General features: G+C 48.8%; 1 protein-coding gene across 1 annotated transcript; it reads right to left on the bottom strand.

The window, feature by feature from the left end:
* Positions 1-5,409: 5,409 nt before the first annotated feature.
* On the bottom strand, positions 5,410-109,644 carry xrcc4 (X-ray repair complementing defective repair in Chinese hamster cells 4). The gene is made up of 8 exons (XM_079256204.1): positions 109,519-109,644; positions 105,701-105,844; positions 105,438-105,628; positions 78,822-78,988; positions 10,169-10,300; positions 9,928-10,079; positions 8,252-8,387; positions 5,410-5,597 (listed from the first exon to the last, which is right to left on the bottom strand). Exons 2-8 carry the CDS (start codon positions 105,840-105,842, stop codon positions 5,519-5,521), a joined length of 999 nt encoding a protein of 332 aa, XP_079112330.1. The 5' UTR covers positions 105,843-105,844; positions 109,519-109,644; the 3' UTR covers positions 5,410-5,518.
* Positions 109,645-121,896: the final 12,252 nt, after the last annotated feature.

Below are 121,896 nucleotides of genomic sequence, written 5' to 3'. Positions count from 1 at the left end.
CGCCAGGATCTGGGAAGGTTGGACCAAAGTCTGAGGGGCGTACCGCCAGGATCTGGGACAAATGGACTAGAGACCGGGGGCAGCCCACCAGGATCTGGGAAGGTTGGACCAGAGTCTGAGGGGCGTACCACCAGGATCTGGGACAAATGGACTAGAGACCGGGGGCAGCCCGCCAGGATATGGCACCGTTGGACCAGAGTCTGAGGAGCAGCCCACCAGGATCTGGGACGGTTGAATTAGAGTCTGGAGGACCTCCCGCCAGAATCTGGGACTGTTGGACCAGAGTCCAGGGGACATACTACCAGGATCTGGGACAAATGGACCAGAGTCTGGGGGACGTACCGCCAGGATCTGGCACCGTTGGACCAGAGTCTGAGGGGCGTACCGCCAGGATCTGGGACAAATGGACCGGAGTCTGGAGGACGTCCCGCCAGGATCTGGGAAGGTTGGACCAAAGTCTGAGGGGCGTACCGCCAGGATCTGGGACAAATGAACCAGAGTCTGGGGGACGTACCACCAGGATCTGGGAAGGTTGGACCAAAGTCTGAGGGGCGTACCGCCAGGATCTGGGACGATTGGACCAAAGTCTGAGGGGCGTACCGCCAGGATCTGGGAAGGTTTGACCAGAGTCTGAGGGCCGTACCGCCAGGATCTGGGACAAATGAACCAGAGTCTGGGGGACGTACCACCAGGATCAGGGACAAATGGACCAGAGTCTGGGGGACGTACCGCCAGGATCTGGGAAGGTTGGACCAAAGTCTGAGGGGCGTACCGCCAGGATCTGGGACGATTGGACCAAAGTCTGAGGGGCGTACCGCCAGGATCTGGGAAGGTTTGACCAGAGTGAGGGCCGTACCGCCAGGATCTGGGACAAATGAACCAGAGTCTGGGGGACGTACCACCAGGATCTGGGACAAATGGACCAGAGTTCGGAGGACGTCCTGCCTGGATTTGGGACGGATAGACCAGAGTCTGGAGGATTTCACGCCATGAACTGGGACGGTTGGAACAGAGTCTGGAGGACGCCCCGCCAGGATTTGGGACAGTTGGACCAGAGTCCGGGGGACGTCCCGCCAGGATCTGGGACGGTTGGACCAGAGTCTGGAGGACGCCCCGCCAGGATCAGGGCCTGTTGGACCAGAGTCAGGGGGACGTCCCGCCAGGATCTGGGACGGTTGGACCAGAGTCTGGTGAACGCCCCGCCAGGATCTGGGCCTGTTGGACCAGAGTCAGGGGGACGTCCCGCCAGGATCTGGAACGGTTGGACCAGAGTCTGAGGGGCGTACCGCCAGGATCTGGGACAAATGGACCAGAGTCCGGGGGAAGTATCGCCAGGATCTGGGACAAATGGACCGGAGTCTGGAGGACGTCCCGCCAGGATCTGGGAAGGTTGGACCAAAGTCTGAGGGGCGTACCGCCAGGATCTGGGAAGGTTTGACCAGAGTCTGAGGGCCGTACCGCCAGGATCTGGGACAAATGAACCAGAGTCTGGGGGACGTACCACCAGGATCAGGGACAAATGGACCAGAGTCTGGGGGACGTACCGCCAGGATCTGGGAAGGTTGGACCAAAGTCTGAGGGGCGTACCGCCAGGATCTGGGACGATTGGACCAAAGTCTGAGGGGCGTACCGCCAGGATCTGGGAAGGTTTGACCAGAGTGAGGGCCGTACCGCCAGGATCTGGGACAAATGAACCAGAGTCTGGGGGACGTACCACCAGGATCTGGGACAAATGGACCAGAGTTCGGAGGACGTCCTGCCTGGATTTGGGACGGATAGACCAGAGTCTGGAGGATTTCACGCCATGAACTGGGACGGTTGGAACAGAGTCTGGAGGACGCCCCGCCAGGATTTGGGACAGTTGGACCAGAGTCCGGGGGACGTCCCGCCAGGATCTGGGACGGTTGGACCAGAGTCTGGAGGACGCCCCGCCAGGATCTGGGCCTGTTGGACCAGAGTCAGGGGGACGTCCCGCCAGGATCTGGGACGGTTGGACCAGAGTCTGGTGAACGCCCCGCCAGGATCTGGGCCTGTTGGACCAGAGTCAGGGGGACGTCCCGCCAGGATCTGGAACGGTTGGACCAGAGTCTGAGGGGCGTACCGCCAGGATCTGGGACAAATGGACCAGAGTCCGGGGGAAGTATCGCCAGGATCTGGGACAAATGGACCGGAGTCTGGAGGACGTCCCGCCAGGATCTGGGAAGGTTGGACCAAAGTCTGAGGGGCGTACCGCCAGGATCTGGGAAGGTTTGACCAGAGTGAGGGCCGTACCGCCAGGATCTGGGACAAATGAACCAGAGTCTGGGGGACGTACCACCAGGATCTGGGACAAATGGACCAGAGTTCGGAGGACGTCCTGCCTGGATTTGGGACGGATAGACCAGAGTCTGGAGGATTTCACGCCATGAACTGGGACGGTTGGAACAGAGTCTGGAGGAAGCCCCGCCAGGATTTGGGACAGTTGGACCAGAGTCCGGGGGACGTCCCGCCAGGATCTGGGACGGTTGGACCAGAGTCTGGAGGACGCCCCGCCAGGATCTGGGCCTGTTGGACCAGAGTCAGGGGGACGTCCCGCCAGGATCTGGGACGGTTGGACCAGAGTCTGGTGAACGCCCAGCCAGGATCTGGGCCTGTTGGACCAGAGTCAGGGGGACGTCCCGCCAGGATCTGGAACGGTTGGACCAGAGTCTGGAGGACGCCCCGCCAGGATCTGGGCCTGTTGGACCAGAGTCAGGGGGACGTCCCGCCAGGATCTGGAACGGTTGGACCAGAGTCTGAGGGGCGTACCGCCAGGATCTGGGACAAATGGACCAGAGTCCGGGGGAAGTATCGCCAGGATCTGGGACAAATGGACCGGAGTCTGGAGGACGTCCCGCCAGGATCTGGGAAGGTTGGACCAAAGTCTGAGGGGCGTACCGCCAGGATCTGGGACGATTGGACCAAAGTCTGAGGGGCGTACCGCCAGGATCTGGGACAAATGGACTAGAGACCGGGGGCAGCCCGCCAGGATCTGGGATGGTTGGACCAGAATCTGAGGGGCAGCCCACCAGGATCTGGGACGGTTGGATTAGAGTCTGGAGGACCTCCCGCCAGAATCTGGGACAGTTGGACCAGAGTCCAGGGGACGTACTGCCAGGACCTAGGACAAATGGACCAGAGTCTGGAGGACGCCCTGCCAGGATCTGGGACGGAAAGACCAGTCTGGAGGACGTCACGCCATGAACTGGGACTGTTGGAACAGAGTCTGTAGGACGCCCCGCCAGGATTTGGGACAGTTGGACCAGAGTCCGGGGGACGTCCCGCCAGGATCTGGGACGGTTGGACCAGAGTCTGGAGGACACCCCGCCAGGATCTGGCACCGTTGGACCAGAGTCCAGGGGACGTACTGCCAGGACCTGGGACAAATGGACCAGAGTCTGGTGAACGCCCCGCCAGGATCTGGGCCTGTTCGACCAGAGTCAGGGGGACGTCCCGCCAGGATCTGGAACGGTTGGACCAGAGTCTGAGGGGCGTACCGCCAGGATCTGGTACAAATGGACCAGAGTCCGGGGGAAGTATCGCCAGGATCTGGGACAAATAGACCGGAGTCTGGGGGACGTCCCGCCAGGATCTGGGAAGGTTGGACCAAAGTCTGAGGGGCGTACCGCCAGGATCTGGGAAGGTTGGACCAAAGTCTGAGGGGCGTACCGCCAGGATCTGGGAAGGTTGGACCAAAGTCTGAGGAGCGTACCGACAGGATCTGGGATAAATGGACTAGAGACCAAGGGCAGCCCGCTAGGATCTGGGACGGTATGACCAGAGTCTGAGGGGCGTACCGCCAGGATCTGGGACAAATGGACTAGAGACCGGGGGCAGCCCGCCAGGGTCTGGGATGGTTGGACCAGAATCTGAGGGGCAGCCCACCAGGATCTGGGACGGTTGGATTAGAGTCTGGAGGACCTCCCGCCAGAATCTGGGACAGTTGGACCAGAGTCCAGGGGACGTCCCGCCAGGATCTGGGATGGTTGGATCAGAGTCCGCGGGGCATACCACCAGGATCTGGGACGGTTGGATCAGAGTCCGCGGGGCGTACCGCCAGGATCTGGGACGGTTGGATCAGAGTCCGCGGGGCATACCACCAGGACCTGGGACGGTTGGATCAGAGTCCGCGGGGCGTACCGCCAGGATCTGGGACGGTTGGATCAGAGTCCGCGGGGCGTACCACCAGGATCTGGGACGGTTGGATCAGAGTCTGCGGGGCGTACCACCAGGATCTGGGACGGTTGGATCAAAGTCCGCGGGGCATACCACCAGGATCTGGGACGGTTGGATCAGAGTCTGCGGGGCGTACCACCAGGATCTGGGACGGTTGGATCAGAGTCTGCGGGGCGTACCACCAGGATCTGGGACGGTTGGGTCAGAGTCCGCGGGGCGTACCGCCAGGATCTGGGACGGTTGGATCAGAGTCCGCGGGGCATACCACCAGGATCTGGGACGGTTGGGTCAGAGTCCGCGGGGCGTACCACCAGGATCTGGGACGGTTGGATCAGAGTCCGCGGGGCGTACCACCAGGATCTGGGACGGTTGGATCAGAGTCCGCGGGGCGTACCACCAGGATCTGGGACGGTTGGATCAGAGTCCGCGGGGCGTACCACCAGGATCTGGGACGGTTGGATCAGAGTCCGCGGGGCGTACCGCCAGGATCTGGGACGGTTGGATCAGAGTCCGCGGGGCGTACCACCAGGATCTGGGACGGTTGGATCAGAGTCTGCGGGGCGTACCGCCAGGATCTGGGACGGTTGGATCAGAGTCCGCGGGGCATACCACCAGGATCTGGGACGGTTGGATCAGAGTCCGCGGGGCGTACCGCCAGGATCTGGGACGGTTGGATCAGAGTCTGCGGGGCGTACCACCAGGATCTGGGACGGTTGGGTCAGAGTCCGCGGGGCGTACCGCCAGGATCTGGGACGGTTGGATCAGAGTCTGCGGGGCATACCACCAGGATCTGGGACGGTTGGATCAGAGTCCGCGGGGCGTACCGCCAGGATCTGGGACGGTTGGATCAGAGTCCGCGGGGCGTACCACCAGGATCTGGGACGGTTGGATCAGAGTCTGCGGGGCGTACCACCAGGATCTGGGACGGTTGGATCAGAGTCCGCGGGGCATACCGCCAGGATCTGGGACGGTTGGATCAGAGTCTGCGGGGCGTACCGCCAGGATCTGGGACGGTTGGATCAGAGTCCGCGGGGCGTACCGCCAGGATCTGGGACGGTTGGGTCAGAGTCCGCGGGGCGTACCGCCAGGATCTGGGACGGTTGGATCAGAGTCCGCGGGGCGTACCACCAGGATCTGGGACGGTTGGATCAGAGTCTGCGGGGCGTACCGCCAGGATCTGGGACAAATCCCAAGAAACAGTCATACAGACCGAAGGAACAAAATACCAAAAGCTTTATTGATCTACATGTACACAACAGAACTATAAACAACGTAGAACTCATCAGGACAGAGACCTGGTCAGGACGTAGACCCAGTCAGGACATCAGAAGTCCTCGAACAGGTCCTCTACTGCGGGGCTCTGGGGGGTCGGCTTCTTGCTGGATCCTGGATTTGAGTCAGACCTGAAACAGACACAGACCGGGTCAGGGGGGGTGATGAGGCCGGAAATGGACCATGTGATCAGAAAGACATGGACGGCTATGGTTTTTCCTGTGTAGCAGGTCTTTATTTTCTGTCTTCTGGGTTTTTTGGATGTGGTTCTTTGTCCTGTTTCTTTAGTCTCTGCTGACCCAATGTCCATGGTTCTGGACTTCAGGATGTATGTCCCCCCACCCTGCTACCTTCTCACTGCTGGAGGACACATCTGAACCAGAACCGTGTCCAGCAGTTTCTTCTTTACGAGACATGAAGTTGCTGAAAGGAGACGAAGAGCCTCTTTAGCAACTGGAACCAGTTAGAAGGAAACATGAGACGTGTTGGAGCTGGAGGGGGACGGGGGACCACCGGAGACTCGGTGGGGGGAGGACAAGAAGCTTTCCAGCTGCAGCAAAGAGCCAGAACTCAGCTGGTGGTCCCACATGGAGCCGGAGTCCAGATGATCCAGCAACTATGGAGCAGTCCGATTCTGTATCCACTCAGGTCTGGTTCTGGACAGGATCTGTTCCTCCGTCAGACCCGAAGAGGTCCAGTTCCTTGTTCATGTGACCTACTTCTGCCTTATCTAAAAGTCACGTTTCCATGGGAACCAGTTAATACGGATCCCGGACCGGGTGCCCAGACGGATCCCGGACCGGGTTTCCAGGCGGATCCCGGACCGGGTTTCCAGGCAGATCCCGGACCGGGTGCCCAGACGGATCCCGGACCGGGTTTCCAGGCGGATCCCGGACCGGGTGCCCAGACGGATCCCGGACCGGGTTTCCAGGCGGATCCCGGACCGGGTTTCCAGGCAGATCCCGGACCGGGTGCCCAGACGGATCCCGGACCGGGTTTCCAGGCGGATCCCGGACCGGGTTTCCAGGCAGATCCCGGACCGGGTGCCCAGACGGATCCCGGACCGGGTTTCCAGGCAGATCCCGGACCGGGTTTCCAGGCAGATCCCGGACCGGGTGTCCAGACGGATCCCGGACCGGGTGTCCAGACGGATCCCGGACCGGGTTTCCAGGCAGATCCCGGACCGGGTGTCCAGACGGATCCCGGACCGGGTGTCCAGACGGATCCTGGAGCAGAAACTATCGGGATGCAGCAGCAGATCAAAGTGCTGTGATGCTGTGACGGCCGGCGGCCATCTTTATAGTTTCCATGTGGACCTGACTCCAGGAAGAGTTTCAGGTTTACAGACTGGAAACTGGAACCTGAACGCATCACGTCTCTCAGCAGGTCTGGACCGGTTTCACTTCCAGAAAAGCTCCTCGTGTCTCATGAAGGACGTTTTCCGTTGAGCAACGTCCTCATTTCTCATCACTGGTTCAGCCTGAACTTCCTCTGTGACGACCACATGAGGACACGTCCTCCGTCCAACCGCCGTCTCCGTCCAACCGCCGTCTCCGTCCAGCCGCCGTCTCCGTCCAGTCCTCTGTCTCCGTCCAGCCACCGTCTCCAGCCGCCGTCTCCATCCAGCCGCCGTCTCCGTCCAACCGCCGTCTCCGTCCAGTCCTCCGTCTCCGTCCAACCGCCGTCTCCGTCCAGTCCTCGGTCTCCGTCCAACCGCCGTCTCCGTCCAGTCCTCCGTCTCCGTCCAACCGCCGTCTCCGTCCAGTCCTCGGTCTCCGTCCAACCGCCGTCTCCGTCCAGTCCTCTGTCTCCATCCAGCCGCCGTCTCCGTCCAGTCCTCTGTCTCCATCCAACCGCCGTCTCCGTCCAGTCCTCTGTCTCCATCCAGCCGCCATCTCCGTCCAACCGCCGTCTCCGTCCAGTCCTCTGTCTCCATCCAGCCGCCATCTCCGTCCAACCGCCGTCTCCGTCCAGTCCTCCGTCTCCATCCAACCGCCGTCTCCGTCCAGTCCTCCGTCTCCATCCAACCGCCGTCTCCGTCCAGTCCTCCGTCTCCATCCAGCCGCCGTCTTCGTCCAACCGCCGTCTCCGTCCAACCGCCGTCTCCGTCCAGTCCTCCGTCTCCGTCCAGCCGCCGTCTTCGTCCAACCGCCGTCTCCGTCCAACCGCCGTCTCCGTCCAGTCCTCCGTCTCCATCCAGCCGCCGTCTTCGTCCAACCGCCGTCTCCGTCCAACCGCCGTCTCCGTCCAGTCCTCCGTCTCCATCCAGCCGCCGTCTCCGTCCAGCCGCCGTCTCCGTCCAACCGCCGTCTCCGTCCAGTCCTCCGTCTCCGCGAGCATTCAACCTTTGTTGGACCGTCGCCGCGGGGACAAAGTCTGACTGAGACGCGTCTCTGGCAGACTTTCCAAATGGACACGTTCTAAAAGAAGCTGGTAAAAGGAGGTCTAGTTACCAGGAGACGGCTGGAGGGTGGACGCCATAACAACAAGAGAATGGTTGCATAACAGGGTCTTTGAGGCCGGCGGACGCTGCAGCTGTCTCCAGACGTGTCCTCTATCCAGAAAGCATGACGTCACTTCCTGTCAGACTTTCCACCAATCAGAGAGCTTCAGTAAACGGTCCAATCAGGAGCAGGCAGAGCGGAGAGGAGAAAACGTCTGGAAGATGGAGGATTTATCAGGACAGCGGGTCGGCTGGAGGACTGGAGCCTCCAACCACATGTCTGGTTCTGGTTCTGGTTCTGATCCAGGTGGACCTCGGCCAGAATAACGTGTTTAAACTCACCGCTTCCTCTGCGACGTCTCCGGGTTCGGCCCCGCCACGTCTGGGACCGCCACATGACGGAGGCGACGTTTACGGCACGGCGCCACATCAGTGATGTCACGCAGGCTGTCGTCCAATAGGCTCGGAGCGGAGGAGTCTGAAGAGAGAAGAAGAAGATCTGAAACACAAACAGAAGCTTCTGGAGGACGACGAAGAAAAACAGAATAAGTCAGCAGGAAATCATCATCTTCATCACCTTTATCTTCGTCACTTTCATCATCGCCATCATCATCACCTTCATCTTCATCATCATCATAACCATTATCATCACCATCATCTTCATCACTTTCATCACCACCATCATCATCATCACCATCATCATCTTCATCATAATCGCCATCATCATCATCATCATCACCATCATCACCATCATCATCATCACCATCATCATCATCGCCATCATCACTATCATCACTATCATCATCTCCATCACCATCATCACCATCATCATCATCGCCATCAACACCATCATCATCGCCATCATCACTATCATCACTATCATCATCTTCATCACCATCATCACCATCATCATCATCGCCATCAACACCATCATCATCGCCATCATCATCACCTTCATCTTCATCATCATCATAACCATTATCATCACCATCATCTTCATCACTTTCATCACCACCATCATCATCACCATCATCATCTTCATCATAATCGCCATCACCATCATCACCATCATCATCATCACCATCATCATCATCGCCATCATCACTATCATCACTATCATCATCACCATCATCATCTTCATCACCATCATCATCATCGCCATCAACACCATCATCATCTTTTTCACCACCATCACTGTCATCATCACCATCATCATCATCACCACCATCATCATCATCACCTTTATCACCATCATCATCTTTATCATCATCATCACCATCATCATCATCACCACCATCATCATCATCACCACCATCATCATCACCACCACCAAGAGGAAGCGGTGAGGAAGAGGAACATGTTATTCCTGTCTGTGTGAACGTCATCATGAAGGTGTTCTGCTGCACGCCGCCCTGCGTTACGTAACTTCTGATGTCATGACACTTCATGGCGATGACATGTGCTGCAAACACAGGGTTGCCATGACAACATATATCCCATTCAGTGTCCATAAAGCCGAGCTGGAACTGGAGCTTCATGCTGCTGGGCGGACTGGTTCTGAGTGGACCCGTCAGCAGCAGGAAGAACTTCCGTGGACTGTCCTGAGGTTCTGGTTCTGATCCAGAGGAACGGATTCTGTGGACTGTCCTGAGGTTCTGGTTCTGATCCAGAGGAACGGATTCTGTGGACTGTCCTGAGGTTCTGATCCAGAGAAACAGGCCTGCTGAACCCAGGTCCAGATGACAGGAGCAGGCTACGCGGGGCTCCTCCCATCCTCCCCCTACCGCCGTTTTATCCGTGTCTGTACGTCGTGTCCGTCACCACTTCGTCTGTTTCGCGGCTATTTTCGTGGCTCTCACGTTTATTGTTGTGTTTCATGTCTTTGTGATTGTTGACATGTGTAGGTGTCGAGCTCTTCCTGCCGAGCGGACGTCGGAGACCTGGGGAGGACTCTGCCAGACAACACATCCATCCAGACTTCTATCATCCTGGGAGCTTCACAGTTTATTGTGTTTTACCTGCTGATGGTAAAATGGAAGATGCAGACGACGGTACGTCCTCTGCATCTTCATCAGTGCTGCCTGAGTACTCGTCATCCTCAGCGCCACCACCCTGTCCGCCTGCTTCAGACCACGTCCCACATTTCCTGCTTTTCTGTCCATCAGACGTCCTTCAGCAGAAAGTAGAAGACAGGATTCACTAAGTGTTTCCTGAACAAGCAACGCCTCAACAACACGAGGCCTCGGGGGAGGGGCTAACCTGGCGTCCTGCAGCTTCATGATGGTCTCCTGCAGACTTCGGATCTTTGCTTTCTTCTCATTCAGAACCAGAACAAACCGGGAGAACAGTTCTGCCTCCAGGACCTCCTTTCCACCAGCGTAGCGCTTCATCCTGAAACACACAAACCAGTTCAACCTCTACCAGTTCCACACAAACCAGTTCAACCTCTACCACTTCCACACAAACCAGTTCAACCTCTACCACTTCCACACAAACCAGTTCAAACTCTACCACTTCCACACAAACCAGTTCCACACAAACCAGTTCAACCTCTACCACTTCCACACAAACCAGTTCAACCTCTACCACTTCCACACAAACCAGTTCCACACAAACCAGTTCCACACAAACCAGTTCAACCTCTACCAGTTCCACACAAACCAGTTCAACCTCTACCACTTCCACACAAACCAGTTCCACACAAACCAGTTCAACCTCTACCAGTTCCACACAAACCAGTTCAACCTCTACCACTTCCACACAAACCAGTTCCACACAAACCAGTTCAACCTCTACCACTTCCACACAAACCAGTTCCACACAAACCAGTTCAACCTCTACCACTTCCACACAAACCAGTTCCACACAAACCAGTTCAACCTCTACCAGTTCCACACAAACCAGTTCAACCTCTACCACTTCCACACAAACCAGTTCCACACAAACCAGTTCAACCTCTACCAGTTCCACACAAACCAGTTCAACCTCTACCTGTTCCACACAAACCAGTTCAACCTCTACCAGTTCCACACAAACCAGTTCAACCTCTACCACTTCCACACAAACCAGTTCAACCTCTACCACTTCCACACAAACCAGTTCCACACAAACCAGTTCAACCTCTACCAGTTCCACACAAACCAGTTCAACCTCTACCACTTCCACACAAACCAGTTCCACACAAACCAGTTCAACCTCTACCAGTTCCACACAAACCAGTTCAACCTCTACCACTTCCACACGAACCAGTTCAACCTCTACCAGTTCCACACAAACCAGTTCAACCTCTACCACTTCCACACGAACCAGTTCAACCTCTACCAGTTCCACACAAACCAGTTCAACCTCTACCACTTCCACACGAACCAGTTCAACCTCTACCAGTTCCACACAAACCAGTTCAACCTCTACCACTTCCACACAAACCAGTTCAATCTCTACCAGTTCCACACAAACCAGTTCAACCTCTACCACTTCCAAACGAACCAGTTCAACCTCTACCAGTTCCACACAAACCAGTTCAGCCTCTACCAGTTCCACACAAACCAGTTCAACCTCTACCACTTCCAAACGAACCAGTTCAACCTCTACCAGTTCCACACAAACCAGTTCAACCTCTACCAGTTAAACACAAACCAGTTCAACCTCTACCAGTTACACACAAACCAGTTCAACCTCTACCAGTTAAACACAAACCAGTTCAACCTCTACCAGTCCCACACAAACCAGCTCAACCTCTACCACTTCCACACAAACCAGTTCAACCTCTACCAGTTAAACACAAACCAGTTCAACCTCTACCAGTTACACACAAACCAGTTCAACCTCTACCAGTTAAACACAAACCAGTTCAACCTCTACCAGTCCCACACAAACCAGTTCAACCTCTACCACTTCCACACAAACCAGTTCAACCTCTACCAGTTCCACACAAACCAGTTCAACCTCTACCAGTCCCACACAAACCAGTTCAACCTCTACCAGTTAAACACAAACCAGTTCAACCTCTACCACTTTCACACAAACCAGTTCAACCTCTACCAGTTCCACACAAACCAGTTCCACACAAACCAGTTCCACACAAACCAGTTCAACCTCTACCAGTTCCACACAAACCAGTTCAACCTCTACCACTTCCACACAAACCAGTTCAACCTCTACCACTTCCACACAAACCAGTTCAACCTCTACCAGTTACACACAAACCAGTTCAACCTCTACCAGTCCCACACAAACCAGTTCAACCTCTACCACATCCACACAAACCAGTTCAACCTCTACCAGTCCCACACAAACCAGTTCAATCTCTACCACTTCCACACAAACCAGTTCAACCTCTACCACTTCCACACAAACCAGTTCAACCTCTACCACTTCCACACAAACCAGTTCAAACTCTACCACTTCCACACAAACCAGTTCCACACAAACCAGTTCAACCTCTACCAGTTCCACACAAACCAGTTCAACCTCTACCACTTCCACACAAACCAGTTCCACACAAACCAGTTCCACACAAACCAGTTCAACCTCTACCAGTTCAACCTCTACCACTTCCACACAAACCAGTTCCACACAAACCAGTTCCACACAAACCAGTTCAACCTCTACCAGTTCCACACAAACCAGTTCCACACAAACCAGTTCCACACAAACCAGTTCAACCTCTACCAGTTCCACACAAACCAGTTCAACCTCTACCACTTCCACACAAACCAGTTCCACACAAACCAGTTCAACCTCTACCAGTTCCACACAAACCAGTTCAACCTCTACCAGTTCCACACAAACCAGTTCAACCTCTACCACTTCCGCACAAACCAGTTCAACCTCTACCACTTCCACACAAACCAGTTCCACACAAACCAGTTCAACCTCTACCAGTTCCACACAAACCAGTTCAACCTCTACCACTTCCACACAAACCAGTTCCACACAAACCAGTTCAACCTCTACCAGTTCCACACAAACCAGTTCAACCTCTACCACTTCCACACGAACCAGTTCAACCTCTACCAGTTCCACACAAACCAGTTCAACCTCTACCACTTCCACACGAACCAGTTCAACCTCTACCAGTCCCACACAAACCAGTTCAATCTCTACCAGTTCCACACAAACCAGTTCAACCTCTACCACTTCCACACGAACCAGTTCAACCTCTACCAGTTCCACACAAACCAGTTCAGCCTCTACCAGTTCCACACAAACCAGTTCAACCTCTACCAGTTCCACACAAACCAGTTCAACCTCTACCAGTTAAACACAAACCAGTTCAACCTCTACCAGTTACACACAAACCAGTTCAACCTCTACCAGTTAAACACAAACCAGTTCAACCTCTACCAGTCCCACACAAACCAGTTCAACCTCTACCACTTCCACACAAACCAGTTCAACCTCTACCAGTTAAACACAAACCAGTTCAACCTCTACCAGTTACACACAAACCAGTTCAACCTCTACCAGTTAAACACAAACCAGTTCAACCTCTACCAGTCCCACACAAACCAGTTCAACCTCTACCACTTCCACACAAACCAGTTCAACCTCTACCAGTTCCACACAAACCAGTTCAACCTCTACCAGTCCCACACAAACCAGTTCAACCTCTACCAGTTAAACACAAACCAGTTCAACCTCTACCAGTCCCACACAAACCAGTTCAACCTCTACCAGTTCCACACAAACCAGTTCCACACAAACCAGTTCAAACTCTACCAGTTCCACACAAACCAGTTCAACCTCTACCACTTCCACACAAACCAGTTCAACCTCTACCACTTCCACACAAACCAGTTCAACCTCTACCAGTTACACACAAACCAGTTCAACCTCTACCAGTCCCACACAAACCAGTTCAACCTCTACCACTTCCACACAAACCAGTTCAACCTCTACCAGTCCCACACAAACCAGTTCAATCTCTACCACTTCCACACAAACCAGTTCAACCTCTACCACTTCCACACAAACCAGTTCAACCTCTACCACTTCCACACAAACCAGTTCAAACTCTACCACTTCCACACAAACCAGTTCCACACAAACCAGTTCAACCTCTACCAGTTCCACACAAACCAGTTCAACCTCTACCACTTCCACACAAACCAGTTCCACACAAACCAGTTCCACACAAACCAGTTCAACCTCTACCAGTTCCACACAAACCAGTTCAACCTCTACCACTTCCACACAAACCAGTTCCACACAAACCAGTTCCACACAAACCAGTTCAACCTCTACCAGTTCCACACAAACCAGTTCCACACAAACCAGTTCCACACAAACCAGTTCAACCTCTACCAGTTCCACACAAACCAGTTCAACCTCTACCACTTCCACACAAACCAGTTCCACACAAACCAGTTCAACCTCTACCAGTTCCACACAAACCAGTTCAACCTCTACCAGTTCCACACAAACCAGTTCAACCTCTACCACTTCCACACAAACCAGTTCAACCTCTACCACTTCCACACAAACCAGTTCCACACAAACCAGTTCAACCTCTACCAGTTCCACACAAACCAGTTCAACCTCTACCACTTCCACACAAACCAGTTCCACACAAACCAGTTCAACCTCTACCAGTTCCACACAAACCAGTTCAACCTCTACCACTTCCACACGAACCAGTTCAACCTCTACCAGTTCCACACAAACCAGTTCAACCTCTACCACTTCCACACGAACCAGTTCAACCTCTACCAGTCCCACACAAACCAGTTCAATCTCTACCAGTTCCACACAAACCAGTTCAACCTCTACCACTTCCACACGAACCAGTTCAACCTCTACCAGTTCCACACAAACCAGTTCAGCCTCTACCAGTTCCACACAAACCAGTTCAACCTCTACCAGTTCCACACAAACCAGTTCAACCTCTACCAGTTAAACACAAACCAGTTCAACCTCTACCAGTTACACACAAACCAGTTCAACCTCTACCAGTTAAACACAAACCAGTTCAACCTCTACCAGTCCCACACAAACCAGTTCAACCTCTACCACTTCCACACAAACCAGTTCAACCTCTACCAGTTAAACACAAACCAGTTCAACCTCTACCAGTTACACACAAACCAGTTCAACCTCTACCAGTTAAACACAAACCAGTTCAACCTCTACCAGTCCCACACAAACCAGTTCAACCTCTACCACTTCCACACAAACCAGTTCAACCTCTACCAGTTCCACACAAACCAGTTCAACCTCTACCAGTCCCACACAAACCAGTTCAACCTCTACCAGTTAAACACAAACCAGTTCAACCTCTACCAGTCCCACACAAACCAGTTCAACCTCTACCAGTTCCACACAAACCAGTTCCACACAAACCAGTTCAAACTCTACCAGTTCCACACAAACCAGTTCAACCTCTACCACTTCCACACAAACCAGTTCAACCTCTACCACTTCCACACAAACCAGTTCAACCTCTACCAGTTACACACAAACCAGTTCAACCTCTACCAGTCCCACACAAACCAGTTCAACCTCTACCACTTCCACACAAACCAGTTCAACCTCTACCAGTCCCACACAAACCAGTTCAATCTCTACCACTTCCACACAAACCAGTTCAACCTCTACCACTTCCACACAAACCAGTTCAACCTCTACCACTTCCACACAAACCAGTTCAAACTCTACCACTTCCACACAAACCAGTTCCACACAAACCAGTTCAACCTCTACCAGTTCCACACAAACCAGTTCAACCTCTACCACTTCCACACAAACCAGTTCCACACAAACCAGTTCCACACAAACCAGTTCAACCTCTACCAGTTCCACACAAACCAGTTCAACCTCTACCACTTCCACACAAACCAGTTCCACACAAACCAGTTCCACACAAACCAGTTCAACCTCTACCAGTTCCACACAAACCAGTTCCACACAAACCAGTTCCACACAAACCAGTTCAACCTCTACCAGTTCCACACAAACCAGTTCAACCTCTACCACTTCCACACAAACCAGTTCCACACAAACCAGTTCAACCTCTACCAGTTCCACACAAACCAGTTCAACCTCTACCAGTTCCACACAAACCAGTTCAACCTCTACCACTTCCACACAAACCAGTTCAACCTCTACCACTTCCACACAAACCAGTTCCACACAAACCAGTTCAACCTCTACCAGTTCCACACAAACCAGTTCAACCTCTACCACTTCCACACAAACCAGTTCCACACAAACCAGTTCAACCTCTACCAGTTCCACACAAACCAGTTCAACCTCTACCACTTCCACACGAACCAGTTCAACCTCTACCAGTTCCACACAAACCAGTTCAACCTCTACCACTTCCACACGAACCAGTTCAACCTCTACCAGTCCCACACAAACCAGTTCAATCTCTACCAGTTCCACACAAACCAGTTCAACCTCTACCACTTCCACACGAACCAGTTCAACCTCTACCAGTTCCACACAAACCAGTTCAGCCTCTACCAGTTCCACACAAACCAGTTCAACCTCTACCAGTTCCACACAAACCAGTTCAACCTCTACCAGTTAAACACAAACCAGTTCAACCTCTACCAGTTACACACAAACCAGTTCAACCTCTACCAGTTAAACACAAACCAGTTCAACCTCTACCAGTCCCACACAAACCAGTTCAACCTCTACCACTTCCACACAAACCAGTTCAACCTCTACCAGTTAAACACAAACCAGTTCAACCTCTACCAGTTACACACAAACCAGTTCAACCTCTACCAGTTAAACACAAACCAGTTCAACCTCTACCAGTCCCACACAAACCAGTTCAACCTCTACCACTTCCACACAAACCAGTTCAACCTCTACCAGTTCCACACAAACCAGTTCAACCTCTACCAGTCCCACACAAACCAGTTCAACCTCTACCAGTTAAACACAAACCAGTTCAACCTCTACCAGTCCCACACAAACCAGTTCAACCTCTACCAGTTCCACACAAACCAGTTCAACCTCTACCACTTCCACACAAACCAGTTCCACACAAACCAGTTCCACACAAACCAGTTCAACCTCTACCAGTTCCACACAAACCAGTTCAACCTCTACCACTTCCACACAAACCAGTTCAACCTCTACCACTTCCACACAAACCAGTTTAACACAAACCAGTTCCACACAAACCAGTTCAACCTCTACCAGTTACACACAAACCAGTTTCACACAAACCAGTTCAACCTCTGCCAGTTACACACAAACCAGTTCCACACAAACCAGTTCAACCTCTACCAGTTACACACAAACCAGTTCAACCTCTACCAGTTAAACACAAACCAGTTCAACCTCTGCCAGTTACACAAAAACCAGTTCCACACAAACCAGTTTAACCTCTACCACTTCCACACAAACCAGTTCAACCTCTACCAGTTACACACAAACCAGTTCAACCTCTACCAGTCCCACACAAACCAGTTCAACCTCTACCACTTCCACACAAACCAGTTCAACCTCTACCACTTCCACACAAACCAGTTCAACCTCTACCAGTTACACACAAACCAGTTCAACCTCTACCAGTCCCACACAAACCAGTTCAACCTCTACCACTTCCACACAAACCAGTTCAACCTCTACCAGTTACACACAAACCAGTTCAACCTCTACCAGTTCCACACAAACCAGTTCAATCTCTACCAGTTCCAAACAAACCAGTTCAACCTCTACCACTTCCACACGAACCAGTTCAACCTCTACCAGTTCCACACAAACCAGTTCAGCCTCTACCAGATCCACACAAACCAGTTCAACCTCTACCAGTTCCACACAAACCAGTTCAACCTCTACCAGTTAAACACAAACCAGTTCAACCTCTACCAGTTACACACAAACCAGTTCAACCTCTACCAGTTAAACACAAACCAGTTCAACCTCTACCAGTCCCACACAAACCAGTTCAACCTCTACCACTTCCACACAAACCAGTTCAACCTCTACCAGTTAAACACAAACCAGTTCAACCTCTACCAGTTACACACAAACCAGTTCAACCTCTACCAGTTAAACACAAACCAGTTCAACCTCTACCAGTCCCACACAAACCAGTTCAACCTCTACCACTTCCACACAAACCAGTTCCACACAAACCAGTTCCACACAAACCAGTTCAACCTCTACCAGTTCCACACAAACCAGTTCCACACAAACCAGTTCCACACAAACCAGTTCAACCTCTACCAGTTCCACACAAACCAGTTCAACCTCTACCACTTCCACACAAACCAGTTCCACACAAACCAGTTCAACCTCTACCAGTTCCACACAAACCAGTTCAACCTCTACCTGTTCCACACAAACCAGTTCAACCTCTACCAGTTCCACACAAACCAGTTCAACCTCTACCACTTCCACACAAACCAGTTCAACCTCTACCACTTCCACACAAACCAGTTCCACACAAACCAGTTCAACCTCTACCAGTTCCACACAAACCAGTTCAACCTCTACCACTTCCACACAAACCAGTTCCACACAAACCAGTTCAACCTCTACCAGTTCCACACAAACCAGTTCAACCTCTACCACTTCCACACGAACCAGTTCAACCTCTACCAGTTCCACACAAACCAGTTCAACCTCTACCACTTCCACACGAACCAGTTCATCCTCTACCAGTCCCACACAAACCAGTTCAATCTCTACCAGTTCCACACAAACCAGTTCAACCTCTACCACTTCCACACGAACCAGTTCAACCTCTACCAGTTCCACACAAACCAGTTCAGCCTCTACCAGTTCCACACAAACCAGTTCAACCTCTACCAGTTCCACACAAACCAGTTCAACCTCTACCAGTTAAACACAAACCAGTTCAACCTCTACCAGTTACACACAAACCAGTTCAACCTCTACCAGTTAAACACAAACCAGTTCAACCTCTACCAGTCCCACACAAACCAGTTCAACCTCTACCACTTCCACACAAACCAGTTCAACCTCTACCAGTTAAACACAAACCAGTTCAACCTCTACCAGTTACACACAAACCAGTTCAACCTCTACCAGTTAAACACAAACCAGTTCAACCTCTACCAGTCCCACACAAACCAGTTCAACCTCTACCACTTCCACACAAACCAGTTCAACCTCTACCAGTTCCACACAAACCAGTTCAACCTCTACCAGTCCCACACAAACCAGTTCAACCTCTACCAGTTAAACACAAACCAGTTCCACACAAACCAGTTCCACACAAACCAGTTCAACCTCTACCAGTTCCACACAAACCAGTTCAACCTCTACCACTTCCACACAAACCAGTTCAACCTCTACCACTTCCACACAAACCAGTTCAACCTCTACCTGTTCCACACAAACCAGTTTAACACAAACCAGTTCCACACAAACCAGTTCAACCTCTACCAGTTACACACAAACCAGTTTCACACAAACCAGTTCAACCTCTGCCAGTTACACACAAACCAGTTCCACACAAACCAGTTCAACCTCTACCAGTTACACACAAACCAGTTCAACCTCTACCAGTTAAACACAAACCAGTTCAACCTCTGCCAGTTACACAAAAACCAGTTCCACACAAACCAGTTTAACCTCTACCACTTCCACACAAACCAGTTCAACCTCTACCAGTTACACACAAACCAGTTCAACCTCTACCAGTCCCACACAAACCAGTTCAACCTCTACCACTTCCACACAAACCAGTTCAACCTCTACCAGTCCCACACAAACCAGTTCAACCTCTACCAGTTCCACACAAACCAGTTCAACCTCTACCAGTTCCACACAAACCAGTTCAACCTCTACCACTTCCACACAAACCAGTTCAACCTCTACCAGTTAAACACAAACCAGTTCAACCTCTACCAGTTACACACAAACCAGTTCAACCTCTACCAGTTAAACACAAACCAGTTCAACCTCTACCAGTCCCACACAAACCAGTTCAACCTCTACCACTTCCACACAAACCAGTTCAACCTCTACCAGTTAAACACAAACCAGTTCAACCTCTACCAGTTACACACAAACCAGTTCAACCTCTACCAGTTAAACACAAACCAGTTCAACCTCTACCAGTCCCACACAAACCAGTTCAACCTCTACCACTTCCACACAAACCAGTTCAACCTCTACCAGTTCCACACAAACCAGTTCAACCTCTACCAGTCCCACACAAACCAGTTCAACCTCTACCAGTTAAACACAAACCAGTTCAACCTCTACCAGTCCCACACAAACCAGTTCAACCTCTACCAGTTCCACACAAACCAGTTCAACCTCTACCACTTCCACACAAACCAGTTCCACACAAACCAGTTCCACACAAACCAGTTCAACCTCTACCAGTTCCACACAAACCAGTTCAACCTCTACCACTTCCACACAAACCAGTTCAACCTCTACCACTTCCACACAAACCAGTTCAACCTCTACCTGTTCCACACAAACCAGTTTAACACAAACCAGTTCCACACAAACCAGTTCAACATCTACCAGTTACACACAAACCAGTTTCACACAAACCAGTTCAACCTCTGCCAGTTACACACAAACCAGTTCCACACAAACCAGTTCAACCTCTACCAGTTACACACAAACCAGTTCAACCTCTACCAGTTAAACACAAACCACTTCAACCTCTGCCAGTTACACAAAAACCAGTTCCACACAAACCAGTTTAACCTCTACCACTTCAACACAAACCAGTTCAACCTCTACCAGTTACACACAAACCAGTTCAACCTCTACCAGTCCCACACAAACCAGTTCAACCTCTACCACTTCCACACAAACCAGTTCAACCTCTACCAGTCCCACACAAACCAGTTCAACCTCTACCAGTTCCACACAAACCAGTTCAACCTCTACCAGTTCCACACAAACCAGTTCAACCTCTACCAGTTCCACACAAACCAGTTCCACCTCTACCAGTTCCACACAAACCAGTTCAACCTCTACCACTTCAGCACAAACCAGTTCAACCTCTACCACTTCCACACAAACCAGTTCAACCTCTACCACTTCCACACAAACCAGTTCAACCTCTACCAGTTCCACACAAACCAGTTCAACCTCTACCACTTCAGCACAAACCAGTTCAACCTCTACCAGTTCCACACAAACCAGTTCAACCTCTACCACTTCAGCACAAACCAGTTCAACCTCTACCACTTCAGCACAAACCAGTTCAACCTCTACCAGTTCCACACAAACCAGTTCAACCTCTACCAGTTAAACACAAACCAGTTCAACCTCTACCAGTTACACACAAACCAGTTCAACCTCTACCAGTTAAACACAAACCAGTTCAACCTCTACCAGTCCCACACAAACCAGTTCAACCTCTACCACTTCCACACAAACCAGTTCAACCTCTACCAGTTAAACACAAACCAGTTCAACCTCTACCAGTTACACACAAACCAGTTCAACCTCTACCAGTTAAACACAAACCAGTTCAACCTCTACCAGTCCCACACAAACCAGTTCAACCTCTACCACTTCCACACAAACCAGTTCAACCTCTACCAGTTCCACACAAACCAGTTCAACCTCTACCAGTCCCACACAAACCAGTTCAACCTCTACCAGTTAAACACAAACCAGTTCCACACAAACCAGTTCCACACAAACCAGTTCAACCTCTACCAGTTCCACACAAACCAGTTCAACCTCTACCACTTCCACACAAACCAGTTCAACCTCTACCACTTCCACACAAACCAGTTCAACCTCTACCTGTTCCACACAAACCAGTTTAACACAAACCAGTTCCACACAAACCAGTTCAACCTCTACCAGTTACACACAAACCAGTTTCACACAAACCAGTTCAACCTCTGCCAGTTACACACAAACCAGTTCCACACAAACCAGTTCAACCTCTACCAGTTACACACAAACCAGTTCAACCTCTACCAGTTAAACACAAACCAGTTCAACCTCTGCCAGTTACACAAAAACCAGTTCCACACAAACCAGTTTAACCTCTACCACTTCCACACAAACCAGTTCAACCTCTACCAGTTACACACAAACCAGTTCAACCTCTACCAGTCCCACACAAACCAGTTCAACCTCTACCACTTCCACACAAACCAGTTCAACCTCTACCAGTCCCACACAAACCAGTTCAACCTCTACCAGTTCCACACAAACCAGTTCAACCTCTACCAGTTCCACACAAACCAGTTCAACCTCTACCACTTCCACACAAACCAGTTCAACCTCTACCAGTTAAACACAAACCAGTTCAACCTCTACCAGTTACACACAAACCAGTTCAACCTCTACCAGTTAAACACAAACCAGTTCAACCTCTACCAGTCCCACACAAACCAGTTCAACCTCTACCACTTCCACACAAACCAGTTCAACCTCTACCAGTTAAACACAAACCAGTTCAACCTCTACCAGTTACACACAAACCAGTTCAACCTCTACCAGTTAAACACAAACCAGTTCAACCTCTACCAGTCCCACACAAACCAGTTCAACCTCTACCACTTCCACACAAACCAGTTCAACCTCTACCAGTTCCACACAAACCAGTTCAACCTCTACCAGTCCCACAAAAACCAGTTCAACCTCTACCAGTTAAACACAAACCAGTTCAACCTCTACCAGTCCCACACAAACCAGTTCAACCTCTACCAGTTCCACACAAACCAGTTCAACCTCTACCACTTCCACACAAACCAGTTCCACACAAACCAGTTCCACACAAACCAGTTCAACCTCTACCAGTTCCACACAAACCAGTTCAACCTCTACCACTTCCACACAAACCAGTTCAACCTCTACCACTTCCACACAAACCAGTTCAACCTCTACCTGTTCCACACAAACCAGTTTAACACAAACCAGTTCCACACAAACCAGTTCAACATCTACCAGTTACACACAAACCAGTTTCACACAAACCAGTTCAACCTCTACCAGTTACACACAAACCAGTTCCACACAAACCAGTTCAACCTCTACCAGTTACACACAAACCAGTTCAACCTCTACCAGTTAAACACAAACCACTTCAACCTCTGCCAGTTACACAAAAACCAGTTCCACACAAACCAGTTTAACCTCTACCACTTCAACACAAACCAGTTCAACCTCTACCAGTTACACACAAACCAGTTCAACCTCTACCAGTCCCACACAAACCAGTTCAACCTCTACCACTTCCACACAAACCAGTTCAACCTCTACCAGTCCCACACAAACCAGTTCAACCTCTACCAGTTCCACACAAACCAGTTCAACCTCTACCAGTTCCACACAAACCAGTTCAACCTCTACCAGTTCCACACAAACCAGTTCAACCTCTACCAGTTCCACACAAACCAGTTCAACCTCTACCACTTCAGCACAAACCAGTTCAACCTCTACCAGTTCCACACAAACCAGTTCAACCTCTACCACTTCCACACAAACCAGTTCCACACAAACCAGTTCAACCTCTACCACTTCCACACAAACCAGTTCCACACAAACCAGTTCAACCTCTACCACTTCCACACAAACCAGTTCCACACAAACCAGTTCAACCTCTACCAGTTCCACACAAACCAGTTCAACCTCTACCAGTTAAACACAAACCAGTTCAACCTCTACCAGTCCCACACAAACCAGTTCAACCTCTACCAGTTCCACACAAACCAGTTCAACCTCTACCACTTCCACACAAACCAGTTCCACACAAACCAGTTCCACACAAACCAGTTCAACCTCTACCAGTTCCACACAAACCAGTTCAACCTCTACCACTTCCACACAAACCAGTTCAACCTCTACCACTTCCACACAAACCAGTTCAACCTCTACCTGTTCCACACAAACCAGTTTAACACAAACCAGTTCCACACAAACCAGTTCAACATCTACCAGTTACACACAAACCAGTTTCACACAAACCAGTTCAACCTCTACCAGTTACACACAAACCAGTTCCACACAAACCAGTTCAACCTCTACCAGTTACACACAAACCAGTTCAACCTCTACCAGTTAAACACAAACCACTTCAACCTCTGCCAGTTACACAAAAACCAGTTCCACACAAACCAGTTTAACCTCTACCACTTCAACACAAACCAGTTCAACCTCTACCAGTTACACACAAACCAGTTCAACCTCTACCAGTCCCACACAAACCAGTTCAACCTCTACCACTTCCACACAAACCAGTTCAACCTCTACCAGTCCCACACAAACCAGTTCAACCTCTACCAGTTCCACACAAACCAGTTCAACCTCTACCAGTTCCACACAAACCAGTTCAACCTCTACCAGTTCCACACAAACCAGTTCAACCTCTACCAGTTCCACACAAACCAGTTCAACCTCTACCACTTCAGCACAAACCAGTTCAACCTCTACCAGTTCCACACAAACCAGTTCAACCTCTACCACTTCCACACAAACCAGTTCAACCTCTACCAGTTCCACACAAACCAGTTCAACCTCTACCACTTCAGCACAAACCAGTTCAACCTCTACCAGTTCCACACAAACCAGTTCAACCTCTACCACTTCAGCACAAACCAGTTCAACCTCTACCACTTCAGCACAAACCAGTTCAACCTCTACCACTTCCACACAAACCAGTTCAACCTCTACCACTTCAGCACAAACCAGTTCAACCTCTACCAGTTCCACACAAACCAGTTCAACCTCTACCACTTCCACACAAACCAGTTCAACCTCTACCAGTTCCACACAAACCAGTTCAGCCTCTACCAGTTCCACACAAACCAGTTCAAACTCTACCAGTTCCACACAAACCAGTTCAACCTCTACCACTTCCACACAAACCAGTTCAGCCTCTACCTTTTCCACACAAACCAGTTTAACACAAACCAGTTCCACACAAACCAGTTCAACCTCTACCACTTCCACACAAACCAGTTCAACCTCTACCACTTCCACACAAACCAGTTCAACCTCTACCAGTTCCACACAAACCAGTTCAGCCTCTACCTGTTCCACAAAAACCAGTTTAACACAAACCAGTTCCACACAAACCAGTTCAACCTCTACCACTTCCACACAAACCAGTTCAACCTCTACCAGTTAAACACAAACCAGTTCCACACAAACCAGTTCAACCTCTACCACTTCCACACAAACCAGTTATACCTCTACCACTTCCACACAAACCAGTTCAACCTCTACCACTTCCACACAAACCAGTTCAACCTCTACCAGTTCCACACAAACCAGTTCAACCTCTACCACTTCCACACAAACCAGTTCAACCTCTACCACTTCCACACAAACCAGTTCAACCTCTACCACTTCCACACAAACCAGTTCAACCTCTACCAGTTACACACAAACCAGTTCAACCTCTACCAGTCCCACACAAACCAGTTCAACCTCTACCAGTTAAACACAAACCAGTTCAACCTCTACCAGTCCCACACAAACCAGTTCAACCTCTACCAGTTCCACACAAACCAGTTCAACCTCTACCACTTCCACACAAACCAGTTCAACCTCTACCAGTTCCACACAAACCAATTCAACCTCTACCAGTTCCACACAAACCAGTTCAACCTCTACCACTTCCACACAAACCAGTTCAACCTCTACCAGTTCCACACAAACCAGTTCAGCCTCTACCAGTTCCACACAAACCAGTTCAACCTCTACCAGTTCCACACAAACCAGTTCAACCTCTACCAGTTCCACACAAACCAGTTCAGCCTCTACCTGTTCCACACAAACCAGTTTAACACAAACCAGTTCCACACAAACCAGTTCAACCTCTACCAGTTCCAAACGAACCAGTTCAACCTCTACCAGTTACACACAAACCAGTTTCACACAAACCAGTTCAACCTCTGCCAGTTACACACAAACCAGTTTCACACAAACCAGTTCAACCTCTACCAGTTACACACAAACCAGTTTCACACAAACCAGTTCAACCTCTGCCAGTTACACACAAACCAGTTCAACCTCTACCAGTTACACACAAACCAGTTCAACCTCTACCAGTTAAACACAAACCAGTTCAACCTCTGCCAGTTACACACAAACCAGTTCCACACAAACCAGTTTAACCTCTACCACTTCCACACAAACCAGTTCAACCTCTACCAGTTACACACAAACCAGTTCAACCTCTACCAGTTCCACACAAACCAGTTCAACCTCTACCAGTCCCACACAAACCAGTTCAACCTCTACCACTTCCACACGAACCAGTTCAACCTCTACCAGTCCCACACAAACCAGTTGAACCTCTACCACTTTCACACAAACCAGTTCAACCTCTACCAGTTCCACACAAACCAGTTCAACCTCTACCAGTTCCACACAAACCAGTTCAACCTCTACCAGTTCCACACAAACCAGTTCAACCTCTACCACTTCCACACAAACCAGTTCAACCTCTACCAGTTCCACACAAACCAGTTCAACCTCTACCACTTCCACACAAACCAGTTCAACGTCTACCAGTTCCACACAAACCAGTTCAGCCTCTACCAGTTCCACACAAACCAGTTCAACCTCTACCACTTCCACACAAACCAGTTCAACCTCTACCACTTCCACACAAACCAGTTCAACCACTACCTGTTCCACACAAACCAGTTTAACACAAACCAGTTCCACACAAACCAGTTCAACCTCTACCACTTCCACACAAACCAGTTCAACCTCTACCAGTTAAACACAAACCAGTTCAACCTCTGCCAGTTCCACACAAACCAGTTCCACACAAACCAGTTTAACCTCTACCAGTTACACACAAACCAGTTCAACCTCTACCAGTTCCACACAAACCAGTTCAACCTCTACCACTTCCACACAAATCAGTTCAACCTCTACCACTTCCACACAAACCAGTTCAACCTCTACCAGTTCCACACAAACCAGTTCAACCTCTACCAGTTACACACAAACCAGTTCAACCTCTACCAGTCCCACACAAACCAGTTCAACCTCTACCAGTTAAACACAAACCAGTTCAACCTCTACCAGTCCCACACAAACCAGTTCAACCTCTACCAGTTCCACTCAAACCAGTTCAACCTCTACCACTTCCACACAAACCAGTTCAACCTCTACCACTTCCACACAAACCAGTTCAACCTCTAACACTTCCACACAAACCAGTTCAACCTCTAACACTTCCACACAAACCAGTTCAACCTCTACCAGTTCCACACAAACCAGTTCAACCTCTACCAGTTCCACACAAACCAGTTCAACCTCTACCTGTTCCACACAAACCAGTTTAACACAAACCAGTTCCACACAAACCAGTTCAAACTCTACCAGTTACACACAAACCAGTTCAACCTCTACCAGTTAAACACAAACCAGTTCAACCTCTGCCAGTTACACACAAGCCAGTTCCACACAAACCAGTTCAACCTCTACCAGTTCCACACAAACCAGTTCAACCTCTACCAGTTCCACACAAACCAGTTCAACATCTACCAGTCCCACACAAACCAGATCAACCTCTACCACTTCAGCACATACCAGTTCAACCTCTGCCAGTTACACACAAACCAGTTCCACACAAACCAGTTCAAACTCTACCAGTTACACACAAACCAGTTCAACCTCTACCAGTTAAACACAAACCAGTTCAACCTCTGCCAGTTACACACAAACCAGTTCCACACAAACCAGTTTAACCTCTACCACTTCCACACAAACCAGTTCAAACTCTACCAGTTCCACACAAACCAGTTCAACCTCTACCAGTTAAACACAAACCAGTTCAACCTCTGCCAGTTACACACAAGCCAGTTCCACACAAACCAGTTTAACCTCTACCACTTCCACACAAACCAGTTCAACCTCTACCACTTCCACACAAACCAGTTCAACCTCTACCAGTTCCACACAAACCAGTTCAACCTCTACCAGTCCCACACAAACCAGTTCAACCTCTACCACTTCAGCACATACCAGTTCAACCTCTGCCAGTTACACACAAACCAGTTCCACACAAACCAGTTCAAACTCTACCAGTTACACACAAACCAGTTCAACCTCCACCAGTTACACACAAACCAGTTCCACACAAACCAGTTTAACCTCTACCAGTTCCACACAAACCAGTTCAACCTCTACCTGTTCCACACAAACCAGTTTAACACAAACCAGTTCCACACAAACCAGTTCAACCTCTACCAGTTCCACACAAACCAGTTTCACACAAACCAGGTCAACCTCTGCCAGTTACACACAAACCAGTTCCACACAAACCAGTTTAACCTCTACCACTTCCACACAAACCAGTTCAAACTCTACCAGTTACACACAAACCAGTTCAACCTCTACCAGTTAAACACAAACCAGTTCAACCTCTGCCAGTTCCACACACACCAGTTCCACACAAACCAGTTTAACCTCTACCACTTCCACACAAACCAGTTCAACCTCTACCAGTTACACACAAACCAGTTCAACCTCTACCAGTTCCACACAAACCAGTTCAACCTCTACCAGTCCCACACAAACCAGTTCAACCTCTACCAGTTAAACACAAACCAGTTCAACCTCTACCAGTCCCACACAAACCAGTTCAACCTCTACCAGTTCCACTCAAACCAGTTCAACCTCTACCACTTCCACACAAACCAGTTCAACCTCTACCAGTTCCACACAAACCAGTTCAACCTCTACCAGTTCCACACAAACCAGTTCAACCTCTACCAGTCCCACACAAACCAGTTCAACCTCTACCACTTCAGCACATACCAGTTCAACCTCTACCAGTCCCACACAAACCAGTTCAACCTCTGCCAGTTACACACAAGCCAGTTCCAAACAAACCAGTTTAACCTCTACCAGTTCCACACAAACCAGTTCAACCTCTACCACTTCCACACAAACCAGTTCAACCTCTACCAGTTCCACACAAACCAGTTCAACCTCTACCAGTCCCACACAAACCAGTTCAACCTCTACCACTTCAGCACATACCAGTTCAACCTCTGCCAGTTACACACAAACCAGTTCCACACAAACCAGTTCAAACTCTACCAGTTACACACAAACCAGTTCAACCTCTACCAGTTCCACACAAACCAGTTCAACCTCTACCTGTTCCACACAAACCAGTTCAACCTCTACCTGTTCCACACAAACCAGTTTAACACAAACCAGTTCCACACAAACCAGTTCAACCTCTACCAGTTACACACAAACCAGTTTCACACAAACCAGTTCAACCTCTGCCAGTTACACACAAACCAGTTCCACACAAACCAGTTCAGACTCTACCAGTTACACACAAACCAGTTCAACCTCTACCAGTTAAACACAAACCAGTTCAACCTCTGCCAGTTACACACAAACCAGTTCCACACAAACCAGTTTAACCTCTACCAGTTCCACACAAACCAGTTCAACCTCTACCAGTTCCATACAAACCAGTTCAACCTCTACCAGTTCCACACAAACCAGTTCAACCTCTACCAGTCCCACACAAACCAGTTCAACCTCTACCTCTTTCACACAAACCAGTTCAACCTCTACCAGTTCCACACAAACCAGTTCAACCTCTACCAGTCCCACACAAACCAGTTCAACCTCTACCTGTTCCACACAAACCAGTTCAACCTCTACCACTTTCACACAAACCAGTTCAACCTCTACCAGTTCCACACAAACCAGTTCAACCTCTACCAGTTCCACACAAACCAGTTCAACCTCTACCACTTCCACACAAACCAGTTCAACCTCTACCAGTTCCACACAAACCAGTTCAGCCTCTACCAGTTCCACACAAACCAGTTCAGCCTCTACCAGTTCCACACAAACCAGTTCAACCTCTACCACTTCCACACAAACCAGTTCAACCTCTACCAGTTAAACACAAACCAGTTCAACCTCTACCAGTTACACACGAACCAGTTCAACCTCTACCAGTTAAACACAAACCAGTTCAACCTCTACCAGTTACACACGAACCAGTTCAACCTCTACCAGTCCCACACAAACCAGTTCAACCTCTACCAGTTCCACACAAACCAGTTCAACCTCTACCACTTCCACACAAACCAGTTCAACCTCTACCACTTCCACACAAACCAGTTCAACCTCTACCACTTCCACACAAACCAGTTCAACCTCTGCCAGTTACACACAAGCCAGTTCCAAACAAACCAGTTTAACCTCTACCACTTCCACACAAACCAGTTCAACCTCTACCAGTTCCACACAAACCAGTTCAACCTCTACCAGTTCCACACAAACCAGTTCAACCTCTACCAGTCCCACACAAACCAGTTCAACCTCTACCACTTCAGCACATACCAGTTCAACCTCTGCCAGTTACACACAAACCAGTTCCACACAAACCAGTTCAAACTCTACCAGTTACACACAAACCAGTTCAACCTCTACCAGTTAAACACAAACCAGTTCAACCTCTGCCAGTTACACACAAACCAGTTTAACCTCTACCACTTCCACACAAACCAGTTCAACCTCTACCAGTTCCACACAAACCAGTTCAACCTCTACCAGTTCCACACAAACCAGTTCAACCTCTACCAGTCCCACACAAACCAGTTCAACCTCTACCAGTCCCACACAAACCAGTTCAACCTCTACCACTTTCACACAAACCAGTTAAACATCTACCAGTTCCACACAAACCAGTTCAACCTCTACCACTTTCACACAAACCAGTTCAACCTCTACCAGTTCCACACAAACCAGTTCAACCTCTACCAGTTCCACACAAACCAGTTCAACCTCTACCAGTTCCACACAAACCAGTTCAACCTCTACCACTTCCACACAAACCAGTTCAGCCTCTACCAGTTCCACACAAACCAGTTCAACCTCTACCAGTTCCACACAAACCAGTTCAACCTCTACCAGTTAAACACAAACCAGTTCAACCTCTGCCAGTTACACACAAGCCAGTTCCACACAAACCAGTTTAACCTCTACCACTTCCACACAAACCAGTTCAACCTCTACCAGTTCCACACAAACCAGTTCAACCTCTACCAGTTCCACACAAACCAGTTCAACCTCTACCAGTCCCACACAAACCAGTTCAACCTCTACCACTTCAGCACATACCAGTTCAACCTCTGCCAGTTACACACAAACCAGTTCCACACAAACCAGTTCAGCCTCTACCAGTTCCACACAAACCAGTTCAGCCTCTACCAGTTCCACACAAACCAGTTCAACCTCTACCAGTTCCACACAAACCAGTTCAACCTCTACCAGTTAAACACAAACCAGTTCAACCTCTGCCAGTTACACACAAGCCAGTTCCACACAAACCAGTTTAACCTCTACCACTTCCACACAAACCAGTTCAACCTCTACCAGTTCCACACAAACCAGTTCAACCTCTACCAGTTCCACACAAACCAGTTCAACCTCTACCAGTCCCACACAAACCAGTTCAACCTCTACCACTTCAGCACATACCAGTTCAACCTCTGCCAGTTACACACAAACCAGTTCCACACAAACCAGTTCAAACTCTACCAGTTACACACAAACCAGTTCAACCTCTACCAGTTCCACACAAACCAGTTCAACCTCTACCTGTTCCACACAAACCAGTTCAACCTCTACCTGTTCCACACAAACCAGTTTAACACAAACCAGTTCCACACAAACCAGTTCAACCTCTACCAGTTACACACAAACCAGTTTCACACAAACCAGTTCAACCTCTGCCAGTTACACACAAACCAGTTCCACACAAACCAGTTCAAACTCTACCAGTTACACACAAACCAGTTCAACCTCTACCAGTTAAACACAAACCAGTTCAACCTCTGCCAGTTACACACAAGCCAGTTCCAAACAAACCAGTTTAACCTCTACCAGTTCCACACAAACCAGTTCAACCTCTACCACTTCCACACAAACCAGTTCAACCTCTACCAGTTCCACACAAACCAGTTCAACCTCTACCAGTCCCACACAAACCAGTTCAACCTCTACCACTTCAGCACATACCAGTTCAACCTCTGCCAGTTACACACAAACCAGTTCCACACAAACCAGTTCAAACTCTACCAGTTACACACAAACCAGTTCAACCTCTACCAGTTAAACACAAACCAGTTCAACCTCTGCCAGTTACACACAAACCAGTTCCACACAAACCAGTTTAACCTCTACCACTTCCACACAAACCAGTTCAACCTCTACCAGTTCCACACAAACCAGTTCAACCTCTACCAGTCCCACACAAACCAGTTCAACCTCTACCACTTCCACACAAACCAGTTCAACCTCTACCAGTTACACACAAACCAGTTCAACCTCTACCAGTTCCACACAAACCAGTTCAACCTCTACCTGTTCCACACAAACCAGTTCAACCTCTACCTGTTCCACACAAACCAGTTTAACACAAACCAGTTCCACACAAACCAGTTCAACCTCTACCAGTTACACACAAACCAGTTTCACACAAACCAGTTCAACCTCTGCCAGTTACACACAAACTAGTTCCACACAAACCAGTTCAAACTCTACCAGTTACACACAAACCAGTTCAACCTCTACCAGTTAAACACAAACCAGTTCAACCTCTGCCAGTTACACACAAGCCAGTTCCAAACAAACCAGTTTAACCTCTACCACTTCCACACAAACCAGTTCAACCTCTACCAGTTCCACACAAACCAGTTCAACCTCTACCAGTTCCACACAAACCAGTTCAACCTCTACCAGTCCCACACAAACCAGTTCAACCTCTACCACTTCAGCACATACCAGTTCAACCTCTGCCAGTTACACACAAACCAGTTCCACAAAAACCAGTTCAAACTCTACCAGTTACACACAAACCAGTTCAACCTCTACCAGTTAAACACAAACCAGTTCAACCTCTACCAGTTACACACAAACCAGTTCCACACAAACCAGTTTAACCTCTACCACTTCCACACAAACCAGTTCAACCTCTACCAGTTCCACACAAACCAGTTCAACCTCTACCAGTCCCACACAAACCAGTTCAACCTCTACCAGTCCCACACAAACCAGTTCAACCTCTACCACTTTCACACAAACCAGTTCAACATCTACCAGTTCCACACAACCCAGTTCAACCTCTACCACTTTCACACAAACCAGTTCAACCTCTACCAGTTCCACACAAACCAGTTCAACCTCTACCAGTTCCACACAAACCAGTTAAACCTCTACCAGTTCCACACAAACCAGTTCAACCTCTACCACTTCCACACAAACCAGTTCAACCTCTACCAGTTCCACACAAACCAGTTCAGCCTCTACCAGTTCCACACAAACCAGTTCAGCCTCTACCAGTTCCACACAAACCAGTTCAACCTCTACCAGTTCCACACAAACCAGTTCAACCTCTACCAGTTAAACACAAACCAGTTCAACCTCTGCCAGTTACACACAAGCCAGTTCCACACAAACCAGTTTAACCTCTACCACTTCCACACAAACCAGTTCAACATCTACCAGTTCCACACAAACCAGTTCAACCTCTACCAGTTCCACACAAACCAGTTCAACCTCTACCAGTCCCACACAAACCAGTTCAACCTCTACCACTTCAGCACATACCAGTTCAACCTCTGCCAGTTACACACAAACCAGTTTCACACAAACCAGTTCAAACTCTACCAGTTACACACAAACCAGTTCAACCTCTACCAGTTCCACACAAACCAGTTCAACCTCTACCTGTTCCACACAAACCAGTTCAACCTCTACCTGTTCCACACAAACCAGTTTAACACAAACCAGTTCCACACAAACCAGTTCAACCTCTACCAGTTACACACAAACCAGTTTCACACAAACCAGTTCAACCTCTGCCAGTTACACACAAACCAGTTCCACACAAACCAGTTCAAACTCTACCAGTTACACACAAACCAGTTCAACCTCTACCAGTTAAACACAAACCAGTTCAACCTCTGCCAGTTACACACAAGCCAGTTCCAAACAAACCAGTTTAACCTCTACCAGTTCCACACAAACCAGTTCAACCTCTACCACTTCCACACAAACCAGTTCAACCTCTACCAGTTCCACACAAACCAGTTCAACCTCTACCAGTCCCACACAAACCAGTTCAACCTCTACCACTTCAGCACATACCAGTTCAACCTCTGCCAGTTACACACAAACCAGTTCCACACAAACCAGTTCAAACTCTACCAGTTACACACAAACCAGTTCAACCAGTTCCACACAAACCAGTTCAGCCTCTACCAGTTCCACACAAACCAGTTCAGCCTCTACCAGTTCCACACAAACCAGTTCAACCTCTACCAGTTCCACACAAACCAGTTCAACCTCTACCAGTTAAACACAAACCAGTTCAACCTCTGCCAGTTACACACAAGCCAGTTCCACACAAACCAGTTTAACCTCTACCACTTCCACACAAACCAGTTCAACCTCTACCAGTTCCACACAAACCAGTTCAACCTCTACCAGTTCCACACAAACCAGTTCAACCTCTACCAGTCCCACACAAACCAGTTCAACCTCTACCACTTCAGCACATACCAGTTCAACCTCTGCCAGTTACACACAAACCAGTTCCACACAAACCAGTTTAACCTCTACCACTTCCACACAAACCAGTTCAACCTCTACCAGTTCCACACAAACCAGTTCAACCTCTACCAGTTCCACACAAACCAGTTCAACCTCTACCAGTCCCACACAAACCAGTTCAACCTCTACCACTTCAGCACATACCAGTTCAACCTCTGCCAGTTACACACAAACCAGTTCCACACAAACCAGTTCAAACTCTACCAGTTACACACAAACCAGTTCAACCTCTACCAGTTCCACACAAACCAGTTCAACCTCTACCTGTTCCACACAAACCAGTTCAACCTCTACCTGTTCCACACAAACCAGTTTAACACAAACCAGTTCCACACAAACCAGTTCAACCTCTACCAGTTACACACAAACCAGTTTCACACAAACCAGTTCAACCTCTGCCAGTTACACACAAACCAGTTCCACACAAACCAGTTCAAACTCTACCAGTTACACACAAACCAGTTCAACCTCTGCCAGTTACACACAAACTAGTTCCACACAAACCAGTTCAAACTCTACCAGTTACACACAAACCAGTTCAACCTCTACCAGTTAAACACAAACCAGTTCAACCTCTGCCAGTTACACACAAGCCAGTTCCAAACAAACCAGTTTAACCTCTACCACTTCCACACAAACCAGTTCAACCTCTACCAGTTCCACACAAACCAGTTCAACCTCTACCAGTTCCACACAAACCAGTTCAACCTCTACCAGTCCCACACAAACCAGTTCAACCTCTACCACTTCAGCACATACCAGTTCAACCTCTGCCAGTTACACACAAACCAGTTCCACAAAAACCAGTTCAAACTCTACCAGTTACACACAAACCAGTTCAACCTCTACCAGTTAAACACAAACCAGTTCAACCTCTGCCAGTTACAAACAAACCAGTTCCACACAAACCAGTTTAACCTCTACCACTTCCACACAAACCAGTTCAACCTCTACCAGTTCCACACAAACCAGTTCAACCTCTACCAGTCCCACACAAACCAGTTCAACCTCTACCACTTTCACACAAACCAGTTCAACATCTACCAGTTCCACACAACCCAGTTCAACCTCTACCACTTTCACACAAACCAGTTCAACCTCTACCAGTTCCACACAAACCAGTTCAACCTCTACCAGTTCCACACAAACCAGTTAAACCTCTACCAGTTCCACACAAACCAGTTCAACCTCTACCACTTCCACACAAACCAGTTCAACCTCTACCAGTTCCACACAAACCAGTTCAGCCTCTACCAGTTCCACACAAACCAGTTCAGCCTCTACCAGTTCCACACAAACCAGTTCAACCTCTACCAGTTCCACACAAACCAGTTCAACCTCTACCAGTTAAACACAAACCAGTTCAACCTCTGCCAGTTACACACAAGCCAGTTCCACACAAACCAGTTTAACCTCTACCACTTCCACACAAACCAGTTCAACATCTACCAGTTCCACAGAAACCAGTTCAACCTCTACCAGTTCCACACAAACCAGTTCAACCTCTACCACTTCAGCACATACCAGTTCAACCTCTGCCAGTTACACACAAACCAGTTTCACACAAACCAGTTCAAACTCTACCAGTTACACACAAACCAGTTCAACCTCTACCAGTTCCACACAAACCAGTTCAACCTCTACCTGTTCCACACAAACCAGTTCAACCTCTACCTGTTCCACACAAACCAGTTTAACACAAACCAGTTCCACACAAACCAGTTCAACCTCTACCAGTTACACACAAACCAGTTTCACACAAACCAGTTCAACCTCTGCCAGTTACACACAAACCAGTTCCACACAAACCAGTTCAAACTCTACCAGTTACACACAAACCAGTTCAACCTCTACCAGTTAAACACAAACCAGTTCAACCTCTGCCAGTTACACACAAGCCAGTTCCAAACAAACCAGTTTAACCTCTACCAGTTCCACACAAACCAGTTCAACCTCTACCACTTCCACACAAACCAGTTCAACCTCTACCAGTTCCACACAAACCAGTTCAACCTCTACCAGTCCCACACAAACCAGTTCAACCTCTACCACTTCAGCACATACCAGTTCAACCTCTGCCAGTTACACACAAACCAGTTCCACACAAACCAGTTCAAACTCTACCAGTTACACACAAACCAGTTCAACCAGTTCCACACAAACCAGTTCAGCCTCTACCAGTTCCACACAAACCAGTTCAGCCTCTACCAGTTCCACACAAACCAGTTCAACCTCTACCAGTTCCACACAAACCAGTTCAACCTCTACCAGTTAAACACAAACCAGTTCAACCTCTGCCAGTTACACACAAGCCAGTTCCACACAAACCAGTTTAACCTCTACCACTTCCACACAAACCAGTTCAACCTCTACCAGTTCCACACAAACCAGTTCAACCTCTACCAGTTCCACACAAACCAGTTCAACCTCTACCAGTCCCACACAAACCAGTTCAACCTCTACCACTTCAGCACATACCAGTTCAACCTCTGCCAGTTACACACAAACCAGTTCCACACAAACCAGTTCAAACTCTACCAGTTACACACAAACCAGTTCAACCTCTACCAGTTCCACACAAACCAGTTCAACCTCTACCTGTTCCACACAAACCAGTTCAACCTCTACCTGTTCCACACAAACCAGTTTAACACAAACCAGTTCCACACAAACCAGTTCAACCTCTACCAGTTACACACAAACCAGTTTCACACAAACCAGTTCAACCTCTGCCAGTTACACACAAACCAGTTCCACACAAACCAGTTCAAACTCTACCAGTTACACACAAACCAGTTCAACCTCTACCAGTTAAACACAAACCAGTTCAACCTCTGCCAGTTACACACAAGCCAGTTCCAAACAAACCAGTTTAACCTCTACCAGTTCCACACAAACCAGTTCAACCTCTACCACTTCCACACAAACCAGTTCAACCTCTACCAGTTCCACACAAACCAGTTCAACCTCTACCAGTCCCACACAAACCAGTTCAACCTCTACCACTTCAGCACATACCAGTTCAACCTCTGCCAGTTACACACAAACCAGTTCCACACAAACCAGTTCAAACTCTACCAGTTACACACAAACCAGTTCAACCTCTACCAGTTCCACACAAACCAGTTCAACCTCTACCTGTTCCACACAAACCAGTTCAACCTCTACCTGTTCCACACAAACCAGTTTAACACAAACCAGTTCCACACAAACCAGTTCAACCTCTACCAGTTACACACAAACCAGTTTCACACAAACCAGTTCAACCTCTGCCAGTTACACACAAACCAGTTCCACACAAACCAGTTCAAACTCTACCAGTTACACACAAACCAGTTCAACCTCTACCAGTTAAACACAAACCAGTTCAACCTCTGCCAGTTACACACAAACCAGTTCCACACAAACCAGTTTAACCTCTACCACTTCCACACAAACCAGTTCAACCTCTACCAGTTCCATACAAACCAGTTCAACCTCTACCAGTTCCACACAAACCAGTTCAACCTCTACCAGTCCCACACAAACCAGTTCAACCTCTACCTCTTTCACACAAACCAGTTCAACCTCTACCAGTTCCACACAAACCAGTTCAACCTCTACCAGTCCCACACAAACCAGTTCAACCTCTACCTGTTCCACACAAACCAGTTCAACCTCTACCACTTTCACACAAACCAGTTCAACCTCTACCAGTTCCACACAAACCAGTTCAACCTCTACCAGTTCCACACAAACCAGTTCAACCTCTACCACTTCCACACAAACCAGTTCAACCTCTACCACTTCCACACAAACCAGTTCAACCTCTACCAGTTCCACACAAACCAGTTCAGCCTCTACCAGTTCCACACAAACCAGTTCAGCCTCTACCAGTTCCACACAAACCAGTTCAACCTCTACCACTTCCACACAAACCAGTTCAACCTCTACCAGTTAAACACAAACCAGTTCAACCTCTACCAGTTACACACGAACCAGTTCAACCTCTACCAGTTAAACACAAACCAGTTCAACCTCTACCAGTTACACACGAACCAGTTCAACCTCTACCAGTCCCACACAAACCAGTTCAACCTCTACCAGTTCCACACAAACCAGTTCAACCTCTACCACTTCCACACAAACCAGTTCAACCTCTACCACTTCCACACGAACCAGTTCAACCTCTACCAGTTCCACACAAACCAGTTCAACCTCTACCACTTCCACACAAACCAGTTCAACCTCTACCACTTCCACACAAACCAGTTCAACCTCTACCACTTCCACACAAACCAGTTCAAACTCTACCTGTTCCACACAAACCAGTTTAACACAAACCAGTTCCACACAAACCAGTTCAACCTCTACCAGTTCCACACAAACCAGTTTCACACAAACCAGGTCAACCTCTGCCAGTTACACACAAACCAGTTCCACACAAACCAGTTTAACCTCTACCACTTCCACACAAACCAGTTCAACCTCTACCAGTTACACCCAAACCAGTTCAACCTCTACCAGTTAAACACAAACCAGTTCAACCTCTGCCAGTTCCACACACACCAGTTCCACACAAACCAGTTCAACCTCTACCACTTCCACACAAACCAGTTCAACCTCTACCAGTTACACACAAACCAGTTCAACCTCTACCAGTTCCACACAAACCAGTTCAACCTCTACCAGTCCCACACAAACCAGTTCAACCTCTACCACTTCAGCACAAACCAGTTCAACCTCTACCACTTCCACACGAACCAGTTCAACCTCTACCAGTCCCACACAAACCAGTTCAACCTCTACCACTTTCACACAAACCAGTTCAACCTCTACCAGTTCCACACAAACCAGTTCAACCTCTACCAGTTCCACACAAACCAGTTCAACCTCTACCAGTTCCACACAAACCAGTTCAACCTCTACCACTTCCACACAAACCAGTTCAACCTCTGCCAGTTCCACACAAACCAGTTCAGCCTCTACCAGTTCCACACAAACCAGTTCAACCTCTACCACTTCCACACAAACCAGTTCAACCTCTACCACTTCCACACAAACCAGTTCAACCTCTACCTGTTCCACACAAACCAGTTTAACACAAACCAGTTCCACACAAACCAGTTCAACCTCTACCACTTCCACACAAACCAGTTCAACCTCTACCAGTTAAACACAAACCAGTTCAACCTCTGCCAGTTCCACACAAACCAGTTTAACCTCTACCAGTTACACATAAACCAGTTCAACCTCTACCAGTTCCACACAAACCAGTTCAACCTCTACCAGTTACACACAAACCAGTTCCACACAAACCAGTTAAACCTCTACCACTTCCACACAAACCAGTTCAACCTCTACCACTTCCACACAAACCAGTTCAACCTCTACCACTTCCACACGAACCAGTTCAACCTCTACCAGTTCCACACAAACCAGTTCAACCTCTACCACTTCCACACGAACCAGTTCAACCTCTACCAGTTCCACACAAACCAGTTCAACCTCTACCACTTTCACACAAACCAGTTCAACCTCTACCACTTTCACACAAACCAGTTCAACCTCTACCAGTTCCACACAAACCAGTTCAACCTCTACCAGTTCCACACAAACCAGTTCAACCTCTACCAGTTCCACACAAACCAGTTCAACCTCTACCAGTTCCACACAAACCAGTTCAACCTCTACCAGTTCCACACAAACCAGTTCAACCTCTACCAGTTCCACACAAACCAGTTCAGCCTCTACCAGTTCCACACAAACCAGTTCAACCTCTACCACTTCCACACAAACCAGTTCAACCTCTACCACTTCCACACAAACCAGTTCAACCTCTACCACTTCCACACAAACCAGTTCAACCTCTACCTGTTCAACACAAACCAGTTTAACACAAACCAGTTCCACACAAACCAGTTCAACCTCTACCAGTTACACACAAACCAGTTCAACCTCAACCACTTCCACACATACCAGTTCAACCTCTGCCAGTTCCACACAAACCAGTTCCACACAAACCAGTTAAACCTCTACCACTTCCACACAAACCAGTTCAACCTCTGCCAGTTACACACAAACCAGTTCAACCTCTACCAGTTCAACCTCTACCACTTCCACACAAACCAGTTAAGCCTCTACCAGTTCCACACAAACCAGTTCAACCTCTACCACTTCCACACGAACCAGTTCAACCTCTACCACTTCCACACAAACCAGTTCAACCTCTACCACTTCCACACAAACCAGTTCAACCTCTACCACTTCCACACAAACCAGTTCAACCTCTACCAGTTCCACACAAACCAGTTCAACCTCTACCACTTCCACACGAACCAGTTCAACCTCTACCAGTTCCACACAAACCAGTTCAACCTCTAGCAGTTCCACACAAACCAGTTCTACCTCTACCAGTTCCACACAAACCAGTTCAACTCTACTAGTTCCACACAAACCAGTTCAACCTCTACCACTTCCACACAAACCAGTTCAACCTCTACCACTTCCACACAAACCAGTTCAACCTCTACCACTTCCACACAAACCAGTTCAGCCTCTACCAGTTCCACACAAACCAGTTCAACCTCTACCAGTTCCACACAAACCAGTTCAACCTCTACCACTTCCACACAAACCAGTTCAACCTCTACCACTTCCACACAAACCAGTTCAACCTCTACCAGTTAAACACAAACCAGTTCAACCTCTGCCAGTTCCACACAAACCAGTTTAACCTCTACCAGTTACACATAAACCAGTTCAACCTCTACCAGTTCCACACAAACCAGTTCAACCTCTACCAGTTACACACAAACCAGTTCCACACAAACCAGTTAAACCTCTACCACTTCCACACAAACCAGTTCAACCTCTACCACTTCCACACAAACCAGTTCAACCTCTACCACTTCCACACGAACCAGTTCAACCTCTACCAGTTCCACACAAACCAGTTCAACCTCTACCACTTCCACACGAACCAGTTCAACCTCTACCAGTTCCACACAAACCAGTTCAACCTCTACCACTTTCACACAAACCAGTTCAACCTCTACCACTTTCACACAAACCAGTTCAACCTCTACCAGTTCCACACAAACCAGTTCAACCTCTACCAGTTCCACACAAACCAGTTCAACCTCTACCAGTTCCACACAAACCAGTTCAACCTCTACCAGTTCCACACAAACCAGTTCAACCTCTACCAGTTCCACACAAACCAGTTCAGCCTCTACCAGTTCCACACAAACCAGTTCAACCTCTACCACTTCCACACAAACCAGTTCAACCTCTACCACTTCCACACAAACCAGTTCAACCTCTACCACTTCCACACAAACCAGTTCAACCTCTACCTGTTCAACACAAACCAGTTTAACACAAACCAGTTCCACACAAACCAGTTCAACCTCTACCACTTCCACACAAACCAGTTCAACCTCTGCCAGTTCCACACAAACCAGTTCAGCCTCTACCAGTTCCACACAAACCAGTTCAACCTCTACCACTTCCACACAAACCAGTTCAACCTCTACCACTTCCACACAAACCAGTTCAACCTCTACCTGTTCCACACAAACCAGTTTAACACAAACCAGTTCCACACAAACCAGTTCAACCTCTACCACTTCCACACAAACCAGTTCAACCTCTACCAGTTAAACACAAACCAGTTCAACCTCTGCCAGTTCCACACAAACCAGTTTAACCTCTACCAGTTACACATAAACCAGTTCAACCTCTACCAGTTCCACACAAACCAGTTCAACCTCTACCAGTTACACACAAACCAGTTCCACACAAACCAGTTAAACCTCTACCACTTCCACACAAACCAGTTCAACCTCTACCACTTCCACACAAACCAGTTCAACCTCTACCACTTCCACACGAACCAGTTCAACCTCTACCAGTTCCACACAAACCAGTTCAACCTCTACCACTTCCACACGAACCAGTTCAACCTCTACCAGTTCCACACAAACCAGTTCAACCTCTACCACTTTCACACAAACCAGTTCAACCTCTACCACTTTCACACAAACCAGTTCAACCTCTACCAGTTCCACACAAACCAGTTCAACCTCTACCAGTTCCACACAAACCAGTTCAACCTCTACCAGTTCCACACAAACCAGTTCAACCTCTACCAGTTCCACACAAACCAGTTCAACCTCTACCAGTTCCACACAAACCAGTTCAACCTCTACCAGTTCCACACAAACCAGTTCAGCCTCTACCAGTTCCACACAAACCAGTTCAACCTCTACCACTTCCACACAAACCAGTTCAACCTCTACCACTTCCACACAAACCAGTTCAACCTCTACCACTTCCACACAAACCAGTTCAACCTCTACCTGTTCAACACAAACCAGTTTAACACAAACCAGTTCCACACAAACCAGTTCAACCTCTACCAGTTACACACAAACCAGTTCAACCTCAACCACTTCCACACAAACCAGTTCAACCTCTGCCAGTTCCACACAAACCAGTTCCACACAAACCAGTTAAACCTCTACCACTTCCACACAAACCAGTTCAACCTCTGCCAGTTACACACAAACCAGTTCAACCTCTACCAGTTCAACCTCTACCACTTCCACACAAACCAGTTAAGCCTCTACCAGTTCCACACAAACCAGTTCAACCTCTACCACTTCCACACGAACCAGTTCAACCTCTACCAGTTCCACACAAACCAGTTCAACCTCTACCACTTCCACACGAACCAGTTCAACCTCTACCACTTCCACACAAACCAGTTCAACCTCTACCACTTCCACACGAACCAGTTCAACCTCTACCACTTCCACACGAACCAGTTCAACCTCTACCACTTCCACACAAACCAGTTCAACCTCTGCCAGTTACACACAAACCAGTTCAACCTCTACCAGTTCAACCTCTACCACTTCCACACAAACCAGTTAAGCCTCTACCAGTTCCACACAAACCAGTTCAACCTCTACCACTTCCACACAAACCAGTTCAACCTCTACCAGTTCCACACAAACCAGTTCAACCTCTACCACTTCCACACGAACCAGTTCAACCTCTACCAGTTCCACACAAACCAGTTCAACCTCTAGCAGTTCCACACAAACCAGTTCTACCTCTACCAGTTCCACACAAACCAGTTCAACTCTACTAGTTCCACACAAACCAGTTCAACCTCTACCACTTCCACACAAACCAGTTCAACCTCTACCACTTCCACACAAACCAGTTCAACCTCTACCACTTCCACACAAACCAGTTCAGCCTCTACCAGTTCCACACAAACCAGTTCAACCTCTACCAGTTCCACACAAACCAGTTCAACCTCTACCAGTTCCACACAAACCAGTTCAACCTCTACCACTTCCACACAAACCAGTTCAACCTCTACCACTTCCACACAAACCAGTTCAACCTCTACCACTTCCACACAAACCAGTTCAACCTCTACCACTTCCACACAAACCAGTTCAACCTCTACCAGTTCCACACAAACCAGTTCAGCCTCTACCACTTCCACACAAACCAGTTCAACCTCTACCACTTCCACACAAACCAGTTCAACCTCTACCAGTTAAACACAAACCAGTTCAGCCTCTACCAGTTCCACACAAACCAGTTCAACCTCTACCACTTCCACACAAACCAGTTCAACCTCTACCTGTTCCACACAAACCAGTTTAACACAAACCAGTTCCACACAAACCAGTTCAACCTCTACCAGTTCCACACAAACCAGTTCAACCTCTACCAGTTCCACACAAACCAGTTCAACCTCTACCAGTTAAACACAAACCAGTTCAACCTCTACCAGTTAAACACAAACCAGTTCAACCTCTGCCAGTTCCACACAAACCAGTTCCACACAAACCAGTTTAACTTCTACCAGTTAAACACAAACCAGTTCAACCTCTACCAGTTACACACAAACCAGTTCCACACAAACCAGTTAAACCTCTACCACTTCCACACAAACCAGTTCAACCTCTACCACTTCCACACAAACCAGTTCAACCTCTACCACTTCCACACGAACCAGTTCAACCTCTACCAGTTCCACACAAACCAGTTCAACCTCTACCACTTCCACACGAACCAGTTCAACCTCTACCAGTTCCACACAAACCAGTTCAACCTCTACCAGTTCCACACAAACCAGTTCAACCTCTACCAGTTCCACACAAACCAGTTCAACCTCTACCAGTTCCACACAAACCAGTTCAACCTCTACCACTTTCACACAAACCAGTTCAACCTCTACCAGTTCCACACACACCAGTTCAACCTCTACCAGTTCCACACAAACCAGTTCAACCTCTACCAGTTCCACACAAACCAGTTCAACCTCTACCACTTCCACACAAACCAGTTCAACCTCTACCACTTCCACACAACCCAGTTCAGCCTCTACCAGTTCCACACAAACCAGTTCAACCTCTACCAGTTCCACACAAACCAGTTCAACCTCTACCACTTCCACACAAACCAGTTCAACCTCTACCACTTCCACACAAACCAGTTCAACCTCTACCACTTCCACACAAACCAGTTCAACCTCTACCTGTTCCACACAAACCAGTTTAACACAAACCAGTTCCACACAAACCAGTTCAACCTCTACCAGTTACACACAAACCAGTTCAACCTCTACCAGTTAAACACAAACCAGTTCAACCTCTGCCAGTTCCACACAAACCAGTTCCACACAAACCAGTTCCACACAAACCAGTTAAACCTCTACCAGTTACACACAAACCAGTTCAACCTCTACCACTTCCACACAAACCAGTTCAACCTCTACCACTTCCACACAAACCAGTTCAACCTCTACCTGTTCCACACAAACCAGTTTAACACAAACCAGTTCCACACAAACCAGTTCAACCTCTACCACTTCCACACAAACCAGTTCAACCTCTGCCAGTTACACACAAACCAGTTCAACCTCTACCACTTCCACACAAACCAGTTAAGCCTCTACCAGTTCCACACAAACCAGTTCAACCTCTACCACTTCCACACGAACCAGTTCAACCTCTACCAGTTCCACACAAACCAGTTCAACCTCTACCAGTTCCACACAAACCAGTTCAACCTCTACCACTTCCACACGAACCAGTTCAACCTCTACCAGTTCCACACACACCAGTTCAACCTCTACCAGTTCCACACAAACCAGTTCAACCTCTACCAGTTCCACACAAACCAGTTCAACCTCTACCACTTCCACACAAACCAGTTCAACCTCTACCACTTCCACACAACCCAGTTCAACCTCTGCCAGTTACACACAAACCAGTTCAACCTCTACCACTTCCACACAAACCAGTTAAGCCTCTACCAGTTCCACACAAACCAGTTCAACCTCTACCAGTTCCACACAAACCAGTTCAACCTCTACCAGTTCCACACAAACCAGTTCAACCTCTACCAGTTCCACACAAACCAGTTCAACCTCTACCACTTCCACACGAACCAGTTCAACCTCTACCAGTTCCACACAAACAGTTCAACCTCTACCAGTTCCACACAAACCAGTTCAACCTCTACCAGTTCCACACAAACCAGTTCAACCTCTACCAGTTCCACACAAACCAGTTCAACCTCTACCACTTCCACACGAACCAGTTCAACCTCTACCAGTTCCACACAAACCAGTTCAACCTCTACCAGTTCCACACAAACCAGTTCAACCTCTACCAGTTCCACACAAACCAGTTCAACCTCTACCACTTCCACACAAACCAGTTCAACCTCTACCACTTCCACACGAACCAGTTCAACCTCTACCAGTTCCACACAAACCAGTTCAACCTCTACCAGTTCCACACAAACCACTTCAACCTCTACCAGTTCCACACAAACCAGTTCAACCTCTACCAGATCCACACAAACCAGTTCAACCTCTACCACTTCCACACAAACCAGTTCAACCTCTACCACTTCCACACAAACCAGTTCAGCCTCTACCAGTTCCACACAAACCAGTTCAACCTCTACCACTTCCACACAAACCAGTTCAACCTCTACCACTTCCACACAAACCAGTTCAACCTCTACCACTTCCACACAAACCAGTTCAACCTCTACCAGTTCCACACAAACCAGTTCAACCTCTACCACTTCCACACAAACCAGTTACACCTCTACCACTTCCACACAAACCAGTTCAACCTCTACCAGTTCCACAAACCAGTTCAACCTCTACCACTTCCACACAAACCAGTTCAACCTCTACCAGTTCCACACAAACCAGTTCAACCTCTACCACTTCCACACGAACCAGTTCAACCTCTACCAGTTCCACACAAACCAGTTCAACCTCTACCACTTCCACACAAACCAGTTCAACCTCTACCAGTTCCACACAAACCAGTTCAGCCTCTACCAGTTACACACAAACCAGTTCAACCTCTACCAGTTTAACACAAACCAGTTCCACACAAACCAGTTTAACTTCTACCACTTCCACACAAACCAGTTCAACCTCTGCCAGTTCCACACAAACCAGTTCAACCTCTACCACTTCCACACAAACCAGTTCAACCTCTACCACTTCCACACAAACCAGTTCAACCTCTACCACTTCCACACAAACCAGTTCAACATCTACCAGTTAAACACAAACCAGTTCAGCCTCTACCAGTTCCACACAAACCAGTTCAACCTCTACCACTTCCACACAAACCAGTTCAACCTCTACCACTTCCACACAAACCAGTTCAACCTCTACCACTTCCACACAAACCAGTTCAACCTCTACCACTTCCACAAAAACCAGTTTAACACAAACCAGTTCCACACAAACCAGTTCAACCTCTACCATTTACACACAAACCAGTTTCACACAAACCAGTTCAACCTCTGCCAGTTCCACACAAACCAGTTTAACCTCTACCACTTCCACACAAACCAGTTCAACCTCTACCAGTTACACACAAACCAGTTCAACCTCTACCAGTTCCACACAAACCAGTTCAGCCTCTACCAGTTCCACACAAACCAGTTCAACCTCTACCAGTTCCACACAAACCAGTTCAACCTCTACCACTTCCACACGAACCAGTTCAACCTCTACCAGTTCCACACAAACCAGTTCAACCTCTACCAGTTCCACACAAACCAGTTCAACCTCTACCAGTTCCACACAAACCAGTTCAACCTCTACCACTTCCACACGAACCAGTTCAACCTCTACCAGTTCCACACAAACCAGTTCAACCTCTACCAGTTCCACACAAACCAGTTCAACCTCTACCAGTTCCACACAAACCAGTTCAACCTCTACCAGTTCCACACAAACCAGTTCAACCTCTACCACTTCCACACGAACCAGTTCAACCTCTACCAGTTCCACACAAACCAGTTCAACCTCTACCAGTTCCACACAAACCAGTTCAACCTCTACCAGTTCCACACAAACCAGTTCAACCTCTACCACTTCCACACAAACCAGTTCAACCTCTACCACTTCCACACGAACCAGTTCAACCTCTACCAGTTCCACACAAACCAGTTCAACCTCTACCAGTCCCACACAAACCAGTTCAACCTCTACCAGTTCCACACAAACCAGTTCAACCTCTACCACTTCCACACAAACCAGTTCAACCTCTACCACTTCCACACAAACCAGTTCAACCTCTACCAGTTCCACAAACCAGTTCAACCTCTACCACTTCCACACAAACCAGTTCAACCTCTACCAGTTCCACACAAACCAGTTCAACCTCTACCACTTCCACACAAACCAGTTCAACCTCTACCACTTCCACACAAACCAGTTCAACCTCTACCACTTCCACACAAACCAGTTCAACCTCTACCAGTTAAACACAAACCAGTTCAGCCTCTACCAGTTCCACACAAACCAGTTCAACCTCTACCACTTCCACACAAACCAGTTCAACCTCTACCACTTCCACACAAACCAGTTCAACCTCTACCACTTCCACACAAACCAGTTCAACCTCTACCACTTCCACAAAAACCAGTTTAACACAAACCAGTTCCACACAAACCAGTTCAACCTCTACCATTTACACACAAACCAGTTTCACACAAACCAGTTCAACCTCTGCCAGTTCCACACAAACCAGTTTAACCTCTACCACTTCCACACAAACCAGTTCAACCTCTACCAGTTACACACAAACCAGTTCAACCTCTACCAGTTCCACACAAACCAGTTCAGCCTCTACCAGTTCCACACAAACCAGTTCAACCTCTACCACTTCCACACAAACCAGTTCAACCTCTACCAGTTCCACACAAACCAGTTCAACCTCTACCACTTCCACACGAACCAGTTCAACCTCTACCAGTTCCACACAAACCAGTTCAACCTCTACCAGTTCCACACAAACCAGTTTAACCTCTACCAGTTCCACACAAACCAGTTCAACCTCTACCACTTCCACACAAACCAGTTCAACCTCTACCAGTTACACACAAACCAGTTCAACCTCTACCAGTTCCACACAAACCAGTTCAGCCTCTACCAGTTCCACACAAACCAGTTCAACCTCTACCACTTCCACACAAACCAGTTCAACCTCTACCACTTCCACACAAACCAGTTCAACCTCTACGACTTCCACACAAACCAGTTCAACCTCTACCAGTTCCACACAAACCAGTTCAACCTCTACCTGTTCCACACAAACCAGTTTAACACAAACCAGTTCCACACAAACCAGTTCAACCTCTACCAGTTCTACACAAACCAGTTTAACACAAACCAGTTCCACACAAACCAGTTTAACCTCTACCACTTCCACACAAACCAGTTCAAACTCTACCAGTTACACACAAACCAGTTCAACCTCTACCAGTTAAACACAAACCAGTTCAACCTCTACCAGTCCCACACAAACCAGTTCAACCTCTACCAGTTCCACACAAACCAGTTCAACCTCTACCACTTCCACACGAACCAGTTCAACCTCTACCAGTTCCACACAAACCAGTTCAACCTCTACCACTTCCACACAAACCAGTTCAACCTCTACCAGTTCCACACAAACCAGTTCAGCCTCTACCAGTTACACACAAACCAGTTCAACCTCTACCAGTTTAACACAAACCAGTTCCACACAAACCAGTTTAACTTCTACCACTTCCACACAAACCAGTTCAACCTCTGCCAGTTACACACAAACCAGTTCAACCTCTACCAGTTAAACACAAACCAGTTAGACCTCTACCAGTCCCACACAAACCAGTTCAACCTCTACCAGTTCCACACAAACCAGTTCAACCTCTACCACTTCCACACAAACCAGTTCAACCTCTACCAGTTCCACACAAACCAGTTCAACCTCTACCAGTTCCACACAAACCAGTTCAGCCTCTACCAGTTACACACAAACCAGTTCAACCTCTACCAGTCCCACACAAACCAGTTCAACCTCTACCAGTTCCACACAAACCAGTTCAACCTCTACCACTTCCACACAAACCAGTTCAACCTCTACCACTTCCACACAAACCAGTTCAACCTCTACCACTTCCACACAAACCAGTTCAACCTCTACCAGTTCCACACAAACCAGTTCAACCTCTACCTGTTCCACACAAACCAGTTTAACCTCTACCAGTTACACACAAACCAGTTCAACCTCTACCAGTTCTACACAAACCAGTTTAACACAAACCAGTTCCACACAAACCAGTTTAACCTCTACCACTTCCACACAAACCAGTTCAAACTCTACCAGTTACACACAAACCAGTTCAACCTCTACCAGTTAAACACAAACCAGTTCAACCTCTACCAGTCCCACACAAACCAGTTCAACCTCTACCAGTTCCACACAAACCAGTTCAACCTCTACCACTTCCACACGAACCAGTTCAACCTCTACCAGTTCCACACAAACCAGTTCAACCTCTACCACTTCCACACAAACCAGTTCAACCTCTACCAGTTCCACACAAACCAGTTCAGCCTCTACCAGTTACACACAAACCAGTTCAACCTCTACCAGTTTAACACAAACCAGTTCCACACAAACCAGTTTAACTTCTACCACTTCCACACAAACCAGTTCAACCTCTGCCAGTTACACACAAACCAGTTCAACCTCTACCAGTTAAACACAAACCAGTTAGACCTCTACCAGTCCCACACAAACCAGTTCAACCTCTACCAGTTCCACACAAACCAGTTCAACCTCTACCACTTCCACACAAACCAGTTCAACCTCTACCAGTTCCACACAAACCAGTTCAACCTCTACCAGTTCCACACAAACCAGTTCAGCCTCTACCAGTTACACACAAACCAGTTCAACCTCTACCAGTCCCACACAAACCAGTTCAACCTCTACCAGTTCCACACAAACCAGTTCAACCTCTACCACTTCCACACGAACCAGTTCAACCTCTACCACTTCCACACAAACCAGTTCAACCTCTACCACTTTCACACAAACCAGTTCAACCTCTACCAGTTCCACACAAACCAGTTCAGCCTCTACCAGTTACACACAAACCAGTTCAACCTCTAACACTTCCACACAAACCAGTTCAACCTCTACCAGTTCCACACAAACCAGTTCAGCCTCTACCAGTTACACACAAACCAGTTCAACCTCTAACACTTCCACACAAACCAGTTCAACCTCTACCACTTCCACACAAACCAGTTCAACCTCTACCACTTCCACACAAACCAGTTCAACCTCTACCAGTCCCACACAAACCAGTTCAACCTCTACCAGTTCAACCTCTGCCAGTTCCACACAAACCAGTTCCACACAAACCAGTTTAACCTCTACCACTTCCAAACAACCAGTTCAACCTCTACCAGTTACACACAAACCATTTCAACCTCTACCACTTCAGCACAAACCAGTTCAACCTCTACCACTTCCACATGAACCAGTTCAACCTCTACCAGTCCCACACAAACCAGTTCAACCTCTACCACTTTCACACAAACCAGTTCAACCTCTACCAGTTCCACACAAACCAGTTCAACCTCTACCACTTCCACACAAACCAGTTCAACCTCTACCAGTTCCACACAAACCAGTTCAACCTCTACCAGTTCCACACAAACCAGTTCAACCTCTACCACTTCCACACAAACCAGTTCAACCTCTACCAGTTCCACACAAACCAGTTCAACCTCTACCAGTTCCACACAAACCAGTTCAACCTCTACCACTTCCACACAAACCAGTTCAACCTCTACCAGTTCCACACAAACCAGTTCAGCCTCTACCAGTTCCACACAAACCAGTTCAACCTCTACCACTTCCACACAAACCAGTTCAACCTCTACCACTTCCACACAAACCAGTTCAACCTCTACCTGTTCCACACAAACCAGTTTAACACAAACCAGTTCCACACAAACCAGTTCAACCTCTACCAGTTACACACAAACCAGTTTCACACAAACCAGTTCAACCTCTGCCAGTTCCACACAAACCAGTTCCACACAAACCAGTTCAACCTCTGCCAGTTACACACAAACCACTTCAACCTCTACCAGTTCCACACAAACCAGTTCAACCTCTACCAGTTAAACACAAACCAGTTCAACCTCTACCAGTTCCACACAAACCAGTTCAACCTCTACCAGTTCCACACAAACCAGTTCAACCTCTACCAGTCCTACACAAACCAGTTCAACCTCTACCACTTCAGCACAAACCAGTTCAACCTCTACCACTTCCACACAAACCAGTTCAACCTCTACCACTTCCACACAAACCAGTTCAACCTCTACCAGTTCCACAAACCAGTTCAACCTCTACCACTTCCACACAAACCAGTTCAACCTCTACCACTTCCACACAAACCAGTTCAACCTCTACCACTTCCACACAAACCAGTTCAACCTCTACCACTTCCACACAAACCAGTTCAACCTCTACCACTTCCACACAAACCAGTTCAACCTCTACCAGTTAAACACAAACCAGTTCAGCCTCTACCAGTTCCACACAAACCAGTTCAACCTCTACCACTTCCACACAAACCAGTTCAACCTCTACCACTTCCACACAAACCAGTTCAACCTCTACCACTTCCACACAAACCAGTTCAACCTCTACCACTTCCACAAAAACCAGTTTAACACAAACCAGTTCCACACAAACCAGTTCAACCTCTACCATTTACACACAAACCAGTTTCACACAAACCAGTTCAACCTCTGCCAGTTCCACACAAACCAGTTTAACCTCTACCACTTCCACACAAACCAGTTCAACCTCTACCAGTTACACACAAACCAGTTCAACCTCTACCAGTTCCACACAAACCAGTTCAGCCTCTACCAGTTCCACACAAACCAGTTCAACCTCTACCACTTCCACACAAACCAGTTCAACCTCTACCAGTTCCACACAAACCAGTTCAACCTCTACCACTTCCACACGAACCAGTTCAACCTCTACCAGTTCCACACAAACCAGTTCAACCTCTACCAGTTCCACACAAACCAGTTTAACCTCTACCAGTTCCACACAAACCAGTTCAACCTCTACCACTTCCACACAAACCAGTTCAACCTCTACCAGTTACACACAAACCAGTTCAACCTCTACCAGTTCCACACAAACCAGTTCAGCCTCTACCAGTTCCACACAAACCAGTTCAACCTCTACCACTTCCACACAAACCAGTTCAACCTCTACCAGTTCCACACAAACCAGTTCAACCTCTACCACTTCCACACAAACCAGTTCAACCTCTACCACTTCCACACAAACCAGTTCAACCTCTACCAGTTCCACACAAACCAGTTCAACCTCTACCTGTTCCACACAAACCAGTTTAACACAAACCAGTTCCACACAAACCAGTTCAACCTCTACCAGTTCTACACAAACCAGTTTAACACAAACCAGTTCCACACAAACCAGTTTAACCTCTACCACTTCCACACAAACCAGTTCAAACTCTACCAGTTACACACAAACCAGTTCAACCTCTACCAGTTAAACACAAACCAGTTCAACCTCTACCAGTCCCACACAAACCAGTTCAACCTCTACCAGTTCCACACAAACCAGTTCAACCTCTACCACTTCCACACGAACCAGTTCAACCTCTACCAGTTCCACACAAACCAGTTCAACCTCTACCACTTCCACACAAACCAGTTCAACCTCTACCAGTTCCACACAAACCAGTTCAGCCTCTACCAGTTACACACAAACCAGTTCAACCTCTACCAGTTTAACACAAACCAGTTCCACACAAACCAGTTCAACCTCTACCACTTCCACACAAACCAGTTCAAACTCTACCAGTTCCACACAAACCAGTTCAACCTCTACCACTTCCACACAAACCAGTTCAACCTCTACCAGTTCCACACAAACCAGTTCAACCTCTACCACTTCCACACAAACCAGTTCAACCTCTACCACTTTCACACAAACCAGTTCAACCTCTACCAGTTCCACACAAACCAGTTCAGCCTCTACCAGTTACACACAAACCAGTTCAACCTCTAACACTTCCACACAAACCAGTTCAACCTCTACCAGTTCCACACAAACCAGTTCAGCCTCTACCAGTTACACACAAACCAGTTCAACCTCTAACACTTCCACACAAACCAGTTCAACCTCTACCACTTCCACACAAACCAGTTCAACCTCTACCACTTCCACACAAACCAGTTCAACCTCTACCAGTCCCACACAAACCAGTTCAACCTCTACCAGTTCAACCTCTGCCAGTTCCACACAAACCAGTTCCACACAAACCAGTTTAACCTCTACCACTTCCAAACAACCAGTTCAACCTCTACCAGTTACACACAAACCATTTCAACCTCTACCACTTCAGCACAAACCAGTTCAACCTCTACCACTTCCACATGAACCAGTTCAACCTCTACCAGTCCCACACAAACCAGTTCAACCTCTACCACTTTCACACAAACCAGTTCAACCTCTACCAGTTCCACACAAACCAGTTCAACCTCTACCACTTCCACACAAACCAGTTCAACCTCTACCAGTTCCACACAAACCAGTTCAACCTCTACCAGTTCCACACAAACCAGTTCAACCTCTACCACTTCCACACAAACCAGTTCAACCTCTACCAGTTCCACACAAACCAGTTCAACCTCTACCAGTTCCACACAAACCAGTTCAACCTCTACCACTTCCACACAAACCAGTTCAACCTCTACCAGTTCCACACAAACCAGTTCAGCCTCTACCAGTTCCACACAAACCAGTTCAACCTCTACCACTTCCACACAAACCAGTTCAACCTCTACCACTTCCACACAAACCAGTTCAACCTCTACCTGTTCCACACAAACCAGTTTAACACAAACCAGTTCCACACAAACCAGTTCAACCTCTACCAGTTACACACAAACCAGTTTCACACAAACCAGTTCAACCTCTGCCAGTTCCACACAAACCAGTTCCACACAAACCAGTTCAACCTCTGCCAGTTACACACAAACCACTTCAACCTCTACCAGTTCCACACAAACCAGTTCAACCTCTACCAGTTAAACACAAACCAGTTCAACCTCTACCAGTTCCACACAAACCAGTTCAACCTCTACCAGTTCCACACAAACCAGTTAAACCTCTACCAGTCCTACACAAACCAGTTCAACCTCTACCACTTCAGCACAAACCAGTTCAACCTCTACCACTTCCACACAAACCAGTTCAACCTCTACCACTTCCACACAAACCAGTTCAACCTCTACCAGTTCCACAAACCAGTTCAACCTCTACCACTTCCACACAAACCAGTTCAACCTCTACCACTTCCACACAAACCAGTTCAACCTCTACCACTTCCACACAAACCAGTTCAACCTCTACCACTTCCACACAAACCAGTTCAACCTCTACCACTTCCACACAAACCAGTTCAACCTCTACCAGTTAAACACAAACCAGTTCAGCCTCTACCAGTTCCACACAAACCAGTTCAACCTCTACCACTTCCACACAAACCAGTTCAACCTCTACCACTTCCACACAAACCAGTTCAACCTCTACCACTTCCACACAAACCAGTTCAACCTCTACCACTTCCACAAAAACCAGTTTAACACAAACCAGTTCCACACAAACCAGTTCAACCTCTACCATTTACACACAAACCAGTTTCACACAAACCAGTTCAACCTCTGCCAGTTCCACACAAACCAGTTTAACCTCTACCACTTCCACACAAACCAGTTCAACCTCTACCAGTTACACACAAACCAGTTCAACCTCTACCAGTTCCACACAAACCAGTTCAGCCTCTACCAGTTCCACACAAACCAGTTCAACCTCTACCACTTCCACACAAACCAGTTCAACCTCTACCAGTTCCACACAAACCAGTTCAACCTCTACCACTTCCACACGAACCAGTTCAACCTCTACCAGTTCCACACAAACCAGTTCAACCTCTACCAGTTCCACACAAACCAGTTCAACCTCTACCAGTTCCACACAAACCAGTTTAACCTCTACCAGTTCCACACAAACCAGTTCAACCTCTACCACTTCCACACAAACCAGTTCAACCTCTACCAGTTACACACAAACCAGTTCAACCTCTACCAGTTCCACACAAACCAGTTCAGCCTCTACCAGTTCCACACAAACCAGTTCAACCTCTACCACTTCCACACAAACCAGTTCAACCTCTACCAGTTCCACACAAACCAGTTCAACCTCTACCACTTCCACACAAACCAGTTCAACCTCTACCACTTCCACACAAACCAGTTCAACCTCTACCAGTTCCACACAAACCAGTTCAACCTCTACCTGTTCCACACAAACCAGTTTAACACAAACCAGTTCCACACAAACCAGTTCAACCTCTACCAGTTCTACACAAACCAGTTTAACACAAACCAGTTCCACACAAACCAGTTTAACCTCTACCACTTCCACACAAACCAGTTCAAACTCTACCAGTTACACACAAACCAGTTCAACCTCTACCAGTTAAACACAAACCAGTTCAACCTCTACCAGTCCCACACAAACCAGTTCAACCTCTACCAGTTCCACACAAACCAGTTCAACCTCTACCACTTCCACACGAACCAGTTCAACCTCTACCAGTTCCACACAAACCAGTTCAACCTCTACCACTTCCACACAAACCAGTTCCACACAAACCAGTTCAGCCTCTACCAGTTACACACAAACCAGTTCAACCTCTACCAGTTTAACACAAACCAGTTCCACACAAACCAGTTCAACCTCTGCCACTTCCACACAAACCAGTTCAACCTCTGCCAGTTACACACAAACCAGTTCAACCTCTACCAGTTAAACACAAACCAGTTAGACCTCTGCCACTTCCACACAAACCAGTTCAACCTCTGCCAGTTACACACAAACCAGTTCAACCTCTACCAGTCCCACACAAACCAGTTCAACCTCTACCAGTTCCACACAAACCAGTTCAACCTCTACCACTTCCACACAAACCAGTTCAACCTCTACCAGTTCCACACAAACCAGTTCAACCTCTACCAGTTCCACACAAACCAGTTCAGCCTCTACCAGTTACACACAAACCAGTTCAACCTCTACCAGTCCCACACAAACCAGTTCAACCTCTACCAGTTCCACACAAACCAGTTCAACCTCTACCACTTCCACACAAACCAGTTCAACCTCTACCAGTTCCACACAAACCAGTTCAGCCTCTACCAGTTCCACACAAACCAGTTCAACCTCTAACACTTCCACACAAACCAGTTCAACCTCTACCAGTTCCACACAAACCAGTTCAGCCTCTACCAGTTACACACAAACCAGTTCAACCTCTAACACTTCCACACAAACCAGTTCAACCTCTACCACTTCCACACAAACCAGTTCAACCTCTACCAGTCCCACACAAACCAGTTCAACCTCTACCAGTTCAACCTCTGCCAGTTCCACACAAACCAGTTCCACACAAACCAGTTTAACCTCTACCACTTCCAAACAACCAGTTCAACCTCTACCAGTTACACACAAACCATTTCAACCTCTACCACTTCAGCACAAACCAGTTCAACCTCTACCAGTTCCACATGAACCAGTTCAACCTCTACCAGTCCCACACAAACCAGTTCAACCTCTACCACTTTCACACAAACCAGTTCAACCTCTACCAGTTCCACACAAACCAGTTCAGCCTCTACCAGTTCCACACAAACCAGTTCAACCTCTACCAGTTCCACACAAACCAGTTCAACCTCTACCAGTTCCACACAAACCAGTTCAACCTCTACCACTTCCACACAAACCAGTTCAACCTCTACCAGTTCCACACAAACCAGTTCAACCTCTACCAGTTCCACACAAACCAGTTCAACCTCTACCACTTCCACACAAACCAGTTCAACCTCTACCAGTTCCACACAAACCAGTTCAGCCTCTACCAGTTCCACACAAACCAGTTCAACCTCTACCACTTCCACACAAACCAGTTCAACCTCTACCACTTCCACACAAACCAGTTCAACCTCTACCTGTTCTACACAAACCAGTTTAACACAAACCAGTTCCACACAAACCAGTTCAACCTCTACCAGTTACACACAAACCAGTTTCACACAAACCAGTTCAACCTCTGCCAGTTCCACACAAACCAGTTCCACACAAACCAGTTCCACACAAACCAGTTCAACCTCTGCCAGTTACACACAAACCACTTCAACCTCTATCAGTTCCACACAAACCAGTTCAACCTCTACCAGTTAAACACAAACCAGTTCAACCTCTACCAGTTCCACACAAACCAGTTCAACCTCTACCAGTTCCACACAAACCAGTTCAACCTCTACCAGTCCTACACAAACCAGTTCAACCTCTACCACTTCAGCACAAACCAGTTCAACCTCTACCACTTCCACACAAACCAGTTCAACCTCTACCACTTTCACACAAACCAGTTCAACCTCTACCTGTTCCACACAAACCAGTTCAACCTCTACCAGTTCCACACAAATCAGTTCAACCTCTACCAGTTCCACACAAACCAGTTCAACCTCTACCAGTTCCACACAAACCAGTTCAGCCTCTACCAGTTCCACACAAACCAGTTCAGCCTCTACCAGTTCCACACAAACCAGTTAAACCTCTACCAGTTCCACACAAACCAGTTCAACCTCTACCAGTTCCACACAAACCAGTTCAGCCTCTACCAGTTCCACACAAACCAGTTCAACCTCTACCACTTCCACACAAACCAGTTCAACCTCTACCACTTCCACACAAACCAGTTCAACCTCTACCTTTTCCACACAAACCAGTTCAGCCTCTACCAGTTCCACACAAACCAGTTCAGCCTCTACCAGTTCCACACAAACCAGTTCAACCTCTACCAGTTCCACACAAACCAGTTCAACCTCTACCAGTCCCACACAAACCAGTTCAACCTCTACCTGTTCCACACAAACCAGTTTAACACAAACCAGTTCAACCTCTGCCAGTTCCACACAAACCAGTTCCACACAAACCAGTTCAACCTCTGCCAGTTACACACAAACCAGTTCAACCTCTACCAGTTCCACACAAACCAGTTCAGCATCTACCAGTTACACACAAACCAGTTCAACCTCTACCACTTCCACACAAACCAGTTCAACCTCTACCACTTCCACACAAACCAGTTCAACCTCTACCAGTTCCACACAAACCAGTTCAACCTCTACCACTTCCACACAAACCAGTTCCACACAAACCAGTTCAACCTCTACCTGTTCCACACAGACCAGTTTAATACAAACCAGTTCCACACAAACCAGTTCAACCTCTACCTGTTCCACACAAACCAGTTTAACACAAACCAGTTCCACACAAAGCAGTTCAACCTCTACCAGTTACACACAAACCAGTTCAACCTCTACCAGTTTCACACAAACCAGTTCAACCTCTACCAGTTCCACACAAACCAGTTAAACCTCTACCACTTCCACACAAACCAGTTCAACCCCTACCACTTCCACACAAACCAGTTCAACCTCTACCACTTCCACACAAACCAGTTCAACCTCTACCACTTCCACACGAACCAGTTCAACCTCTACCAGTCCCACACAAACCAGTTCAACCTCTACCACTTTCACACAAACCAGTTAAACCTCTACCAGTTCCACACAAACCAGTTCAACCTCTACCAGTTCCACACAAACCAGTTCAACCTCTACCAGTTCCACACAAATCAGTTCTGCCTCTACCAGTTCCACACAAACCAGTTCAACCTCTACCTGTTCCACACAAACCTGTTCCACACAGACCAGTTTAACACAAACCAGTTCCACACAAACCAGTTCAACCTCTACCTGTTCCACACAAACCAGTTTAACACAAACCAGTTCCACACAAACCAGTTCAACCTCTACCAGTTACACACAAACCAGTTCAACCTCTACCACTTTCACACAAACCAGTTCAACCTCTACCAGTTCCACACAAACCAGTTAAACCTCTACCACTTCCACACAAACCAGTTCAACCCCTACCACTTCCACACAAACCAGTTCAACCTCTACCACTTCCACACAAACCAGTTCAACCTCTACCACTTCCACACGAACCAGTTCAACCTCTACCAGTCCCACACAAACCAGTTCAACCTCTACCACTTTCACACAAACCAGTTCAACCTCTACCAGTTCCACACAAACCAGTTCAACCTCTACCAGTTCCACACAAACCAGTTAAACCTCTACCAGTTCCACACAAACCAGTTCAACCTCTACCAGTTCCACACAAATCAGTTCAGCCTCTACCAGTTCCACACAAACCAGTTCAGCCTCTACCAGTTCCACACAAACCAGTTCAACCTCTACCACTTCCACACAAACCAGTTCAACCTCTACCACTTCCACACAAACCAGTTCAACCTCTACCTGTTCCACACAAACCAGTTCCACACAAACCAGTTCAACCTCTACCAGTTCCACACAAATCAGTTCAGCCTCTACCAGTTCCACACAAACCAGTTCAGCCTCTACCAGTTCCACACAAACCAGTTCAACCTCTACCACTTCCACACAAACCAGTTCAACCTCTACCACTTCCACACAAACCAGTTCAACCTCTACCTGTTCCACACAAACCAGTTCCACACAAACCAGTTCCACACAAACCAGTTCAACCTCTACCAGTTAAACACAAACCAGTTCAACCTCTACCAGTTCCACACAAACCAGTTCAACCTCTACCAGTTCCACACAAACCAGTTCAACCTCTACCACTTCCACACGAACCAGTTCAACCTCTACCAGTCCCACACAAACCAGTTCAACCTCTACCACTTTCACACAAACCAGTTCAACCTGTACCAGTTCCACACAAACCAGTTCAACCTCTACCAGTTCCACACAAACCAGTTCAACCTCTACCAGTTCCACACAAACCAGTTCAACCTCTACCAGTCCCACACAAACCAGTTCAACCTCTACCACTTCCACACAAACCAGTTCAACCTCTACCACTTCCACACAAACCAGTTCCACACAAACCAGTTCAACCTCTACCTGTTCCACACAGACCAGTTTAATACAAACCAGTTCCACACAAACCAGTTCAACCTCTACCTGTTCCACACAAACCAGTTTAACACAAACCAGTTCCACACAAAGCAGTTCAACCTCTACCAGTTACACACAAACCAGTTCAACCTCTACCAGTTTCACACAAACCAGTTCAACCTCTACCAGTTCCACACAAACCAGTTAAACCTCTACCACTTCCACACAAACCAGTTCAACCCCTACCACTTCCACACAAACCAGTTCAACCTCTACCACTTCCACACAAACCAGTTCAACCTCTACCACTTCCACACGAACCAGTTCAACCTCTACCAGTCCCACACAAACCAGTTCAACCTCTACCACTTTCACACAAACCAGTTAAACCTCTACCAGTTCCACACAAACCAGTTCAACCTCTACCAGTTCCACACAAACCAGTTCAACCTCTACCAGTTCCACACAAATCAGTTCAGCCTCTACCAGTTCCACACAAACCAGTTCAACCTCTACCTGTTCCACACAAACCTGTTCCACACAGACCAGTTTAACACAAACCAGTTCCACACAAACCAGTTCAACCTCTACCTGTTCCACACAAACCAGTTTAACACAAACCAGTTCCACACAAACCAGTTCAACCTCTACCAGTTACACACAAACCAGTTCAACCTCTACCACTTTCACACAAACCAGTTCAACCTCTACCAGTTCCACACAAACCAGTTAAACCTCTACCACTTCCACACAAACCAGTTCAACCCCTACCACTTCCACACAAACCAGTTCAACCTCTACCACTTCCACACAAACCAGTTCAACCTCTACCACTTCCACACGAACCAGTTCAACCTCTACCAGTCCCACACAAACCAGTTCAACCTCTACCACTTTCACACAAACCAGTTCAACCTCTACCAGTTCCACACAAACCAGTTCAACCTCTACCAGTTCCACACAAACCAGTTAAACCTCTACCAGTTCCACACAAACCAGTTCAACCTCTACCAGTTCCACACAAATCAGTTCAGCCTCTACCAGTTCCACACAAACCAGTTCAACCTCTACCACTTCCACACAAACCAGTTCAACCTCTACCACTTCCACACAAACCAGTTCAACCTCTACCTGTTCCACACAAACCAGTTCCACACAAACCAGTTCAACCTCTACCAGTTCCACACAAATCAGTTCAGCCTCTACCAGTTCCACACAAACCAGTTCAGCCTCTACCAGTTCCACACAAACCAGTTCAACCTCTACCACTTCCACACAAACCAGTTCAACCTCTACCACTTCCACACAAACCAGTTCAACCTCTACCTGTTCCACACAAACCAGTTCCACACAAACCAGTTCCACACAAACCAGTTCAACCTCTACCAGTTAAACACAAACCAGTTCAACCTCTACCAGTTCCACACAAACCAGTTCAACCTCTACCAGTTCCACACAAACCAGTTCAACCTCTACCACTTCCACACGAACCAGTTCAACCTCTACCAGTCCCACACAAACCAGTTCAACCTCTACCACTTTCACACAAACCAGTTCAACCTGTACCAGTTCCACACAAACCAGTTCAACCTCTACCAGTTCCACACAAACCAGTTCAACCTCTACCAGTTCCACACAAACCAGTTCAACCTCTACCAGTCCCACACAAACCAGTTCAACCTCTACCACTTCCACACAAACCAGTTCAACCTCTACCACTTCCACACAAACCAGTTCAACCTCTACCAGTTCCACACAAACCAGTTCAACCTCTACCACTTTCACACAAACCAGTTCAACCTCTACCAGTTCCACACAAACCAGTTCAAACTCTACCACTTCCACACAAACCAGGTCAACCTCTACCAGTTCCACACATACCAGTTCAACCTCTACCACATCCACACAAACCAGTTCAACCTCTACCACTTCCACACAAACCAGTTCAAACTCTACCACTTCCACACAAACCAGTTCAACCTCTACCTGTTCCACACAAACCAGTTCAGCCTCTACCAGTTCCACACAAACCAGTTCAACCTCTACCACTTCCATACAAACTAGTTCAACCTCTACCACTTCCACACAAACCAGTTCAAACTCTACCACTTCCACACAAACCAGTTCAACCTCTACCTGTTCCACACAAACCAGTTTAACACAAACCAGTTCAACCTCTGCCAGTTCCACACAAACCAGTTCAACCTCTGCCAGTTACACACAAACCAGTTCAACCTCTACCAGTTCCACACAAACCAGTTCAGCCTCTACCAGTTCCACACAAACCAGTTCAACCTCTACCAGTTCCACACAAACCAGTTCAACCTCTACCACTTCCACACAAACCAGTTCAACCTCTACCACTTCCACACAAACCAGTTCAACCTCTACCACTTCCACACAAACCAGTTCAACCTCTACCACTTCCACACAAACGAGATCAACCTCTACCACTTCCACACAAACCAGTTCAACCTCTACCACTTCCACACAAACCAGTTCAACCTCTACCAGTTCCACACAAACCAGTTCAACCTCTACCACTTCCACACAAACCAGTTCCACACAAACCAGTTCAACCTCTACCTGTTCCACACAAACCAGTTTAACACAAACCAGTTCCACACAAACCAGTTCAACCTCTACCTGTTCCACACAAACCAGTTTAACAAAAACCAGTTCAACCTCTACCACTTTCACACAAACCAGTTCAACCTCTACCAGTTCCACACAAACCAGTTAAACCTCTACCACTTCCACACAAACCAGTTCAACCTCTACCAGTTCCACACAAACCAGTTCAACCTCTACCACTTCCACACAAACCAGTTCAACCTCTACCACTTCCACAAAAACCAGTTCAACCTCTACCAGTTCCACACAAACCAGTTCAACCTCTACCAGTTCCACACAAACCAGTTCAACCTCTACCACTTCCACACAAACCAGTTCCACACAAACCAGTTCAACCTCTACCTGTTCCACACAAACCAGTTTAACACAAACCAGTTCCACACAAACCAGTTCAACCTCTACCTGTTCCACACAAACCAGTTCCACACAAACCAGTTCAACCTCTACCACTTTCACACAAACCAGTTCAACCTCTACCAGTTCCACACAAACCAGTTCAACCTCTACCAGTTCCACACATACCAGTTCAACCTCTACCACTTCCACACAAACCAGGTCAACCTCTACCAGTTCCACACATACCAGTTCAACCTCTACCACATCCACACAAACCAGTTAAACCTCTACCAGTTCCACACAAACCAGTTCAACCTCTACCACTTCCACACAAACCAGTTCAACCTCTACCACTTCCATACAAACTAGTTCAACCTCTACCACTTCCACACAAACCAGTTCAAACTCTACCACTTCCACACAAACCAGTTCAACCTCTACCTGTTCCACACAAACCAGTTTAACACAAACCAGTTCAACCTCTGCCAGTTACACACAAACCAGTTCAACCTCTACCAGTTCCACACAAACCAGTTCAGCCTCTACCAGTTCCACACAAACCAGTTCAACCTCTACCAGTTCCACACAAACCAGTTCAACCTCTACCACTTCCACACAAACCAGTTCAACCTCTACCACTTCCACACAAACCAGTTTAACCTCTACCACTTCCACACAAACCAGTTCAACCTCTACCACTTCCACACAAACCAGTTCAACCTCTACCAGTTCCACACAAACCAGTTCAACCTCTACCACTTCCACACAAACCAGTTCCACACAAACCAGTTCAACCTCTACCTGTTCCACACAAACCAGTTTAACACAAACCAGTTCCACACAAACCAGTTCAACCTCTACCTGTTCCACACAAACCAGTTTAACAAAAACCAGTTCAACCTCTACCACTTTCACACAAACCAGTTCAACCTCTACCAGTTCCACACAAACCAGTTAAACCTCTACCACTTCCACACAAACCAGTTCAACCTCTACCAGTTCCACACAAACCAGTTCAACCTCTACCACTTCCACACAAACCAGTTCAACCTCTACCACTTCCACACAAACCAGTTCAACCTCTACCAGTCCCACACAAACCAGTTCAACCTCTACCACTTCCACACAAACCAGTTCAACCTCTACCACTTCCAAACGAACCAGTTCAACCTCTACCTGTTCCACACAAACCAGTTCCACACAAACCAGTTCAACCTCTACCAGTTACACACAAACCAGTTTCACACAGACCAGTTCAACCTCTGCCAGTTCCACACAAACCAGTTCCACACAAACCAGTTCAACCTCTACCACTTCCACACAAACCAGTTCAACCTCTGCCACTTCCACACAAACCAGTTCAACCTCTACCAGTTCCACACAAACCAGTTCAGCCTCTACCAGTTCCACACAAACCAGTTCAGCCTCTACCAGTTACACACAAACCAGTTTAACCTCTACCACTTCCACACAAACCAGTTCAACCTCTACCACTTCCACACAAACTAGTTCAACCTCTACCAGTTACACACAAACCAGTTCAACCTCTACCAGTTACACACAAACCAGTTTCACACAGACCAGTTCAACCTCTGCCAGTTCCACACAAACCAGTTCCACACAAACCAGTTCAACCTCTACCACTTCCACACAAACCAGTTCAACCTCTGCCAGTTACACACAAACCAGTTCAACCTCTACCAGTTCCACACAAACCAGTTCAGCCTCTACCAGTTACACACAAACCAGTTCAACCTCTACCACTTCCACACAAACCAGTTTAACCTCTACCACTTCCACAAAAACCAGTTCAACCTCTACCAGTTACACACAAACCAGTTCAACCTCTACCAGTCCCACACAAACCAGTTCAACCTCTACCACTTCCACACAAACCAGTTCAACCTCTACCAGTTCCACACAAACCAGTTCAACCTCTACCAGTTAAACACAAACCAGTTCAACCTCTACCTGTTCCACACAAACCAGTTTAACACAAACCAGTTCCACACAAACCAGTTCAGCCTCTACCAGTTCCACACAAACCAGTTCAACCTCTACCACTTCCACACAAACCAGTTCAACCTCTACCACTTCCACACAAACCAGTTCAACCTCTACCAGTTCCACACAAACCAGTTCAGCCTCTACCAGTTCCACACAAACCAGTTCAACCTCTACCAGTTCCACACAAACCAGTTCAACCTCTACCACTTCCACACAAACCAGTTCAACCTCTACCACTTCCACACAAACCAATTTAACCTCTACCACTTCCACACAAACCAGTTCAACCTCTACCAGTTCCACACAAACCAGTTCAACCTCTACCACTTCCACACAAACCAGTTCAACCTCTACCACTTCCACACAAACCAGTTCAACCTCTACCAGTTCCACACAAACCAGTTCAACCTCTACCACTTCCACACAAACCAGTTCCACACAAACCAGTTCAACCTCTACCTGTTCCACACAAACCAGTTTAACACAAACCAGTTCCACACAAACCAGTTCAACCTCTACCTGTTCCACACAAACCAGTTTAACAAAAACCAGTTCAACCTCTACCACTTTCACACAAACCAGTTCAACCTCTACCAGTTCCACACAAACCAGTTAAACCTCTACCACTTCCACACAAACCAGTTCAACCTCTACCAGTTCCACACAAACCAGTTCAACCTCTACCACTTCCACACAAACCAGTTCAACCTCTACCACTTCCACACAAACCAGTTCAACCTCTACCAGTCCCACACAAACCAGTTCAACCTCTACCACTTCCACACAAACCAGTTCAACCTCTACCACTTCCAAACGAACCAGTTCAACCTCTACCTGTTCCACACAAACCAGTTCCACACAAACCAGTTCAACCTCTACCAGTTACACACAAACCAGTTTCACACAGACCAGTTCAACCTCTGCCAGTTCCACACAAACCAGTTCCACACAAACCAGTTCAACCTCTACCACTTCCACACAAACCAGTTCAACCTCTGCCACTTCCACACAAACCAGTTCAACCTCTACCAGTTCCACACAAACCAGTTCAGCCTCTACCAGTTCCACACAAACCAGTTCAGCCTCTACCAGTTACACACAAACCAGTTTAACCTCTACCACTTCCACACAAACCAGTTCAACCTCTACCACTTCCACACAAACTAGTTCAACCTCTACCAGTTACACACAAACCAGTTCAACCTCTACCAGTTACACACAAACCAGTTTCACACAGACCAGTTCAACCTCTGCCAGTTCCACACAAACCAGTTCCACACAAACCAGTTCAACCTCTACCACTTCCACACAAACCAGTTCAACCTCTGCCAGTTACACACAAACCAGTTCAACCTCTACCAGTTCCACACAAACCAGTTTAACCTCTACCAGTTCCACACAAACCAGTTCAACCTCTACCACTTCCACACAAACCAGTTCAACCTCTGCCAGTTACACACAAACCAGTTCAACCTCTACCAGTTCCACACAAACCAGTTCAGCCTCTACCAGTTACACACAAACCAGTTCAACCTCTACCACTTCCACACAAACCAGTTTAACCTCTACCACTTCCACAAAAACCAGTTCAACCTCTACCAGTTACACACAAACCAGTTCAACCTCTACCAGTCCCACACAAACCAGTTCAACCTCTACCAGTTAAACACAAACCAGTTCAACCTCTACCTGTTCCACACAAACCAGTTTAACACAAACCAGTTCCACACAAACCAGTTCAGCCTCTACCAGTTCCACACAAACCAGTTCAACCTCTACCAGTTCCACACAAACCAGTTCAACCTCTACCACTTCCACACAAACCAGTTCAACCTCTACCACTTCCACACAAACCAGTTCAACCTCTACCAGTTCCACACAAACCAGTTCAACCTCTACCAGTTCCACACAAACCAGTTCAACCTCTACCACTTCCACACAAACCAGTTCAACCTCTACCACTTCCACACAAACCAGTTCAACCTCTACCAGTTCCACACAAACCAGTTCAACCTCTACCACTTCCACACAAACCAGTTCAACCTCTACCTGTTCCACACAAACCAGTTTAATACAAACCAGTTCCACACAAACCAGTTCAACCTCTACCTGTTCCACACAAACCAGTTTAACACAAACCAGTTCAACCTCTACCACTTTCACACAAACCAGTTCAACCTCTACCAGTTCCACACAAACCAGTTAAACCTCTACCAGTTCCACACAAACCAGTTCAACCTCTACCACTTTCACACAAACCAGTTCAACCTCTACCACTTCCACACAAACCAGTTCAACCTCTACCAGTTCCACACAAACCAGTTCAACCTCTACCACTTCCACACAAACCAGTTCAACCTCTACCACTTCCACACAAACCAGTTCAACCTCTACCAGTCCCACACAAACCAGTTCAACCTCTACCACTTCCACACAAACCAGTTCAACCTCTACCTGTTCCACACAAACCAGTTTAACACAAACCAGTTCCACACAAACCAGTTCAACCTCTACCACTTCCACACAAACCAGTTCAACCTCTACCACTTCCACACAAACCAGTTCAACCTCTACCAGTCCCACACAAACCAGTTCAACCTCTACCACTTCCAAACGAACCAGTTCAACCTCTACCTGTTCCACACAAACCAGTTTAACACAAACCAGTTCCACACAAACCAGTTCAACCTCTACCAGTTACACACAAACCAGTTTCACACAGACCAGTTCAACCTCTGCCAGTTCCACACAAACCAGTTCCACACAAACCAGTTCAACCTCTACCACTTCCACACAAACCAGTTCAACCTCTGCCAGTTACACACAAACCAGTTCAACCTCTACCAGTTCCACACAAACCAGTTCAGCCTCTACCAGTTCCACACAAACCAGTTCAACCTCTACCACTTCCACACAAACCAGTTCAACCTCTACCACTTCCACACAAACGAGTTCAACCTCTACCACTTCCACACAAACCAGTTCAACCTCTACCACTTCCACACAAACCAGTTCAACCTCTACCAGTTCCACACAAACCAGTTCAACCTCTACCAGTTACACACAAACCAGTTTCACACAGACCAGTTCAACCTCTGCCAGTTCCACACAAACCAGTTCCACACAAACCAGTTCAACCTCTGCCAGTTACACACAAACCAGTTCAACCTCTACCAGTTCCACACAAACCAGTTCAGCCTCTACCAGTTACACACAAACCAGTTCAACCTCTACCACTTCCACACAAACCAGTTCAACCTCTACCACTTCCACAAAAACCAGTTCAACCTCTACCAGTTACACACAAACCAGTTCAACCTCTACCAGTCCCACACAAACCAGTTCAACCTCTACCACTTCCACACAAACCAGTTCAACCTCTACCAGTTCCACACAAACCAGTTCAACCTCTACCAGTTAAACACAAACCAGTTCAACCTCTACCTGTTCCACACAAACCAGTTTAACACAAACCAGTTCCACACAAACCAGTTCAACCTCTACCAGTTCCACACAAACCAGTTCAACCTCTACCACTTCCACACAAACCAGTTCAACCTCTACCTGTTCCACACAAACCAGTTTAACACAAACCAGTTCCACACAAACCAGTTCAACCTCTACCAGTTACACACAAACCAGTTTCACACAAACCAGTTGAACCTCTGCCAGTTCCACAAAAACCAGTTTAACCTCTACCAGTTTCACACAAACCAGTTTAACCTCTGCCAGTTCCACAAAAACCAGTTCCACACAAACCAGTTCAACCTCTACCAGTCCCACACAAACCAGTTCAACCTCAACAACTTACACACAAACCAGTTCAACCTCTACCAGTTCCACACAAACCAGTTCAGCCTCTACCAGTTCCACACAAACCAGTTCAACCTCTGCCAGTTCCACACAAACCAGTTTAACCTCTACCAGTTCCACACAAACCAGTTCAACCTCTACCAGTTACACACAAACCAGTTCAACCCCCACCAGTTCCACACAAACCAGTTCAACCTCTGCCAGTTACACACAAACCAGTTCAACCTCTACCAGTTACACACAAACCAGTTCAACCTCTACCAGTCCCACACAAACCAGTTCAACCTCTACCAGTCCCACACAAACCAGTTCAACCTCTACCTGTTCCACACAAACCAGTTCAACCTCTACCAGTTCCACACAAACCAGTTCAACCTCTACCAGTTCCACACAAACCAGTTCAACCTCTACCAGTTCGACACAAACCAGTTCCACACAAACCAGTTCAACCTCTGCCAGTTCCACACAAACCAGTTCCACACAAACCAGTTTAACCTCTACCAGTTACACACAAACCAGTTCAACCTCTACCACTTCCACACGAACCAGTTCAACCTCTGCCAGTTCCACACAAACCAGTTCCACACAAACCAGTTCCACACAAACCAGTTCAACCTCTGCCAGTTCCACACAAACCAGTTCCACACAAACCAGTTCAACCTCTGCCAGTTCCACACAAACCAGTTCCACACAAACCAGTTCCACACAAACCAGTTCAACCTCTACCACTTCCACACAAACCAGTTTAACCTCTACCAGTTACACACAAACCAGTTCAACCTCTACCAGTTCCACACAAACCAGTTCAACCTCTACCACTTCCACATAAACCAGTTCAACCTCTACCTGTTCCACACAAACCAGTTTAACACAAACCAGTTTCACACAAACCAGTTGAACCTCTACCAGTTACACACAAACCAGTTCAACCTCTACCAGTCCCACACAAACCACTTCAACCTCTACCACTTCAGCACAAACCAGTTCAACCTCTACCACTTCCACACGAACCAGTTCAACCTCTACCAGTCCCACACAAACCAGTTCAACCTCTACCACTTCAGCACAAACCAGTTCAACCTCTACCTGTTCCACACAAACCAGTTCAACCTCTACCACTTCCACACAAACCAGTTCAACCTCTACCAGTTCCACACAAACCAGTTCAACCTCTACCAGTCCCACACAAACCAGTTGAACCTCTACCAGTTACACACAAACCAGTTCAACCTCTACCACTTTCACACAAACCAGTTCCACACAAACCACTTCAACCTCTACCACTTCAGCACAAACCAGTTCAACCTCTACCACTTCCACACGAACCAGTTCAACCTCTACCAGTCCCACACAAACCAGTTCAACCTCTACCAGTCCCACACAAACCAGTTGAACCTCTACCAGTTACACACAAACCAGTTCAACCTCTACCACTTTCACACAAACCAGTTCCACACAAACCACTTCAACCTCTACCACTTCAGCACAAACCAGTTCAACCTCTACCACTTCCACACGAACCAGTTCAACCTCTACCAGTTCCACACAAACCAGTTCAACCTCTACTACTTCCACACAAACCAGTTCAACCTCTACCAGTTCCACACAAGCCAGTTCAACCTCTACCAGTTCCACACAAACCAGTTCAACCTCTACCACTTCCACACAAACCAGTTCAACCTCTACCAGTTCCACACAAACCAGTTCAACCTCTACCAGTTCCACACAAACCAGTTCAACCTCTACCACTTCCACACGAACCAGTTCAACCTCTACCACTTCCACACAAGCCAGTTCAACCTCTACCAGTTCCACACAAACCAGTTCAACCTCTACCAGTTCCACACAAGCCAGTTCAACCTCTACCAGTTCCACACAAACCAGTTCAACCTCTACCAGTTCCACACAAGCCAGTTCAACCTCTACCACTTCCACACGAACCAGTTCAACCTCTACCACTTCCACACAAACCAGTTCAACCTCTAACAGTTCCACACAAACCAGTTCAACCTCTACCACTTCCACACAAACCAGTTCAACCTCTACCACTTCCACACGAACCAGTTCAACCTCTACCACTTCCACACAAACCAGTTCAACCTCTAACAGTTCCACACAAACCAGTTCAACCTCTACCAGTTCCACACAAACCAGTTCAACCTCTACCAGTTCCACACAAACCAGTTCAACCTCTACCAGTTCCACACAAGCCAGTTCAACCTCTACCACTTCCACACGAACCAGTTCAACCTCTACCAGTCCCACACAAACCAGTTCAACCTCTACCACTTCAGCACAAACCAGTTCAACCTCTACCACTTCCACACAAACCAGTTCAACCTCTACCACTTCCACACAAACCAGTTCAACCTCTACCAGTTCCACACAAACCAGTTCAACCTCTACCACTTCCACACAAACCAGTTCAACCTCTACCAGTTCCACACAAACCAGTTGAACCTCTACCAGTTACACACAAACCAGTTCAACCTCTACCAGTCCCACACAAACCAGTTCAACCTCTACCACTTCAGCACAAACCAGTTCAACCTCTACCACTTCCACACGAACCAGTTCAACCTCTACCAGTCCCACACAAACCAGTTCAACCTCTACCAGTCCCACACAAACCAGTTCAACCTCTACCAGTTCCACACAAACCAGTTCAACCTCTACCAGTTCCACACAAACCAGTTCACCCTCTACCAGTCCCACACAAACCAGTTCACCCTCTACCACTTCAGCACAAACCAGTTCCACACAAACCAGTTCAACCTCTACCAGTCCCACACAAGCCAGTTCACCCTCTACCAGTTCCACACAAACCAGTTCAACCTCTACCAGTTCCACACAAACCAGTTCACCCTCTACCAGTCCCACACAAACCAGTTCACCCTCTACCACTTCCACACAAACCAGTTCAACCTCTACCAGTTCCACACAAGCCAGTTCACCCTCTACCAGTTACACACAAACCAGTTCACCCTCTACCACTTCCACACAAACCAGTTCAACCTCTACCAGTTACACACAAACCAGTTCAACCTCTACCAGTCCCACACAAACCAGTTCAACCTCTACCACTTCCACACAAACCAGTTCAACCTCTACCAGTTCCACACAAACCAGTTCAACCTCTACCAGTTAAACACAAACCAGTTCAACCTCTACCTTTTCCACACAAACCAGTTTAACACAAACCAGTTCCACACAAACCAGTTCAACCTCTACCAGTTCCACACAAACCAGTTCAACCTCTACCAGTTCCACACAAGCCAGTTCACCCTCTACCAGTCCCACACAAACCAGTTCAACCTCTACCAGTTCCACACAAACCAGTTCACCCTCTACCAGTCCCACACAAACCAGTTCAACCTCTACCAGTCCCACACAAACCAGTTCACCCTCTACCAGTCCCACACAAACCAGTTCACCCTCTACCAGTCCCACACAAACCAGTTCAACCTCTACCAGTCCCACACAAACCAGTTCAACCTCTACCACTTCCACACAAACCAGTTCAACCTCTACCAGTTCCACACAAACCAGTTCAACCTCTACCACTTCCACACGAACCAGTTCAACCTCTACCACTTCCACACAAACCAGTTCAACCTCTAACAGTTCCACACAAACCAGTTCAACCTCTACCAGTTCCACACAAACCAGTTCAACCCCTACCAGTTCCACACAAACCAGTTCAACCTCTACCACTTCCACACGAACCAGTTCAACCTCTACCTGTTCCACACAAACCAGTTCAACCTCTACCACTTCCACACGAACCAGTTCAACCTCTACCAGTTCCACACAAGCCAGTTCAACCTCTACCACTTCCACACGAACCAGTTCAACCTCTACCAGTCCCACACAAACCAGTTAATCTGAAGTGAGCCAGTTCTGTCTGTAGTTTGTTGTTTCCATGTTTGTTAAACATGTTTGTTTCACCGTAAAGAATGAAACTGCTCAGATTTTATGTTTAGCTGGGATTTCAGGCCGGTGTCCTCATTCCTGTCCAGCGTCCTCGTTCCTTACCAGCGTCCTTATTCTGGTCCAGCATCTTCATTCCTGTCCAGCGTCCTCGTTCCTTACCAGCGTCCTTATTCTGGTCCAGCATCTTCATTCCTGTCCAGCGTCCTCGTTCCTGTCCAGCGTCCTCATTCCGGTCCAGCGTCCTCGTTCCTGTCCAGCGTCCTCGTTCCTGTCCAGCGTCCTCATTCCTGTCCACCGTCCTCATTCCAGTCCACCGTCCTCATTCCAGTCCACCGTCCTCATTCCTGTCCAGCATCCTCATTCCGGTCCACCGTCCTCATTCCAGTCCACCGTCCTCATTCCTGTCCAGCGTCCTCATTCTGGTACACCGTCCTCATTCCTGTCCACCGTCCTCATTCCTGTCCAGCGTCCTTATTCTGGTCCAGCGTCCTCATTCCTGTCCAGCGTCCTCATTCCGGTCCACCGTCCTCATTCCTGTCCAGCGTCCTCATTCCGGTCCACCGTCCTCATTCCTGTCCAGCGTCCTTATTCTGGTAAAATTGCCTCATCTCGGTACAATGTCCTCATCCTTGTCCAACATCCACATTCCAGTCCGACGGCCTCATTACGGTCCAGCGTCCTCATTCCAGTCCAGCGTCCTCATTCTGATCCAACCTCTTCATTCCGGTCCAATGTCCATATTCTGGTCCGGCATCTTCATTCTGGTCCGGCATCCTCTTTCCAATTCAACGTCCTCATTCCGGTCTGGCGTCTTCACTCTGGTCCGGCTACTTCATTCCGGTGTTATGTCCTGTGTCCAATCCGGCGATTTAATTCCGGTCCGGCGGCCTCATTCCAGTCCAACATCTTCATTCTGGTCCAACGTCTTTATTGCGGTCCAATGGCTTCATTCTGGTCCATAGGCCTCATTCTGGTCCGGCATCCTCATTCCGGTCATATAGGCTTATTCAGGTCCAACGTCTTCATTCTGGTCCAATGTCCTCAATCGGGTTCGGCGTCCTCATTCCGTTCCAGCTGCCTCATTCAGGTCCAATGTCCTCATTCCGGTCCAATGTCCTCATTCCGGTCCAGTGTACTCATTATGTTCCAGCTGCCTCATTCCGGTCCAATGTCTTCATTCCGGTCCAATGTCTTCATTCTGGTCCAATGTCCTCATTCCGGTCCAATGTCCTCATTCCGGTCCAGTGTACTCATTATGTTCCAGCTGCCTCATTCCGGTCCAATGTCTTCATTCCAGTCCAATGTCTTCATTCTGGTCCAACAACCTCATTCCAGTCCAACGTCTTCATTTGGATCCAATGTCCTCATTCTGGACTGGCATCTTCATCCCGGTCCGGCATCCTCTTTCCGATCCGGATGTGAAGACCTGGATCTGACCTGGATTTGACCTGGATGAGACAGAGGGACTACATGTGTCATGTGACTGGGAACATCCCAGTTGTCCCAGGAGGAACTGGTGGGGAGATGAAGTAATCTGGAATGAAACTGGAGATGTATGAGGCCTTTCTACAGGTTGACAACGGTAATGCTGCTGTTGGACTGGTTGGACTGGTTGGATTGGTTGGACTGGTTTAATTGGTTGGACTGGTTGGACTGGTTGGATTGGTTGGACTGGTTGGACTGGTTGGACTGGTTGGATTGGTTGGACTGGTTGGACTGGTTGGATTGGTTGGACTGGTTGGACTGGTTGGATTGGTTGGACTGGTTGGACTGGTTGAAGCGAGTGAGCTGTATGCCGATGAGGCCTTCAGGGCCCCTCTGAAGTGTCGGGGTGTGATGGAGCGACGTCAGCTCAGGATGACCTCCTCCCCTGACAGCGCTCCATGACGCGGGGGAACCCGCGAAGTGTTTGAGGAACTTCCTGTCCCAGTCGGTGCGGAGCGTCCGCCACCTGAGATGCAGTGGGGACAACCTGGAGCTTCCAGACGTACGGCCAGACAGGACTATGTGGCTCCGGAGACCGACATCACACAGATCCGGAACTGTTCCTGGAATAAGACTGGAAAATTGGGAGTAACTCAAGTTTACTGATGGGACCAGTTCCAGTAACAGACTGGGATTCATTCCGATAAAAGTCCATTTCACATCAAACTAAAACACAGAAGTTTTTCAACTCGGAGTTTTGGTCTGGACTTGCATCACGGCTGAGTGACGGCGGCGTTCCCAAAGAAAAACAGATGATGTCATTCAGGGAAAATGGGGAGGACTGACAGCAGACATCACGGCTAAACGCTCCAGCGGAGGAGGAGTCCAGCAGGTTTACAGCAGATCTCTGCAGGGAAAAGCCAGACCTGTTGAGTCCGGCAGCTGTCCGCATGAGGACTGCTGGAAGAGGTTCCCGTTCGGAGTGAGGAGACCGGTGGGAATATTCTGGCTGCTTTTTCATTGGAAATATCTCCAAAGGTTATTTCCAGGCTTCTCCCACAGGTCATCAGAAAACATGTACCTTCCTTCATATACACACACAGACAACCGAGGTATATCCCATCAAACTTTATTTATAAAGCACTTTTCCTACAACCAGCAACACAAACTAATAATAATGAACACTATTTCTGCATACAGTTCAGGACATCAGAAAGATAACGTCATAAAATCAAATAATAAAAGTTGAAAGCTAGGCGAACCAGTCTGCAGCCCAGAGGTTCCCTGGCAGGCTGATCCACATGGAGGTGGTGGAACGAGGCCTCACCATCACCGTTACTTCTCACGAATGGAACGATTAGGAGGCCAGAACCAGAGGACCTCGGGGTCCGTGGTGGCTCATAACTTTAGAGCAGGTTTGATATTCAAGAAGGTCCAAGACCGTTAAGACATTCATAAAGAACTAAGAGAACCTGAAAACCAACCCTGAAATGCAGAGGGAGCCAACGCAGCCATTCTAAAACAGAGTAGTGTGTACATGAGGACTTACTCCACAAAGATGCCATCGCTGAGTACACACTGAGTTTCTTACTTTGGGTTCATAAAAAAGTCCGGTTTTCGTCCTGGTCGCGGAACAGTGGACCAGCTCTATACCCTCTTAGGTGGAGGACTACTTAGTGATGAAGGAGGAGGACAGCAAGACTCCATTTGACTACAGTGTTGTCCACATTCAAACAGAGAAAAGCAGTGATGAAAGAACTAGTCCAGATCCAGATGAAACTACATGTCAAGGATGTGATGGAGACACTGTCCCTGACATCTCCACTGAAGGTCCAGATCAAACCTTCACATATTCTCCACCGATGTCACCAACGACATCCAGCCCGGTCCATGCCAGAGTGTCTCAGGCCATCCCTGAAAGCCTCGCTACCTACGAGAAGATGGAGGGTTCTGCAGATGATACTCCTCCCACTCCGTCCGCAGGAGACCTGGCAAGTGTGAGGACAGACGAGACCGAACTCGGAGGAATGGAGGTTCCCACTTCTGACCCAGACACCAGGCTCCAAGAAACCGCCTCAAGGATCCAGAGTGGGGATGTTGAAGGTTCTGTTTCTGGAGAGGATGATGCCTCTGGACAACCTGAGACAGTCAGTTACTCCTCCCTCCAGACCCAGCAGCTTCCAGATTCAGAGTCAGGATCAGGTTCAGGTTCTGAACAGGTTTCTGGCGAGTTCTCCGGGGAGCAGGGTGATCCAGATGTCCTGCTTGCAGAGCTAAAAGTTACAGTTCTACCAGCTGTAGCAGCAACCACCACAAAAACCCAAGACCCAATCTCATACCAGACCACAGTGAGACACCCCATCGCAGATCACGAACCAAATACTACAACCACAATCTCCACCAGCGCCGTTCAGGTTGTGAACTGGACCCCTTCTACCTCTTCTCCCTTCTACACCTTTGACCACAGCCCCCATTCCGTCCCCCAGTGGGTCCTGACCAATGACCCATCCGCTGCCCCCCTACCAGACCAGCCACGTCCCTCTGGGAGGAGACCACGGGGAAGACCCAGGACACGCTGGAGGGATTACATCTCTCGGCTGGCCTGGGAACGCCTCGGGATCCCCCCGCAGAGTTGGCAAATGTGGCTGGGGAGAGGGAAGTCTGGGCTTCCCTGCTTAGGCTGCTGCCCCCGCGACCCGACCCCAGATAAGCGGGCGGACGGACGGACGGACGGATGGACGGATGGACGGATGGACGGACGGACGGACGGACAGATGGATGGATGGATAGACGGATGGACGGACGCATGGATGGACGGACGGACGGATGGACGGATGGATGGATGGACAGACGGACGGATGGACGGACGCATGGATGGATGGACGGATGGACAGACGGACGGATGGATGGACGGACGGACGGATGGATGGACAGATGGACGGACGGACAGATGGATGGATGGATGGATAGACGGATGGACGGACGCATGGATGGACGGATGGATGGACGGATGGATGGATGGACAGACGGACGGATGGACGGACGCATGGATGGACGGACGGATGGACGGATAGATGGATGGACAGACGGACGGATGGATGGACGGATAGACGGATGGATAGACGGATAGACGGATGGATGGATGGACGGATGGATGGATGGATAGACGGACGGATGGATGGATGGATGGATGGACGGATGGATGGATGAGGGATGGATGGACGGACGGATGGATGGAAGGACGGATGGATGGATGGAGGGATGGACGGACGGACGGATGGATGGATGGATAGACGGATGGATGGATGGAGGGATGGACGGACGGACGGATGGATGGATGGATAGACGGATGGATGGATGGAGGGATGGACGGACGGACGGATGGATGGATGGACGGACGGATGGATGGATGGAAGGACGGATGGATGGATGGAGGGATGGACGGACGGACGGATGGATGGATGGATAGACGGATGGATGGATGGAGGGATGGACGGACGGATGGATGGATGGATGGATAGACGGATGGATGGATGGAGGGATGGACGGACGGACGGATGGATGGATGGACGGACGGATGGACGGGTTTTTACAGAATTCAAGGTGAGAATGTGAGAACGAACTTTTAAATTCTTTAAAGAAATTTTGGTCCTCATTGTGTGGGTGAACGTACCCGGGTCTCAGCTTGCTGCTTAGACAGGAACGTGTGTGTGTGTGTGTGTGTGTGTGTGTGTGTGTGTGTGTATTTACTCTGATGTGATCCGCTGCTGCTCCCGGATCAGCTGCTGGTTCTGCTCCTCCAGTTTCTGGTTCTTCTGCTGCAGGTGATTTCCTCGCTGCAGGCTGTGAACCAGCAGGTTCCTCACCGCCTCCGTCGGCTCGGCAACGGCCTCCAGCATCGCGCTGCCCAGTCTGAACTGGATGCGACAAAAACCACGTTTGATGGAAACCTTCAGAACCAAAATGGTCCAGATTCTAACTTGTTTACAAACGGATTTGTAAAAAGATCCGGACATAAATAGCAATGAGTTAAAACTGTGGGATCTGGATCACGGACCTGGTTCTGACCCGTCCATGATGCAAAGCAGTTAAAATATCAGCAAATAAGAACAAGCAGAAAAAATGAACTCAGAACTTCGGAGGAGGGTCTGACTGGAAACCTGGAACAGAACTAAACCACATTACAGCAGCATGGCTGAGGAAGAGGAGGGTACGGACCTTGGACTGGTCCTAGACTAGTTGTTGACTGGTCATGGCCTGGTCCAGGACCGGTTCTGGTTTTGGCTTCTGTAAGGGATGCCCTGGAGCTGGTTTATATGTTTGGAGAAGATGGATCTGGGCTCTGAGGTTCCTCTTCAGAGCCCAGAAGTTTGAAGTTTGGACTTTTCCAGGTCTTAATGAGGTCAGCATGGACCAGTCTTCCCAGTATGAGTAACTTGTCTCTCTCTTCTGTGATGAATAATTTCCAGATGTGACTCCAGGTCCTCCTGGAAGACGGAGCTTCTGGGCGTCCTCCAGGTCCTCATCATCGCCACCTGGAACCGTGCACTGCCGCTGAGCTGCCATTAGTCAGGTCGCCATGGAGACGCTGCCGTTTCCACAGCAACCCTGACTCAGAAGTTTACGGTGATTAAAGGCTGTTAGGTTTCATTAGTTGGAGAGCACAACGCTCCTGGAAACCTTGTAAGGTCTCCACATCACGGAACTGGTCCAGAGAAGATTTCCCTCTCTCATATTCCCACACCGTTCCCAAAATGTTCTCATCACGTCACCATCACATTCCCACAATGTGCAACCGTTTCAGTCACATGTAGGCAGAAATGGGACAAACACGCCGGTGCGCCCAACATTTCCCATGTCCAGGTGTTCCGTCTTCATTCCTTCCTCACAAGAGCTCAGAGAACAAGAACTCCAAATAACAGCCAAGAGAGATGGCTCGTCACATCTGATCAGGTCTTTCCCTAAGTCCAGGAACAGGTCCGATAAAACACGGAGACATCCGGCAGCTCCAGGACATGGAAATGTCTTCATTCTAAAGCTCACAAAGAAACTGGATCCATTTTAAGCCCGAATAGTTCTTAGAAACAACAACGTGGTTTAGCTGAGTGTGTCCCTGTGATGGACACGGCATTCCTGTGATGGACACAGCATTCCTGTGATGGACACGGCATCCCGGACACGGTGTCTGTTACGACCATGCTGGTTAGGGTTCAGGGACGCAACACAAAATAAAAGATTCCAGATGGAAAGATGGGGAATTTATTGTACCAGTGGTCAAGTGGACAAAACAACTGTGAAGGATGAGAATGTGGAGCTGCTTATATCAAATAAAATTAAACCAGACAACAAAATAAAACAACCGATCAAACTACAAGATTTATAAACCGCATAAACAAAGTCCCAACTATCTACACCACAACACAACGAAACGCAAATAAAAGCAGGACTGCTAACTTCTGATAGCAGAAAAGCTACACTACATCCTGGCACAACATTCGCAACACTTTCCCACAAGGTTCCCATGCTTACATAACATTCTATTTTCATAAAATAACACGTTCCCACAACATTTCCATTATGTTCCCAAAACACTGCCATAACTTTCTCACCAAGTCTTCATATCCCCATACCGTCACTAAAACATTTCCTAAACATTTCCACAATGTTGCCAAACTTCAAGATAAGGTTCCCGGTGTCTAGGGTTGAAAGTTAGCTTCCTGTTAGCTGTTAAGCTTGCTTTACGAAAGGTGCAGCATCGCGAAACTTTGGCTTGGATTTTAACAAACCAAAAAAAGTTCCCTCCCAGAACACGTGTTAAGGATTATCCTGAAAAAGGTTTGGTAAGTAAAGCAGGTGTGGAACACCTGGTTTGGTAAGTAAGGCAGGTGTGGAACACCTGGTTTGGTAAGTAAGGCAGGTGTGGAACACCTGGTCTGGTAAGCAAAACAGGTGTGGAACACCTGGTTTGGTAAGTAAGGCAGGTGTGGAACACCTGGTCTGGTAAGTAAAGCAGGTGTGGAACACCTGGTCTGGTAAGTAAAGCAGGTGTGGAACACCTGGTCTGGTAAGTAAAGCAGGTGTGGAACACCTGGTCTGGTAAGTAAAACAGGTGTGGAACACCTGGTTTGGTAAGTAAGGCAGGTGTGGAACACCTGGTCTGGTAAGTAAAACAGGTAAGGAACACCTGGTTAGGTAAGTAAGGCAGGTGTGGAACACCTGGTGAGTAAGGCAGGTGTGGATCACATGGTGAGTAAGGCAGGTGTGGAACACCTGGTGAGTAAGGCAGGTGTGGAACACCTGGTGAGTAAGGCAGGTGTGGATCACCTGGTAAGTAAGGCAGGTGTGGAACACCTGGTAAGTAAGGCAGGTGTGGATCACCTGGTAAGTAAGGCAGGTGTGGATCACCTGGTAAGTAAGGGAGGTGTGGAACACCTGGTGAGTAAGGCAGGTGTGGATCACCTGGTAAGTAAGGCAGGTGTGGAACACCTGGTGAGTAAGGCAGGTGTGGATATCTGGTAAGTAAGGCAGGTGTGGAACACCTGGTCTGGTAAGTAAAGCAGGTGTGGAACACCTGGTCTGGTAAGTAAAAAAGGTGTGGAACACCTGGTTTGGTAAGTATGGCAGGTGTGGAACACCTGGATAGGTAAGTAAGGCAGGTGTGGAACACCTGGTGAGGTAAGTAAAGCAGGTGTGGAACACCTGGTCTGGTAAGTAAAACAGGTGTGGAACACCTGGTTTGGTAAGTAAGGCAGGTGTGGAACACCTGGTTTGGTAAGTAAGGCAGGTGTGGAACACCTGGTTAGGTAAGTAAGGCAGGTGTGGAACACCTGGTTAGGTAAGTAAGGCAGGTGTGGAACACCTGGTTAGGTAAGTAAGGCAAGTGTGGAACACCTGGTAAGTAAGGCAGGTGTGGAACACCTGGTCTGGTAAGTAAAACAGGTGTGGAACACCTGGTTTGGTAAGTAAGGCAGGTGTGGAACACCTGGTCTGGTAAGTAAAGCAGGGGTGGAACACCTGGTCTGGTAAGTAAAGCAGGTGTGGAACACCTGGTCTGGTAAATAAAACAGGTGTGGAACACCTGGTTTGGTAAGTAAGGCAGGTGTGGAACACCTGGTCTGGTAAGTAAAGCAGGTGTGGAACACCTGGTCTGGTAAGTAAAACAGGTAAGGAACACCTGGTTAGGTAAGTAAGGCAGGTGTGGAACACCTGGTTAGGTAAGTAAGGCAGGTGTGGAACACCTGGTTAGGTAAGTAAGGCAGGTGTGGAACACCTGGTGAGTAAGGCAGGTGTGGATCACCTGGTGAGTAAGGCAGGTGTGGATCACCTGGTGAGTAAGGCAGGTGTGGAACACCTGGTGAGTAAGGCAGGTGTGGATCACCTGGTAAGTAAGGCAGGTGTGGAACACCTGGTAAGTAAGGGAGGTGTGGATCACCTGGTAAGTAAGGCAGGTGTGGATCACCTGGTAAGTAAGGGAGGTGTGGAACACCTGGTGAGTAAGGCAGGTGTGGATCACCTGGTAAGTAAGGCAGGTGTGGAAAACCTGGTGAGTAAGGCAGGTGTGGAACACCTGGTGAGTAAGGCAGGTGTGGATATCTGGTAAGTAAGGCAGGTGTGGAACACCTGGTCTGGTAAGTAAAACAGGTGTGGAACACCTGGTTTGGTAAGTAAGGCAGGTGTGGAACACCTGGTGAGGTAAGTAAAGCAGGTGTGGAACACCTGGTCTGGTAAGTAAAACAGGTGTGGAACACCTGGTTTGGTAAGTAAAACAGGTGTGGAACACCTGGTGAGTAAGGCAGGTGTGGATCACCTGGTGAGTAAGGCAGGTGTGGAACACCTGGTGAGTAAGGCAGGTGTGGAACACCTGGTGAGTAAGGCAGGTGTGGATCACCTGGTAAGTAAGGCAGGTGTGGAACACCTGGTGAGTAAGGCAGGTGTGGAACACCTGGTGAGTAAGGCAGGTGTGGAACACCTGGTTAGGTAAGTAAGGCAGGTGTGGAACACCTGGTTAGGTAAGTAAGGCAGGTGTGGAACACCTGGTTAGGTAAGTAAGGCAGGTGTGGAACACCTGGTTTGGTAAGGCAGGTGTGGAACACCTGGTAAGTAAGACAGGTGTGGAACACCTGGTCTGGTAAGTAAAACAGGTGTGGAACACCTGGTTTGGTAAGTAAGGCAGGTGGGGAACACCTGGTCTGGTAAGTAAAGCAGGGGTGGAACACCTGGTCTGGTAAGTAAAGCAGGTGTGGAACACCTGGTCTGGTAAATAAAACAGGTGTGGAACACCTGGTTTGGTAAGTAAGGCAGGTGTGGAACACCTGGTCTGGTAAGTAAAGCAGGTGTGGAACACCTGGTCTGGTAAGTAAAACAGGTAAGGAACACCTGGTTAGGTAAGTAAGGCAGGTGTGGAACACCTGGTTAGGTAAGTAAGGCAGGTGTGGAACACCTGGTTAGGTAAGTAAGGCAGGTGTGGATCACATGGTGAGTAAGGCAGTGTGGAACACCTGGTGAGTAAGGCAGGTGTGGATCACCTGGTGAGTAAGGCAGGTGTGGATCACCTGGTGAGTAAGGCAGGTGTGGATCACCTGGTGAGTAAGGCAGGTGTGGATCACCTGGTAAGTAAGGCAGGTGTGGAACACCTGGTGAGTAAGGCAGGTGTGGAACACCTGGTGAGTAAGGCAGGTGTGGATATCTGGTAAGTAAGGCAGGTGTGGAACACCTGGTCTGGTAAGTGAAGCAGGTGTGGAACACCTGGTCTGGTAAGTAAAACAGGTGTGGAACACCTGGTTTGGTAAGTAAGGCAGGTGTGGAACACCTGGATAGGTAAGTAAGGCAGGTGTGGAACACCTGGTGAGGTAAGTAAAGCAGGTGTGGAACACCTGGTCTGGTAAGTAAAACAGGTGTGGAACACCTGGTTTGGTAAGTAAGGCAGGTGTGGAACACCTGGTGAGTAAGGCAGGTGTGGATCACCTGGTGAGTAAGGCAGGTGTGGAACACCTGGTGAGTAAGGCAGGTGTGGAACACCTGGTGAGTAAGGCAGGTGTGGATCACCTGGTGAGTAAGGCAGGTGTGGAACACCTGGTGAGTAAGGCAGGTGTGGAACACCTGGTAAGTAAGGCAGGTGTGGAACACCTGGTGAGTAAGGCAGGTGTGGAACACCTGGTTTGGTAAGTAAGGCAGGTGTGGAACACCTGGTTTGGTAAGTAAGGCAGGTGTGGAACACCTGGTTTGGTAAGTAAGGCAGGTGTGGAACACCTGGTTTGGTAAGTAAGGCAGGTGTGGAACACCTGGTAAGTAAGGCAGGTGTGGAACACCTGGTGAGTAAGGCAGGTGTGGAACACCTGGTGAGTAAGGCAGGTGTGGATCACCTCGTAAGTAAGGCAGGTGTGGATCACCTGGTGAGTAAGGCAGGTGTGGAACACCTGGTGAGTAAGGCAGGTGTGGAACACCTGGTGAGTAAGGCAGGTGTGGATCACCTGGTAAGTAAGGCAGGTGTGGAACACCTGGTAAGTAAGGCAGGTGTGGAACACCTGGTAAGTAAGGCAGGTGTGGATCACCTGGGAGGTAAGGCAGGTGTGGATCACCTGGTAAGTAAGGCAGGTGTGTAACACCTGGTGAGTAAGGCAGGTGTGGATTGCCTGGTAAGTAAGGCAGGTGTGGAACACCTGGTCTGGTAAGTAAGCAGGTATGGAACACCTGGTCTGGTAAGTAAAACAGGTGTGGAACACCTGGTTCGGTAAGTAAGGCAGGTGTGGAACACCTGGTTTGGTAAGTAAAACAGGTGTGGAACACCTGGTTTGGTAAGTAAGGCAGGTGTGGAACACCTGGTCTGGTAAGTAAAGCAGGTGTGGAACACCTGGTCTGGTAAGTAAGGCAGGTGTGGAACACCTGGTTTGGTAAGTAAGGCAGTGTGGAACACCTGGTGAGTAAGGCAGGTGTGGATCACCTGGTGAGTAAGGCAGGTGTGGATCACCTGGTGAGTAAGGCAGGTGTGGATCACCTGGTAAGTAAGGCAGGTGTGGAACACCTGGTGAGTAAGGCAGGTGTGGAACACCTGGTTAGGTAAGTAAGGCAGGTGTGGATCACCTGGTGAGTAAGGCAGGTGTGGATCACCTGGTAAGTAAGGCAGGTGTGGAACACCTGGTTAGGTAAGTAAGGCAGGTGTGGAACACCTGGTTAGGTAAGTAAGGCAGGTGTGGAACACCTGGTTTGGTAAGTAAGGCAGGTGTGGAACACCTGGTTAGGTAAGTAAGGCAGGTGTGGAACACCTGGTAAGTAAGGCAGGTGTGGAACACCTGGTAAGTAAGGCAGGTGTGGAACACCTGGTTTGGTAAGTAAGGCAGGTGTGGAACACCTGGTCTGGTAAGTAAAGCAGGGGTGGAACACCTGGTCTGGTAAGTAAAGCAGGTGTGGAACACCTGGTCTGGTAAATAAAACAGGTGTGGAACACCTGGTCTGGTAAGTAAAACAGGTAAGGAACACCTGGTTAGGTAAGTAAGGCAGGTGTGGAACACCTGGTTAGGTAAGTAAGGCAGGTGTGGAACACCTGGTTAGGTAAGTAAGGCAGGTGTGGAACACCTGGTGAGTAAGGCAGGTGTGGATCACCTGGTGAGTAAGGCAGGTGTGGAACACCTGGTGAGTAAGGCAGGTGTGGAACACCTGGTGAGTAAGGCAGGTGTGGATCACCTGGTAAGTAAGGCAGGTGTGGAACACCTGGTAAGTAAGGCAGGTGTGGATCACCTGGTAAGTAAGGCAGGTGTGGATCACCTGGTGAGTAAGGCAGGTGTGGAACACCTGGTGAGTAAGGCAGGTGTGGAACACCTGGTGAGTAAGGCAGGTGTGGAACACCTGGTGAGTAAGGCAGGTGTGGATATCTGGTAAGTAAGGCAGGTGTGGAACACCTGGTCTGGTAAGTAAAGCAGGTGTGGAACACCTGGTCTGGTAAGTAAAACAGGTGTGGAACACCTGGTTTGGTAAGTAAGGCAGGTGTGGAACACCTGGTTAGGTAAGTAAGGCAGGTGTGGAACACCTGGTGAGGTAAGTAAAGCAGGTGTGGAACACCTGGTCTGGTAAGTAAAACAGGTGTGGAACACCTGGTCTGGTAAGTAAGGCAGGTGTGGAACACCTGGTGAGTAAGGCAGGTGTGGATCACCTGGTGAGTAAGGCAGGTGTGGAACACCTGATGAGTAAGGCAGGTGTGGAACACCTGGTTAGGTAAGTAAGGCAGGTGTGGAACACCTGGTTAGGTAAGTAAGGCAGGTGTGGAACACCTGGTTAGGTAAGTAAGGCAGGTGTGGAACACCTGGTTTGGTAAGTAAGGCAGGTGTGGAACACCTGGTTAGGTAAGTAAGGCAGGTGTGGAACACCTGGTAAGTAAGGCAGGTGTGGAACACCTGGTGAGTAAGGCAGGTGTGGAACACCTGGTGAGTAAGGCAGGTGTGGATCACCTCGTAAGTAAGGCAGGTGTGGATCACCTGGTGAGTAAGGCAGGTGTGGAACACCTGGTGAGTAAGGCAGGTGTGGATCACCTGGTGAGTAAGGCAGGTGTGGAACACCTGGTAAGTAAGGCAGGTGTGGATCACCTGGGAGGTAAGGCAGGTGTGGATCACCTGGTAAGTAAGGCAGGTGTGTAACACCTGGTGAGTAAGGCAGGTGTGGATTGCCTGGTAAGTAAGGCAGGTGTGGAACACCTGGTCTGGTAAGTAAAGCAGGTATGGAACACCTGGTCTGGTAAGTAAAACAGGTGTGGAACACCTGGTTCGGTAAGTAAGGCAGGTGTGGAACACCCGGTTTGGTAAGTAAAACAGGTGTGGAACACCTGGTTTGGTAAGTAAGGCAGGTGTGGAACACCTGGTGAGGAAGGCAGGTGTGGAACACCTGGTTTGGTAAGTAAAACAGGTGTGGAACACCTGGTTTGGTAAGTAAGGCAGGTGTGGAACACCTGGTTTGGTAAGTAAAACAGGTGTGGAACACCTGGTTTGGTAAGTAAGGCAGGTGTGGAACACCTGGTGAGTAAGGCAGGTGTGGATCACCTGGTGAGTAAGGCAGGTGTGGAACACCTGGTGAGTAAGGCAGGTGTGGATCACCTGGTGAGTAAGGCAGGTGTGGAACACCTGGTGAGTAAGGCAGGTGTGGATCACCTGGGAGGTAAGGCAGGTGTGGATCACCTGGTGAGTAAGGCAGGTGTGGATCACCTGGTGAGTAAGGCAGGTGTGGAACACCTGGTTTGGTAAGTAAAACAGGTGTGGAACACCTGGTTTGGTAAGTAAGGCAGGTGTGGAACACCTGGTGAGTAAGGCAGGTGTGGAACACCTGGTTAGGTAAGTAAGGCAGGTGTGGAACACCTGGTGAGTAAGGCAGGTGTGGAACACCTGGTTAGGTAAGTAAGGCAGGTGTGGAACACCTGGTGAGTAAGGCAGGTGTGGATCACCTGGTGAGTAAGGCAGGTGTGGATCACCTGGTAAGTAAGGCAGGTGTGGATCACTTGTTGAGTAAGGCAGGTGTGGATCACCTGGTGAGTAAGGCATGTGTGGAACACCTGGTTAGGTAAGTAAGGCAGGTGTGGAACACCTGGTAAGTAAGGCAGGTGTGGAACACCTGGTTAGGTAAGTAAGGCAGGTGTGGAACACATGGTTAGGTAAGTAAGGCAGGTGTGGAACACCTGGTGAGTAAGGCAGGTGTGGAACACCTGGTGAGTAAGGCAGGTGTGGAACACCTGGTAAGTAAGGCAGGTGTGGAACACCTGGTCTGGTAAGTAAAACAGGTGTGGAACACCTGGTTTGGTAAGTAAGGCAGGTGTGGAACACCTGGTCTGGTAAGTAAAGCAGGTGTGGAACACCTGGTCTGGTAAGTAAAGCAGGTGTGGAACACCTGGTCTGGTAAGTAAAGCAGGTGTGGAACACCTGGTCTGGTAAGTAAAACAGGTGTGGAACACCTGGTTTGGTAAGTAAGGCAGGTGTGGAACACCTGGTCTGGTAAGTAAAGCAGGTGGGGATCACCTGGTCTGGTAAGTAAAACAGGTAAGGAACACCTGGTTAGGTAAGTAAGGCAGGTGTGGAACACCTGGTTAGGTAAGTAAGGCAGGTGTGGAACACCTGGTTAGGTAAGTAAGGCAGGTGTGGAACACCTGGTGAGTAAGGCAGGTGTGGATCACCTGGTGAGTAAGGCAGGTGTGGAACACCTGGTGAGTAAGGCAGGTGTGGAACACCTGGTGAGTAAGGCAGGGGTGGATCACATGGTAAGTAAGGCAGGTGTGGAACACCTGGTAAGTAAGGCAGGTGTGGATCATCTGGTAAGTAAGGCAGGTGTGGATCACCTGGTAAGTAAGGCAGGTGTGGATCACCTGGTAAGTAAGGCAGGTGTGGATCACCTGGTAAGTAAGGGAGGTGTGGAACACCTGGTGAGTAAGGCAGGTGTGGATCACCTGGTAAGTAAGGCAGGTGTGGAACACCTGGTGAGTAAGGCAGGTGTGGATCACCTGGTAAGTAAGGCAGGTGTGGAACACCTGGTTAGGTAAGTAAGGCAGGTGTGGAACACCTGGTGAGTAAGGCAGGTGTGGATCACCTGGTGAGTAAGGCAGGTGTGGATCACCTGGTAAGTAAGGCAGGTGTGGATCACTTGTTGAGTAAGGCAGGTGTGGATCACCTGGTGAGTAAGGCATGTGTGGAACACCTGGTTAGGTAAGTAAGGCAGGTGTGGAACACCTGGTAAGTAAGGCAGGTGTGGAACACCTGGTTAGGTAAGTAAGGCAGGTGTGGAACACATGGTTAGGTAAGTAAGGCAGGTGTGGAACACCTGGTGAGTAAGGCAGGTGTGGAACACCTGGTGAGTAAGGCAGGTGTGGAACACCTGGTAAGTAAGGCAGGTGTGGAACACCTGGTCTGGTAAGTAAAACAGGTGTGGAACACCTGGTTTGGTAAGTAAGGCAGGTGTGGAACACCTGGTCTGGTAAGTAAAGCAGGTGTGGAACACCTGGTCTGGTAAGTAAAGCAGGTGTGGAACACCTGGTCTGGTAAGTAAAGCAGGTGTGGAACACCTGGTCTGGTAAGTAAAACAGGTGTGGAACACCTGGTTTGGTAAGTAAGGCAGGTGTGGAACACCTGGTCTGGTAAGTAAAGCAGGTGGGGATCACCTGGTCTGGTAAGTAAAACAGGTAAGGAACACCTGGTTAGGTAAGTAAGGCAGGTGTGGAACACCTGGTTAGGTAAGTAAGGCAGGTGTGGAACACCTGGTTAGGTAAGTAAGGCAGGTGTGGAACACCTGGTGAGTAAGGCAGGTGTGGATCACCTGGTGAGTAAGGCAGGTGTGGAACACCTGGTGAGTAAGGCAGGTGTGGAACACCTGGTGAGTAAGGCAGGGGTGGATCACATGGTAAGTAAGGCAGGTGTGGAACACCTGGTAAGTAAGGCAGGTGTGGATCATCTGGTAAGTAAGGCAGGTGTGGATCACCTGGTAAGTAAGGCAGGTGTGGATCACCTGGTAAGTAAGGCAGGTGTGGATCACCTGGTAAGTAAGGGAGGTGTGGAACACCTGGTGAGTAAGGCAGGTGTGGATCACCTGGTAAGTAAGGCAGGTGTGGAACACCTGGTGAGTAAGGCAGGTGTGGAACACCTGGTGAGTAAGGCAGGGGTGGATCACCTGGTAAGTAAGGCAGGTGTGGAACACCTGGTAAGTAAGGCAGGTGTGGATCACCTGGTAAGTAAGGCAGGTGTGGAACACCTGGTGAGTAAGGCAGGTGTGGATCACCTGGTAAGTAAGGCAGGTGTGGAACACCTGGTCTGGTAAATAAAGCAGGTGTGGAACACCTGGTCTGGTAAGTAAAACAGGTGTGGAACACCTGGTTTGGTAAGTAAGGCAGGTGTGGAACACCTGGTTAGGTAAGTAAGGCAGGTGTGGAACACCTGGTGAGTAAGGCAGGTGTGGAACACCTGGTCTGGTAAGTAAAGCAGGTGTGGAACACCTGGTCTGGTAAGTAAAACAGGTGTGGAACACCTGGTTTGGTAAGTAAGGCAGGTGTGGAACACCTGGTGAGTAAGGCAGGTGTGGATCACCTGGTGAGTAAGGCAGGTGTGGATCACCTGGTGAGTAAGGCAGGTGTGGAACACCTGGTGAGTAAGGCAGGTGTGGAACACCTGGTGAGTAAGGCAGGTGTGGATCACCTGGTGAGTAAGGCAGGTGTGGAACACCTGGTGAGTAAGGCAGGTGTGGAACACCTGGTTAGGTAAGTAAGGCAGCTGTGGAACACCTGGTTAGGTAAGTAAGGTAGGTGTGTAACACCTGGTTAGGTAAGTAAGGCAGGTGTGGAACACCTGGATTGGTAAATAAGGCAGGTGTGGAACACCTGGTGAGTAAGGCAGGTGTGGAACACCTGGTGAGTAAGGCAGGTGTGGATCACCTGGTAAGTAAGGCAGGTGTGGATCACCTGGTAAGTAAGGCAGGTGTGGAACACCTGGTGAGTAAGGCAGGTGTGGATCACCTGGTAAGTAAGGCAGGTGTGGAACACCTGGTCTGGTAAATAAAGCAGGTGTGGAACACCTGGTCTGGTAAGTAAAACAGGTGTGGAACACCCGGTTTGGTAAGTAAGGCAGGTGTGGAACACCTCGTTAGGTAAGTAAGGCAGGTGTGGAACACCTGGTTAGGTAAGTAAGGCAGGTGTGGAACACCTGGTGAGTAAGGCAGGTGTGGAACACCTGGTCTGGTAAGTAAAGCAGGTGTGGAACACCTGGTCTGGTAAGTAAAACAGGTGTGGAACACCTGGTTTGGTAAGTAAGGCAGGTGTGGAACACCTGGTGAGTAAGGCAGGTGTGGAACACCTGGTGAGTAAGGCAGGTGTGGAACACCTGGTGAGTAAGGCAGGTGTGGATCACCTGGTGAGTAAGGCAGGTTTGGAACACCTGGTAAGTAAGGCAGGTGTGGAACACCTGGTTAGGTAAGTAAGGCAGGTGTGGAACACCTGGTTAGGTAAGTAAGGTAGGTGTGGAACACCTGGTTAGGTAAGTAAGGCAGGTGTGGAACACCTGGATTGGTGAGTAAGGCAGGTGTGGAACACCTGGTAAGTAAGGGAGGTGTGGAACACCTGGTGAGTGAGGCAGGTGTGGATCACCTGGTAAGTATGGCAGGTGTGGAACACCTGGTGAGTAAGGCAGGTGTGGAACACCTGGTGAGTAAGGCAGGGGTGGATCACCTGGTAAGTAAGGCAGGTGTGGAACACCTCGTAAGTAAGGCAGGTGTGGATCACCTGGTAAGTAAGGCAGATGTGGATCACCTGGTAAGTAGGGCAGGTGTGGAACACCTGGTGAGTAAGGCAGGTGTGGATCACCTGGTAAGTAAGGCAGGTGTGGAACACCTGGTCTGGTAAATAAAGCAGGTGTGGGACACCTGGTCTGGTAAGTAAAATAGGTGTGGAACACCTGGTTTGGTAAGTAAGGCAGGTGTGGAACACCTGGTTAGGTAAGTAAGGCAGGTGTGGAACACCTGGTGAGTAAGGCAGGTGTGGAACACCTGGTCTGGTAAGTAAAGCAGGTGTGGAACACCTGGTGAGTAAGGCAGGTGTGGATCACCTGGTAAGTAAGGCAGGTGTGGAACACCTGGTTTGGTAAATAAAGCAGGTGTGGAACACCTGGTCTGGTAAGTAAAACAGGTGTGGAACACCTGGTTTGGTAAGTAAGGCAGGTGTGGAACACCTGGTTAGGTAAGTAAGGCAGGTGTGGAACACCTGGTTAGGTAAGTAAGGCAGGTGTGGAACACCTGGTGAGTAAGGCAGGTGTGGAACACCTGGTCTGGTAAGTAAAGCAGGTGTGGAACACCTGGTCTGGTAAGTAAAACATGTGTGGAACACCTGGTTTGGTAAGTAAGGCAGGTGTGGAACACCTGGTGAGTAAGGCAGGTGTGGATCACCAGGTGAGTAAGGCAGGTGTGGATCACCTGGTGAGTAAGGCAGGTGTGGAACACCTGGTGAGTAAGGCAGGTGTGGGACACCTGGTGAGTAAGGCAGGTGTGGATCACCTGGTGAGTAAGGCAGGTGTGGAACACCTGGTGAGTAAGGCAGGTGTGGAACACCTGGTTAGGTAAGTAAGGCAGGTGTGGAACACCTGGTTAGGTAAGTAAGGTAGGTGTGTAACACCTGGTTAGGTAAGTAAGGCAGGTGTGGAACACCTGGATTGGTAAGTAAGGCAGGTGTGGAACACCTGGTGAGTAAGGCAGGTGTGGATCACCTGGTAAGTAAGGCAGGTGTGGAACACCTGGTGAGTAAGGCAGGTGTGGAACACCTGGTGAGTAAGGCAGGGGTGGATCACCTGGTAAGTAAGGCAGGTGGGGAACACCTGGTAAGTAAGGCAGGTGTGGATCACCTGGTAAGTAAGGCAGGTGTGGATCACCTGGTAAGTAAGGGAGGTGTGGAACACCTGGTGAGTAAGGCAGGTGTGGATCACCTGGTAAGTAAGGCAGGTGTGGAACACCTGGTGAGTAAGGCAGGTGTGGAACACCTGGTGAGTAAGGCAGGGGTGGATCACCTGGTAAGTAAGGCAGGTGTGGAACACCTGGTAAGTAAGGCAGGTGTGGATCACCTGGTAAGTAAGGCAGATGTGGATCACCTGGTAAGTAAGGCAGGTGTGGAACACCTGGTGAGTAAGGCAGGTGTGGATCACCTGGTAAATAAGGCAGGTGTGGAACACCTGGTCTGGTAAATAAAGCAGGTGTGGAACACCTGGTCTGGTAAGTAAAATAGGTGTGGAACACCTGGTTTGGTAAGTAAGGCAGGTGTGGAACACCTGGTTAGGTAAGTAAGGCAGGTGTGGAACACCTGGTGAGTAAGGCCGGTGTGGAACACCTGGTCTGGTAAGTAAAGCAGGTGTGGAACACCTGGTCTGGTAAGTAAAACAGGTGTGGAACACCTGGTTTGCTAAGTAAGGCAGGTGTGGATCACCTGGTGAGTAAGGCAGGTGTGGATCACCTGGTGAGTAAGGCAGGTGTGGAACACCTGGTGAGTAAGGCAGGTGTGGAACACCTGGTGAGTAAGGCAGGTGTGGATCACCTGGTGAGTAAGGCAGTTGTGGAACACCTGGTGAGTAAGGCAGGTGTGGATCACCTGGTTAGGTAAGTAAGGCAGGTGTGGAACACCTGGTTAGGTAAGTAAGGCAGGTGTGGAACACCTGGTTAGGTAAGTAAGGCAGGTGTGGAACACCTGGTTTGGTAAGTAAGGCAGGCGTGGAACACCTGGTTAGGTAAGTAAGGCAGGTGTGGAACACCTGGTAAGTAAGGCAGGTGTGGAACACCTGGTGAGTAAGGCAGGTGTGGATCACCTCGTAAGTAAGGCAGGTGTGGATAACCTGGTGAGTAAGGCAGGTGTGGAACACCTGGTGAGTAAGGCAGGTGTGGAACACCTGGTGAGTAAGGCAGGTGTGGAACACCTGGTGAGTAAGGCAGGTGTGGATCACCTGGTAAGTAAGGCAGGTGTGGAACACCTGGTAAGTAAGGGAGGTGTGGATCACCTGCGAGGTAAGGCAGGTGTGGATCACCTGGTAAGTAAGGCAGGTGTGTAACACCTGGTGAGTAAGGCAGGTGTGGATTGCCTGGTAAGAAAGGCAGGTGTGGAACACCTGGTCTGGTAAGTAAAGCAGGTATGGAACACCTGGTCTGGTAAGTAAAACAGGTGTGGAACACCTGGTTCGGTAAGTAAGGCAGGTGTGGAACACCTGGTTTGGTAAGTAAAACAGGTGTGGAACACCTGGTTTGGTAAGTAAGGCAGGTGTGGATCACCTGGTGAGTAAGGCAGGTGTGGAACACCTGGTTTGGTAAGTAAAACAGGTGTGGAACACCTGGTTTGGTAAGTAAGGCAGGTGTGGAACACCTGGTGAGTAAGGCAGGTGTGGATCACCTGGTGAGTAAGGCAGGTGTGGATCACCTGGTGAGTAAGGCAGGTGTGGAACACCTGGTGAGTAAGGCAGGTGTGGATCACCTGGAAGGTAAGGCAGGTGTGGATCACCTGGTGAGTAAGGCAGGTGTGGATCACCTGGTGAGTAAGGCAGGTGTGGATCACCTGGTGAGTAAGGCAGGTGTGGAACACCTGGTGAGTAAGGCAGGTGTGGATCACCTGGTAAGTAAAACAGGTGTGGAACACCTGGTTTGGTAAGTAAGGCAGGTGTGGAACACCTGGTGAGTAAGGCAGGTGTGGATCACCTGGTGAGTAAGGCAGGTGTGGATCACCTGGTGAGTAAGGCAGGTGTGGAACACCTGGTGAGTAAGGCAGGTGTGGATTACCTGGGAGGTAAGGCAGGTGTGGATCACCTGGTGAGTAAGGCAGGTGTGGATCACCTGGTGAGTAAGGCAGGTGTGGAACACCTGGTTTGGTAAGTAAAACAGGTGTGGAACACCTGGTTTGGTAAGTAAGGCAGGTGTGGAACACCTGGTGAGTAAGGCAGGTGTGGAACACCTGGTTAGGTAAGTAAGGCAGGTGTGGAACACCTGGTGAGTAAGGGAGGTGTTGAACACCTGGTTTGGTAAGTGAAACAGGTGTGGAACACCTGGTTTGGTAAGTAAAACAGGTGTGGAACACCTGGTTAGGTAAGTAAGGCAAGTGTGGATCACCTGGTGAGTAAGGCAGGTGTGGATCACCTGGTAAGTAAGGCAGGTGTGGAACACCTGGTGAGTAAGGCAGGTGTGGATCACCTGGTGAGTAAGGCAGGTGTGGATCACCTGGTAAGTAAGGCAGGTGTGGATCACCTGGTGAGAAAGGCAGGTGTGGATCACCTGGTGAGTAAGGCATGTGTGGAACACCTGGTTAGGTAAGTAAGGCAGGTGTGGAACACCTGGTAAGTAAGGCAGGTGTGGAACACCTGGTTTGGTAAGTAAGGCAGGTGTGGAACACCTGGTTAGGTAAGTAAGGCAGGTGTGGAACACCTGGTAAGTAAGGCAGGTGTGGAACACCTGGTGAGTAAGGCAGGTGTGGAACACCTGGTAAGTAAGGCAGGTGTGGAACACCTGGTCTGGTAAGTAAAACAGGTGTGGAACACCTGGTTTGGTAAGGCAGGCAGGTGTGGAACACCTGGTCTGGTAAGTAAAGCAGGTGTGGAACACCTGGTCTGGTAAGTAAAGCAGGTGTGGAACACCTGGTCTGGTAAGTAAAACAGGTGTGGAACACCTGGTTTGGTAAGTAAGGCAGGTGTGGAACACCTGGTCTGGTAAGTAAAGCAGGTGTGGAACACCTGGTCTGGTAAGTAAAACAGGTAAGGAACACCTGGTTAGGTAAGTAAGGCAGGTGTGGAACACCTGGTTAGGTAAGTAAGGCAGGTGTGGAACACCTGGTGAGTAAGGCAGGTGTGGATCACCTGGTGAGTAAGGCAGGTGTGGATCACCTGGTGAGTAAGGCAGGTGTGGATCACCTGGTGAGTAAGGCAGGTGTGGAACACCTGGTGAGTAAGGCAGGTGTGGATCACCTGGTGAGTAAGGCAGGTGTTGAACACCTGGTGAGTGAGGCAGGTGTGGAACACCTGGTGAGTAAGGCAGGTGTGGAACACCTGGTGAGTAAGGCAGGTGTGGAACACCTGGTTAGGTAAGTAAGGCAGCTGTGGAACACCTGGTTAGGTAAGTAAGGTAGGTGTGTAACACCTGGTTAGGTAAGTAAGGCAGGTGTGGAACACCTGGATTGGTAAATAAGGCAGGTGTGGAACACCTGGTGAGTAAGGCAGGTGTGGAACACCTGGTGAGTAAGGCAGGTGTGGATCACCTGGTAAGTAAGGCAGGTGTGGATCACCTGGTAAGTAAGGCAGGTGTGGAACACCTGGTGAGTAAGGCAGGTGTGGATCACCTGGTAAGTAAGGCAGGTGTGGAACACCTGGTCTGGTAAATAAAGCAGGTGTGGAACACCTGGTCTGGTAAGTAAAACAGGTGTGGAACACCCGGTTTGGTAAGTAAGGCAGGTGTGGAACACCTCGTTAGGTAAGTAAGGCAGGTGTGGAACACCTGGTTAGGTAAGTAAGGCAGGTGTGGAACACCTGGTGAGTAAGGCAGGTGTGGAACACCTGGTCTGGTAAGTAAAGCAGGTGTGGAACACCTGGTCTGGTAAGTAAAACAGGTGTGGAACACCTGGTTTGGTAAGTAAGGCAGGTGTGGAACACCTGGTGAGTAAGGCAGGTGTGGATCACCTGGTGAGTAAGGCAGGTGTGGAACACCTGGTGAGTAAGGCAGGTGTGGAACACCTGGTGAGTAAGGCAGGTGTGGATCACCTGGTGAGTAAGGCAGGTTTGGAACACCTGGTAAGTAAGGCAGGTGTGGAACACCTGGTTAGGTAAGTAAGGCAGGTGTGGAACACCTGGTTAGGTAAGTAAGGTAGGTGTGGAACACCTGGTTAGGTAAGTAAGGCAGGTGTGGAACACCTGGATTGGTGAGTAAGGCAGGTGTGGAACACCTGGTAAGTAAGGGAGGTGTGGAACACCTGGTGAGTGAGGCAGGTGTGGATCACCTGGTAAGTATGGCAGGTGTGGAACACCTGGTGAGTAAGGCAGGTGTGGAACACCTGGTGAGTAAGGCAGGGGTGGATCACCTGGTAAGTAAGGCAGGTGTGGAACACCTCGTAAGTAAGGCAGGTGTGGATCACCTGGTAAGTAAGGCAGATGTGGATCACCTGGTAAGTAGGGCAGGTGTGGAACACCTGGTGAGTAAGGCAGGTGTGGATCACCTGGTAAGAAAGGCAGGTGTGGAACACCTGGTCTGGTAAATAAAGCAGGTGTGGGACACCTGGTCTGGTAAGTAAAATAGGTGTGGAACACCTGGTTTGGTAAGTAAGGCAGGTGTGGAACACCTGGTTAGGTAAGTAAGGCAGGTGTGGAACACCTGGTGAGTAAGGCAGGTGTGGAACACCTGGTCTGGTAAGTAAAGCAGGTGTGGAACACCTGGTGAGTAAGGCAGGTGTGGATCACCTGGTAAGTAAGGCAGGTGTGGAACACCTGGTTTGGTAAATAAAGCAGGTGTGGAACACCTGGTCTGGTAAGTAAAACAGGTGTGGAACACCTGGTTTGGTAAGTAAGGCAGGTGTGGAACACCTGGTTAGGTAAGTAAGGCAGGTGTGGAACACCTGGTTAGGTAAGTAAGGCAGGTGTGGAACACCTGGTTAGGTAAGTAAGGCAGGTGTGGAACACCTGGTGAGTAAGGCAGGTGTGGAACACCTGGTCTGGTAAGTAAAGCAGGTGTGGAACACCTGGTCTGGTAAGTAAAACATGTGTGGAACACCTGGTTTGGTAAGTAAGGCAGGTGTGGAACACCTGGTGAGTAAGGCAGGTGTGGATCACCAGGTGAGTAAGGCAGGTGTGGATCACCTGGTGAGTAAGGCAGGTGTGGAACACCTGGTGAGTAAGGCAGGTGTGGGACACCTGGTGAGTAAGGCAGGTGTGGATCACCTGGTGAGTAAGGCAGGTGTGGAACACCTGGTGAGTAAGGCAGGTGTGGAACACCTGGTTAGGTAAGTAAGGCAGGTGTGGAACACCTGGTTAGGTAAGTAAGGTAGGTGTGTAACACCTGGTTAGGTAAGTAAGGCAGGTGTGGAACACCTGGATTGGTAAGTAAGGCAGGTGTGGAACACCTGGTGAGTAAGGCAGGTGTGGATCACCTGGTAAGTAAGGCAGGTGTGGAACACCTGGTGAGTAAGGCAGGTGTGGAACACCTGGTGAGTAAGGCAGGGGTGGATCACCTGGTAAGTAAGGCAGGTGGGGAACACCTGGTAAGTAAGGCAGGTGTGGATCACCTGGTAAGTAAGGCAGGTGTGGATCACCTGGTAAGTAAGGGAGGTGTGGAACACCTGGTGAGTAAGGCAGGTGTGGATCACCTGGTAAGTAAGGCAGGTGTGGAACACCTGGTGAGTAAGGCAGGTGTGGAACACCTGGTGAGTAAGGCAGGGGTGGATCACCTGGTAAGTAAGGCAGGTGTGGAACACCTGGTAAGTAAGGCAGGTGTGGATCACCTGGTAAGTAAGGCAGATGTGGATCACCTGGTAAGTAAGGCAGGTGTGGAACACCTGGTGAGTAAGGCAGGTGTGGATCACCTGGTAAATAAGGCAGGTGTGGAACACCTGGTCTGGTAAATAAAGCAGGTGTGGAACACCTGGTCTGGTAAGTAAAATAGGTGTGGAACACCTGGTTTGGTAAGTAAGGCAGGTGTGGAACACCTGGTTAGGTAAGTAAGGCAGGTGTGGAACACCTGGTGAGTAAGGCCGGTGTGGAACACCTGGTCTGGTAAGTAAAGCAGGTGTGGAACACCTGGTCTGGTAAGTAAAACAGGTGTGGAACACCTGGTTTGCTAAGTAAGGCAGGTGTGGATCACCTGGTGAGTAAGGCAGGTGTGGATCACCTGGTGAGTAAGGCAGGTGTGGAACACCTGGTGAGTAAGGCAGGTGTGGAACACCTGGTGAGTAAGGCAGGTGTGGATCACCTGGTGAGTAAGGCAGGTGTGGAACACCTGGTGAGTAAGGCAGGTGTGGATCACCTGGTTAGGTAAGTAAGGCAGGTGTGGAACACCTGGTTAGGTAAGTAAGGCAGGTGTGGAACACCTGGTTAGGTAAGTAAGGCAGGTGTGGAACACCTGGTTTGGTAAGTAAGGCAGGCGTGGAACACCTGGTTAGGTAAGTAAGGCAGGTGTGGAACACCTGGTAAGTAAGGCAGGTGTGGAACACCTGGTGAGTAAGGCAGGTGTGGATCACCTCGTAAGTAAGGCAGGTGTGGATAACCTGGTGAGTAAGGCAGGTGTGGAACACCTGGTGAGTAAGGCAGGTGTGGAACACCTGGTGAGTAAGGCAGGTGTGGAACACCTGGTGAGTAAGGCAGGTGTGGATCACCTGGTAAGTAAGGCAGGTGTGGAACACCTGGTAAGTAAGGGAGGTGTGGATCACCTGCGAGGTAAGGCAGGTGTGGATCACCTGGTAAGTAAGGCAGGTGTGTAACACCTGGTGAGTAAGGCAGGTGTGGATTGCCTGGTAAGAAAGGCAGGTGTGGAACACCTGGTCTGGTAAGTAAAGCAGGTATGGAACACCTGGTCTGGTAAGTAAAACAGGTGTGGAACACCTGGTTCGGTAAGTAAGGCAGGTGTGGAACACCTGGTTTGGTAAGTAAAACAGGTGTGGAACACCTGGTTTGGTAAGTAAGGCAGGTGTGGATCACCTGGTGAGTAAGGCAGGTGTGGAACACCTGGTTTGGTAAGTAAAACAGGTGTGGAACACCTGGTTTGGTAAGTAAGGCAGGTGTGGAACACCTGGTGAGTAAGGCAGGTGTGGATCACCTGGTGAGTAAGGCAGGTGTGGATCACCTGGTGAGTAAGGCAGGTGTGGAACACCTGGTGAGTAAGGCAGGTGTGGAACACCTGGTGAGTAAGGCAGGTGTGGATCACCTGGAAGGTAAGGCAGGTGTGGATCACCTGGTGAGTAAGGCAGGTGTGGATCACCTGTTGAGTAAGGCAGGTGTGGATCACCTGGTGAGTAAGGCAGGTGTGGAACACCTGGTGAGTAAGGCAGGTGTGGATCACCTGGTAAGTAAAACAGGTGTGGAACACCTGGTTTGGTAAGTAAGGCAGGTGTGGAACACCTGGTGAGTAAGGCAGGTGTGGATCACCTGGTGAGTAAGGCAGGTGTGGATCACCTGGTGAGTAAGGCAGGTGTGGAACACCTGGTGAGTAAGGCAGGTGTGGATTACCTGGGAGGTAAGGCAGGTGTGGATCACCTGGTGAGTAAGGCAGGTGTGGATCACCTGGTGAGTAAGGCAGGTGTGGAACACCTGGTTTGGTAAGTAAAACAGGTGTGGAACACCTGGTTTGGTAAGTAAGGCAGGTGTGGAACACCTGGTGAGTAAGGCAGGTGTGGAACACCTGGTTAGGTAAGTAAGGCAGGTGTGGAACACCTGGTGAGTAAGGGAGGTGTTGAACACCTGGTTTGGTAAGTGAAACAGGTGTGGAACACCTGGTTTGGTAAGTAAAACAGGTGTGGAACACCTGGTTAGGTAAGTAAGGCAAGTGTGGATCACCTGGTGAGTAAGGCAGGTGTGGATCACCTGGTAAGTAAGGCAGGTGTGGAACACCTGGTGAGTAAGGCAGGTGTGGATCACCTGGTGAGTAAGGCAGGTGTGGATCACCTGGTAAGTAAGGCAGGTGTGGATCACCTGGTGAGAAAGGCAGGTGTGGATCACCTGGTGAGTAAGGCATGTGTGGAACACCTGGTTAGGTAAGTAAGGCAGGTGTGGAACACCTGGATTGGTAAGTAAGGCAGGTGTGGAACACCTGGTTTGGTAAGTAAGGCAGGTGTGGAACACCTGGTTAGGTAAGTAAGGCAGGTGTGGAACACCTGGTAAGTAAGGCAGGTGTGGAACACCTGGTGAGTAAGGCAGGTGTGGAACACCTGGTAAGTAAGGCAGGTGTGGAACACCTGGTCTGGTAAGTAAAACAGGTGTGGAACACCTGGTTTGGTAAGGCAGGCAGGTGTGGAACACCTGGTCTGGTAAGTAAAGCAGGTGTGGAACACCTGGTCTGGTAAGTAAAGCAGGTGTGGAACACCTGGTCTGGTAAGTAAAACAGGTGTGGAACACCTGGTTTGGTAAGTAAGGCAGGTGTGGAACACCTGGTCTGGTAAGTAAAGCAGGTGTGGAACACCTGGTCTGGTAAGTAAAACAGGTAAGGAACACCTGGTTAGGTAAGTAAGGCAGGTGTGGAACACCTGGTTAGGTAAGTAAGGCAGGTGTGGAACACCTGGTGAGTAAGGCAGGTGTGGATCACCTGGTGAGTAAGGCAGGTGTTGATCACCTGGTGAGTAAGGCAGGTGTGGATCACCTGGTGAGTAAGGCAGGTGTGGAACACCTGGTGAGTAAGGCAGGTGTGGATCACCTGGTGAGTAAGGCAGGTGTTGAACACCTGGTGAGTGAGGCAGGTGTGGAACACCTGGTGAGTAAGGCAGGTGTGGAACACCTGGTGAGTAAGGCAGGTGTGGATCACCTGGTAAGTAAGGCAGGTGTGGATCACCTGGTAAGTAAGGGAGGTGTGGAAAACCTGGTGAGTAAGGCAGGTGTGGATCACCTGGTAAGTAAGGCAGGTGTGGAACACCTGGTGAGTAAGGCAGGTGTGGAACACCTGGTGAGTAAGGCAGGGGTGGATCACCTGGTAAGTAAGGCAGGTGTGGAACACCTGGTAAGTAAGGCAGGTGTGGATCACCTGGTAAGTAAGGCAGGTGTGGATCACCTGGTAAGTAAGGCAGGTGTGGAACACCTGGTGAGTAAGGCAGGTGTGGATCACCTGGTCTGGTAAGTAAAGCAGGTGTGGAACACCTGGTCTGGTAAGTGAAACAGGTGTGGAACACCTGGTTTGGTAAGTAAGGCAGGTGTGGAACACCTGGTGAGTAAGGCAGGTGTGGATCACCTGGTAAGTAAGGCAGGTGTGGAACACCTGGTGAGTAAGGCAGGTGTGGAACACCTGGTTAGGTAAGTAAGGCAGGTGTGGAACACCTGGTTAGGTAAGTAAGGCAGGTGTGGAACACCTGGTTAGGTAAGTAAGGCAGGTGTGGAACACCTGGTTTGGTAAGTAAGGCAGGTGTGGAACACCTGGTTAGGTAAGTAAGGCAGGTGTGGAACACCTGGTAAGTAAGGCAGGTGTGGAACACCTGGTGAGTAAGGCAGGTGTGGAACACCTCGTAAGTAAGGCAGGTGTGGATCACCTGGTGAGTAAGGCAGGTGTGGAACACCTGGTGAGTAAGGCAGGTGTGGAACACCTGGTGAGTAAGGCAGGTGTGGATCACCTGGTAAGTAAGGCAGGTGTGGAACACCTGGTAAGTAAGGCAGGTGTGGATCACCTGGGAGGTAAGGCAGGTGTGGATCACCTGGTAAGTAAGGCAGGTGTGGAACACCTGGTGAGTAAGGCAGTTGTGGAACACCTGGTCTGGTAAGTAAAGCAGGTATGGAACACCTGGTCTGGTAAGTAAAGCAGGTATGGAACACCTGGTCTGGTAAGTAAAACAGGTGTGGAACACCTGGTTAGGTAAGTAAGGCAGGTGTGGAACACCTGGTTTGGTAAGTAAAACAGGTGTGGAACACCTGGTTTGGTAAGTAAGGCAGGTGTGGAACACCTGGTGAGTAAGGCAGGTGTGGATCACCTGGTGAGTAAGGCAGGTGTGGATCACCTGGTGAGTAAGGCAGGTGTGGAACACCTGGTGAGTAAGGCAGGTGTGGATCACCTGGGAGGTAAGGCAGGTGTTGATCACCTGGTGAGTAAGGCAGGTGTGGATCACCTGGTGAGTAAGGCAGGTGTGGAACACCTGGTTTGGTAAGTAAAACAGGTGTGGAACACCTGCTTTGGTAAGTAAGGCAGGTGTGGATCACCTGGTGAGTAAGGCAGGTGTGGATCACCTGGTGAGTAAGGCAGGTGTGGAACACCTGGTGAGTAAGGCAGGTGTGGATCACCTGGGAGGTAAGGCAGGTGTGGATCACCTGGTGAGTACGGCAGGTGTGGATCACCTGGTGAGTAAGGCAGGTGTGGATCACCTGGTGAGTAAGGCAGGTGTGGAACACCTGGTTTGGTAAGTAAAACAGGTGTGGAATACCTGGTTTGGTAAGTAAGGCAGGTGTGGATCACCTGGTGAGTAAGGCAGGTGTGGATCACCTGGTGAGTAAGGCAGGTGTGGAACACCTGGTGAGTAAGGCAGGTGTGGATCACCTGGGAGGTAAGGCAGGTGTGGATCACCTGGTGAGTACGGCAGGTGTGGATCACCTGGTGAGTAAGGCAGGTGTGGAACACCTGGTTTGGTAAGTAAAACAGGTGTGGAACACCTGGTTTGGTAAGTAAGGCAGGTGTGGAACACCTGGTGAGTAAGGCAGGTGTGGATCACCTGGTGAGTAAGGCAGGTGTGGAACACCTGGTTTGGTAAGTAAAACAGGTGTGGAACACCTGGTTTGGTAAGTAAGGCAGGTGTGGAACACCTGGTGAGTAAGGCAGGTGTGGATCACCTGGTGAGTAAGGCAGGTGTGGATCACCTGGTTCGGTAAGTAAGGCAGGTGTGGAACACCTGGTTAGGTAAGTAAGGCAGGTGTGGAACACCTGGTGAGTAAGGGAGGTGTGGAACACCTGGTTTGGTAAGTAAGGCAGGTGTGGAACACCTGGTTTGGTAAGTAAGGCAGGTGTGGAACACCTGGTTTGGTAAGTAAGGCAGGTGTGGAACACCTGGTCTGGTAAGTAAAGCAGGTGTGGAACACCTGGTCTGGTAAGTAAAGCAGGTGTGGAACACCTGGTCTGGTAAGTAAAGCAGGTGTGGAACACCTGGTCTGGTAAGTAAAACAGGTGTGGAACACCTGGTTAGGTAAGTAAGGCAGGTGTGGAACACCTGGTTAGGTAAGTAAGGCAGGTGTGGAACACCTGGTAAGTAAGGCAGGTGTGGAACACCTGGTTTGGTAAGTAAGGCAGGTGTGGAACACCTGGTTAGGTAAGTAAGGCAGGTGTGGAACACCTGGTAAGTAAGGCAGGTGTGGAACACCTGGTGAGTAAGGCAGGTGTGGAACACCTGGTGAGTAAGGCAGGTGTGGAACACCTGGTGAGTAAGGCAGGTGTGGAACACCTGGTTAGGTAAGTAAGGCAGGTGTGGAACACCTGGTTTGGTAAGTAAGGCAGGTGTGGAACACCTGGTTAGGTAAGTAAGGCAGGTGTGGATCACCTGGTAAGTAAGGCAGGTGTGGAACACCTGGTGAGTAAGGCAGGTGTGGAACACCTGGTGAGTAAGGCAGGTGTGGAACACCTGGTGAGTAAGGCAGGTGTGGATCACCTCGTAAGTAAGGCAGGTGTGGATCACCTGGTGAGTAAGGCAGGTGTGGATCACCTGGTGAGTAAGGCAGGTGTGGATCACCTGGTGAGTAAGGCAGGTGTGGATCACCTGGTGAGTAAGGCAGGTGTGGATCACCTGGTGAGTAAGGCAGGTGTGGAACACCTGGTGAGTAAGGCAGGTGTGGATCACCTGGTAAGTAAGGCAGGTGTGGAACACCTGGTAAGTAAGGCAGGTGTGGATCACCTGGGAGGTAAGGCAGGTGTGGATCACCTGGTAAGTAAGGCAGGTGTGGATTGCCTGGTAAGTAAGGCAGGTGTGGAACACCTGGTCTGGTAAGTAAAGCAGGTATGGAACACCTGGTCTGGTAAGTAAAACAGGTGTGGAACACCTGGTTTGGTAAGTAAGGCAGTTGTGGAACACCTGGTTTGGTAAGTAAAACAGGTGTGGAACACCTGGTTTGGTAAGTAAGGCAGGTGTGGAACACCTGGTGAGTAAGGCAGGTGTGGATCACCTGGTCTGGTAAGTAAAGCAGGTGTGGAACACCTGGTCTTGTAAGTAAAACAGGTGTGGAACACCTGGTTTGGTAAGTAAAACAGGTGTGGAACACCTGGTTTGGTAAGTAAGGCAGGTGTGGAACACCTGGTGAGTAAGGCAGGTGTGGATCACCTGGTGAGTAAGGCAGGTGTGGAACACCTGGTTTGGTAAGTAAAACAGGTGTGGAACACCTGGTTTGGTAAGTAAGGCAGGTGTGGAACACCTGGTGAGTAAGGCAGGTGTGGATCACCTGGTGAGTAAGGCAGGTGTGGATCACCTGGTGAGTAAGGCAGGTGTGGAACACCTGGTGAGTAAGGCAGGTGTGGATCACCTGGTAAGTAAGGCAGGTGTGGAACACCTGGTGAGTAAGGCAGGTGTGGAACACCTGGTTAGGTAAGTAAGGCAGGTGTGGAACACCTGGTGAGTAAGGGAGGTGTGGAACACCTGGTTTGGTAAGTAAAACAGGTGTGGAACACCTGGTTTGGTAAGTAAAACAGGTGTGGAACACCTGGTTAGGTAAGTAAGGCAGGTGTGGATCACCTGGTGAGTAAGGCAGGTGTGGATCACCTGGTAAGTAAGGCAGGTGTGGATCACCTGGTGAGTAAGGCAGGTGTGGAACACCTGGTGAGTAAGGCAGGTGTGGATCACCTGGTAAGTAAGGCAGGTGTGGAACACCTGGTAAGTAAGGCAGGTGTGGATCACCTGGTAAGTAAGGCAGGTGTGGATCACCTGGTAAGTAAGGCAGGTGTGGAACACCTGGTTAGGTAAATAAGGCAGGTGTGGAACACCTGGTGAGTAAGGCAGGTGTGGAACACCTGGTGAGTAAGGCAGGTGTGTGTGATCGTATTAAAGACCCAGCGCCACATGAAGCCTCCTGTGAGGATTCGTAACGTGACGGAGGAATGTTCGCGCTGAGGAAGGGCAACGTTGCTGACTTTGCTAACTCCTGACCGCAGCAGCGACTCACTTCCTGTATGATTCTGTCACAACCATCGCTATGACAACCAGGACTTTGCGTGCTGACAGGGCAGGATAACTCAGCTGAGTCATGCTCTCGCCTCTGAACTCACCGAGATGTCCTTCTGCATCTTCTCGTACGTCAGCGTCACAGTTCGGCCAGTCTGCGCAGGATGAGGATCCAGTGTGAAGCTGTAGGAGGCGGAGTCTTCTGCTCCAGTCAGCAACCGCTGGAGATCCTGGACATACTGGTCCCGCTGCATCTCCAGCTCCTCGGCCTCGGCACTCACCACCGCCTTGCCCACTGCAAGCAGACCACCAGGAAACATCAGACGTCCATCGGAACCCAGACCAAGCGCTGCACCTGGACATTTACCTTCTCCTCGCCACGCTTCCTGTCCATCCGTCAGCAGCAGCTGGAAGCCCGAGCTAAGGCTCCGCCCCTCCCAGTCCACACGCAGGAAGTAGGCGGAGTCACACTCTGAGGACAAGTGAATTTCACGCACGTACGTGTGCATCCCTGCAGACACACAGAACATGTAACACGCGTGTTGAGAGACGGAAAGGGAACTTTTCTTTTTTATGCAGATGTTAGAGGGTCCTCTATGTTGCCATAGCAACATGATGGATAAAAACGCCACTTTCAGACCAGCTGGGACGTGCTCCGCGGAGAGATTCCATCTCTGGTCAGACGTCAGGTCGTTTTTCTGACAGACCTGCAGGTGTAGATGTGATCTGGGTAAAGTGGCCCCCGGGGGCCCCTGAAGTTCGCTTTTCTTTTCATGTTTATTTGTTCCATGATTACATTTATGAGAAAACAGATAAATCTTCAGCTCAGATTCACATCCAGGTTGTTTTTCATGGTAAGAAGATTTTTTTCAGGATTTGAACCAACGACGTTTTAACGTCTGTAGAACATCAGGAAGTTCCCGTAAACACTTCAATAAGACAGGAAGCAAGTCGGGTCAAGGCCTCCGCCAAGGACGCCATGTTTTACCGGCTTCATCTGTTTGTGTTCAAGATTAATCAAAACGTTCTGGACCGATTCTCATGACATTTTCTGGACTGGAAACGTGAGAAGGAAGAACTGATTTCATTTTGGTAGAGATCCGGATCACCGTTTGGATCCAGGAACCTTTTAAAGGCCTTGGCGGAGGTTTGCACGCCCCCACACATTTTTAACCGTTACTTTGCTCTGCTCCCGTTTTCTGCAGGTTCTGTAGGTTCTCCACGTTCTGCAGGTTCTGTAGGTTCTACAGGTTCTGTAGGTTCTCCACGTTCTGCAGGTTCTGCAGGTTCTGTAGGTTCTCCACGTTCTGCAGGTTCTCCAGGTTCTGTAGGTTCTCCACGTTCTGCAGGTTCTGTAGGTTCTCCACGTTCTACAGGTTCTGCAGGTTCTGCTAGTGACGGCCCGGGGGAGGGACTCAGTGATTGGTCATCTTCTCCAGGTTGTGCACGTTTATGAGAAGAAAGCCACGCCCACCTTTACTGCTCAGTATCACTAGCCCTAGCAGCTGACCAATCAGACGCAGCCTGCAGGACAGAGGGCGGAGCTTCCTCTGTTGGCGATCAGAGAGAATCAATACAACATGAATGAAGGGGTTTGTAGAAAATGAATGATTATTTCTGTCCTTCTGGACTTTCATATTAAAATAAATTAGACTGAAATGTCCATCATGGAGACACTTTAAAAAGGTGACAAATGTCTCTTCTTTAGTTTCACATGGAGCCTGAGGACAGAAACCTTGATCTTGATCTTGGACCTGGACCTGGATCCAGACCCGTACTTATTCAGACCTCAAATAATCCAGAGGACCAAAGACCAGAATGCTGGACGTCAGACCAGAAACTGATCCATCAGTGATCAGCTTCTTAGTCATGATGACGAGCTGATCCTGGTCTGGTTCTCCATTCGTCCTACAGGAACCTGATGGAACCTGCTTGACAGCAGCTGGTCTGGGATGGATCCAGTTCTACAGGGAGACCAAATGGAGCCCTAGCCCGAGCAATCCCCCTCTCCCTTACCTTCCCCCTACCCCTCCCCCTCCAGCTGAGGACACTTCTTGACACACCGGGCTGCAGAACTTTTTTCTTGAAGGGCTGCGAGAAGTATCGTGTGATTGGTCGGACATGTGAGGTGGGCGTGGTTAACACGGAGAAAGCAGGAAGCGGAGTTGCTGCTTCCGTGTGTTTCCTGCTGCCGGAAAAACGGATTGTTTTAATAAAACAGCTGATCGAGGTGGTGAGAAATTAGGAACATTTTTACATGTGGCAATAAAACACTCGAACCCAGCCGCGTGCACGACCCGCCCTGCCGTGGACGAAGCTGCTCGTTAAATATGAAACTAGAAACTGGGAGAGCGGAGACCTCCACCAAGCACTATGTTTAAGAATCCTTTTAAAACATTCCTGGATCCAAACGGTGATCCGGATCACCTCCAGAATTTAATCAGTTCTTCATTTTCACACTTGCAACAACTCTTGAAATATTTATAAAATCCCTCCGTAACCTTTTAAGTTATCTTGAGCAAAAAGACGCCCCCCCCCCCCCCCCCCCCCCCGCAGTGACCCCGCTGCAGACCTGCTTCTTGTGTAGTATGTATGGACCTGCTGAACAAGACGTTTTTTCTTGTTCTTGCAGCCTCAAGAACTCAGTTCTTGCGTCTCGTGGAGGATGGAACAGGCTTAAGAAGTGGGACACCACTCCACCGTGACGACGTCATCAAGCTGCGGCACTCCAGCTGCTACGCAATCAGAGGCGACGAGTGATTGTTTTCCAAGATGTCGTCAGCCGTGCTACTTTCTGTTGTCTGGCCAATCAGTATATCTCCCATTTCTTGTCTGCTTGTTGGCCAGTCACCTTTCCTTCCAACCACACCGCTTTTATGAATGTTCTGTATCGAAAGTAGAAATGTTTTGTTTGTTTTCATCAGCCCAATGCGCTCCATTACAAGGGTCAGATACAAGTTGTCTATGAGATACATATGCATAGCTTGATTTTCTTTTTTTTTTTTTTTTAAGTAGATATAAATACAGACTGTAGCAGTAATTGTATAAAAATGTTAATGCTGTGTAAACTGCATAAACGGGAACTACTGTCCCTTGAACGTTGTTTTGCAGACATTGTATTCACAACATGGGAATTGCACGTGTAACTTCTTTATGTAATTATAACTTAATAGAGGCTTTTTAACAGAAATTAGTACAAGAACAACTCCTCTTTTTCTGCTCTGTAGCGGATAAGTGCCCTCGTGTGTTCTGGTGTCCCTGGTTAGAACATATGATACAATTTAGCAGTGAGCACAGAAGTAAAGGAAATGCTGCAACATATAGATGATTGTCCCTGAAAGAAAACAGCCACAGTGGTTTTATGTGTTCATATATCAAACCAGCAGTTCAGCAAATGCTAGCCTCTTGTGCTAACTGTAGCAAACTTTCACAGAGCAGAACACACCATCGTAAAATAAAACGCCGTAATTTCAGTCTTGTTATTGAATCGTATTTTAATGCTGAAAATACATAAATGTGTAAACCTCTTTTTCAGCATTGGTAGACATGTTACCGGTGAACGCGCTGGACAGGAACTAGTAACTGGCAGCCGTATGCTTCTATCTCTACTTCAATGAAGTGTGGTCCTGGAAAATCTTCACTTTAAGGGGTGTGTAGCCCTCCCCCTCCCCCTTAGCCTTTGTCCAAAGGAGAATTGGGATACCCCTTCCCCCCCACAGGATTACGGAGGGATAGGGCTAAGTGGAAGGGGGAAGGGGGAGAACTGAGAATCACCCGAAACCTGCTGAAGGAGCAGAGGGGTCTAATAGTAGAACCATGAGTAGAACTGGCAGACAGAGTCTCTGGGGGGGGGGGGGGGGTATACCTGGCAGACCCCCTTTATTGCTAAAACTCATGTGTGCGCATGCTCAGTTAAAAGCTAACAAAGTTCAAACCGAAGAGACGAATAAAAGCAATAACCCCCCCCCCCCCATTTCCTGCTTGGGGAGGGAGGTGTGTGTGTGTGTGTGTGGGGGGGGGGGGGGGGGGTCATGACAGCCTTGTCCCAGCAGCTCCAAGCTGAGGCAGCTTCAGCTAGCGGCTAGGCTAACCAGCTAATGTAAACACGCAGAGCAACAGCAGCACGTGCGTCATGAGGAGAGAAACTTGCGCGCGTGCACCTGACTGAGCATGTCCGTGTTTTACCTGAAGGTTCGCGTTGTCGCCCCACGGAGTCTTCTTCTGGAAAATCCCAGCTTTAAGCTTCTGATCATCAGCTGTTAGAAACATCAACAGGAGTAGACGTCATGGCGTCATCACAGGCGAGGACGTCCTGACGTCATCAACTGTTAGAAACATAGACATCATATATACGTAGACGCTGCATTGTATCACGCCGCCTATAGGAGCTGACGTCTCATCGCGCCGCCATCTTGGATGGGTCTCCATGCGCCTCCAATGCATTTATTTGTAAGGTGTAGGTCCAACCACGACAAGAACTCCACGGATTTTTACCTGTTTTTCCTCACAGTTTGGTTTGTTACAAAGGGCAGAGATATTGTTATGATACAGATCACTGTAAAACATTAAAAAACAACGTGCTTTTAAGTTAAAATATTTTGATAAGTCCAATAGTTAGGGATCACTAGCTATCTAACTATCCCTTAGTTATGTTGCGATAGGTTTAGACTGCTGAGGGACATTTCCTGGTACACAAGGGCTGCTAACTTTCCAAAAACCTTGGAGTAAGATTTAATGAAGACAATCCAAATTTTGCTGTATACAGAACAGCAAGACATTAGACCCAGGATGTTTCATTTTATGTAGGTTTAATAATAAAATATAGCACTCAGAAGTAACAGTACATTATATATATATATATATATATATATATATATATATATATATATATATATGTGTGTGTGTGTGTGTGTGTGTGTGAAATTAAAAGTACTTTATTAATCCCAAAGGGAAATTCAGTATTGCAGTATATAATAATAATAACTAGAGGAGGTCTTGTTCCGGAGGCTGATGGCTGCTGGCAGGAATGATCTTCTGTATCTTTCAGTCTTACATGGGACCTGAAGAAGCCTCTCACTGAACACACTTTGTTGTTTCATCACTGTGTTGTGGAGAGGGTGTGAAGAATCCTCCATCATCTTCATCAGCTTGTGCAGCATTCTTCTTTGGACAATCAGCTCCAGCGGCTCCAGAGTTACTCCAAGCACAGAAGCAGCTTTCTGGATCAGTTTGTTGATTCTCTTCAAGTCTCTGGTTCTGATGCTACTACCCCAGCAGATGCTGCAAAGCTGACTGCACTCTCCACAACAGACTTCTAGAAGATATGCAACATCTTGGTGCAGACGTTAAACCATCTCAGCTTCCTTAAGAAGTACAGTCTGCTCTGACCTTTCTTGTAGATGTAGTCAGTGTTGCATTTCCAGTCCAGTTTGTTGTCCAGCTGAACTCCAAGATACTTGTATTCCTCCACCACCTCCACCTCCTCTCCCAGGATGGAAACAGTGCTTTGTTTATTCTTCTTCCTCCTGAAGTCAACAATCATCTCTTTTGTTTTGCTACTATTTAATATGAGATGATTGTCACCGCACCATTTAACAAACTGACTGACCAGTTCTCTGTACTCTGCTTCTTGTCCATCCCTGATACACCCCACAACTGCAGAGTCATCAGAGTATTTCTGCAGATGACAGGACTCAGAGTTGTACTGGAAGTCTGAGGTGTACAGAGTGAAGAGGAATGGCCAGAGTACAGTTCCTTGTGGTGCACCAGTGCTGCTGACCTCCATCTCAGACACACAACCTTTCAGTCTCACAAACTGGGGTCTGTTTGTGAGGTAGTCATAGATCCAGGTGGTTGTGGAGGTATCCACCTGGAATTTATGGAGCTTCTCACATAACAAAGCAGGCTGAATGGTATTAAAAGCACTGAGAAATGAAAGAACATGACCCTCAGAGTGCTGCCTGAATGGTCCAGATGAGAGTGTGCTCTCTCTGGAGCAGGTATATGATGGCATCTTCAACCCCAAGTCCATTACGATATGCAAACTGGAATGGGTCCTGAAAGGGGTTTACTTGCTTGTTGAGGTGAGCCAGTAAGAGTCTCTCCAGGACTTTCAGGATGTGAGATGTCAGGACAACTGGTCTGTAGTCACTTGGTTCAGCTGGTTGTGTTTTTTTAGGCACTGGAACAAGGCAGGAGGTTTTCCACAGCACTGGGACTCTATTTTGTCTCAGACTGGTGTTGAAAAGTAATATATATATATATATATATATATATATATATATATATATATATATATATATATATATATATACTTTTTTGTGTGTGTGTGATTTTATTTATTCATTCTTTGTTAAATGTAATGTCTTCTCCCCACTTGTTGTCTCATGATTGTCCTTTGTGCAGTACATTAAATCCTCCAGCGCTCTGCTTCGTTACTCATATATGAAGCTACGCTTTTTTTCTACTTCTACTGTTTAATCCTGTGTTGCCTCTACTGGGTTCTTGGTGTGTAGGAATAATTCTAACAATTATATCATAATAATTCTAACAATTCACTTGCATTCAGAAGATTATTCACTGTGTTAATATTATTTATCAACCAATTATGAAGAAAAGTGTTTTTAGTAGTGTTTTTTTTTAGTGTCTAATATATACGCCTTGTTCCACAAAAAAGTTTTGTGGGGAAACTACGTTGACGCTGCAGCAAAACTCGGCAGCGGAGACCCATGCAATATGGCGGCGACGCTGGTTCACTCTCGAGCGCTCAATGACGCGTCTACTCATATATGATGTCTATGTGTCTACGTCTATATGATGTCTATGTGTCTACGTCTATATGATGTCTATGTGTCTACGTCTATATGATGTCTATGTGTCTACGTATATATGATGTCTATGTGTCTATGATGTCTATGTGTCTACGTATATATGATGTCTATGTGTCTATGATGTCTATGTGTCTACGTATATATGATGTCTATGTGTCTATGATGTCTATGTGTCTACGTATATATGATGTCTGTGTGTCTACGTATATATGATATCTAGGTGTCTACGTATATATGATGTCTATGTGTCTACGTATATATGATATCTAGGTGTCTACGTATATATGATGTCTATGTGTCTACGTATATATGATGTCTATGTGTCTACGTATATATGATATCTAGGTGTCTACGTATATATGATGTCTATGTGTCTACGTATATATGATGTCTGTGTGTCTACGTATATATGATATCTAGGTGTCTACGTATATATGATGTCTATGTGTCTACGTATATATGATATCTAGGTGTCTACGTATATATGATGTCTATGTGTCTACGTATATATGATATCTAGGTGTCTACGTATATATGATGTCTATGTGTCTACGTATATATGATGTCTGTCTACGTATATATGATGTCTATGTGTCTACGTCTATATGATGTCTATGTGTCTACGTGTATATGATGTCTATGTGTCTACGTATATATGATATCTAGGTGTCTACGTATATATGATGTCTATGTGTCTACGTATATATGATATCTAGGTGTCTACGTATATATGATGTCTATGTGTCTACGTATATATGATGTCTATGTGTCTACGTATATATGATATCTAGGTGTCTACGTATATATGATGTCTATGTGTCTACGTATATATGATGTCTATGTGTCTACGTATATATGATATCTAGGTGTCTACGTATATATGATGTCTATGTGTCTACGTATATATGATGTCTGTCTACGTATATATGATGTCTATGTGTCTACGTATATATGATGTCTATGTGTCTACGTATATATGATGTCTATGTGTCTACGTATATATGATGTCTATGTGTCTACGTATATATGATGTCTATGTGTCTACGTATATATGATGTCTATGTGTCTACGTATATATGATGTCTATGTGTCTACGTATATATGATGTCTATGTGTCTACGTATATATGATGTCTATGTGTCTACGTATATATGATGTCTATGTGTCTACGTATATATGATGTCTGTCTACGTATATATGATGTCTATGTGTCTACGTATATATGATGTCTATGTGTCTACGTATATATGATGTCTATGTGTCTACGTATATGTGATGTCTATGTGTCTACGTATATATGATGTCTATGTGTCTACGTATATATGATGTCTATGTGTCTACGTATATATGATGTCTATGTGTCTACGTATATATGATGTCTATGTGTCTACGTATATATGATGTCTGTCTACGTATATATGATGTCTGTCTACGTATATATGATGTCTATGTGTCTACGTATATATGATGTCTATGTGTCTACGTATATATGATGTCTATGTGTCTACGTATATATGATGTCTATGGTTAGAAACTACAACAGGCTAGGACGTCGTGACGTCATCAGCGAGCAACACAGCCGAGCAGCCAATCAGCTGGTTTCATCCGCTTCCACAGCTGGATGACTTTTACCGACATCTAAAATTGATTCGATCTTCCTAAATGTTTTGGGAAAACAGGATTCGCCACTTAAAAAGACATTTTGATGAATTTGTATAAAACTTGAGGCTTTCTGAGACTTTCAGACTCTGAACAAGATGTTTAAGATAACCTGGTTGAAACAAATGGTGAATGATTGTACAGCAGGTTGGAGTGCCTTCTCCACTTTCTTTCTAAATGAGGTGGTCCTCGCTTTTTCCTGGTTGGTAACTTTGATAAAATCTCTACAAACTGATCAACTTTTCACAAACAGGCCATTTTAGCGTGGAGCCCAGTCACACGTACCCCATGTAGAACAACAGCGATGTTTTCCACAAACATAAAAGCATCTTTCTGGAATCCTGGTTTCACAGGAGGATTATATTTGTTGATCAGTTCTTTGATAAGAATGACCAACTCCTCTGTATGAAGATTTCCTGTAGCATCCCTGTTTCACCGGGGGACTATCAGGCATTTGGTGGGATCCCTTCTGGAGACGTTATCCTGATTTAATCTCAGGCTATAACCTCTAAGTCACATCCAGCCACGATGTCGTCACTGCACACTTCCACTGGCCAACATCTTTCTCTCCTCCCTCAGACGAGAGGAATAAGATCCTTATTTCAAAATCATTTTCAAACATTAGCACATGCTGTTCCATGTTGGAATAATTTCATGTTTCCCATGGAAAAGTGTCTGGCTTTTACCAAACCAGTTTTTAATTACAAATAACATAAAAGAGATTTCCTTTCTAACTATCCATAGATTTTATCCTGCAAAAAAATATACAAAGTATAGATTTAAAGCTGGGGTAGGTAACGTTCCTCTGGGTGAAGTGGTTCCTGGTCCTGGTAGTAGTTTATACATTCTGTCATCATGAACAATAATGCAGAGGTGTCAAACTCCAGTCCTGGAGGGCCGGTATCAGCAGGCTGTTGTTGTTTCCCTGCACCAGCACACCTGATTCAGATCAAATGGACCCGACAGCTTCTGGTTAACCCGTTCCTTCATTTCAGTCAGGTGTGTTGGAGCAGGGAGACAACAAAACATGCAGGATGCCAGCCCTCCAGGACTGGAGTTTGACACCTGTGCAGTAAGGCAACCAAGGCAGGGGGAGGAGCCGATACAAGGGGAGGAGCCAAGAATGGGGGTGGGCAGGCAGAAGGAGGAGCCAATGCAGAGGGAGGAGCAAGTGCAGAGGGAGGAGCCAGTGCAGCAGGAGGAGCCAGTGCAGAGGGAGGAGCCAGTGCAGAGGGAGGAGCCAGTGCAGAAGGAGGAGCCAGTGCAGAGGGAGGAGCCAGTGCCGGGTGCTAGCTCCCCAACATTACCTCCGCCAGAGAGACGTCGAGATAAGCTGCAGTTTTCAGAGACAGCTTCCCAGAAAGCAGCTTTCATGTTTTCTGGAATTGTCCAGCTGTGTCAGATGACCGTACGTTTGTTTCTTGTCCATTAATCTGAACGTCTCCTGGAGGAATGTGTTGTTGTTTGGGCTCCTAGAGAACGACAAAAGGTTTGATCATCCTAAAAGATTCCATATTCATGAAGTAAATTTGCCGGTAGAAAAAGCGTGTTTAATGTGTTCCAAGGTGGACGTTGTGGAAACGTTTTCACCGTCAAACACGGTGAACAAGAAGCTGCTTGGATTCACGACCTCCAATGTGTCATTCATAAGATAAAGAAAAGGAATTTCTGGCTGTCAGGAATAGACAAAAACATCACACACACACACACACACACACACACACAGATCCTGATCCATGTGGGGGTTTTGATCGCCTCCACTAGTCATGCAGAACCACATGGAGCTGATCTGTTAACTGGAACCAGACTGGAATTCCAGTTATTCCCGAACCAGAGGTCTCTGATCCTCCAGTCCTCCCAATAACACCAGGACCTGTTGTCTCTGTACTGGGAGCAGACCAGCATCCACTGGTTTCATCTGCAAATATGGATCTGATGTCTCTTTTCATCCCCTGGACTGTAGAGGTCTACCCAGGTCCTGGACTGTAGCGGTCCCATCAGGTCCTGGACTGTAGAGGTCCCATCAGGTCCTGGACTGTAGAGGTCTACCCAGGTCCTGGACTGTAGGGGTCCCATCAGGTCCTGGACTGTAGAGGTCTACCCAGGTCCTGGACTGTAGCGGTCCCATCAGGTCCTGGACTGTAGAGGTCTACCCAGGTCCTGGACTGTAGGGGTCCCATCAGGTCCTGGACTGTAGAGGTCTACCCAGGTCCTGGACTGTAGGGGTCCCATCAGGTCCTGGACTGTAGAGGTCTACCCAGGTCCTGGACTGTAGGGGTCCCATCAGGTCCTGGACTGTAGAGGTCTACCCAGGTCCTGGACTGTAGGGGTCCCATCAGGTCCTGGACTGTAGAGGTCTACCCAGGTCCTGGACTGTAGGGGTCCCATCAGGTCCTGGACTGTAGAGGTCTTCTTAGACGTTGTGGGATTCCAGTCTGAAAACCAAAGACCTGTTTCCTGTTGGCGCCCCTGAGGACTCCGCCAGCCTCGTAAACCCGGATCCACATGGGGTCTGGTCTTCTCGTGTCCATTAAGAAGCTTTCATCTGGTCCTCCCAGCGGTCCTTCCTTCCGCTGGCTCCGGTTGCCCGGGGCAACACCTGTATTGGCTCCAGTCCAGGAAACGACTTCCAGCTCAGTGAAGTAACGAGGACGTCCTGCTCGGCGCCTGAGGGACATCCTGACCCACTTCCTGCAGGATGGTGTCCCTGTTCAGGACTTACTTCATCTCACTGTTCCACACCGCTAGACCAGGTCCCAGTGGAGGCCGCTAGACCAGGTCCCATCGAGGCCGCTAGACCTGATCCCACTGGAGGCTGCTAGACCAGGTCCCATCGAGGCCGCTAGACCTGATCCCACTGGAGGCTGCTAGACCAGGTCCCAGCGAGACCGGTAGACCAGGTCCCAGCGAGGCCGGTAGACCAGGTCCCAGTGGAGGCCGCTAGACCAGGTCCCAGCGAGGCCGGTAGACCAGGTCCCAGTGGAGGCCGCTAGACCAGGTCCCAGCGAGGCCTGTAGACCAGGTCCCAGTGAGGCCTGTAGACCAGATCAATGTCCGTGTTAGCTTAACTTTGTTTTTTTTTTGCCTCCTCTGCAAAGTAGAAGAAGTCGTAATTCTTCTTCTGTTCTCAGCAGGAATTCGTTTTTAAAGGGAGGAGGTTTAAACCGGTCCATAAAGTCCAGTTCATTAGACCTGGCCCAGTCAGGGAGGCAGGGGCCCCACAGAGGACCTGCAGGCTTCTCAGAAAGCATGCAGGATCACGGGGACCGCCTCCAGTTGTGGTCCTCCTTCCCTGAACCAACTTCAGACCACGTGTCCGTATGGATCCACCATTCCCAGTTCAAACTGGTTTTATAGCAGCCTGTAAAAGGAGAGGAACGGCTGCCACAGTCCAGAACACGTCCAACCCTGTCTCAGTCCAGAACACGTCCAACCCTGTCTCAGTCCTGAACACGTCCAACCCTGTCTCAGCCCAGACCACGTCCAACCCTGTCTCAGTCCAGAAGACGTCCAACCCTGTCTCAGTCCAGAACACGTCCAACCCTGTCTCAGTCCAGAACACGTCCAACCCTGTCTCAGTCCTGAACACGTCCAACCCTGTCTCAGCCCAGACCACGTCCAACCCTGTCTCAGTCCAGAACACGTCCAACCGTGTCTCAGTCCAGAACACGTCCAACCCTGTCTCAGTCCAGAACACGTCCAACCCTGTCTCAGTCCAGAAAACGTCCAACCGTGTCTCAGTCCAGAACACGTCCAACCCTGTCTCAGTCCAGAACACGTCCAACCCTGTCTCAGTCCAGAACACGTCCAACCCTGTCTCAGCCCAGAACACGTCCAACCCTGTCTTAGTCCAGAAGACGTCCAACCCTGTCTCAGTCCAGAACACGTCCAACCGTGTCTCAGTCCAGAACATGTCCAACCCTGTCTCAGCCCAGAACACCTCCAACCCTGTCTCAGCCCAGAACACGTCCAACCCTGTCTCAGTCCAGGAGACGTCCAACCCTGTCTCACTCCAGAACACGTCCAACCCTGTCTCAGTCCAGAACACGTCCAACCCTGTCTCAGTCCAGAACACGTCCAACCCTGTCTCAGTCCAGAACACGTCCAACCGTGTCTCAGTCCAGAACACGTCCAACCCTGTCTCAGTCCAGAACACGTCCAACCCTGTCTCAGTCCAGAACACGTCCAACCCTGTCTCAGTCCAGGAGACGTCCAACCCTGTCTCAGTCCAGAACACGTCCAACCGTGTCTCAGTCCAGAACACGTCCAACCGTGTCTCAGTCCAGAACACGTCCAACCCTGTCTCAGTCCAGGAGACGTCCAACCCTGTCTCAGCCCAGAACACGTCCAACCCTGTCTCAGTCCAGGAGACGTCCAACCCTGTCTCAGTCCAGAACACGTCCAACCGTGTCTCAGTCCAGAACACGTCCAACCCTGTCTCAGCCCAGAACACGTCCAACCCTGTCTCAGTCCAGGAGACGTCCAACCTTGTCTCAGTCCAGAACACGTCCAACCGTGTCTCAGCCCAGACCACGTCCAACCCTGTCTCAGTCCAGAACACGTCCAACCCTGTCTCAGTCCAGGAGACGTCCAACCCTGTCTCAGTCCAGAACACGTCCAACCCTGTCTCAGCCCAGAACACGTCCAACCCTGTCTCAGTCCAGGAGACGTCCAACCCTGTCTCAGTCCAGAACACGTCCAACCGTGTCTCAGTCCAGAACACGTCCAACCCTGTCTCAGCCCAGAACACGTCCAACCCTGTCTCAGTCCAGAACACGTCCAACCCTGTCTCAGTCCAGAACACGTCCAACCCTGTCTCAGTCCAGGAGACGTCCAACCCTGTCTCAGTCCAGAACACGTCCAACCGTGTCTCAGTCCAGAACACGTCCAACCCTGTCTCAGTCCAGAACACGTCCAACCCTGTCTCAGTCCAGAACACGTCCAACCCTGTCTCAGCCCAGAACATGTCCAACCTTGTCTTAGTCCAGAAGATGTCCAACCCTGTCTTAGTCCAGAAGACGTCCAACCCTGTCTTAGTCCAGAAGACGTCCAACCCTGTCTCAGTCCAGAACACGTCCAACCTTGTCTCAGTCCAGAACACGTCCAACCCTGTCTCAGCCCAGAACACCTCCAACCCTGTCTCAGCCCAGAACACGTCCAACCCTGTCTCAGTCCAGGAGACGTCCAACCCTGTCTCACTCCAGAACACGTCCAACCCTGTCTCAGTCCAGAACACGTCCAACCCTGTCTCAGTCCAGGAGACGTCCAACCCTGTCTCAGTCCAGAAGACGTCCAACCTTGTCTCAGTCCAGAACACGTCCAACCCTGTCTCAGCCCAGAACATGTCCAACCTTGTCTTAGTCCAGAAGATGTCCAACCCTGTCTCAGTCCAGGACACGTCCAACCGTGTCTCAGTCCAGAACACGTCCAACCCTGTCTCAGTCCAGGAGACGTCCAACCCTGTCTCAGTCCAGAACACGTCCAACCCTGTCTCAGTCCAGGAGACGTCCAACCCTGTCTCAGTCCAGAAAACGTCCAACCTTGTCTCAGTCCAGAACACGTCCAACCCTGTCTCAGCCCAGAACATGTCCAACCTTGTCTTAGTCCAGAAGATGTCCAACCCTGTCTCAGTCCAGAACACGTCCAACCGTGTCTCAGTCCAGAACACGTCCAACCCTGTCTCAGTCCAGGAGACGTCCAACCCTGTCTCAGTCCAGAACACGTCCAACCCTGTCTCAGTCCAGAACACGTCCAACCTTGTCTCAGTCCAGAACACGTCCAACCCTGTCTCAGTTCAGAAAACGTCCAACCCTGTCTCAGCCCAGAACATGTCCAACCTTGTCTTAGTCAAGAAGATGTCCAACCCTGTCTCAGTCCAGAACACGTCCAACCCTGTCTCAGTCCAGAACACGTCCAACCCTGTCTCAGTTCAGGAGACGTCCAACCCTGTCTCAGTCCAGAACACGTCCAACCCTGTCTCAGTTCAGAAAACGTCCAACCCTGTCTCAGCCCAGAACATGTCCAACCTTGTCTCAGTCCAGAAGACGTCCAACCCTGTCTCAGTCCAGAAGACGTCCAACCCTGTCTTAGTCCAGAACACGTCCAACCCTGTCTCAGTCCACAAGACGTCCAACCCTATCTCAGTCCAGAACACGTCCAACCCTGTCTCAGTCCAGAACACGTCCAACCCTGTCTTAGTCCAGAAGACGTCCAACCCTGTCTCAGTCCACAAGACGTCCAACCCTGTCTCAGTCCAGAAGACGTCCAACCCTGTCTCAGTCCAGAAGATGTCCAACCCTGTCTCAGTCCACAAGACGTCCAACCTTGTCTCAGTCCACAAGACGTCCAACCTTGTCTCAGTCCAGAAGACATCCAACCATGTCTCAGTCCAGGAGACGTCCAAACATGTCTCAGTCCAGGAGACGTCCAACCCTGTCTTAGTCCAGAACACGTCCAACCCTGTCTCAGTCCACAAGACGTCCAACCCTGTCTCAGTCCACAAGACGTCCAACCCTGTCTCAGTCCAGAACACGTCCAACCATGTCTCAGTCCACAAGACGTCCAACCCTGTCTCAGTCCACAAGACGTCCAACCATGTCTCAGTCCAGGAGACGTCCAACCTTGTCTTAGTCCAGAACATGTCCAACCCTGTCTCAGTCCACAAGACGTCCAACCCTGTCTCAGTCCACAAGACTTCCAACCCTGTCTCAGTCCACAAGACGTCCAACCCTGTCTCAGTCCAGAACATGTCCAACCCTGTCTCAGTCCACAAGACGTCCAACCCTGTCTCAGTCCACAAGACGTCCAATCCTGTCTCAGTCCAGAACACGTCCAACCCTGTCTTAGTCCAGAAGACGTCCAACCCTGTCTCAGTCCACAAGACGTCCAACCATGTCTCAGTCCAGGAGACGTCCAACCTTGTCTTAGTCCAGAACATGTCCAACCCTGTCTCAGTCCACAAGACGTCCAACCCTGTCTCAGTCCACAAGACGTCCAACCCTGTCTCAGTTCACAAGACGTCCAACCCTGTCTCAGTCCAGAACATGTCCAACCCTGTCTCAGTCCAGAAGACGTCCAACGTTGTCTCAGTCCAGAAGATGTCCAACCCTGTCTCAGCCCAGAACACGTCCAACCTTTTCTCAGTCCACAAGACGTCCAACCCTGTCTCAGTCCACAAGACGTCCAACCATGTCTCAGTCCAGGAGACGTCCAACCATGTCTCAGTCCAGGAGACGTCCAACCCTGTCTCAGTCCAGAACACGTCCAATCCTGTCTCAGTCCAGAACACGTCCAACCCTGTCTCAGTCCACAAGACGTCCAACCCTGTCTCAGTCCAGAACACGTCCAACCCTGTCTCAGTCCACAAGACGTCCAACCCTGTCTCAGTCCACAAGACGTCCAACCCTGTCTCAGTCCACAAGACGTCCAACCTTGTCTCAGTCCACAAGACGTCCAACCCTGTCTCAGTCCAGAAGATGCCCAACCCTGTCTCAGTCCACAAGACGTCCAACCCTGTCTTAGTCCAGAAGATGTCCAACCGTGTCTCAGTCCACAAGACGTCCAACCCTGTCTTAGTCCAGAAGACGTCCAACCCTGTGTCAGTCCAGAAGACGTCCAACCCTGTCTCAGTCCACAAGACGTCCAACCCTGTCTCAGTCCAGAACACGTCCAACCCTGTCTCAGTCCAGAACACGTCCAACCTTGTCTCAGTCCAGAAAACGTCCAACCCTGTCTCAGTTCAGAACACGTCCAACCCTGTCTCAGCCCAGAACATGTCCAACCTTGTCCTAGTCCAGAAGATGTCCAACCCTGTCTCAGTCCAGAAGACGTCCAACCCTGTCTTAGTCCAGAAGACGTCCAACCCTGTCTCAGTCCAGAACACGTCCAACCCTGTCTCAGTCCAGAACACGTCCAACCCTGTCTCAGTTCAGAACACGTCCAACCCTGTCTCAGTTCAGGAGACGTCCAACCCTGTCTCAGTCCACAAGACGTCCAACCCTGTCTCAGTCCAGAACACGTCCAACCCTGTCTCAGTCCAGAAGACGTCCAACGTTGTCTCAGTCCAGAAGACGTC

The sequence above is a fragment of the Telmatherina bonti genome (assembly GCF_933228915.1).
Source record: "Telmatherina bonti genome assembly, chromosome: 17".
Taxonomy (NCBI): Eukaryota; Metazoa; Chordata; class Actinopteri; order Atheriniformes; family Telmatherinidae; genus Telmatherina; species Telmatherina bonti.
Note: the sequence above shows the minus strand (reverse complement) of the source record. Positions and strands in the feature narration are given on the sequence as shown.

Coding starts and splice junctions, on each gene's coding strand:
- xrcc4 (XM_079256204.1), bottom strand. CDS start 105,842: ATGCACACGTACGTGCGTGAAATTCACTTGTCCTCAGAGTGTGACTCC. Junction 105,629..105,700: donor GGAAGCGTGGCGAGGAGAAG/GTAAATGTCCAG, acceptor GTCTGCTTGCAG/TGGGCAAGGCGGTGGTGAGT. Junction 10,080..10,168: donor ATGAAGCTGCAGGACGCCAG/GTTAGCCCCTCC, acceptor TTTCTGCTGAAG/GACGTCTGATGGACAGAAAA.